The sequence below is a fragment of the Mobula hypostoma genome, chromosome 8, assembly GCF_963921235.1.
Source record: "Mobula hypostoma chromosome 8, sMobHyp1.1, whole genome shotgun sequence".
NCBI classification, from domain to species: Eukaryota; Metazoa; Chordata; class Chondrichthyes; order Myliobatiformes; family Myliobatidae; genus Mobula; species Mobula hypostoma.
Window position 1 is genome coordinate 12,752,867 of NC_086104.1, and position 144,179 is coordinate 12,897,045.

General features: G+C 43.8%; 6 protein-coding genes and 1 pseudogene across 6 annotated transcripts; 1 reads left to right on the forward strand and 6 right to left on the reverse strand.

Annotated features, from left to right (window-relative positions):
• Positions 1-22,165: 22,165 nt before the first annotated feature.
• On the reverse strand, positions 22,166-55,069 carry LOC134350985 (uncharacterized). Its single transcript, XM_063056930.1, has 4 exons — positions 54,684-55,069; positions 54,365-54,514; positions 23,653-24,062; positions 22,166-22,546 (listed from the first exon to the last, which is right to left on the reverse strand). Exons 1-4 carry the CDS (start codon positions 55,054-55,056, stop codon positions 22,166-22,168), a joined length of 1,314 nt encoding a protein of 437 aa, XP_062913000.1. The 5' UTR covers positions 55,057-55,069.
• On the reverse strand, positions 23,607-24,024 carry LOC134350367 (histone H2B 1/2-like). The gene has a single exon (XM_063055466.1). It carries the CDS (start codon positions 23,998-24,000, stop codon positions 23,626-23,628), a length of 375 nt encoding a protein of 124 aa, XP_062911536.1. The 5' UTR covers positions 24,001-24,024; the 3' UTR covers positions 23,607-23,625.
• A 1,370-nt stretch (positions 55,070-56,439) lies between the features above and the next one.
• LOC134350062 (histone H2B 1/2-like) lies at positions 56,440-57,067 on the reverse strand. The gene has a single exon (XM_063054977.1). The coding sequence runs from the start codon at positions 57,039-57,041 to the stop codon at positions 56,667-56,669; it is 375 nt and encodes a 124-aa protein (XP_062911047.1). The 5' UTR covers positions 57,042-57,067; the 3' UTR covers positions 56,440-56,666.
• An 11,770-nt stretch (positions 57,068-68,837) lies between these two features.
• Positions 68,838-97,101, reverse strand: LOC134350368 (histone H2A type 1-like; annotated as a pseudogene).
• Positions 70,330-70,748, reverse strand: LOC134350369 (histone H2B 1/2-like). Its single transcript, XM_063055467.1, has one exon. The coding sequence runs from the start codon at positions 70,721-70,723 to the stop codon at positions 70,349-70,351; it is 375 nt and encodes a 124-aa protein (XP_062911537.1). The 5' UTR covers positions 70,724-70,748; the 3' UTR covers positions 70,330-70,348.
• Positions 97,102-97,854: 753 nt separating the features above from the next.
• On the reverse strand, positions 97,855-98,854 carry LOC134350371 (histone H2B 1/2-like). Its single transcript, XM_063055470.1, has one exon. The coding sequence runs from the start codon at positions 98,701-98,703 to the stop codon at positions 98,329-98,331; it is 375 nt and encodes a 124-aa protein (XP_062911540.1). The 5' UTR covers positions 98,704-98,854; the 3' UTR covers positions 97,855-98,328.
• A 26,130-nt stretch (positions 98,855-124,984) lies between these two features.
• Positions 124,985-138,302, forward strand: LOC134350370 (cytochrome c oxidase assembly protein COX20, mitochondrial). Its single transcript, XM_063055468.1, has 4 exons — positions 124,985-125,197; positions 131,328-131,442; positions 133,961-134,024; positions 137,585-138,302. Exons 1-4 carry the CDS (start codon positions 124,991-124,993, stop codon positions 137,721-137,723), a joined length of 525 nt encoding a protein of 174 aa, XP_062911538.1. The 5' UTR covers positions 124,985-124,990; the 3' UTR covers positions 137,724-138,302.
• The last annotated feature ends 5,877 nt before the right edge of the window (positions 138,303-144,179 follow it).

A 144,179-nucleotide genomic window follows, 5' to 3' on the forward strand; every position in this document is an offset into this window, starting at 1 on the left:
ATGTTACAGCAGTGCTCGGGCAGGACAAATTAGAGGACTCGTCTATCGAGGCCATATGGGTGGAGCTGAGAAACAGGAAAGGTATGACTATATTAATGGAGTTGTATTATAGACCACCCAATAGTGAGCGAGGGCAGATCTGTAGAGAGACAGCAGACAACAGCAGGAAACAAAATTGTGATAGAAGCAGATTTTAATTTTCCACATATTGATTGGGATTCCCATACTGTTAAAGGTCCAGACGGATTAGAGTTTGTAAAATGTGTTCAGGAAAGTTTTCTAAATCAATATATAGAGGTACCAACTAGAGGGGATGCAATATTAGATCTCCTGTTAGGAAAAGAGTTAGGACAGGTGACCGAAGTGTGTGTAGGGGAACACTTTGGTTCCAGTGATTATAATACCATTAGTTTCAACTTGATCATGGATAAAGATATATCTGGTCCTCGGGTTGAGGTTCTAAACTGGAAAAAAGGCCAAATTTGAAGAAATGAGAAAGGGAGGGTCTAAAAAGTGTGGATTGGAACAGGTTGTTTTCTGGCAAGGATGTGATTGGTAAGTGGGAGGCCTTCAAAGGAGAAATTTTGAGAGTGCAGAGTTTGTATGTTCCTGTCAGGATTAAAGGCAAAGTGAATAAGAATAAGGAACCTTGATTCTCAAGGGATATTGGAACTCTGATAAAGAAGAAGAGAGAGATGTATGACATGTATAGGAAACAGGGTACAAACAAGGTGTTTGAGGAATATAAAAAGTGCAACCTCTTAGCATCCTCCTCACAGCTAACACTGCCACCCAGCTTCGTGTCATCCGCAAACTTGGAGATGCTGCATTCAATTCCCTCATCCAAGTCATTAATATATATTGTAAACAACTGGAGTCCCAGCACTGAGCCTTGCGGTACCCCACTAGTCACCGCCTGCCATTCTGAAAAGGTCCCGTTTATTCCCACTCTTTGCTTCCTGTCTGCTAACCAATTCTCCACCCACACCAATACCTTACCCCCAATACCGTGTGCTTTAAGTTTGCACACTAATCTCCTGTGTGGGACCTTGTCAAAAGCCTTTTGAAAATCCAAATATACCGCATCCACTGGTTCTCCCCTATCCACTCGACTAGTTACATCCTCAAAAAATTCTATGAGATTCGTCAGACATGATTTTCCTTTCACAAATCCATGCTGACTTTGTCCGATCATTTCACCGCTTTCCAAATGTGCTGTTATCACACCCTTGATAACTGACTCCAGCAGTTTCCCCACCACCGACGTTAGGCTAACCGGTCTATAATTCCCCGGTTTCTCTCTCCCTCCTTTTTTAAAAAGTGGGGTTACATTAGCCACCCTCCAATCCTCAGGAACCATTAGAGTAGATAAATCCCCAGGACCTGACAGGGTATTCCCTCAGACCTTGAAGGAGACTAGTGTTGAAATTGCAAGGGCCCTAGCGGATATATTTAAAATGTCGGTATCTACGGGTGAGGTGCCGGAGGATTGGAGGATAGCAGGTCAGTGGGACTAGGCAGAAAAATGGTTTGGCCCAGCCAAGAAGGGCCCAAAGGCCTGTTTCTGTGCTGTAATGTTTTATGGTTCTATGGAACTATAGTCTGGAAGGTTGGTTCATATTAGGGAGTCCAGGGAGAGGTAGATACGTGGATACATAAACACCTGAAGTTAGGAGGCAGAGGGTGATGGTAGGAGATTACTAATTGGACTGGAGGTCTATGTGTAGTGACGTGTCACGGGGATCGCTGCTGGGCCCATTGCTTTTCATTACTTTGGATGAGACTATACAAGGCACTTGCCATTTTGTCATCCCTAACAGAGAGACATGATTAGTAAGTCTGCAGATGACACTAAAAGGGGTGGTAGAGTCACAGAACAATACAGCCCTTTGGCCCAACTAGTCCATGCTGACCATGTTTCCCACCCGGATGTGTTAGGTCCATATCCCTCCAAGTCCATCCTCCCCGTGTACTAATTCCAGTTTAACCACATCTTTTCAATAACACAATAGCCTAAACTGAACGCGAAACCCCAAATGTAGCCTTAAGCAACTGCAACAGAATGTCCCAACTCCTCTATTAAATGTCCTGACTGATGCTAACACCTCATTCACCACCTGGTCTACTCTAATGCCCCTTTCAATGAAGAGTGCACTTATGTTCCCCCTCTTCCGTGACACTTCCTAGTTCCTTCTGTTACGAACCCGCAGGTTTCTTTAAGAGTGCCTGAGTGAGACGGGACTATGATGTCAGCCACAGGCTGTCACGGTCTGTGCAGATTAAACACAGAGAGGGAGAGAGACTGGGGAAGCTGGTAGCTTCAGCTTGCTGCAGCTGAGGATTTGGAACTCTCCTATGCCCACAAGGGTGGGTTAAACATTGGCACACGCTGCACAACGATTATATGTGACTGTCACTTCGTATGATCCACAGGAGTGGATTCTGGGGATATCTTGTGGACCACTTGTGTAGCCCTTGCCTGGGTATGTTGTGTGGTAACCACTGGAAGATGATATTCCTGTGACAGGTCACTTTCGGTGATAATTCGTATGCGGATTTGGAACGACACGATGGACAAGATCTACGGTGACTGTTATCTCGTTTTACCAGCGTGGAACCTGTGGAATACATCGTACTTACCTTCTTTCTCCATTACAACATGGATTACAAATATCTCCCTCCCATCATTTATCTCATGGATTACTGAATTTTCCTACTTTACCATCTCAAGACTCTAAGCCTTGTTCCCCCAAGCTCAATAGTCTGGGAGTTATATTTACACACATATATATACATAATACTGTTAACTTTTGTTTATCTTGGTTCAGTTACTATATTATAAGTAGATACTAATAAAGATAGTGGTTTTAACATTAAAACCTGACTCAGTGTGAAATCTCTTGCTGCTGGTTTGTTTCTAAAACGTCACAGTACGTAACACTTACCATTCATTATAAGTCCTACTTTGGTCTGACTTTCCAAACTGCATCACTTCACTGTTATCTGAATAGACATCCAGTTGTCAACCTTCAGCACACTTCACTAACTGAGCAAGGTCCCCCTATAATCATCTTCACTATCAAGAATACCTCCTAATTCTGTGTCATCCACAAACTTGTGGATTTGCAGTCAAAGTTGAATTCTTGATTTCTCAAGTGATCTCATCATGGCCCTTGAACCTTCCTTGATTACACAGAACATAGTGCAGTAGATCACAGGCCCCTTGGCTCACAATGTTGTGCTGCACTAATTAAACTAGTAATTAAATGTTGAACTAAGCTAATCCCTTCTCTTTACACTGTGCCCTTATCCCTCCACACTCTGCACATCCATGTGCCGATCTAAGAGGTTACTAAATAGACCTTTGACCAGCGGTCAATCGGCATTTTAGACTAATTAACAAGAGCAAATTAAAGGAAGCCAGAGGCAAGCACATCAGCCATCGTCTGAGTGGACGCATTCAGAGTGGTGATCTTACGGCTTTAGCTCTCCAAGACTTCAGTGAAGAGTGGCTTCACTCAGAGAAAGCAAAGGAAAGAAAAGCTCATGTTTTTTTTCCTTCTCTTCTTTATATCTGTTCTGCTAGATAGAGATGACAGGCAGGATAGTGTAATGCTCCTCTTGCGGGATGTGGGAAGGTAGGGAGACTTTCAATATCCCCGACCACTACAACTGTGAGAAGTGCATCCCGCTGCAACTTCTAACAAACTGCGTTAAGGAGTTGGAGCTGGAACTGGATGAATTCTGGATCATTTTGAGGCTGAAGGGATGATAGATAGGACATGTAGAGAGGTAGTTACATCCCAGATGCAGGGTATAGAAAGCTGGGTGTCCGTCAGGAAGGGAAAAGGGGTCAAAGAGCCAGTGCAGAGTATCCCTGTGGCCAACCCCCTCAACAACAGATATGTCACTTGGATACAGTCAAGGGGGATGACCTAACAGAGGGAAGTCACAGTGGCTGGGTCTCTGGCACTGAGTCTGCATCTTTGACTCAGAAGAAAAGGTGATTCATTAGTTAGCAGAAAGGACAGGAGGTTCTGTGGACGACAACGAGTTTCTGGGATGGTATGTTACCTCCCAGGTGCCAGGGTCTGGGATATTTTGGACTGAGTCCTCAGAATCCTTAAGTGAGAGGGTGAACAGTCTGAAGTCGTGGTCCATGTAGGTACCAATGACATGGGTAGGACAAGCGACAGGGTTCTACATAGGGAGTTCAGGAAGTAGGTGCTAAGTTAAAGGGCAGAACCTCCAGGGTTGTGATCTCAGGATTTCTACCCACGCCACGTGCTGATGAGGTTAGAACTAGGAAGATTATGCAGTTTAATATGTGGATAAGGAGTCGGTGTAGGAGGGAGGGAATAAGATTTTTGGATCTTTGGGCTTTCTTCCAGGGAAGTTAAGATCTGTAGAAAAGAGATGGTTTGCACCTGAACAGCAGGGGGACTAATATCCTAGTGGAAACGGTTGTTAATGCTGCATGATGGAGTTTAAACTAGAGTTGTAGAGGGATGGGAATCAGAGTCCCAGAGCTGTTGGTGGAGAGGTTGTAGAGGCAGATGTTGGTAAGGGCTCAGACAGTTAGTAATCGAAAGGGTGCATCCAGTATATGGAATAAGGTAGATGAACTTTTAGCACAGTTGCAGATTGGCAGGTATGATATTGTATCATTGCTGAAAGATTATAGCTGGGAACTTAATGTCCAAGGATACACATTTTATCAGAAGGATAGGCAGGAAGGTGGGGTGGGGGGGTGGTGGCATTACTCTGTTGGTAAAAAAAGAAATCAAATCATTGGAATGAGGTGACATAGAGTTGGAAGGTGTTGAATCTTTGTGGATCGAGCTAAGGAACTGCAAGGGTAAAAGGACCCTGATGGGAGTTGTATAAAGACCCCCAAACAATAGTAAGGATGTGGTGTACAAATTACAATGGGAGATAGAAAATGCATGTAAAAAGGGCAATGTTACAATAGTCATGTGGGACCAATGCAGGTAGATTTGGAAAATCAAGTTGGTGCTGCATTACAGGAAGGGGGATTTCTAGACAGCCAATGAGATGGGTTTTTTAGAGTAGCTCATGGTTGATCTCACTAGAGTATCAACTATTTTGGATTGGGTGCCTTACGATGAACAAGAATTGATTAGTGGGCTAAAGGTAAAAGAATCCTTGTCAGAAAGTGGTCATAACAGTGAGGCATGAGAGAAGAGTTGGCCAGAATTGATTGGAAAAGAACACTGGCAGGGATGATGGCAGAGCAGCAATGGCTGGAATTTCTGGAAACAATTTAAATGGCTCAGGATATATACACCCCAAAGAGAAAATAGTATTCTAAAGGAAAGACACAACCCTAACAACAGAAGTCAAAGCCAAGATAAAAGCCAAAGAAGGGACATATAATACAGCAAAGATTGTTGGGAAGTTAGAGGATTAGGAAAATTTTAAAAACTAACAGAAGCCAACTAAAATAGTCATTAAGGAGGTAAAGATGGAATATAAAAGTAAGCTAGCCAGTAACACTAAAGAAGATACCAAAGGTTTCTTCAGATACATTAAGTGTAAAAGAGAGGTGAGAGTGTATAATGATGCTGGAGAGATAGTAATGATTGTAAAACCTTGTGTATATATAAATCGGTTTATTAAGCATTCTTGGTCATTTAAATAATCCATTATTGTTATATGTATAAATATGTGAATTGCATATGTCACTATGCTATCACGTGAAACATGATCACCTCACTTAAAGTAAACACAAATTTCGATATGCATTTTGGACTCCCATGTCTTTGTTTGACTTAGTTTAATGTTTTGAAGTTACAAAGTATAACAGGAACCAATATCCATGAAGGAAGGTTTGCTAGTGATGTATGTTTGGGAGGGTGGGAGTGGGGGCGGGGGAAGAAGAAAGATTGGAGGTTTATACTCCTGATCATCGTTCTTTCACTGTCACAGAGTTCCACAGCATGCTAACAGGCCCTTTTGCCCATCTCGCCCATACTGACCATCATGTACATCCCAGCTAGTCCCTCTTGCCTGCACTTGGCCCTTTTCCCTTTAAATCAGGAGTTCCCAACCTGGGGTCCACGGGACCCTCATTAATGTTAGGGGTCCATGGCATAAAGAAAGTTGTAAACGCCTTCTATCCATGGACCTGTCTTCTACTCATGAACCTGCCCCTTATGTTTTCTGTAACATTCTAATAGTTTTTTTTTATTCTTGTGGGCATTCACAGTAAGTACAAAGAAACTATATATAATCTTTGGAAAAAAAATTCCACACAGAGGGACAAACAAACTAATGTGCAAATGCCAATAATTTGTGCAAATACAAAAATAAAATAAATAAATAGATAGATAGATACTGAGGACACGAGTTGCAGAGTCCTTGAAAGTGAGTCCAAAGGCTGTGGAATCGGTTTAGTGTTCGGGTGAGTGAAGTTATACTTGCTGGTTCAAGGGCCTGATGGTTGAAGACTAATAGTGGTTCCCAAGTCCTACGGTGTAGGACCTAAGGCTCCTGTACCTCCTTCTGGATGGCAGGGGTGAGAAAAGAGCCTGGATAGTGTTTGTGATAATGGATACTGCTTTCCTGTGAGAGTGTTCCTTCTGATGTGCAAGGAATCTATGTTCATATTTGTTTATTTCTGCTTTATTTTTTGGCAGGCTTTTTAAATTGAAAGTCCCTTTGGAAAAATAGAAGATACACTCAATGGCCACTTTATTAGGTACAACTGCCTGTTAGTGCAAACATCTAATCAACCAAACATAGAGCAGTAACTCAATGCATAAAAGCATGCAGACATGGTCAAGAGGCTCAGTTGTGACCTATCGCCACAATAGGTCAATGGCAGATGCAATCTCAATGGCTCTCCACACGGCTTTAGACACCCTGGACAACACAAACTCCTACGTCAGGATGCTGTTCATTGACTATAGCTCAGCATTTAATACCATCATTCCCACAATCCTGATTGAGAAGTTGCAGAACCTGGGCCTCTGTACCTCCCTCTGCAATTGGATCCTCAACTTTCTAACCCGAAGACCACAATCTGTGCAGATTGGTGATAATATCTCCTCCTCGCTGACAGTCAACACTGGCACACCTCAGGGGTGTGTGCTTAGCCCATTACTCTACTCTCTATATACACATGACTGTGTGGCTAGGCATAGTTCAAATACCATCTATAAATTTGCTGACAATACAACCCATTGTTGGTAGAATCTCAGGTGGTGACAAGAGGGCATACAGGAGTGAGATATGCCAACTAGTGGAGTGGTGCCGCAGCAACAACCTGGCACTCAACGTCAGTGAGACGAAAGAGCTGACTGTGGACTTCAGGAAGTGTAAGACGAAGGAGCACACACCAATCCTCATAGAGGGATCAGAAGTGGACAGAGTGAGCAGCTTCAAGTTCCTGGGTGTCAAGATCTCTGAGGATCTAACCTGGTCCCAACATATTGATGTAGTCATAAAGAAGGCAAGACAGCAGCTATACTTTATTAGGAGTTTGAAGAGATTTGGCATGTCAACAAATACACTGAAAAACTTCTGTAGTTGTACTGTGGAGAACATTCTGACAGGTATGGAGGGGCTACTGTACAGGACCAACGAAAGCTGCAGAAGGTTGTAAATCTAGTCAGCTCCATCTTGGGTACTAGCCTACAAAGTACCCAGGACATCTTTAGGAAGCGGTGTCTCAGAAAGGCAGCATCCATTATTAAGGACCTCCAGCACCCAGGGCATGTCCTTTTCTCACTGTTACCATCAGATAGGAGGTGCAGAAGCCTGAAGGCACACACTCAGCGATTCAGGAACAGATCCTTCCCCTCTGCCAAATGGACATTGAAATTTTGGACACTACCTCACTTTTTAAAAAATATATATTATTTGTTTTTTTTACAACTTCGTTTTAATCTATTCAATATACATAATTGATTTACTTGTTTATTTACTATTATTTTTTTTCTCTGCTAGATTATGTATTGCATTGAACTGCTGCTGCTAAGTTAACATTTTTCATGTCACACGCCGGTGATAACAAATCTGATTCCGATTCTGTTGTTCAGACCAAATGTCAGAATGGGGGAGAAATATGATCTAAATGACTTTGTCTATGGAATAACTGTTGCTGGCAGATGGGGTGGTTTGAGATCTCAGAAACAGCTGATCTTCTGCGGTTTTCGCCCACAACAATCTCTGGAGTTTATAGAGAATGGTGCAAAAAAATCCAATATGCGCAGTTCTGTGGGCAGAAAGAGAGGTCAGAGGAGAATGGTCAGACTGGTTCAAGCTGACGGGAAGGTGACAGTAACTCAGATAACCAGGCATTACATCAGTGGTGTGCAGAAGCACAGCTGTGATTGCACATGTCGAACCATGAGTGCTGGGCTACAGTAGTGTAGTAGTTAGCACGTTTTACAGTACAGGCAACCGGGGTTCAATTCCCATCACTGCCTGTAAGGGGTTTGTACATTCTCCCAGTGACCACTCCGGTTTCCTTCTACAGCCCTGGTTGGTAGGTTAATAGGTCATTGTAAATTGTTCTGTGAGTAGGCTAGGATTAAATCAGGGATTGTTGGGTGGTGTGACTCGAAGGGCCGGAAAGACTAATTCTATGCTGTATCAATAAAAAAAGATGACAAACATACACTCAGTGGCCACTTTATTAAGTACAGGATTTATCTAATAAAATGGCTTCTGAATGCAGGTCTAAAGTGAGAGTACTAGGTTCAATGGGATATGAGGGGTAATTTTCTCAGACAAATAATAATTAGCATTGGAATGAGTAGCCAGAGTGGTGATGGAGGCAGGAGGGGTGGTGGTGAGATCTCCGTTCGGTAACACTCCCCAGGACATTGTCATTCTCTGTCCCATGCTGTCCTGCTTTAACTTCCCAAAATAGAGTCACTGATTTATATAGCTTTGAAATAGGCCCAACTCATCCCTATCAATGAGTTGCATGCCTGAACTAGACCCAGCTACCTGCATTAGGCCCAAATCTCTCTCAAGCCTTCATATCAAAATGTCTTTTAAATATTGTAATTATACCCATATCTACAGCATTCTCTGCCAAGTTATTCCACATACATCAAATATTCAGAGTGTTAATGTTGCCCCTCAGGTCATGTTAAATAATTATCCTCTCACAATAAATTTATGTCATTTACCTATGGACCTCCCTACCCTGGGGAAAAAGGACTATGGCCATCCACACCTCATGGATTTATAAACCATTCTAAGATCACCCCTCAGTCTCCTACACCCCAGCGGAAACAATCTCAGCCTATCCAATCTCCTCTTATAGGTCAAACTCTCCGGTAGCACTCACAAGCTTGTGAATCGTTCAGAGGGACAGGAGGGATTTACACAGTGTGAGGCTACAGAGGGATTTAAAAAGTCCCTCGTGATTTAATATATGTCTTTAAATCTGCCCCTCATCTTCTGTGCTCCAGAACAAACAGTCCCAGCCTATCCAGTCTCCCCTTGTAACCCAAGCTCTCCCTCTTAGTCACATCTTTGAGAATGTTTCCTGCACCCTCTTCAGCTACATCACATAGTTCCTGTAGCTGGGTGACCAGAACTGTCCACGATAACCCTGCACACAATGCATATGGGAAACGACAGAGCACAGTGCTCCGATCTGAAACAGGAAGTGAGGATTCAAAACGAGCCAAGGGTGTAGGAGAGCAGACATTTCAGAGGGTCACAGGGACTGGAGGAGGTTACAGATTGAGAGGCTACAGGGGAATTTATATTTATCTATGATTATTTATTTATTATCCATGATTTAACATACCTCTAAACCCTGTGCTCCAGAGAAACAGACCTAACCTGTCCTTGTAACTCAAGTCCTCCAGTCCCAGAGGACCATCTTTGTGAATATTTCCAGCAACCTCTCCAGCCACATCACCCCGTTCCAGAACTGTCCACAATACCCCAAGTGCAATCTCGCCAATGTCTTGTACAGCTGTAACATTACATCCCGACTCCTGCATTTACTGGCCTGACTAATGAAGGCAAATGAAGTCAAGCACTTTCTTCACTACCTTGTCCACCAATGTTGACATTTTCTGGAATTCTACCCAGAGGACCTTCTACTCCGCAATAATCTCCAGGGCCCTGCCACTTACCGTGTAATGTTTCACCCTGGTTTAACTGACTAAAATGCAATATTTGGCATTTGTCTGAATTAAATTACAACTATCATTTCCTTGCTCACTTTTGCAGTGGATGTATAAAAGGCATCCGTTAGTCTTGCGAGACCATGGATCTGCGCCTGGCAAGTCTTCACTCTCCAGAGCACAAGCCTGGTCAAGGTCGTATGGAAGACCAGCAGTTGCCCATGCTGCAAGTCTCCCCTCTCCACGACACCAATGTTGTCCAAGGGAAGGGCATTAGGACCCATACAGCTTGGCACCAGTGTTGTCGCAGAGCAATGTGTGATTAAGTGCCTTGCTCAAGGACACAACATGTTGCCTTGGCTAGGGCAATGGATGTATGTTCTATTGTAACTAGACAACCTTCTTCACTGTCCACTATACCATCAATTTTGGTGTCATCTGCAAATTTAGTAACCGCCTTACATATATTCTCATCCAATTTATCAATTGTTACATACCAGCAGCAATAGATCACAAATGAGTCAGGTTTTAATGTCAAAACCACTATCTTTATTCATATTTACTCAAAATATAAAAGATTAAATGAAATAAACAAAAGTTAACAGTGTTATGCTTGTATATGTGTGTGTATATATGTAGCTCCCCAAACTATCAAGTTAGGAACGATTTTTAAAGTCTTAAGATTCAGACGGTGAAGTAGAAAGGTTCAGTAATCCATGGAATAGACAATGGGAGAGAGATTTGTAATCCAGAATATAATGTAGAGGGAAGGCGATTATGTCGAATTCCACAAATTCCACACTGGTATAACAAAATAGCAGACGTTGAGTCGTTCCGAAATCCACCTGGAGATATCACCAAATGACAGTCACAGGAAAATCGTCTTCAATTGGTTACCACTTAACACCCTGATTCCAGGTAAGGGCCAGCAAGAGTGATACCACGGGATACTCCAACAAATCCACACATATGGATTATACGAAGTGACCATCACATATTCGTTGTGCACTGCGTACCGATGATCACCCCAATCTTTTGCGCATAGGAGAGTTCCAAACCATAGCAGTGACAAGCTGAAGTTCCAACAGCTTTTCCAGTCTCTCTCTCTGTAGGTTTAAGTCAGCAGCCGGCTGCCGCAGCTTGTGACTAACGTCATAGTACGCCTCACTCAGGCGCTCTTAAAGTAACACTCACAGTACGAGCCTGCGTCTCTCGTAACATCAATATATTTGACAAACAAAATACACAGCACCTTCCCCAGCAGTACGTCTGGTCACAGGCCATCAGTAAAAAAAGTAATGAGAGTATCCAAAAGAGGCCACAGAGGGAGAAGAGCAGAACTGTGAGAGTTTACCAGGGCGGGAGGAGGTTACATAAAGAATAAGTGGTTGAGAAACAAGCGGGGAATGTGAGGCTAAGGCTGGGAATGATCCTGAGGCAGGGAGCTGGTGCAGTAGGTACTGTTCCCCAGGTGGGAAGCAAGAAGAGAAGAAGCTAATGCCCACAGTGGAGTTGTAGTCAGGCCCACCCGTCCTCTCACACAGCCACATGGCATCGGCACAGAGCAAAGCGCAGCTCGTCTGATCCAGTCGCTCTCTTCTCCATCTGTCCACATCTACCTGCAAACCATGAACGAAGCCCATTACATCACCTCGCTGCTGCCCAAGGCCACACCAGCTCGTTGCCACAGGAACAGCAGCAGTGATGACAACACACAACTGGCTCCACAAAGTGGCGGTGCGCCGCAGCACGTCTTGTCCGCAGCCTGGGAGGCAGGGCAGCGTGAGATTTCAATTAGAAGAGCTGCAGTAGGCAGTCACTGTGCACAACACCTTCACGTGGACATTTCAATGTCAACACAAAATACTCTGCAGATGCTGGGGTCAAAGCAACACTCACAACACGCTGGAGGAACTCAGCAGGTCGGGCAGCATCCGTGGAAACGATCAGTCAACGTTTTGGGCCGGAACCCTTCGTCAGGACTGAAGAGGGAAGGGGCAGAGGCCCTATAAAGAAGGTGGAGGGAGGGTGGGAAGGAGAAGGCTGGTAGGTTCCAGGTGAAAAACCAGTAAGGGGAAAGATAAAGGGATGAGGGAAGGGAGGCAGGGAGGTGATAGGCAGGAAAGGTGAAGAAAGAATAGGGGAAAACACAATGGGTAGTAGAAGGAGGCGGAACCAAGAGGGAGGAGGTAGGCAGCTGGGGGAGGGGGCAGAGTGAGATAGGGATAGAGGAAGGGAGGGGCAGGGAACTACCGGAAGTTGGAGAATTCTATGTTCATACCAAAGGGCTGGAGACTACCTAGACGGTATATGAGGTGTTGCTCCTCCAATCTGAGTTTAATGTCAAGTTTGCTGCTGGGGAACGGAAATGGAATTTGGCACCAGGAAGGAAAAGGGCGGTAATTCCAATCATCCGTGCTTTAAAAGACAGAAAAGTAAAATAGATATAAAGAAAATTAAGCTTAATTTATATATTATGTTTTATTTTGTATTTGCACAGATGTCTTCTTTTGCACTATGGTTACTGGTCAGTCTGTGTTTGTTTATAGTTTTTCATTTATTCAATTGTTTATTCATTAATGTTTATTCTAATATTTATCCTAATTCCTTGCCAAAGTAGATTTGCATCATCATGAGACTCACTTTCTTGTGGGCATTCACAGCAATTACAAAGAAACACAACAGAATCAATGAAAACCCACACAACTAATAGACAAAAAGCAACCAACATGCAAAAACAAAAAAAGAGAAAAATTATTAATAAATAAGCAATAGATATTGAGAACATGAGCTGTGGAGTCCTTAAAAGTGTAGTTTTCCCCTTGGTTCAAGAGCCTGATGGTTGAGGGGTAATAACTGTTCCAGAACCAGGTGGTGTGAGTCCTGAGGCTCCTGTACTTTCTTCCTGATTACAGCAGCGAGAAGGGAGCATGGCCTGGGTGTTGGGAGTCTTTGATGATGGATGCTGCTTTCCTGTGACAGGATTCCTTGTAAGTGTGCTCAGTGGTGGGGAGATATTTACCTGTGTTGGACTGAGCCATATCCAGTAAATTTTGTCGCCTTTTGCGTTCAAGGGCATCGGCGTTTCCAAACTATGCTGATATAATAACGGTGAGGAATTTATAGCTGCTGATCCTCTCCACCTCTGATTACTTGATGAAGATTGGCTCGTGGACCTCCAGTTTCTTCCTCCTGAAGTCAATAATCATCTCTTGGCTGACACTGAGTGAGAGGTTGTTGTTGTGCCACCACTCAGCCAGATTTTCAGTCTCTGTCCTACATGTGAATTTGTCACCACCTTTGATTCGGTCAACGACAGTGGCCTTAAATGTGGCATTGGAGATGTACTTGGCCTTGCAGTCACAAGTATAAAGTGAGTAGAGCCGGATGGTTTCCGTGGGTTCACACTCCTGAAGGATGCACTTACGTCAGCCTCAAAGACTGAAATCACAGAGTCATCGAGGGCTGTGGGAGCCTGTGAAGGGGTCTCTATGCTTTGAGCTCATCTAGGAGTGAAACCTTGTTGTCACTTATGTCGCCTGGTTGCTGCTTGACATGAATTTCAGAATTCCAATCTTCCTATCAATTTTCATCAAATTGAGCAGAAATCTAAAGATATTATGCATAAGTTAGCCATGGCATTAGTTGGCATTATTTATTTATTTATTGAGATACAGTGCAAGATAAGCCCTTCAAGCCACGGTGTCCAGAAAACCCCGCAATTTAATCTAGCCTAATCAAAGGACAATTTACAATAACCAACCAATTTAGCAGTAGGTCTTTGGACCCTGGGAGGAAATCGGAGCACCCAGAGGAAACCAACACGGTCACAGAGAGAACATATAATCTCCTAACAGGCAGCAGTGGGAATTAAACACAGTTTGCTGGTACTGTAAAACATTGTAACAGCCACTATTCTACTGAACCACCGCAAGGTCACCCAGTATTGGGTGACCTTCAATATAGGACCCATGTCTCTGTAGGTTTATCTGGAGGGCTGAGTCTCTGTTCTGTCATGGCTAATCTACTGGAAATTGGCAGTTGTGGAGCTGGAAGATGTAAGGCTGCACTCTGCACTGTCCCACACTCTGATTCCTCTCCCTGCCACTCTGTCTCTAAATGGTCACCACTGCAGAGCACTTCAAGCGAAAGACAGTTACTACTTGGATGTTATGTATGCTCACAAAGCACAGGCTCTTCTAAGGGCCACCCACCACCTCACAAAAGAGACCATAAGGTAGAGGAGCAGAATTAGTCCATTTGGCCCATCGAGTCTGTTCCGCCATTTCATCATGGCTGATCTGTTTTTCGTCTCAGCCCCAGTCTTCTGCCTTCTCTCTGTATCTCTTCTTGTCCTGACTAATCAAGTGAGGTCTTAGCAGTGCTTTATAAAGCCTCAGCATTACATCCCTGCCTTTATATTCTAGTCTACTTGAAATGAACGACCACAGCACCAACTCAACATGCAAATTAACCTTTAGGGAACCGTGCACAAGGGCTTCCAAGTTCCTTGGCACCTCAGATTTTTGATTTTCTCTCCATTTAGAAAATAGTCTATCCTTTTATTTCTTCTACCAAAGAGCATAACCATGCACTTGTTGACATTGTATTCCATCTGTCACTTCTTTGTCCATTCTCCTAATCTGTCTAAATCCTTCTGTAGTCGCTCCACATCTTCAAAACTACCTGCCTCTCCACCTGTCTTTGTATTGTCTGCAAACTTTGCAACAGAGCCTTCAATTCCATCACCACGTCATTGACATATAATATAACAAGAATCAGTCCCAACACAGCCTCCTGTGGGACATCAGTAGTCACCAACAGCCAACCAGAAAAAGCTCCCTTTATTCCCTCTCTTTGTCTCCTACCAATCAGCAATGCTCTTTCCATGTTAGTATATTTCTTGTAATACCATGTGCTCTTAACTTATTAAGCAGCCTTATATGTGGCACCTTGTCAAAGGTCTTCTGAAAATCCAAGTATACAACAACTGATTCTCCTTTGTCTATCCTGCTTGTTATTTCTTCAAAGAATTCCAACAGATTTGTCAAGCAAGATTTTCCCATAAGGAAACCATACTGACTATGGCCTATGTTATCATGTGCCTCCAAGTACACCGAAACCACATCCTTAACAATCGACTCCAACATCTTCCCAACCACTAAGGTTAGTCTAACTGCCCTATTGTTCTTCTTTTGCCTCTTCCTTCTTGAAATTTTCCAGAACCATTCCAGAATCTAGTGATTCTTGAAAGATCATTACTAATGCCTCCACAATCTCTTCAGAACCTCTTTCAGAACCCTGAGGTGTACACCATCTGGTCCAGGTGACTTATCTACCTTAAGACCTTACAATTTCCCAAGAACCTTCTCCCTAGTAATGTCAACTTTCACACTTCTGATCCCTGACAATCTCAAACTTCCACCACACTATGTCTTCCACAATGAAGACTGATGCAAAATACTTATTCAGTTCACCCACCATTTCCTTGTCCCCGATTACTCCCTCAGCATAATTTTCCAATGGTCCGATATCCACTTTTGCCTTTCTTTTACATTTCATGTATCTGAAAATTTGTGTTGGTATCCTCCTTAATATTATTGGCTAGCTTCCTTTCATATTCCATCTTTTCCTTCCTAATTACTTCCTATTTTCCTTCAGTTGTTTTTTTTAGAAAGTTCCCAATCCTTAAACTTCATGCTAATTTTTGCTCTATTATGTGCCCTCTCTTTGGCTTTTATGTTGGCGTTGACTTCTCTTGTTAGCCAAGATTGTGTCATCTTGCCTTTAGAATACTTCTTCCTCTTTGGGATGTATATATCTTGTGCCTTCCAAATTGCTTCCAGAAACTCCAGCCATAGCTCTCTGCCATCATCCCTATCAGTGTTATTTTCCAAACAACTCTGGCCAACTCTTCTCTCATGCCTCTATAATACTGATAGACCTGACTTCAGCTTCTACTCAAATGTCAGGGTGAGTTTGACCATACTATGATCACTTGCCACTAGGGTTTCTTTTTACCTTAAACTCTAATCAATTATGGTTCATTGCACAACACCCAATCCAGAATAGTTGATCCCTTAGTGAGATCAACTACGAGCTGCTGTAAAAAGCCATTGTGCAGGCATTCTAGAAATTTCCCCCCTTGGAATCCAGCACCAACCTGATTTTCCCAATCTATCTGCATATTGAAATTCCCCATTGCAAAATTGCCCTTTTGGCATGCATTTTCTATCCCCCATTGTAATTTGTAGACTGTACATAACTCCCATCATGATTTTTTTTACACTTGCAATTCCTTAACTTTACCCACAGCGATTCAATACACAAAATGTATCCTTGGATGGTAATCTCCCAACTACAGTCTTCTTTCAGCCACTGTTCAGTGATGCCCACATCACACATGCCAATCTGCAACTGTGCTACAAGTTCATATACCTTAATCATTATACGGTGCACATTCAAATATAACACTGTCAGTCCTGTATTCGCCCTTAGTTACCTTTATCATCCTGTTGACTGCAAATTTTCCATACCATCAGCCTCTCCTTGCTAGGAGTCTCACTGTACATCACCTTTGTTTGTAACCCAGCTACCTCATTCTCAGCACTCTAGTTTCATCCCCCTGCAGTTTATCGGGGAGACAGGAGGTCTCACGGGCTTCCCACATCCCACACACAAGTACAAAACATCACAGGAGTCCCGATGAAGGTGTCTCGGTTGGAAACGCCGACTGTTTACTCTGTTCAATAAATGTTGCCTGGCCTGCTAAGTTCTTCTAGCATTTTGTGAGGTACACAGTGCGATCAATGTAAGATTAAAATTGACCCCAACCATTACTCCTGAGACTGGTCGAAATCCGGTGGCCAGTGACACATACCGGTATCTCAGCAGCCCCCACCCCACATCGTACTTCGTCTGGAACAGGCTGTTTGAAATCAATGCTGGATATTAAGCTTTATGCACTACAAAAGACACGGTTGGGGTCGGTCATTCAACGCCGACAGTTGGTGAGGGACCCAACTGTGGGCTTCATTAAAACAACATACATCGAAGTTGCTGGTGAACGCAGCAGGCCAGGCAGCATCTCTAGGAAGATTACAGTCGACGTTTCGGGCCGAGAGCCTTCGTCAGGACTAACTGAAGGAAGAGCTAGTAAGAGATTTGAAAGTGGGAGGGGGAGGGGAAGATCCAAAATGATAGGAGAAGACAGGAGGGGGAGGAATGGAGCCAAGAGCTGGACAGGCAATTGGCAAAAGGGATATGACAGGATCATGGGACAGGAGACCCAGGGAGAAGGAAAAGGGGGAGGGAGGGGAAAAACCCCAGAGGATGGGCAAGAGGTATAGTGAGAGGGACAGAGGGAGAAAAAGGAGAGTGAGAGAAAGAATGTCTCTCTTTAAATCTTTTTATTGAATAAGTATACAAAAAGGTAAGCCATATAGGCACTAATACACTGTTAGCATATAATAAAATTACAGAAGATATTAATACAAAAAAATACTACAAACAATGTAATTTAAACATAACGTACCAAGGTAACATAATAGTATACTAATTTTTATATATATATCAATAGAGAAAAGGGAAAAAAAAACCCACCGTGCAACTAACTAAAAGCAAAGCAAAGCAATGGGCTAACTTGAAACCAAACAGAGTTTAAAAACTTAAAATCACATCCTCAATCCCGACCTCCATTAAAAACAGTAAAAAAAAACAAGAAGGGTATATATTACATTAAATGAAAATATTGAATAAAAGATCTCCAGGTCTGTTCAAATTTAAATGAGGAGTCATAAAGATTGCTTCTAATTTTCTCCAAATTCAAGCATAATATCGTCTGAGAAAACCAAAAAAAGGTAGATGGAGCATTAAGCTCTTTCCAATGTTGTAAGATACATCTTTTCACCATTAAAGTAAGAAATGCAATCATTCTACGGGCTGAAGGGGAGAGATTACTGGAAATTTTAGGTAGTCCAAAGATAGCAGTAATAGGGTGAGGAGAGATATCTATATTCAATACCTTGGAGATAATATTAAAGATGTCTCTCCAAAATGTTTCCAGAGTAGGGCAAGACCAAAACATATGAGTTAAAGAGGCTATCTGCCCCGGACATCTATCACAAAAAGGATTAATATGAGAATAAAAGCGAGCTAATTTATCTTTGGACATATGTGCTCTATGAACAACTTTAAATTGAATTAGGGAATGTTTAGCACAGACAGAGGAAGTACTGACTAATTGTAAAATCTGCCCCCAGTCATCCACAGAAATGATAAACCCCAATTCCTGTTCCCAATCTACCCTAATCTTATCAAATGGAACTTTTCTAAGTTTCATAATAATATTATAAATCATAGCCGATGCACCTTTCTGACATGGATTAAGGTTAATTATAGTATCTAAAATGTATGTAGGAGGAAGCATTGGAAAGGAAGAAAGTATAGTACTTGGGAAATTTCTAACTTGTAGATATCTAAAAAAATGTATTCTTGATAAGTTATATTTATTAGATAATTGTTCAAAAGCCATAAGGGAACCATCTAAAAATAAATCCAAAAACCGTGAAATACCCTTGGTCTTCCAAATTTGAAAAGCACGATCTGTAAAAGAGGGAGGAAAAAAATATGTTACCTAAAATAGGAATCGCTAACCCAAATTGATTAAGATCAAAAAATTTTCTGAATTGAAACCAAATACGTAAGGTATATTTAACTATCGGGTTAGACACCTGTTTAAGGCGTTTCAAATCAAAAGGAAGAGAGGAACCTAAAATAGAGCCAAGTGTATAACCCTGAACAGATTGTAATTCCAATGCTACCCATTTAGGAATGGATAGTATATCCTGGTCAAGTAACCAGAATTTCATATGTCAAATATTAATTGCCCAATAATAAAATCTAAAGTTAGGTAATGCTAAGCCTCCATCTCTCTTAGCTTTCTGTAAATGTATTTTACCCAGTCTCGGGTTTTTATTTTGCCAAATAAATGAAGAAATTTTAGAGTCGACTTTGTCAAAAAAAGATTTTGGAACAAAGATTGGTAATGCCTGAAATATATATAAAAATTTTGGCAAAAAAAACATCTTAACTTCATTAATACGACCAATCAAAGTTAAATATAAAGGAAACCATTTAGATGAAAGTTGAATAATATGGTCTATTAATGGTAAAAAATTAATCTTAAATAAATCTTTGTATTTACAAGTAATTTTAATCCCAAGATATGAAAAATAATTATTAATCAATTTAAATGGAAAGTTAAGATATAAGGGAAGTTGTTTATTAATCGGGAAAAGTTCACTCTTACTAAGATTTAATTTTTAACCTGAAAAAAGACCAAATTGTGCTAATAGCTCTAAAACAGCCGGGATGGATTTTTGGGGATTAGAAATATATAAAAGTAAGTCATCAGCATAGAGTGATATTTTATGGGACTTTAAGCCCCGAGTTATCCCAGTAATATTTGGAGATTCTCGAATGGCAATTGCAAGAGGTTCTAATGCAATATCAAATAATAAAGGACTAAGAAGACAACCTTGTCGAGTACCTTGACTCGGACTTTGTTAACTTTATGAATGAACAGATTGATCTTTTTTTTACAATTAACTATACGGAGGATATTTCTGTGAACATTCTTTGGGATACTTTTAAAGCTTATATTCCTGGTCAGATTATCTCGTATTCTGCTGCTTTGAGGAAGAAGCTGAAGCAGGAGGAGTTGGTAATTGTGGACAAGATTAAGGAAATTGATAAGAAATGTGTTATAGCTCCTTCTGAGGAATTATATAAACAAAGAACTGAACTTCAAATGGAACACAGTTTATTACTTTCGTCCTCGATTATAAACCAATTAAAGAAAACAAGAAGTGAATTTTATGTACACAGTGACAAAATTGGCAAACTGTTGGCTAATCAACTGAAGTCTAATTATGCTAAATCTCAAATTAATCAGATTTATAACCAAAATGACCGACTGATACTTGATCATGTGGGGATTAATCAAACCTTCTGTGATTTTTATTCTTCCTTATATCAATCAGAGTCTCCTCGAGATTCTAAATATATGAATGATTTTTTAGATAATCTAGACTTCCCTGAGATTTCACAGGATATGTCTTCTATGTTAGATACTCCCATTACCACGGATGAGATTAAGAATGTTATTTTCTCTATGAATTTGGGGAAAGCTCCTGGCCCTGATGGGTTTACCGTAGAATTTTATAAATGTTTCGCTCCCTCATTAATCCCTTGGTTCTGCAGGGTTTCTGAGGCTTCATTAAAACTTGGTAAACTTCCCGAATCTTTCAATAGAGCGTCAATTTCTTTAATATTAAAGAAGGATAAAGATCCTGCTCAATGTGCATCTTACAGACCAATATCTTTATTAAATGTTGATTCTAAAGTTTTTTCTAAGTCATTAGCAAATAGATTAGAAAAAGTACTTCCTTCTATTATTTCGGAAGACCAAACGGGTTTTATTAAAGGTCGTTACTCTTTTTATAATATTCGCACACTGTTAAATATTGTTTATACTCCCTCACAAAATGTTCCTGAGTGTGTTATCTCTTTAGAGGCTGAGAAAGCTTTTGATAGAGTAGAAAGAATGTGTGTATAAAAATAAATAACGGATACCCCATCCGTTAAAGGGGGAGGTGGGGCATTAGCGGAAGTTAGAGAAGTCAATGTTCGTGCCATCAGGTTGGAGGCTACCCAGACGGAATATAAGGTGTTGTTCCTCCAACCCGAGTGTGGCTTCATCTTCACAGTAGCGGAGGCCGTGGATAGACATATCAGAATGGGAATGGGATGTGGAATTAAAATGTGTGGCCACTGGGAGATCCTGCTTTCTCTGGCGGACAGAGCGGAGGAGTTTATTAACCCACCGGCAATAATCCAATCAGGGAGCTGCCTTGTTCACCAATCAAGAGACAGCAACTGCAGAAGCGCGGAAACTAGCCGCTTAGTCTCCTAAATAATCCGCAATTTGAAACAGCCCGCCAAAAATCCTTTGTTCAAACCAAAACTAAAATCAAATTATTCCAGATCTGTTTGTCCATTTGGTCTCGGCACTCACCTCATTACTGAAGTCCGACACATTTAATATAGGAATGGTTAATATTGAAACAGAGCCTGAGAGATTAATTCCCCGGATTCTTTTCAAAGTGATAAAGGCTCGAGGGAGGGGGAGGAGGGCAACTCGCTTCTGTTCGGGCCGGTAATTTTGTGAACCGGATCAGGTTATGAACGGATTGCTCATCCCAGAATGCGACTGGAGTTTAACAAATTATTTTACAGATGAAATGAACTTATTCATTTCCATAGATGCTGCCTGACCTGCTGGATTCCTCCAGCATTTTGTGTGATTTCCAGCATCGGCAGGATCTCTTGTGCACCTGTGAAATAATCGTGAACCAGTTCACGTCTGCTTTGAAATGGCATTCAGAATGCCAAAAATAAAAGGACAGAAGCTATTAAATCACATTCCCATAGCGATTAAAATCAGAAAAAGCAAATACCCACTTCTCAGAGATGCTATTTGTAATTACCGAGACCGTGACGCGAAGGAGGAACTGATGTTTCCGTGTGTGTACGGGAGGAAGAATGTAACCATGACCTCGGAATAATGCCGAGCACTGGGACCGATTAACAAGGATAGAATTCGAATAAACTCATGAAGATTTTGAGATTTACTTCAATTCAATTGCTAAATATTAATGTAACTCTTTTAATTAATCTCTGACTTCCGTCGTGTTTTAGGTTAGTTTTGTCAGCACCCTTCACTTGCAGCTGGTGTACTTGGTTTCCGCCTTTGTCCCTGGATATCCCGAACCAAGTGGAAATAATCGCCCGCGATGCTCTCGAAAATAACCCACACGAACACGCCAGCAAGATATTTCAATGCACCCTGCAGTGATTTTTTTTAAATCTGATTTGCGCCTGAGCCCCTTACCCCACGCTCACGGGAACTATAGACAGCCCTTTCACAGACACTGTGAGTGGCTCTTAAAAGAGCCTTTGGGTCACCGGTTTCAGAATCTGTCGCTTCACTTGCTGGCGCTGCCCGTTTTCTTGGGCAACAGCACGGCCTGGATATTGGGCAGCACCCCGCCCTGAGCGATGGTCACCCCTCCCAGCAGCTTGTTGAGCTCCTCGTCGTTGCGGACGGCCAGCTGAAGGTGTCTGGGGATGATGCGGGTCTTCTTGTTGTCCCGGGCTGCGTTGCCGGCCAACTCGAGGATTTCAGCTGTCAGGTACTCGAGCACAGCGGCCAGATAGACCGGGGCTCCGGCACCCACACGCTCAGCATAGTTACCCTTTCTCAGGAGCCTGTGAACACGGCCCACCGGGAACTGCAGTCCGGCCCGGGACGAGCGAGATTTGGCCTTGGACCGAGCTTTGCCACCGGTTTTCCCTCGTCCAGTCATCTTCAAAACTTCACCAAAATCTTTACAAACAATCATGAAACACTCCAAACCTCACCCTTCTTGTACCTTTTAGGGGAATACAGTGGGATGTTTATGATTGGTGCAACCACGCTTAACTTCATTGGAGACAAGTAATCGTCCATTCAGGGAGCTGCCTTATTCACCAATCAGGAGACAGTCACTGGAGAGGCGCGGAAACCAACCGCTTATTTCCGTTAAAAAAATTAAATCTGAAAAAGCCCGCCAAAAATATTTTGTTCAAACCCAATCTAAATCCAAATTATTTCAGATCTGCTTGTTCAATTAATCTCCGCATTCACCCCATTACAGAAGTCCGACACGTTTTACATTGGTGTAGTTGATATTGAAACACAGTCTGGGGATTTCAAATGATAAGCGCTCAGAACAGAAAAATAATCGTTTCTGTTCGCAGCCCGTCATTGTGTGAGCCTGATCAGGTTAAGAACGGTTGCTTTTCTCAGACTGCGACTGGAGTATAGCTTGATGATTTTAACAAATTATTTTACAAATGCAATTAGATTATTCACTTCCATGGACGCTGCGTGACCTGCCGGATTCCTCCAGTACTTTTGCATGTTGCCTGCATTTCCATCGGCATTATCTCTTGTGTATCTGAAAACACGGTGACCCAGTTAAGGCAACACACATCAAAGTTGCTGGCGAACGCAGCAGGCCAGGCAGCATCAGAATTCCTCGTGTTGACCAGGTCTGGCTTTGAAATGGGATTCAGATAAATTGCCAAGATAGGAAATAAATTAATAAACTACAAGACCCACACCATTTACACCTTAAACAGCAAACATCCGCTTCGCAGATACGGTTTGTAATGACCGAGACAGAGAGGGTGATGTTTCCGTGTGCAGTAGAAAGAATGTAACAAAGACCTCGAGATAATACCGAGCAAGTAGGCCAATTAACATGGATGGTACTTGAATTAGCTCAAATATTTCCAGATTTACTTCAATTTAACTGCTAAGTATTAGTGCAACTCTTTTAATGAATCTGTGAGTGGCTCTTAAAAGAGCCGTTGGGTTTCCGGTGTGTTTTCTGGGCACTCTTCACTTGGAGCTGGTGTACTTGGTCACCGCCTTTGTCCCTTCCGACACGGCGTGCTTGGCCAGCTCCCCAGGCAGCAGCAGGCGCACGGCAGTCTGGATCTCCCGGGAGCTGATGGTCGATCGCTTGTTATAATGGGCCAGCCGGGAAGCCTCGCCCGCGATGCGCTCGAAAATATCGCTCACGAACGAGTTCATGATGCTCATGGCCTTGGAGGAGATGCCGGTGTCGGGGTGAACCTGCTTCATCACTTTGTAGATATAGATGGAGTAACTCTCCTTCCTCACCCTCCTGCGTTTCTTGCCAGACTTGCCCGCTGGTTTGGGCAAAGCTTTCTTGGCGCCCTTCTTGGGAGCGGATTTCTGCGGCTCGGGCATTTCTTCGCTCGGATTCAAACGGCAAAATGAGTAAAATCTGCTCGGAGTGCGGATTAAATAGACTGCGCTCACAGCAGAATGCTAATAAGGATGTGGAAACCGAACATTCCCATTGGTTCATTCTGGAAACGACTCGCCCATCAGATTTATTCCGACAAATGCTTTGATTGAAACGAAAGGAAACAAATCTCTATTGTTCGCTCCACCAGTCAGAAGCCGGTCCCACTGCCCGCTTGGTCCGGATAACAATATGGACTGGGAACCGTGCCGATCTGGTGCAGAAAGTCCGATAGGGCAGACAGAGGTTTGGGGCTGAAATTAAAATAGGCAAACGTAAAGTACTAAAGAAGATGGAATTTTTTAAAAAGCACACAATGCAATTAATAAGATCGAACAGTGGGCAAATAAGTGTTGGATGTTTTATAAAGAGGATCAATAGACTGACACTCAATTTGAAATTGTATAGGTAAACACTTGAGGAAGTGTCAGTGGTAAGAGTTCTTGGCATGTGGCTGGATGACAAGCTGACATGGAAGAACCATATCAGTAAAATAATTGACAAATGTAAAGGAGTATTAAATCTCCTATGTGGGTATGCTTGGGGTTCTACATGAAAATCTCTGACTTTATATATTTGTTTAATTAGATCTATACTTGATTATGGCTGTGTGGCTTATGCTACATCTTCAAACTTCATCTTCAAAATGTTTAGATGAGACTCATTCCACTGAGATGCAACCCAGAGCGTCATAGGAAGTCATTCCTGCCTGTGGCCATCAAACTTTACACCTCCTCCCTTGGAGGGTCAGACACCTTGAGCCAATAGGCTGGTCCTGGACTTATTTCATAATTTACTGTCATAATTTACATATTACTATTTAACTATTTATGGTTCTATTACTATTTATTATTTATGGTGCGACTGTAACAAAAACCAATTTCCCCCAGGATCAATAAAGTATGACTATGACTATGAGGTACAAGCTCGGGCTTCAAAACTGTGTTCTGATGCGGTAAGGTCATCTACTGTTTCAGCTTTACTGTTAAAATGAGTCAATTGCTCTTATAGTTGCAGAGGATGAAGTTGTTGTTAACATACTGGGTTAACTAATTAAGATCCTGGTGGCATGGTGTGAAGACAATAACCTACCCCTCAATGTCAGCAAGACGAAGGAATTGGTTGTTGACTTCAGAAGGAGTAGTGGACTGCACAACCCATTTACGTCGGTGGTGCGCAAGTGGAATAGGTCAAAAGCTTTAAGTTCCTTGGGGTCAATATCACAAATGACCTGACTTGGTCTAACCAATCAGAGTCTACTGCCAAGAAGGCCCACCAGCGCCTTTACTTCCTGAGAAAGCTGAAGAAATTTGGCCTGTCCCCTAAAACCCTCCCTAATTTTTATAGATGCACCGTAGAAAGCATTCTTCTAGGGTGCATCACAACCTGGTATGGAAGTTGTCCTGTCCAAGACCGGAAGAAGATGCAGAAGATCGTGAACATGGCGCAGCACATCACACAAACCAATCTTCCGTCCTTGGACTCACTTTACACTGCACACTGTCGGAGCAGTGCTTCCAAGATAATCAAGGACACAATCCACCCAGCCAACACACTTTTCGTCCCTCTTCCTTCCGGGAGAAGGCTCAGGAGCTTGAAGACTCATACGGCCAGATTTGGGAACAGCTTCTTTCCAACTGTGATGAGACTGCTGAACAGATCCTGACCCAGATCTGGGCCATATCCTCCAACTTTCTGGACCTGCCTCTTCGTTTTTTTTGTGCTCTCTTACTTTCCCTTTTCTATTTTCTATTTATGATTTATAATTTAAATTTTTAATACTTACTCCAGGGAGCACGAAGCGCAGAATCAAATATTGCTGTGATGATTGTATGCTCTAGTATTGGCGACAATAAAGTATAAAGTATAAAGTAACTTGAGGAGGCAGAGGAATGATCACCCTGTCAAAAGTGTGCTGGGAGACTGTTGGGAACATCATGAGAAGAGTATTTTTAGTTTAGGGGATTATGGCAAGACCTGTGGCATAAGGAGAGATACCTTTACAGAATACATAAAATTGTTGGATTGATGGGAGGAGGGGGTAAGACAAGAAGGGAAGGAATTACATTGACTCGACTTAGAATTGGGCATACAATACTTAATTATTCCTTATACCTTGTTGGACAATATCACTCTGGGGTGGTAGGTGTTGTCATCATTATGAAACAGTTGAATACATTATTTTACAATGTGAAGCATACAAGATTAAAAGAAAGCAAATGCGAGCTGCACTACTAGCTTTGAGGGTTGACAGTCTTCATTTAAAAACTTTACCAAGTCATGGAAGTGACTTCATTTTAATTCACAATATTGTCTCTCATTATTTAAAATCTCTAGTCCTCTTTGGGGTAATTTAATTTTCAGTTGATAAAGAACTAGTAGGGGTTTTGTTTCCCAAATCTCTGTCTACACCACACTCCAGTCCAGTTGGTGGTGGTAATGCACCTTAAGTTAGACTGCCAACCGCCATTAAAAGTCAGAAGAAGGAGAAGAAACACACAATCAGATGAAATATTGTAAAGTAATATACTAATTTGTTTATTTCTCGCAAACCAACCAGAAACCAAAGGAGAGAGTTAGCATTTAGAACATCAAAATCTACAGCACATTACAGGCCCTTCAGCCCACAATGTTGTGCTGACCACGTAACCTACTCTAGATAGATAGATAGATAGATATACTTTATTGATCCTGAGGGAAATTGGGTTTCATTACAGCCGCACCAACCAAGAATAGAGCATTAATATAGCAATACAAAAACCACGAACAATCAAGCAACAAAATGCAAACTATGCCAGATGGAAAATAAGTCCAGGACCAGTCTATTGGCTCAGGGTGTCCGACCCTCCACGGGAGGAGCTGCAAGTTCAATGGCCACAGGCAGGAACGACGTCCAGTGCCGCCCAGTGTTGTATATCAGTGGAATATGGCCGAAGTCTAACAGTAAAAAGTTCAATACCGGTCTACAAACCCGTTCCTCGATCGTAATATGACCCAGATTGCACCATCTGTTGTTAACCAGAACAGTAAGCACCGAACCCCTTAACGCTTACCGCTCCCAGTGCACTTCCGGTCAGCCCGAACGATCTGGAAACCACCCATGGAAAAGTTTTGATCAGGTATGTCCTTGTGCAGCCCCGTTCCAGTGGAACACATCACACTGCACTCCCAAAATGTTCTCTGATGCCTGGCTAGCGCTGTGAACTCCTCCATTTTATTACGCACCAAACTCCTCTTCTCCATAAGTCTCTGTTGTCTCAACCCGGTCCTCTTTCCTTGACTTTGTGATCCCCCTCTGCATCCTCTGTGTGTTTTCCTCCAGATTTCAGCAGGGGTGTCCGCCGCTCTGCTCGCTAAACCGGCCGGCATAAGCGCAAGCAGCTGGTCCCTGGAATAAACAATGCGACCATGCTTCTGTCCCACTAATGAGACGTGTCGGAATGTAACTATTTCCAGCGCTAAAAACCCAAATAAAACTCTCTCTACCAGCTTGTTAGAGAGGGTGCCGCTTCGATGTGTTACCGTGAAAAAAAAATACAGAAAATAACATAAGTTAAAAAGTAAGAAGAAAAAAGTAAGAATACTGATCAGAACAGCTGTAACAGGCTGCATGCACGACCGGCACATACGCAGAAACTGGCCTGGAATTTCCCTACCGCATAGCCCTTTTTTTTTAAAGCTCCGTGTACCTATCAAAGAGTCTCTTAAAAGACCCTATCATATCCAGCTCCACCATCGTTGCTGGCAGTCCATTCCACCCACCCACCACTCTGTGTGAAAAATTACCTCTGACATACCCTCTGTACCTACTTCCAAGCACCTTTAAACTATGTCCCCTCATGTTAGCCATTTCAGGCTGGGAAAAATCCTCTGGCTATCCACACAATCAATGCCTCTTGTTGTCTTATACACCTCTATCAGGTCTCCTCTGATCCTACGTCACTCCAAGGAGAAAAGGCCAAGTTTACTCAACCTATTCTCATAAGGCATGCTCTCCAATCCAGGCAACATACTTGTAAATCTCCTGTGCACTCTCTCTGTAGTATCCACATCTTTCCTGTAGTGAGGTGACCAGAACTGAACACAGTACTCCAATTGGCGTCTAACTAAGGTCTAATACAGCTTTAACATTACCTCATGGCTCTTGAACTCAATCCCATGGTTGATGACGACCAACACACCATATGCCTTCTTAACAGCACTGTTAAGCTGTTTGAGTGTCCTATGGACACGGACCCCAAGATTTCTCTGATCCTTCACACTGCCAAGAGTCTTACCGTTAATATTATATTCTGTCTTCAAATTTGATCTACCAAAATGAACCACTTCACACTTATCTGGGTTGAACTCCATCTGCCACTTGTCAGCCCAATTCTGCATCCTATCAATGTCCCGCTGAAACCTCTGACAGCCCTCCAGACTATCCACAATACCCCCAACTTTTGTGTAACAGCAAGCTTACTAACCCACCTGTCTACTTCCTCATCCAAGCCATTTATAAAAATTACATTGAGGAGGGGTCCCGGAACAGATCCCTGCAGAATGCCACTTGTCACAGACCTCCATACAGAATACAAACCATCTACAACCACCCTTTGCCTTCTGTGGGCAAGCCAATTCTGGATCCACAAAGCAAGGTCTCCTTGGATCCCGTGCCTCCTTACTTTCTGAATGATCCTTGCATGGGGAACCTTTCGATGTAAAGTTCAAAGCCAAATTTATTCTCATAGGTACAAGCAGTCTGCACATTGGAAATGAAAACTATACAGCATCACAGACACATAGCATCAGAACACAACATTCACAAAAAACACAGAAATTAAACATTAATTATACTAAATTATAAAAGGAAGAAGACAATCTGAACAAAATCAAAACAACAAAAGCTACTGTAGTACGAAGTGGTTGGAGTGTTGTTCTACCTTGGTAGTTGGTTCTTCTCCAGTTCAGGTGCAGCCCTTCTCTTCGGTACAGCACCCACCAGAACTGGACAGGAACCAGCAATCCATGTACATGAAGCCCTCCCTCCTGCACCAGCTCCTGAACCACATATTCAACTGCACTATCTTTATTTCTTGGTGAAAGTAATTGTAGGAAGTCCTTCCACCGGCCCCATCCTGTACTGGGATTAATGGCTAAACTGTGAAACACTTGAAGGTGACAGAGTTAGGATGCAAGGGTCAAGGCAGGGTCAGCGCACATTTTAAGGGGGAGGGGCAAAGCTTAAGGCCACACCCTCCCTGTGACCTCACAAAGGGAAACGACTTGGGATGACTCCTGCTCTGTGACTTCACAGAGCTCCTGTCCCCGGCAACAGTTGGTGAGGTGAGCAGAGGGACATAACTAAAAAAGGATCTGTAGAGGTCAATATTAAACTATCAAAATCAGAGGGGAAGAGCATAATGTGGAGAAGGATAAATCAACAGTGGCAGCAGCATTGGGATAGAGCAATAAAAGGAAGACATTTACATTCAATTCAGAACAGCAGATATGGGAAGAAGTAGGGGAGTAAAGTGGAAGGAGCAAGTAATTATAAGTAGACTGAGAATTGGGCACAGCAGCCTTAATGGCACTCTGGCCATCATAAATAAGCATCCAACAGGTTTTTGCAATCTATGTCAGGAAACTGAAACAGTAGAGCATATCCTTATTTCATGCTGGAAATTTGCACAGGAAAGGCAACAAATGTTACAACGATTACGCAAAATAGGACTGGTAGAGAACAGTGTTAAAGGTTTATTGGAATGTGGGGAGAGTGATCGGGGAGGAAATGGTTGTTTAGTTTTTTTAAGGGCGATGGGACTGGAAAGACGGCTTTAAAGTGAATGGACAATGAAGGACAATAAATCCTGAAGATGGCAGCAATGCAACAGTGTGGATGCCAACTGCCGTAAAAACTCAAAGAAGAAGAAGAAGACGACATTTCGGGGTACACCCATAGAGCGAGGAGTGTTGCTGAGTCTCTCTCTATCTCCCCTGAAGTCCAGCCGACTTCAGCCATCACTGAAACGCAACTCATTGCTGGGAAGACCAACTCCTGCCCACTAGACGAGAGAGGGAAGGTGAGAGCCGGAGAGAGGAGGGGTTTGAGATTAACCATCAGAGGACTTGGAGGGTGAAACCCATGTTTGCAGTGGGGAAGCACAGCGATTTCCCCTCAGAGGCAGAAAGCACACTTTTGTGGATTAATCCCCCTCTGGGGCTGGGTGTCAGAAACACTGCCCCCCTACCACTCCGGGGCTTGAAGGCAGTGTACAAGTTTAATGGCAGAATTCTTGACAGAGTGGAGGAACATGGGGAACTTCAAGTCCAAGTTCATAGAGCTTTCAAAGCTGTCACAGAAGTTGATTGTGTGGTAAGAAGTTGTATGGTGTACTGGCCTTCAATAATCACATTATATGAGTTCATGAAGGATTTCTAACAGAGTATGTGAAGAAGCCAACTGGAGGAAAGGACATACTGGGTCTAGAACTACGTCATAATCCTGGACGGGTGACAGATTTCTCAGTGTGTGAGTATTTCAGAGACAGTGATCACAACTTTCTGATCTTTCGCATAGCCATGGACCAAAACAGGAGCAGAGAACTGGGGAAAGTATGTAAGACTGTAAGGCCATAAAATATAGGAGCAGAAGTAGGCCACTTGACTCATCGAGTCTGCTCTGCCATTCAATCATGGGTTGATCCAATTCTTCCAGTCATCCCCACTCCCCTGCCTTCATCCCATACCCTTTGATGCCCTGGCTAATCAAGAGCCTATCTATCTCTGCCTTAAATACACCCAATGACTTGGCCTCCACAGCCACTCGTGGCAACAAATTCCACAGATTTACCACCCTCTGACTAAAGTAACTTCTCCGCACCTCAGTTCTAAAAGGGCATCCCTCAATTCAGAAGTCGTGCCCTCTTGCCCTAGAATCCCTTACCATGGGAAATAGCTTTGCCAAATTTCAAGCTTTTTAACATTCAGAATGTTTCTACGAGATCCCCCCTCATTCTCCTGAACTCCAGGGACTACAGCCCAAGATCTGCCAGACGTTCCTCATACGGTAACCCTTTCATTCCTGGAATCATTCTTGTGAATCTTCTCTGAACCCTCTCCCAAGTCAGTATATCCTTTCTAAAATAAGGAGCCCAAAACTGCACACAATACTCTACAAGTGTGGTCTCACGAGTGCTGTATAAAGCCTCAACATCACACCCCTGCTCTTGTATTCTATACTTCTAAAAATGAATGCCAACATTGCATTCACCTTCTTCACAATGGACTCAACCTGGAGGTTAACCTTTAGGGTATCCTGCATAAGGACTCCCAAATCCCTTTGCATCTCTGCATTTTGAATTCTCTCTCCATCTAAATAATAGTCTGCCCGTTTATTTCTTCCACCAAAGTGCATGACCATACACTTTCCAACATTGTATTTCATTTGCCACTTCTTTGCCCATTCCTCTAAGCTATCCAAGTCTCTCTGTTTCCTCAACACTACCCACTCCTCCACCTAACTTTCTATCATTGGCAAACTTAGCCACAAATCCATTAATACCATAGTCCAAATCAGTGACATACATCGTAAAAAGTAGAGGTCCCAACACCAACCCCTGTGGAACTCCACTGGTAACCGCCAACCAGCCAGAATAGGATCCCTTTATTCCCACTCTCTGTTTTCTGCCAATCAGCCAACGTTCCACCCATGCTAGTAACTCCCCTATTATTCCATGGGCTCTTATCTTGCTAAGCAGCCTCATGTGTGGCACCTTGTCAAAGGCCTTCTGAAAATCCAAGTACACCACATCTACTGCATCTCCTTTGTCTACCCTGCTTGTAATTTCCTCAAAGAATTGCAGTAGGTTTGTCAGGCAGGATTTTCCTTTCAGGAAACCATGCTGGCTTTGGCCTCTTGTCATCTGCCTCCAGGTACTCGGTAATCTCATCCCTAACAATCGATTCCAACAACTTCCCAACCACTGATGCCAGGCTAACAGGTCTATAGTTTCCTTTCTGCTGCCTCCCACCCTTCTTAAATAGCAGAGTAACATTTGCAATTTTCCAGTCATCTTGTGCAATGCTAGAATCTATCAATTCTTGAAAGATCATTGTTAATGCCTCCGCAATCTCTGTAGCTGCTTCCCTCAGAACCCGAGGGTGCATTCCATCAGGACCAGGAGATTTATCCACCCTCAGACCATTAAGCTTCCTGAGCACCTTCTCAGTCGTAATTTTCACTGCACATACTTCACTTCCCTGACACTCTTGAATGTCCAGTATACTACAGACGTCTTCTACTGTGAAGACTGATGCAAAATACACATTCAGTTCCTCTGCCATCTCTGCATCTCTCATTACAATATCTCCAGTGTCATTTTGTATTGGTCCTATATCTACCCTCTACTCTCTTTTACCCTTTATATACTTAAAAAAGCTTTCAGAATATTTTTTGATATTAGTCATCAATCCTCTATCTTCCCACAAGCTCTGGCTTCCTCGTATGCCCTCTCTTTTGCTTTTACTTCAGCTCTGACTTCACTTCTCAGCCACGGTAGTGTTCTTCGTCCCTTTGAAATTTTCTTATTTGGAATATATCTGTCTTGTACTTCTCTCATTTTCCACAGAAACTCCAGCCATTGCTGCTCTGCTGCTCTTCCTGCAAATGTCCCTTTCCTGTCGACTTCAGCCAGTTCCCCTCTCATGCCATTGTAATTTCCTTTATTCCACTAAAATACCAACACATTGGATTTTATTTTTTTCCTCTCAAATTTCAATGTTCTGCTTTCCATTGATGCTGCCTGGTCTGTTGAGTTCCTCTAGCATTCTGTGTTAGGAGGAATATGGAAGTTAAGGGAATATTACAGAAAAGTGTCAACTGATTGAATCTGGAAGATCGAATATAAAGACGGAGTACAAGCTTAATGACAGAATTCTTAGTTTGTGGTAGAACATAGAAGTCTTGGGGTAGATCCTTCGATCCCTCAAAGTTGCCATGAAAGTTTATAGTATGGTTCATTAAATTTTTTTTAGCGTGTCGCACCAGACAGTCAGCCATTCTTCTCTGGTGCGTGGTGTCAGGATTGGTCTCCTTTCGGATTAACCATGTCATGATATAAACGTTCCTGATGCAACCCTTTTTTTTAATGATGCCGAGTGGCTAGTACGATGCTCAACCCGGCACGGATGGAAAGCGTGCGTGCCTGGGAGTGGCCCAACTTGGATTCGAACTCGGGAGCCTTCGCTCCGGAGCCCGGCGCTGATGCCATTGTGCTACCAGCCGGCCTATGGTGTGGTAAAGAAAGTGTATGGTGTGTTAGCCTTCAATAGTCATGTGACTGAGTTCCAAAGCTGTGCAGTAATATTGCAGCTCTATAAAATTGTGCTTAAACCACACTTAAGAGTATTTTGTTTGTTTATGGTCAGTTCATTAGACGAAAGATGTGGAAGCTTCAGAGAGGGTGCGGAGAGGAGATTTACCAGGGTGTTGCCTGGGTTAGTGAACATGTCTCATGAGCAAGCTTGGGCTTTTCTCTTTGGAGCAACTTAAAATGAGAGGAGATTTGAAGGGGGAGAGGAGGGGGGAGAGAGAGGGAGATAGATAGATAGATAGATAGATAGATAGATAGATAGATAGATAGATAGATAGATAGATAGATAGATAGATAGATAGATAGATAGATAGATAGATCGATCGATCATTTCCCAGGCCCACAATGGCCTATACCCCGAGGACATCGTTTTGGGAAAATATACACAGAGAGAGCTAGGTATCTGGAACATACTACTGAAGATAGTGCTAGTGCCTGATACAATATTGACATATAAACCCTTTGATAGGCACAGGAATGGAGGAAAACTTGGGTTAGCGGTTGTGTTGGAGGGACTGATTAGATTGATCAAGGAAGTCAATATTAGTCAGCACAGCACTGAGGGCTGAAGTGCCCATGCCCACTGTACCGTTCCATGTTCTAATGCTCCCTCAGGTGGCATCTCCTTCAACTTGCACTAATGTCATTAAGTTAATTTTGTTTATTGTGTCAAATATGTTATGTAAAATTTATGTTAATATGATTCACGTTTATTGTGATTGTCATGCACTGCACGATTGGTGCAAGAAGCTCATTTTTGTTTCCTTTATATCCTGGGTACATCTACACATGACAGTAAACTTCAAGTTGAACTTGTAGCTGCAGAAATAGCAGGTGAGTTGCAAACAACTTTCCAAGGTTCGCATTTGGTTGTTGGTGTAACGGTGTAACAGAGTGACCTGCTGGGACATTTCAGAGAGTGGTTAAGAACCGTTAGATCCGGTGTCATATATAGGGCAGACCAGATGGAGACTTGAGATCTCCTCCTCTGAACCTGACCTGACTTTACCCACTTGCTCCCTGGTCACTGTTACCATGGTGATGGGTGGTTTTCCAAATTCTGGAACTAGAACAATTTCAGTGGCAGTGATGTCACATGGTATCAGAATGGAAACCATGACAACAGTGAGATGAGTGTTTGGTGAGAGTTGGTGAGACCAGCAGACGTGGAAGGAACAAGCTTGGTTCAAGCTCAACAGAGAATTGTGAAGCAGATTAGTCCCAGTGAGTGAGGGAGAGGTGACAGTGGTCAGGAAGTGGGGTTCACCCTCTGTAGAATTCAGTAACGAGTCCAAGCAGTCAGTCAGTTTACAGAATTCACTTCTTCAGTACATGGCCGAAGTGAGGTAGCAAGTGGTGTGTGAGTGGGACGGATAGTGATGCACCGAGAGAGAGAGTGAGAGTGAGAGAGATAGAGAGAGTGAAGAGAAAACAGCGAGGGAATGAGAGATCAACAGGAGAAAGCAACGGGGCTACAAGAGAGAGAGGAGGAGGTGAGAAAATGTGAGAATAAAGATGTGAAAACAAGCGAGTGAGTAGAGAGAGAAGAGAGAGAGGATCAGAGAGTAGAGAGGGAGCAGCAAGGAAGAGTGGGCCACCCAGAGAAAAGAAGTGAATGAGAGCTCAGCCCAGCGTGTTCTTGGAGAACAGCACAGATGTTGAGAGTTAACAGTAAAAGACAAGGTCAGAGCACAAGACAGCTGGTGGAGTCCTGCGAAGCAGTGTGACTTGACGTGTCCGTGTCTGATGTCAATGGTGCAGCAGCAAATAGAGACGATGGAGGGTAAATATCCACCACACCGCACACAGTTCTCTCTCACTTGGACAACAAAGACACTTATGCCAGAATCCTGTACATTGATTTCAGTTCAGCGTTCAATACCATCATCCCACAGAGACTAGTGGAGAAACTGTCGCTGCTTGGCCTTAGCACTGCCATGTGTCACTGGATTCTGGATTTCTTGACAGAGAGACCATAGTCAGTCCGTGTTGGCAGGAACATCTCCGACTCCATCACACTGAGCACTGGATCTCCACAAGACTGTGTGCTTAGCCCATTGCTGTTTACACTGCTAACACATGACTGTGCAGCCAGATTCAAGGAGAACCTGATCATTAAATTTGCAGACAATACCACAGTCGTGGGGCTCATCAGCAAAAATTATGAAACTATGTACAGGGAGGAGGTCAAACACATAGAGAGCTGGTGCAGGGATAACAACTTGATGCTTAATGTCACCAAAACCAAGGAGATGATCGTCGATTTCAGACGGTCTCAGCCTGAGCACACACCCCTCAGCATCAGCGGCTCCACAGTGGAGAGAGTGGAAAACATCAAGTTCCTTGGGGTGCAGATTTCGGACAATCTCACCTGGTCCAGGAACACCACTGGGATTGTGAGACGGGCCCAGCAGAGATTGCACTTTCTGAGGAAGCTTAAACAAGCATCACTCCCCACTAACATCTTAACTACATTCTACAGAGGCGTGGTTGAGAGGGTGCTGACCTTTTGCATCACAACCTGGTACTCCAGCTGCAGTGCTGTCGACAAAAAAGCCTTGCAGAGGGTGGTTAGGGGAGCAGAGAAGGTTATTGGGGTCTCCCTACTTTCTGTCCAAGACCTCTTTCAGAGTCGATGCCTCCAGAAGACACGGTACATCATTAAAGACCCCTCACACCCTCTCCGTGAACTGTTTGTCCTTCTGCCATCAGGCAAACATTACAGGAGCATCAAAGCTAAAACCACAAGGCTACTAAACAGCTTCCTCCCACAGGCAGTCAGACTGCTAAATAGCTGCTCTACCTGACTCTGCTTTGGACACTTTTAACTTGCACTGGACACTTATAACTGATTTTAACTGACATGTGGCTGTTGTGTTTTACTATTTATTGTTATGTTTATTATTTAGTGTTGCATTTGTTATGTTATGATTACACTGCTCCTGGGAAATGCTGTCTCATTCTGCCCTGCAGAGCTGATGTATGGTTAGAATGACAATAAAGTTTTTTGAATCTTTGAATTGAATCTAAATGGTAACATTACCGTTAACGGCTCTTTATCTGAACATACAAACCATTTCTACAGTACAGGAGCATTACTGGCACCTGGTCGGGGTAAATGGGCTCATGTACATTACGGGGGTGGGGGTGTAAGGAAGGCAACTGAATATCACAGAGTGATTGGTTAGATAGTGGGGTGGCATCAGTGGAGGGGAGGGCTGATATTACAGAGGTGGCATTGATGCAGGGGTACAAGGGGACCGGGACCCAGGATGTCAGTAAGTAGAATCAGTTAGTAAAGGTCTCTCTACACCGTCCCATCACACACTCACTGCGTCAGGCATGGAGTGAATTCTCTCTATTCTTATGCTGCTGTAGAAAGCATCAGAAGAGGCAGCAACATCAGTTCAAGGACCCAGACATCAGCCTTTCAAACACCGGAGAAACAAGTCGTGCCTTTGCAAGTTGCCTTTTGGTGAGTTCTCCACCAACACAAATCACCGACAGAGGTAAGAGCAGGAAAAGGCCATTCAAACCGTCTACTCAGTCCATTCCTCTCCCCCTTGACTCAGCCTCCACACTCCATGATTCCGACGGTCCCTCCAACTATAACACATCCCCTTCACTCATCCAAAGAATTAGTTCCTCTCCTTACGGGATCCCTCACCCCTTGACTGATTAACCTGATGAGACTGCCTTTGCTACATCATTTCCTGAGTTCTGCATTGATACAGTCAAATACCAGGCAATTCCTGCTACAGAGAAGGCCAGCAAAGATCTTCCAGTTGATAACTTAGAATGTTAGATATGCAAGGTATTGAACATTCTTGTCTACAGGGCAATATTGGGATATTTTAAGCTTGGCATGATGTTATTCCCAAGAGCCCACTGGAGTTCAATTTTCAATTGATTCAGCACAGTCTGATGCTGGAAATTTCAACCACTCTCCTTCAACAGGTGGACAGTGAAAAACAGCCTGCCTTTACTGCATGGTTGTCTAATTGTGCAGTAATACATTCAACAATAGTTCTTATCCTCCATTGTGGAATTAAGAGGCAAAGTCAGATAATCCCCAGATCCTTCCTTCTGAAAACTGAGTGTCTGGATCTAATCTCCATTTCCCTGGGTCAGGCCCACACCAGGAGCACAGTGCATAGATCAAGTCTCCGTTTCCATGTCACTCTCACACACACATTGGGAGCACAGTACACAGTTCCCTTCTCCATTTCCCTGGGTCAGACCTACATTGGCAGCATAGTGCACAGTTCCTGTCTCTGTATCCTGTAGAGACGGACACATGTAACACTGTGCAGACACAGTGGGAGGAGGTGACTTCATGTGCACAGAAATACCAGGCCACTAATTTCCTGTACCCCACTCACCCCTTTCCCTCCCTCTCAGGAACAGACCCTGCACTCAATGTCACCACGAGCCGGACTCTGTACCGAGAGGAATCCTGCTGCACGTCTGGATCCAGATCTCGCATGTCACTGAAGTAACATCGACACAGGACAGTTATATTCCAGACCTCTCACCAGAGCCCAGAGATGGTCAGGAACATAAGAGTTACAGGAGCCGCATGTGGACGTTGGAACTTGACTAATTCTTTTCACACAGAGGGTGGAGGGAGCCTGGAATGTGCTGCTGGGCCTTGGAGGCAAATACGATGGAGGTGTTTAAAAGTCTCAGATCGGTACATGAACGTGCAGAGAATGGAGGGATGTCCCTCTCCCCCCTCCCTTCCCCACATTCACATCCCAGATTCCCCACTCCCTGCCCCCTTCCCATTTTCACTCCACTCCAGAGACTCGGTTCGATCCTCCAGTCGCCCCACCGGCCCTTTCCTCAGCTGTTCCCCCCTCACCTCCTCACACTGACTACCTCCCTCCCCTACACTGTCTGTCCCAACGCAGGGTTCTCAACCCTGTAACATCAAGTGTCCCTCTGCCCCCGGAGACACCGCTCACATCACTGAGTCCTTCCAGTGGTTCGAGAGACGTGGATGCTGGAATCTGGAGCAACACACAGATTCTGTAATCCTTCTCAGACAGGGAGGGGTGAGGGGGTTGCAGAAGGTTAGAGAGCAGTAGGGTGTACAGGCTACAGGAGTTAGAGACAGGGAGGGGTGTAGGGACTGAAGGGGGTTACAGAAATAGGGAAGGTTGTAGGAGCTGGAGGGGGATTACAGCAATTGGGAGGAGTCTAGGGGCTGGGGGGTTACAGCAATCAGGAAAGGTGTAGGTGCTGTAGGGATTACAGCAACAGGGAGGGATGTAATGGCTGGAGGGGGTTACAGCAATTGGGAGGGGTGTATGTGTTGTAGTGGTACAGCAATAGGGAGGGGAGGAGGGACTAGACGGGGTGACAGGGCCAGTGACAGGTGGAGTAGCTGGAGCAGACCGTAGATTGGAGCAGAGGTAGTAATGGGGAACAAGTAAATGGCAGACAAACAATAATTTATATTATCCTTCACTGTGAAAGCCAACAACAGGTGGCTGAAGAGATCATGGAGGCATTAGTAATAATCTTTCAAGAAACACTAGATTCTGGAATGGTTCTGGAGGGCTACAAAATTGCAAATGTCACTCCACTCTTGAAGAAAGAGGGGGCTAAAGATGGGAAGTTATAGGCCAGTTAGTCTGACCTCAGTGGTTGGTAAGACGTTTTGTCCATCATTAAGGATGAGGTTTCAGGGTATTTGAAGGTACTTGATAAAATAGAACATAGAATAGTACAGCACAGTACAGGCCCTTCGGCCCACAATGTTGTGCCGACCCTCAAACCCTGCCTCCCATATAAGCCCCCACCTTAGATTCCTCCATATACCTGTCTAGTAGTCTCTTAAACTTCACGAGTGTATCTGCCTCCACCACTGACTCAGGCAGTGCATTCCATGCACCAACCACTCTCTGAGTAAAAAACCTTCCTCTAATATCCCCCTTGAACTTCCCACCCCTTACCTTAAAGCCATGTCCTCTTGTATTGAGCAGTGGTGCCCTGGGGAAGAGGCGCTGGCTATCCACTCTATCTATTCCTCTTATTATCTTGTACACCTCTATCATGTCTCCTCTCATCCTCCTTCTCTCCAAAGAGTAAAGCCCTAGCTCCCTTAATCTCTGATCATAATGCATACTTTCTAAACCAGGCAGCATCCTGGTAAATCTCCTCTGTACCCTTTCCAATGCTTCCACATCCTTCCTATAGTGAGGTGACCAGAACTGGACACAATACTCCAAGTGTGGCCTAACCAGAGTTTTATAGAGCTGCATCATTACATCACGACCCTTAAACTCTATCCCTCGACTTATGAAAGCTAACACCCCATAAGCTTTCTTAACTACCCTATCTACCTGTGAGGCAACTTTCAGGGATCTGTAGACATGTACCCCCAGATCCCTCTGCTCCTCCACACTACCAAGTATCCTGCCATTTACTTTGTACTCTGCCTTGGAGTTTGTCCATGTCTCTCTGCAATCTTTGACAATCCTCTACACTATCTACAACACCACCAACCTTTGTGTCGTCTGCAAACTTGCCAACCCACCCTTCTACCCACACATCCAGGTCGTTAATAAAAATCATGAAAAGTAGAGGTCCCAAAACAGATCCTTGTGGGACACCACTAGTCACAATCCTCCAATCTGAATGTACTCCCTCCACCACAACCCTCTGCCTTCTGCAGGCAAGCCAATTCTGAATCCACCTGGCCAAATTTCCCTGGATCCCATGCCTTCTAACTTTCTGAATAAGCCTACTGTGTGGAACCTTGTCAAATGCCTTACTAAAATCCATATACATCACATCCACTGCACTACCCTCATCTATATGCCTGGTCACCTCCTCAAAGAACTCTATCAGGCTTGTTAGACACGATCTGCCCTTCACAAAGCCATGCTGACTGTCCCTGATCAGACCATGATTCTCTAAATGCCTATAGATCCTATCTCTAAGAATCTTTTCCAACAGCTTTCCCACCACAGACGTAAGGCTCACTGGTCTATAATTACCCGGACTATCCCTACTACCTTTTTTGCATAAGGGAACAACATTCGCCTCCCTTCAATCCTCCGGTACCATTCCCGTGGACAACGAGGACATAAAGATCCTAGCCAGAGGCTCAGCAATCTCTTCTCTCACCTTGTGGAGCAGCCTGGGGAATATTCTGTCAGGCCCCGGGGACTTATCTGTCCTAATGTATTTTAACAACTCCAACACCTCCTCTCCCTTAATATCGGCATGCTCCAGAACATCAACCTCACTCATATTGTCCTCACCATCATCAAGTTCCCTCTCATTGGTGAATACCAAAGAGAAGTATTCATTGAGGACCTCACTCACTTCCACAGCCTCCAGGCACATCTTCTCACGTTTATCTCTAATCGGTCCTACCTTCACTCCTGTCATCCTTTTTTTCTTCACATAATTGAAGAATGCCTTGGGGTTTTCCTTTACCCTACTTGTCAAGGCCTTCTCATGCCCCCTTCTTGCTCTTCTCAGCCCCTTCTTAAGCTCCTTTCTTGCTTCCCTATATTCCTCAATAGACCCATCTGATCCTTGCTTCCTAAACCTCATGTATGCTGAAGGTTTCCTTAAGAAAAGTCAGTGGATGTTTATTTGGATTTTCAGAAGGCTTTTGACAAGGTGCCACATGTAAGGCTGCTGAAGAAGATATGAGCCCATGGTATTACAGTAAAATTGAGTCAGTGGTGAGGAAGGCAAATGCAATGTTAGTATTCATTTTGAGAGGACTAGAATATGAAAACAAGGATGAAATGCTGAGACTTTATAAGGCATCTATTAGACCACATTTAGAGTATTCTGGGCAGTTTTGGGCCCCATAACCCCAAACGATGTTCTGGCATTGGAGAAGGTCCAGAAGATGTTTACAAGAATGAAAGGGTTAATGTACAAGGAGTGTTTGATGGCTCTGTGCCTGTACTTGCTGCAGTTTCGATGAATGGAGTTGGGGGATCCCATTGAAATCTATTGAACACTGAAAGGAGTAAAGTTACAAAATACACGTGGACTAAGATGTTAACTGTCCTGTGCTATCACCAGTGGGATCATCAGTTGATCTGCCACCTGTCTTCAGGAGTTTCGGCCCGCTTATGATCAAGACTCCCTCGAGGTGGTGGGCCAGCAGTGCTAAAGTACCACCTCCCACTGGTGAGCTTAAAAACTTGGCATCTGCCTCTATCGGAGTTGTTGGTCACTTCCGTCCAACAGGTAGTCTGCTCTTCAGGTGTCTATGCAACTACTGAAGAGTTTGCAAAAGATGTATACATTGTCTGACTATCTGCCCCTCTGGACATACTTGGTCCACACCCATGCCGATCCTGTCTCTGCTGCCTCAGCTACAGCCCTGCTGGTTGACTTGATCTCTCTTCTAGGGAAGCCAAGGTCACGCAGCCACTTCTGGAGAGTGAACGTAATAAATCCACGGCAGCCTACTTCGAATGCATAGCATGAGACCTTCCACCCTCTGTCTCTGCACTCTGATCTTAATTATGCATACTTGGTTAACTTGCGCTCAAGGGCTTCATCGATGTTGTCTTCCCAGGGGACCGTGAGTTCACCAATAACCACTTCTCTACTGGTGTCAGACCATACGATTATATCTGGACGCAATGTTGTGAAAGCTATTTGCTCCGGGAAACTGCCTTTCCCGTCCAGGTCAGTTGAAGATAGTATGCTTGATTGTGAGTCTGTGCTGTACACCCTTGACTCGGAGCCTTCTTTCACAAATGATATGCGATGCTCTGTGCAGCATGGGACATGAGATAATTTGTGCTGCAGTACTCTCTGCTCAACCGCTTCTGTTACAACTTTGAGAACATCGTTATGTCTCCAAGTGTACATGCCGCTGGAAAGATTGACTCTGCATGCACTCAAGATATGTTGAAGTGTTCCCTTCTCACCACAAGCAGCACACCTGTCTGTCTTACCTTCATACCAGGTGCTGAGGTGGGCAGGTGTTGGGAGCAGATCGTACGCTGCTCTGCATAGAAAAGAAATGCGGAGCGGTTCCATCTGCCACAGAACATTCCAAGATAGATGTCGTTGTTCAACACTTTCCCACTGGGTCCAAGCCCCTTGTTTGGCCAGGCCAGCTGTTTTAGTTAACCTCTTCTCCTCTTCTACCTCCCATATTTCTTGTGTTACAAGCTCATGGCGCACCTTACCTGTAGAAGCTGACCACCACCTGTGGGTTGTCCATCCAAGTCCCTGGTGGCCTAGCTGGATAGCCCCAACCATCTTCTTGTGCTTCAATCTAGACTCTGCCTCATCAACTGCTACATGGGCTGACCACTTCCTGCCTGATCTCACATCCAGCTGGGTGTTCTTGATGAAAGGGTCTTTTGAGTCTCGAAGCATCAAGAATGATCTTATCTTGGCTACCTTGACCTCCTCAACAAGGGATTGCTCTGAGATGGTAAGCTTTGTCTGACTACTGTGGATTGCAATGTTGGTGAGGCTGCTCGGTACTCCAAGCTGCTTCCTCACATACTTGTTGATCTTCCGTTCCATTGCCTCACATGGGACATTGCCACTTCATAGACAGTTAGTGACCACATTATCCGTGGCATCAGTCCGTACTGCAAGCACTACAACTTCAACTTGCCAGGCAAGCCACACTTGTCAACAGACATCAGACCTCTGCTGATCTATTCCCTTGTCTCTTGAACCCGCTTGGTGTCTCTGTGTACCATCACCCGAGGCTCTTAACTGGTTGGTCCTGAATGGATGGAATCTCCTCTCCACAAAGGGTGAAATGAAAGTCAACCAGCTTTCCTCTCCTAAGAACAAGGCTCCTTGACTTCTTGGTCTTGAACTTCATTCTTCCCCAATCCATTAGCTCCTCGAGTCTAGATAGTACATTTTCCACTGCCTCCGTGCTGGGACCCAAAAGGGTAAGATCATCCATGACCGCTCGGATTGGTGGCAACTCCTCTCCACCATCAAGTGCGACACCTGGTCCCACTGATTCTGCAGCCCTCACAATGACCTCCATGGCTAACACAAAAAGGATGGGTGAAATTGCACATCCCATTGGGATTCCAACATCCAAGCTCTGCCACCTAGTTGTAAACTGCTGAGTGGAAAACCTCATCCGGAAATCATTGTAGTACTGCATAACAAAGTTCCTCACCTTAGCAGGAATCCATAGGAATTCCATCGCAAACTCAATCAGGGCATGGGGAACAGAACCATACGCATTTGCCAGGTCAAGCCAAACTACAGTCAGATTTCTTCTCAACCTTTTTGACTCCTGGATGGTATGCCATATGTTACGTAACCGGCAACAATGAATATTAACTGTGACAGGTGTTATAAAAACAACTGAACATTTTTAAACATGTATAAGAGATAAGGGAAAAAAAACAAAGGAAAACTTTAACCGGAGGTTAACAGGTACGCAGCCATTCATCAACTCCACTCGGCTCTGGTTCTTAAAGAGTTAAATGCAGAACCAGTTCTTAAAGCGATACAGTCAGATATAGTTCGTAAAGCGATAACTTCGAAAGTCCAACAGTTTTACACATTCAATTGGGAGAGACTTCGCTGGAGAACAATTTCTTCACCGACGCACCTTTACTGCTGGTTCTGTCCACAGGATTCCCGATGCCGAAAATAAACAGTTTAAATCGACTGACCTTAAATTCTTTTTAGAGAAAGAGCCTTTTTGCATGAACTTATTGCCCTTTTGCAAGAGTTATCTCAATGCAGCTTCTCTTCAACGAAGACTCAATAAGGTCGATCCTTTATTAAACTGCCCAAACGATGCTGACTTCTCTCGATCCTTCACTTCGATAAATTCTTCACTCTCCCTTCAAAACTGTCGAAATTGAGTAAATTGGCACTTCCAGCCACAAATTCCCAGTTCAATAATACAAATCTTGTAAGAGAACACGCCTTCCGTTTTAAAAATGAACCTGCATCACAAAAACAAACACGCAACAGAAACGGAGGCACAACACGTTCTACCTGGAAATCTACAAACTCAAAATCCCCCTGTGTCACCTAAGTCGACCCTTATATAGTCACGGGGGCACATGTCATCACGTGACCTCACATCGGCGGGAAAATCACATCAGGTGACCTCCAAAAGACCATTACAGCATTCTCACAAAAAAAATAGATCTCCTTGAGCATGTAACACATATCATACTAGAATGTTCAAGGCATCCCGAGAAGCCTGGTACTCCTGCCTTCTGCACAGATGTATGTATTAATCCATTCTCTATCACAAATGAAGATATTCTTTCTGCCAGAATGCCAAACATAATCTTCCCCTCTACATTCAGGAGTGAAATTGGTCGGAACTGATTCAACGTAGAAGAATTCTCTTCCTACGGGATACATACACCTTCAGCCTCACTTCATGACAAAGGAACAACACTTTGTCTCCACACCACCATTAACAATCTCCACAAGTATTTCCTCAGCTGTTCACACTTCTTGAACACCTTATACACACTCCATTAGGCCCTGGCACTGAGGCTGACCTTGCCTTTCTGATGAACTGTTCAATTTCTGCTGGTTTGGGTTCTGACAGATCGAACTTCACTCCTGGCTTGATAGGCTTCACAAGCCCCGAAATGTCAAGCAAAGGAGCCTCCCGCTGTTCGTTAGAGTAAGTGCTTGCCAGGTGATCCTCAGGTTCTTGTTGAGAGATGTTAAGCTGCCCGCTCTTACTTTGTTCAAACAGTTTCTTTGTGAACCCGTGAGGGTTCTCAAAGAATGACTTTCTTGCCTTCTCTCTCTTCTTTCTCTTTTTAAGTTGTGACTCTGCACGACGGAATGATGCTAACTTTATTCAAAAATGCTCTCAGAGATCAGCAAGCCTTGGTTTGTCATCCTCACTTGCTACCTTCCACCTCTGTCTCAATGATCTAATCTCTCTCCTCAACCTACTAATCTCCTTCTGGCGCCTGCTTGGTTGTTGTGTAGGCTTTGTTTTCTTCAACTCAACCAAACCAAACCTGTACTTTCCAACATCGTAAATCATATCACCCATCACTTCCAACTTTCTCTTTGATGTTCCCCTGAGAGTGTTCTCCAACATCATACTGATATCCTCATCAAGTACACGCCGAGCCTTCTCATCTGCCATGGCTGGCCACTTGACCTTCCTCTTCTTCTCTACCTCCACACCACCGCCATCATGCGAAGGATCTACCTGGATACTGTGGTCTGAAACCTGACCTGGGTTATCTCTCGTCTGACCTGGAGTATGATGCCTCTCTCCAGAGCAAATCGCTGTGGCTTGTGAATCAGTGGTTGAAAAGAACACATCATCTGTGCTTGGTGAAATAATCTCATCTTCATCCACTGGGATGGAATAGCACTTCAACTTTGCTTGGTGAGTAGACATGTAGAGGATGTTTCCTATGGTGGGGGAATCTAGGACCAGAGGGCACAGCCTCTGAATAGAGGGATGTCCTTTTAGAACAGACATGAGGAGGACTTTCTTTAGTTGGAGTGCTGAGTCTGTGGAAATCATTGCCACAGATAGCTGTGGAGGGAAAGTAAATCAGCTATGATCGAATGGTGGATCAGGTTCGATTGGCCGAATGGGTCAAATCCAGTCCAATTTCCTATGATGACTGAACCGTGTGGGAATATAGGGGCCAAAAGTGGAGGGGGGGGGATTACAGAGACTGGGAGGGCTGCAGGGGGTAGGGTGCATTACAGATCATAGGGAGGAGTACAGAGGCAGAGTGGGTTACAGAGCCAGGGAGGGGTGTGGGCCATGGAGGGCGTTACAGATACAGCAAGGAGTGAGGGTTGCAGAAATAAGGAGGTATGTAGATGCTGCAGGGACTCACAGAGAGAGGTGTGTAGGATCTGGAGAGCAGTGGGGGGGTTATAGAGACAGGATCAGGTGTAGGGGAAGATGGAGATGTGGAGACAAGAGGGAGTGTAGTGGCCAGAGGAGGTTACAGAGAAGGGGAAGGATGTGACTGTAACCCCATACAGCTCCTACACACCTGCCAGTCAGAGAAAGATTACAGAGTCTGTGTGTTGCTCCAGATTTTGGCATCCACATCTCTCGTGTCCCACTGGAGGGATTTGGTGATGCAAGCAGTGCCTGTGGAGGCTGAGGCACACTTGACATTACAGGGGAGAGAACCCTGTGTTGGGTTGGAGAGTGTGGGGGAGGGATGTAGTCGGTGTGGGGTGGTGAACGGGGAACAGCTGAGGAAAGAGCTGGTGGGGAAATAGGAAGCTCGAACTGATTCTCTGTTGTGGAGTGAGAATTAGGAAGGGGGCAGGGAGAGGGGTATCTGGGATGTGGAAGTGGGGGAGGGAGGGCAGAATGGATATCTCTCCATTTTCTGAAAATTAATGTACTGACCTATGAGATTTTTTACACACCTCCTTCACAGGAGGATCCAAATTTTTCTTTTGCAATGCTTTCATTTTGCACTGTATTTTAGAAATGTTTCTTATTGTAACTTATAGAAATTTTGCAAATTTCACAACATATGTGAGTGATGATAAACCTGGTTCAGATATTGGTTTTTGTTGTGGAATGAGAGTGGGAAGGGGACAGGGAGAGGGGAGTCACGGTAGGGAGAGGGGAGAGCGGGAGGCACCAAAGACACATTCTGTAATGATAAATAAATCAATTGACTTTGCCTGGTGTTTCAAAGCTGGGTATGTCTGCACCCCTTCTCTCCCACCTGTCCCACTACCCTCCCACGGCGCTCCAACTTCACCATTCCTAACATCCTTCACCTCTGCCAGATTTATAACCTCGCTCTCCGCTCCATATTGACAAATATTTAAAATTCTCCATCAGTGAATAAACTTCTGTAAACCGGGCATGAGACTTCTCAGTAAAAATGATATCTCTGCCCCTGGCCTAACAGCTCAACAGAGAGGGGTGAAGCTCCCCAGTGCTCTGGGAAGAGAAGATTCACAGGTCAAAGTATGACCTGCTGTAACGTGGAAGCAGGTTCACGGGTTTGGTGAGTGAGACAGAAAGCACTGACTGTGAACAAGTATTTTGATCATTTAAGGTGGTCTCAGCCATCGACATCAGTTCCCGGAACAGTCTGGCCTGACCATGCTGGGAAAGCCTATCATTCCAACCCTTCCTTCCTCTGTAATAGCCCTCTCACTGTGACAGCCGGCATGGGTAAGGTGCTCCTCCAGGGCACTGGGGCGATATACGTACAGCACCAAATACAGTCTCAACTGTACCGTCCCGTGGGAAGCCACGGGTAGGCCTAGGAACTGCATATCCAGTAAGTGCCATTCAGTGTCCAACAAGTGTCCACCTCCAAAACACAATAAAACATAGACACAGCCGCCCCAGGATACTGTACCTGCTCACACTTGCCATCCACCTTGTACTTTATCAGTGTTTATCATACCACCCTCACCAACATTCTGTCTGATAGGGGAAATCAGCACCTAGCAATTAAATAAATGATACATAGGGAAATACTAGCCTTGAAAACACTTACTCCACCAGGGCTATAAGGCTCAAGTCCCTTAAGGCTATTACCATAATATGGGTCAAGATTGGCTGGTCTACACTACTCCCTCCCAGCTTCCCCCAAAACAATGCCAAAATGCGAGAAGCTAGGTGTTTTTCCCAGCGGTCATCATCCCTGTCATCAAAAGGGATCGATATCAGTGCAAAATGTGAGTTATCCCTCAAACCGATTGCATGGGAAACAAGTAACTTACCAAAAGCACGGAACAACGTAACAGACTAAAAACACAAGGAACAAATAAGTAACAAATTGGAAACACAAGAAACAAAGTAACAGATTAGAAGCACAAGAAATAAAAACACTGGCTTGTACTTCTCTTCTTTAAAACTCTGCATGGAACTGCAAAACTTAAAGCAAGTAGTTAATTTCTACAGGGACAAAACACACTTATCAGAAAACAAAAAACAACAACTGGGTGGTGCCCAATACATTCACACAGTCTCTTAAAAGTACAACACACTCACTTACTCACGCAAACTGATACGTATGGCCACACCTCATACCTTTCTCTGCATTAGAATCATTCACATAATTCGCAGGGAAGTGGGATGCCGATTGAATGACCAGCCCCCGCCCCAGGAGTATGAGGTGTGAAGGCGCTAATCTCCAAATTTCTCTTAAACGCTGAAATCGAGTTCACATGCACCACTTGTGCTGGCAGTTCATGACCCTCTGAGTGAAGTAGTTTCCCCTCATGTTCCCCTTTAACTTTTCACCTTTCACCCTTAACTCATGACCTCTAGTTGTAGTGGGAAAAAAGCCTGATTGCATTTACCCTTATCTATACCCCTTATAATCTTGTATCTCTCTATCAAATCTCCTCTCAATTTTCTATGTTCTAAGGAATAAAGTCCTAATCTATTTAATCTTTCCATCTAACTCAGGTCATCCAAACTCAGCAGCATCCTTGTAAACTTTCTCTGTATTCTTTCAACCTTGTTTACATCTTTCCTGTAGGTAGGTGACCAAAGCTGCACACAACATTCCAAATTACGTCTAACCAACATCTTATACAGCTTCAACGTAACATCCCATCTCATGTACTCTGACACAAATAATTTTATCTTCTCTCTCTCAAACTTCACGTGAAATCTATCATATTATGATCACTGCCTCCTGAGATTCCCTTACCTTAAGCTCATTATACAAAACCCAATCCCGAATTGCCTTTCCCCTATGGGCTTAACTATTCTAAAAGGCCATCTTGTAGACATTCTAAAAGTTCTCCCTCTTGGAGTCTAGCACCAACCTGATTTATCCAATCTACCTGCATATTGTAATCCCCATGACCATCATAATATTGCCCTTTTCACATCCCCTTTCTATCTCTCATTGTAATTTATAGATCCTGGCTACTGTTTGGAGGCCTGTATATAACTTCCATCAGAGTCTTTTTATTCTTGAAGTTTCTTAAATCTACCCACAAGGATTCAAATCACAAACAAGAGAAAATCTGCAAATGCTGGAAATCCAAGCAACATACAAAAACTGCTGGAGGGACTCAAGAGGCCAGGCCACATCTATGGAAAAGAGTACAGTCGATATTTTGCAGGAAGGGTTTTGGCCCGAAACGTTGACTGTACTCTTTTCCATGGATGCTGCCTGGCCTGCTGAGTTCCTCTTTCAATCCTATGTCACCTCTTTCCAAGGATTTGATTTATTTTTTTTTACCAACAGAGCCAGCCCACTCCCTTGACCTACCTACTTGTCCTTTTGGTACAAGGTGTATCCTTGGATGTTAAGCTCCCAGCTGTGATCTTATTTCAGCCGCGACTCAGAATGCCCACAACATCATACCTGCCAATTTTTAACTGTGCTACAAGACCATCTACCTTATTCCATGTGCAATGCGCATTCAAATATAAAACCTTCAGACCGTATTCATCACCCTTTTCAATTTTGCCCCCATGTTACACTTCAACTCATCCCACTGACTGCAATTTTATCCTATCATCTGCCTGTCCTTCCTCAGACTCACTACACACTGCATCAACTTGCATACCATGGTTCTATCACTCCAGTTTCCACCACCACACCCCACCAAATCCTTCCCGACAGCTTGAACAAGCATGATGTTTAACTCAAAGTCAACAATATTCTCTAATTAAAGAGAAATTATTCCTGCTTTCCCTTGTAAATTACCATATTCTGGTTGGCTGACAGGTGACCAGTGATGTTCTCCATAGGCCGGTGTTGGGACCACTTCTTTTCACATTATATACCACTGATTTAGATGAGAGCATCAAAGGCAAGTGCATTGTGGTAGTTCATTTCAAGAGGACGAGAATATAAAAGCAAGGATGTAATGCTGAGGTCTTATCAGGCATTGGTCAGACTGCATTTGAAGTTTTGACTCCCATAAACAGTAGAAGAGTTTATGGGAGTTTGAACAGTTTTGTCTCCCATTACCCTAAAGGATGGGCTGGCATTGGAGGGTCCAGAGGACATTTACAAGAATGAAAGGGTTAATATATGAGGAGCATTTGATGGTTCTGGGCCTTCAATAACTGGAATTTACAAGAATGGGAGGGAGGTGCGGATCTCATTGAAAACTATTAAATATTGTAAGGCTTGGATAGAGTAGACACGTAGAGGATGTTCCTTGAGCATGTCAGTGTTTGCTGATGATACAGCCATTGCTGGCAGAATCTTTGATGGAGATGAGCAGGTGTACAGAAGCCAGATGCATAAGTTACTCAAGTGGTGTGACAGCAACAACCTTGCACTCAACGTCAGTAAAAGTGAAGAGCTGATCGGGGACTTCAGAAAGGTAGGACAAGGGAACATGAATCAATCCTCATAGAGGGGTCAGAAGTGGAGAGAGTGAGAAATTTCAAGTTCCTGGACATCAAGATCCCTAAGGATCTTACCTGGTCCCAACATATTGATGCAGCTATAAAGGAAGTAAGACAACAGCTATATTTCATTGGGAGTTTCAGGAGATCTGATTTGCCTTGGATCGGGTCCATGGCATTCTCAAGGGTGAAGGTGAAAACCCGAAGTCTTGGTACATATTGGCACCAGTGATATAGATAGACATGGTGAGGGGGTCCTGAAGAGAGATTTTAGGGAGTAGGTAGGAAAATGAGAAACAGGACCTCCAGGGTAGTAATCTCTGGATTGCTGCCTGTGCCACGTGCCAGTGAGGGTAAGAATAGGATGATTTGGCAGGTAAATGCGTGACTGAGGAACTGGGCAGGGATCAGGGGTTCAGATTTATGGATCACTGTTCTCTTTGGGGGAAGGTATAATTTGTACAAAAGGGACAGGTTACACCTGAACCTGAGAGAATTCAATATCCTTTTGGGCAAGTTGGCTAGAATTGTTTAGGAGGGTTTAAACTAATTTGGCGGGGTTGGGAACTGGAGTGACAGTGCTGAAGCTGAGGTAGCTGGTTTACAAGCAGAGGCAATATATAGTGAGATGATGACAGGGCAAAATTACAGTCAACAGGATGAGTTGCAAAGTAAAACGCAGACAAAATCAAAAAGGGTGAATACAGTACTGAAGGTGTTATATTTGAATGTGTGCATAATAGGGAATAAGGTAGATGAACCTGTAGCACAGTTACAGATTGGCAGGTATGTTGTAGGCCTCACTGAATCATGACAGAAAGAAGATTGTAACTGAGAGCTTAATGTCCAAGGACAGGCAAGAAGGCAGAGGGGTCAGTGTTGCTCTGTTGGCAAAAAAAATATCAAATCATTAAAAAGAACTGACACAGGGTCAGGAGGTGTTGAACCACTTTAGACAGAGCTAAGTATTTTGCATCAGTCTTCACTGTGGAAGACACTAGCAGTATGGTGAAAGTTCCAGGTGTCAGAAGATTGTGGAGGCATTAGTAGTGATCTTTCAAGAATCACTAGATTCTGGAATGATTCCAGCAGACTGGAAAATTTCAAATGTCTCTCCCCTCTTCAAGAAGGAAGGAAGCTATCATCCAATTAGTCTGACCTCAGTGGTGGGAAGATGTTGGGGTTGATTATTAAGGATGAGGTTTCAGGGTGCTTGGCAGAACATGATAAAATAGGTTGTAGCTGGCATGGTTTCCTGAAGGGAAAGTCTTGTCTGACAAATCTGTTGGGATTCTTTGAAGAAATAACAAGCAGAATAGACAAAGGAGAATCGATTGATGTTGTGTGCTTGGATTTTCAGAAGGCCTTTGACAAGGTGCCACACATGAGGCTGCTTAACAAGCTACGAGCCCATGGTATTACAGGGAAGATTCATGCATGGATAAAGCAGTGGCTGAATGCCAAAAGGGAAAGCATGGGGATAAAAGGAGCCTTGTCTGGCTGGCTGCTGGTGACTAGTGATGTTCCACAGGGGTCTGTGTTGGGACAGTTTCTTTTTACATTATATGTCAATGATTTGGATAATGGAATTGATGCCTTTAGTGCAAAGTTTGCAGACAATATGAAGATAGGTGGAGGGCAGGTTGTTTTGAGGAAGTACAGAGGCTACAGAAGGACTTAGATAGGTTGAAATGGGCAAATAAGTGCAGTGTTGGGACATGTATGGTCATGCGTTTTAGTCAAGGAAATCAAAGGGCTGCGTCACACACAAAATGCTGCGGGAACTCAGTAGGCCAGGCAACATCTAGGAAAAGAGTACAATCAATGTCTCGAACACCTGCATATTTTCTCTTGTAGGAAATGAAGTGGGTTGAGTATTTTCTAAGTACAAATAAACTAAAGTGCAACGGGATTTGGGAGTCCTTGTCCTGGATTCCGTAAAAGTTAACTTGCAGTTTGAGTCTGTGGTGTGTCAGAAGGCAAATGTGATACTAGCATTCATTTGAAAAGGACCAGAATATAAAAGCAAGGATGTAACGTTGAGGCTTTATAAAACGGTGGTCAGGCCTCACTTGGAGAATTGTGAGCAGTTTTGGGCCCCTTATTTTAGAAAGGGTGTGCTGAAACTGGAGGGAGTTCAAAGGGTTTCACAAAAATGATTCCAGGATTGAACAGTATGTCACATGAAGAATATTTGTTGGCTCTGAGTCTATATTCACTGGAATTCAGAAGAATGGGGGGTGACCTCATTGAAACCTATTGAATGGTGAAAGGCCTTGATAAGAGTGGATGTGGAGAGGATGTTTCCTCTGGTGGGGGAGCCTAAGTCTAGAGGACACAGCCTCAGAATAGAGGGGTGTCCTTTTACAATGGAGATGAGGAGGAATTTCTTTAGCCAGAGAGTGGTGAATCTATATATTTAAGGCAGAGGGGGATAGATTTTTGATTGAGGGAGGTAGATTCTTGATTGAAGGGATACAGAGAGAAGGTAGGAGACTGGGGCTGAGAGGAAAATTGGATCAGCCATGATGAAATGGCAGAGGAGACTGGATCGGCAAAATGGCCTGACTCTCCTCCTATATCGTATTGGTCTTATGTTTTCAACAGTGGGAGAGCCAAGGTCCACAGGGCACAGTCTCTGAACGGAAGGATATCCCTTTACAACAGAGTGAGGAGGAACTTCTTCAGCCAATGCGTGATGAATCATGCCCCAAATGGCAGTGGAGGCCAAGTCATTTTTAGTCCTGATGAAGGGTCTCTGCCGAAACGTCGACTGTACTTCTTCCTAGAGATGCTGCCTGGCCTGCTGCGTTCACCAGCAACTTTGATGTATGTTGCCTGGGTATATTTAAAGTGGAGTTTGAAAGAACGACACACACAAAATGCTGGAGGAACTCAGCAGGCCAGGCAGATCTTTGATAAAGAGTAAACAGTCGATGCTTCGCGCCAAAACCCTTCATCCTCCTCTTACTCCTCGAACAGGACCCCACCAAGGAGCACCAGGCCATTGTCTCCCGCACCACCTAACCGATGCCCCATTCGCAGAACAACACAGTTATTCAATAGAAGTGTATTGCGCAGAGCTCAGAAGCAAATTAAAACAAAACGGGAAATGCGAGGCCCCTGCTAGTGACACAGTGCTCCGGCCAGGGAAACACCCAGTTCTGAAGCTCTGCCCGAGGAAGTAGCGCACACGAAACGCTGGAGGAACAGGTGGCCAGGCAGCATCTATGGAAAAGAGTTGACAGTTGACGTTTGAGTTCCTCCAGCATTTTGTGAGTGCTGCTCGGATTTCTAGCATTTGCCGATTTACTCTAGTTTGTGCAAAGGCTGTACTGTTTGCTTTATTTAAAATATTTGTCTAAACCCTGACGGCGCTTTTCACTCTGAATTCTGAAATGAGGAGATTCTCGTAAATCTACAGCAGAAAACTTTGTCTTTGTCTACAGTTTCTTTATTACAGATGGTGACTTCTGTAATCTTAATCAGCATCATGGGCGGCGCAGATAACGTGTGCCAAGGGTCAGCTACAATTCAAAGTAAATTAGTAAGATTAAAGTTGGCCCCAACCCCCTCTCCGGGGCCTGACAGCAGTGGGACTGGCAATCACCCACGCCGCTATCTCGTACGGATGATGCTAAATCTTACCCTCATACTTCTTCTGGTACGGGCGATGAACGGATATGAAGCCGATTGCAGCGCTGAACTCCTGTAAACGACGCGGCCGTTCAATTTCAATAATCAGTGGAGGCCTAGCTCCATCATTGCGGACTGCATCCCGACTGTTCACCCTTTGAGCTTCGCAACAGCAAGGAACATGAATGAACCCTGCAACAATAATCAAATCTGAATTTGAGCCCCGTCCCCCGCGCTCACGGGAACTATAGACAGCCCTTTCACAGACACTGTGAGTGGCTCTTAAAAGAGCCTTTGGGTCACCGGGTTCAGAATCTGTCGCTTCACTTGCTGGCGCTGCCCGTTTTCTTGGGCAACAGCACGGCCTGGATATTGGGCAGCACCCCGCCCTGAGCGATGGTCACCCCTCCCAGCAGCTTGTTGAGCTCCTCGTCGTTGCGGACGGCCAGCTGAAGGTGTCTGGGGATGATGCGGGTTTTCTTGTTGTCCCGGGCTGCGTTGCCGGCCAACTCGAGGATTTCAGCTGTCAGATACTCGAGCACAGCGGCCAGATAGACCGGGGCTCCGGCACCCACACGCTCAGCATAGTTACCCTTTCTCAGGAGCCTGTGAACACGGCCCACCGGGAACTGCAGTCCGGCCCGGGACGAGCGAGATTTGGCCTTGGACCGAGCTTTGCCACCGGTTTTTCCTCGTCCAGTCATCTCACAAACTCAACAACTGATTTCACCAAGAATGACGAAATAGTCCAGTCCTCGCTCTATTTGTAGCTTTGGGGGGAATGCAGTCGGACATTTATGATTGGTGCTCAACGCTTAAACTCAATGTTGACTGGATATAATCCAATCAGGCAGCTGTCTTATTCACCAACCAAGAAACAGCAACAACTGAAGAGCGGAAACCAACCGCTAATTTCCGAAAAAAACTGAAATTTCAAAAAGCCCGCCAAAAAATGTTCAAGCATAATCTAAAAGGAATTATTTCAAATCTGTTTCCATTTGGTCTCCTCATTCACCCCATTACTGAAGTCCGACACATTTAATATAGGAGTAGTTAATATTGAAACAGCGTCTCGGAAGTTAATTCGCCGAACTCTTTCAAGTGATAAGCGCTCAGAACAAAACAAATCGCTTCTGTTCGCTATTCATCAGATCGCTCTCTCAGACTGAGACTAGTTTAGCCTGTAGTTTTAACAAATGATTGCACAGATAAAATGAAAATATTCATTTCCATAGACCCGATGAATTCCTCCAGGATTATGTGTTGCTCTGGATTTCTGCAAAGTATTTTGTGTGTCTGTGAAAGAACCGTGAATTAGTTCAGGTCTGGCATTAAAATGGATTCAGTAAATTGCCAAAAAGGGGCAGTCATTAATAAACTACATTCCCCACAGCAATGAAAGCTACTGTGACACTATAACTTCCTTTGGGATCAATAATGTATCTATCTGTCTCTATCTAGAAACAGCTAATCTTCACGTAGATACAATTTGTAATAACCTGGACAGTGACACCGTGGAGGAAAGTGATATTTCCGTGCGCGGTAAGAATGTAACAAACACCTCGAGATTACAGTATACTGAGCTGGTTTACCGACTAATATGGATGCAATTTGAATTAGCTCATGGAGAAGAAATTACCAGATTTACTTCAATTCAATGCCTTTGGGTCACTGGTTAATGTTAAATATTACGTATTAACTGATTTAGTGAATCTGTGCGTGGCTCTTAAAAGAGCCGTTGGGTTTCCGGTGTGTTTAATCAGCACTCTTCACTTGGAGCTGGTGTACTTGGTTACCGTCCTTTGTCCCTTCCGACACGAATTACAGTACAGTATTCAATTCCATAGAAGCTGCCTCCAGCGCATTGTGTGCTGTTCTGCATTTCCAGCATCGGCAGAATATCTTGTATATCTGTGAAATAACCGTGAACAAGTTCACGTCAGGCACTGAAATGGGATTCAATTAAATTGCCAAAATGAGACAGAAATTAATAAACCACATTCCCCACCGCCATTAAGTCAGAAACAGCAATTATCCGCTTCAAAAATACGATTTTTAATAACCGGGAGAGAGACGCAGAGGAGGAGGTGATGTTCCCGTGTGTATAGTAGAAACAAAGACCTCGGGGTTATACCGAACATGAATAAAACTTGAATTAGCTCATATAAAAAGGAAAGGAATTTCCATATTTACTTCAATTCAATGGCTTTGGGTCACTGGTTAATGTTAAATATTACGTATTAACTCTTTCAGTGAATCTGTGAGTGGCTCTTAAAAGAGCCGTTGGGTTTCCGCTGTGTTTTCTGGGCACTCTTCACTTGGAGCTGGTGTACTTGGTCACCGCCTTTGTCCCTTCCGACACGGCGTGCTTGGCCAGCTCCCCAGGCAGCAGCAGGCGCACGGCAGTCTGGATCTCCCGGGAGCTGATGGTCGATCGCTTGTTATAATGGGCCAGCCGGGAAGCCTCGCCCGCGATGCGCTCGAAAATATCGCTCACGAACGAGTTCATGATGCTCATGGCCTTGGAGGAGATGCCGGTATCGGGGTGAACCTGCTTCATCACTTTGTAGATATAGATGGAGTAACTCTCCTTCCTCACCCTCCTGCGTTTCTTGCCAGACTTGCCCGCTGGTTTGGGCAAAGCTTTCTTGGCGCCCTTCTTGGGAGCGGATTTCTGCTGCTCGGGCATTTCTTCACTCGGATTCAAACGCTGAAATGAACTAACATCGCTGGGAGAGCGGATTAAATAGGCAGCGCGCACAGCGGTATGCTAATGAGGGATGGAGAACTCAAGCATTTCATTGGTTTATTGAGAAACGAATCCCCTATCAGATTTATTCCGAGAAATCCTATGATCGGATATCAGAGCGAACAAACGATTGTCGCCAAATTTGCGGACGATGCAAAGATAGGTGGAGGGACAGAGTTTTGAGGAAATTGGTTTTAAATAGCGACAGACTGAGACAGAATAGGCGGATGAGCAAAGAATTGGCAGATGGAAAGCAGTGTCGGAAACTGTATGGACATGCACTTTGCTAGAAGAAATTAAAAGTGCTGACTACTTTATAAACGGAGAGAAAATTCAAAAATCTGAGACGCAGAGGGACTTGGAATCCTCGTGCAGAATTCCTTAAAGGATAATTTGCAGGTTGAGTCAGTGGTGGGGAAGACAAATATGATGTTAGACCATAAGATAGAGTGGAATTAGGCCATTTGATTCATTGACTCTGCTTCAGCATTTCATCATGGCTGATCCAATCTTCCTCTTAGCCCCAATCTCCTGCCTCACCCCTCAACCCCCCCCCCGCTCCACCCTGTATCCCTTCATGCCCTGATCAATCAAAAATCTATCAAACTCTACCTGAAATATACAGAAAGACTTGGTAATGAATTCCACAAATTCACCAACCTCTTGTTAAAGAAATTCCTCCTTATCTCCTTTGTAAAAGAACACCTCTCTATTCTGAGGCTGTGTCCTCTGGCTTAGGCTCCCCCACCATAGGAAACATCCTCTCCATATCCACTCTATCAAGGCCTTTCACCGTTCAACAGGTTTCAATGAGGTCACCCCTCATTCTTCTGAATTCCAGTGAATATACAGGCCCAGAGCTATCAAATGCTCTTCATTTGACAAGTCATTCAATCCTGGAATCATTTCTGTGAACCTCCTTTGAATTCTCTTTAGTTTCAGCACATCCTTTCTAAGATAAAGGGCCTAAAACTGTTCACAATATTCCAAGTGAGGCCTCACCAGTGCTTTATAACATCTCAACATTGCATCCTTGCTTTCATATTCTAGTCCTCTTAAAATGAATGCTATCATTGCATTTGCCTTCTGACTCACTACAGACTCAACCAGCAAATTAACTTTTAGAAAAACCCGCACAAGGACTCCCAAATCCATTTGCAACTCTATATATATTTCTCTCCACTTAGGAAACAGTCCATTCTTTCATTTCTTCTACCATACACTTCCTGACACTGTATTCCATCTGCAACTTCTTTGCCCATTCTCCTTACCTGTCAGTCGCCTGTAGCCTCTCTACTTCCTCAAAACTACCTGCCCCTCCATCTATCTTTGAAACAAAACATTCAGTTTTGTAAACCAAATCATTAATATATAACATAAAAAGAACTGGTCCCAACACAGACTTCCGTGGAACACTACTAGTCACTGGCAGCCAAGCCAGAAACAACTTCTTCATGTGCCTTGCGTGTTACACGCTTGGGCGATCATGGCTGTCCACATCGAACGATCCCTCGTAGCGTCAATGATATCTCACACACTTAGATCTGTTAGTTCTTTCACAGTGTCCACATATTTTTTTAATTTGCCTTCCTCTACCACGTTTCCCAGGCATACGACCTTGTAATGTAAGGCATTCTATTTCTCCCTTTCTGATGACATGGCCCAGGAATTTAAGTTTCCTCTCATTTAATGTTCTCATTAAAGATATTTTTATATAGGCACATTGGAGTACTGTCTCATTAGTTACCCTATCTCTATATGATATTTTCAGCATTCTTCTAAGAAACCATATTTCTGTTGCTTCTAAGTTTCTTTGGAGTTCTGGTGTTATAGTCCATGTTTCGGAAGCATACAGCAAGATTGACCAGATGTAACATTTTAGGAGCCTAAGCCTTGTTGTCATAGAAATGTGTCTATTGGTAAAAATGGGTTTCATTTTTTGGAATTAGGTTTTGGCAATGGCAATTCTTCTTTTTATTTCTACTTTACTTCTAGCATCTTGTGATATAAAACTATCAAGGTAATTAAAGCTGGTCTTTTGTTCAATCTCTTAGTTACCAATGTACAATTGGCAGTTGGGAGTATCCTGCTGTTTTGATATCACCATACCTTTGTTTTTTTTTACAGTTGATGGTTAGACCAAAATCTGCACTTGTTTGTACTACTTTGTCTAGGAGGATTTGTAGGTCTTCTGCAGCACTTGCTATTAGGGTGGTATTGTCTGCATATCTTTTATTGTTGATGTTAACACCTCCAATTTTTATCCCATCTAGGTCTTCTACTTCTCTGAGAATCATTTCACTATCGATATTAAATAATTCCGGTGAGGCATCGCATCCCTGTCTAACTCCTCTTTGAATTTCAGTCCAACTGCTTATATCATCATCAATTTTTACCGCTGCCATTTGATTCCATTTGACCAGAAGTGCACTGAGAGCGGTAAGTATAAAGGAGTTGGGGGCTTGCTGTTCTGGTTAACAACGGATGGTGCAATCCTGGTCATATTACGATTGAGGAACGTGCTTGTAGCCCAGATATTGAACTTTTTGCTGTTGGACTCCGGCCACATTCCACCGAGATACAACACTGGGCGTCATGGGAGGTTGTTCCTGCCTGTGGCCATCGAACTTTGCAGCTCCTCCCATGGAGGGTCAGACACCCTGAGCCAATAGACTGGTCCTGGACTTATTTCCATCTGGCATAGTTTGCATATTGTTGTTTGATTGTTTGTGGTTTTTGTATTGCTATATTTATGCTCTATTCTTGGTTGGTGCGGCTGTAATGAAACCCAATTTCCCTCAGGATCAATAAAGTATATCTATCTATCTATCAAAGGTTGGGTGACGTCTAGTATATGATTCCAAGCAGAAAAGCCTCCCTTTATTCCAACTCTCTGCCTCCTGCCAGTCAGCCACTGCTTTATCCACATGCAAAGATCTTTCCTATAATACCATGAGCTCATCGCTTATTAAGCAGCCTCATGTGTGCCTCCTTCTCAAAGGCCTTCTGAAAATCCATGTACACAACGTCCATCCTTTATCTATCCTGCTTGTTATTTCTTCAAAAATTGTAACAGATTTGTCAGACAAGGCTTTCCCTTGAGGAAACCATGCTGACTATGGCCTATTTTATCATGTGCCTCCAAGTACCCTGAGACCACATCTTTAGCAATCAACTCCAACATTGTCCCAATGACTGAGGTCAAACTAACCAGCATATAGTTTCCTCTCGCCTCTCTTCCTTCTTGAAGAATGGAGTGAGATTTGCAAATATCCAGTCTTCTAGAACCATTCAGAATCAGAATCAGGTTCATTATCATCGGCATGTGACGTGAAATTTATTAACTTAGCAGCAGCAGTTCAATGCAATACGTAATCTAGCAGAGAAAAAATAATAATAAATAAACAAGTCAATTATGTATATTGAATAGATTCAAAAACATGCAAAAACAGAAATACTGTATATTTTTTAAAAAGTGAGGTAGTGTCCAAAGCTTCAATGACCATTTGGGAATCGGATGGCAGAGGGGAAGAAGTTGTTCCTGAATCGCTGAGTGTGTGCCTTCAGGCTTCTGTACCTCCTACCTGATGGTAACAGTGAGAAAAGGGCATGCCCTGGGTGCTGGAGGTCCTTAATAATGGATGCTGCCTTTCTGAGACACTGCTCCCTAAAGATGTCCTAGGTACTTTGTAGGCTAGTACCCAAGATGGAGCCGACTAGATTTACAACCTTCTGCAGCTTCTTTCGGTCCTGTGCAGTAGCCCCTCCATACCAGACAGTGATGCAGCCTGTCAGAATGCTCTCCACAGTACAACTATAGAAGTTTTTCAGTGTATTTGTTGACATACAAAATCTCCTCAAACTCCTAATGAAGTGTAGTCACTGTCTTGCCTTCTTTATAACTGCATCGATATGTTGGGACCAGGTTAGATCCTCAGAGATCTTGACACCCAGGAACTTGAAGCTGCTCACTCTCTCCACTTCTGATCCCTCTATGAGGATTGGTACATGTTCCTTCATCCTACCCTTCCTGAAGTCCACAATCAGCTCTTTCGTCTTACTGACGTTGAGTGCCAGGTTGTTGCTGCGGCACCACTCCACTAGTTGGCATATCTCACTCCTGTACACCCTCTCGTCACCACCTGAGATTCTACCAACAATGGTTGTATTGTCAGCAAATTTTTAGATGGTATTTGAGCTATACGTAGCCACACAGTCATGTATATAGAGAGAAGAGCAGTGGGCTAAGCACACACCCCTGAGGTGCGCCAGTGTTGATCGTCAGAGAGGAGGATATGTTTTCACCGATCCACACAGATTGTGGTCTTCCAGTTGGGAAGTCAAGGATCCAATTGCACCAGTGGTGTGGCCTCACTTGGAGTACTGTGAGCAATTCTGGGCCCCTTATCAAAGAAAGGATGTGCTGTCATTGGAGATGGTTCAAGGGAGGTTTACAAAAATGATTCTGGGATTGAAAGGCTTGTCATATGATGGGCACTGTGTCTATACTCTCTGGAATTTAGAAGAATGACCTAATAGAAACCTACCAAATATTGAAAGGCCTCTGTGGAGAGGATGTTTCCTCCGAACAGAAATCACAGCCTCAAAACACAGGGGTATTCCTTCAGAACAGAGATGAGGAGCAAATTCTTTAGCCAGATAATGGTGAATCTCTAAAATTTGTCCCAGGTGACTGTGGAGTCAATTGAGTACATTTAAGGCAGATGTTGATAGATTCTTAATTAACCATGAGAAGCATTTGACGGCTTTGGGAGTTCAGAAGAATGAGAGGGTTCTCATTGAATCCTATCAAATATTGAGTGACCTAGATAGAATTAACTTACAGAGAATGTTTCCTATAGAGCCTAGGACTAGAGAGAACAGCTCCAGAATACAAAGAGATCCCTTTAGAACAGAGATGATGAAGAATTTGTTTTACCAGATGGCGGGGAATATGTGGAATTCATTGCCATAGATGACTGTGGAGGCCAACTTATAGAGTATAGTTGAAATGAAGATTGATAGATTCTTGACCAGTAAGGGCATCAAAGGTTACGGGAAGAGGGCAAGAAAATGGCGTTGATAAATAGCCATAATGGAATGGCAGAGCAGACTTGATGTGCCAAATGGCCTAACTCTGTTCTGATGTCTTGTGGTCTATGACATCTGGCAAGTGTTTTCAGATGTGAAATGGCAATTCTGAACCGAACCTGAATCACAGAAGGATGCTCAGCAGCTGTGTCAGGGCTTCATTACAATCACCGCCTACAAAAGCAAAATCAAATGACATATCTGAGAAGGCTTCGCTCCCAGATGAGCTCAATGCCTTTTATGCTTGCTTTGTCCAGCAAACCATGGGGGCATCTCCACGAACTCCTACAACTACCAACAATGCTGTTAATTCAGTCCCCAAGGCCAATGTCTATGCATCCTTCAAGAGGGAAAACTTCTGCAAATGTATTATTTTTGACAATTGCATTCTCATCCAAATCACCAATGCAGCTAAGAAATGACAGAGCACAGAGCTCCAATCTAAACAGGAAGTGAGGATTCAAAAGGGACTGGACTAAGTGTGTAAATGTAGGAAGGGACCATGTTGAAAAATAAATGTGCTAGGTTTTCTAAAATTGACTCCTTCTACCTTAGGCCACAAACTTATCAATCACCCCTCATATGTATATATCTCTCTCCATGATTTAATATATAAACCCATCGCTTCCTGAGCTCTAGCAAAACAGACCAGCTTGTCCTACCTGCCTTGTAACTCAAGCCCTCCAGTCCTAGAGTAGCATCTTTGTGAATGTTTCCTGTACCCTCTCCAGCTACATCACCCCGTTCCTGTAGCTAGGTGACCAGAACTGTCCACAATACCCCAAGTGCAATTTCCTCACTGTCTTGTACAGTTGTAACATAACATCCCCACTCCTGTACTCTCTGGCCTGACTAATGAAGGCAAATGAAGTCAAGCACTTTCTTCACTAACTTGTCCACCAATGTTGGCACTTTCTGGAATTCTATCCAGACGACTTCCTGTTTTGCAATAATCTCCAGGGCCCTGCCACTTACTGTCTAATGTTACATCCTGGCTTAACTGCCTAAAATGCAATATTTGGCATTTTTCTGAATTAAATTACAACTGTCATTTTCTTGCCAACTTTTGCAGTTGATGTATGTCCTATTATAACTTGGACAACCTTCTTCACTGTAAACTATACCAACAATTTTGGTGTCATCTGCAAATTTAGTAATCACTCAATATGTATTCTCATCCAAATTATCAATATATTTGACAAACAAAATACACAACATCTATCCCAGCAGCACGCCTGGTCACAGGCCACCAGTGTAAAAAAGTAATGTGAGTGCACAAAAGAGGCCGCGGATGGAGGAGTGCAGAGCCGTGAGAGTTTACCAGGATGGTAGGAGGTTACAGAAAGAATGAGGGGCTGAGGGGCTGAGGGGCTGAGGACCAAGGATGGATGTGAGCCTGAGTCAGGGAGCTGGCATAGCAAGGTACTGTTCCTTGGGTGGCATTTGAGGTGCAATCAGGCCCATCAAATTTCACAGGTCCACATCCACACGGCAATGTCACCCCCACAACAGAGCTGACCTCTGAACACAACCTACGGACTCACTTTGAAGGACTCTAAAACTCACATTTTCAGTATTAATTAATATTTGTATTTACACAATTTGTCTTCGTTGGCATATTGGTTCCCTGTCAATAAATTTTCTTTGAACATTGTTCGCTAAATATTGAAAGACAACAGAATGTTATCTGATGAGGGGCTTTTGACTGATACGTTAAGTCCAAAATAAATTATCAAAGTTGGTACTGTATGTGTCACCATACACATTAACTTACATATTTTTGCAGTTTGCACGATGTTCGCTTGTCTGTCTGTTTGTGTATAATTTTTCACTGATTCTACTGTATTTTTCGTTCCAGTGCAATGCCTGTAAACACAACAGAATCAGTGAAAACTCACAACAAAGACGGACAAACAACCAATGTGCAAAAGACAACAAACTGTGCAATTACAGAAAAGAGAACAAAAAGTAATAATGATAAATAAACAATAAATATTGAGAACATCAGTTGTAGAGTCCATAGAAGAGTAGTTAAACCCTCTGGTTGAGGGGTACTGACTGTTCCTGAACCTGTAGGTGGGGAGGGCTTTACCTGTGATGGACTGGGCTGTATCCACCACTTTCTGTTTTCTTTTCCGTTCAAGAGCTTTGGTGTTTCCCTATCAGGCCATGATACTCCCCACTACCCATCTTTACAAATTTGTCAAATTTCTAGGTGACATACTGAATCTGCTAAACTTCTAAGAAAGTAGAGGCGCTGTCGTACCTTCCTTTGTAATTACACTTACGTACTGAACCCGGGACAGATCCTCTGAAATGATAACACCGAGGAATTTAAAGTTGCTGGCCCTCTCCACCTGGCTCATGGACCTCCAGTTTCCCCCTCCTGAAGTCAATAATCAGCTCCTTCTTTTTGTTAATATTAAGTGAGGGATTATTGATGTGACACCATTCGACTAGATTTTCAATCTCCGTACTAAAGGCTTATACATTTGATTCTGTCAACGACAGTTGGTGTCAGCAGCAACCTTAAATATGGCATATTGCATTTGGGCTGTACCTAGCCCTGCAGTCATAAGTGCTATATAAAGTGAGCAGAACTGGGGGCTAATCACGCAACCTTGTGGTGCACATGTGCTGATGGAAAATGTGGAGGAGATGTTGCCAAGCCAAACTGACTGGGGTCTGAAGTGAGGAAATCAATATATGCAGCTGAACTGTGCAGATGTTCCAGGATTCACCAAGGAGCAAATGAAATCTCATCTGCTGTTGTCCTGTTGTGGTGGTAGGCAATTTGGAGTGGATCCAAGTCACTGCTCAGGATGGAATTACATAGAAACAGAAACATACAGCACAATACAGGCCCTTCAGCACACAAAACTGTGCTGAACATGTCCTTATCTTAGAAATTACCTAGGCTTACCCATAGCCCTCTATTTTTCTAAGCTCCATGTATCCATCCAGGAGTCTCTTAAAAGATCCTATCATTCCTGCCTCCACCACCGCCACCGGTAGCCCCTTCCACGCACTCACCACTCTCTGTGTAAAAAAATTTACCCCTGACATCTCCTCTGTACCTACTTCCATGCATCTTAAAACTGTGCCCTCTCGTGCTAGCTATTTCAGCCTTGGGAAAAAGCCTCTGACTATCCACACAGTCAATGCCTCTCCTTATCTTATACACCTCTATCAGCTCACCTCTCAACATCGGTCTATTCTCATAAAGCATGCTCCCCAAACTAGGCAACATCCTTGTAAATCTCCTTTGCACCCTTTCTATGGTTTCCACATCCTTCCTGTAGTGAGGCGACAGGAACTGAGCATAGTACTCCAAGTGGGGTCTGACTAAGGCCCTATATAGCTGCAACATTACATCTGGCCCTTAAACTCAATACCATGATTGATGAAGGCCAATACACCGTATGCCTTCTTCACCACAGAGTCAACCTGCATAGCAGCTTTGAGTGTCCTATGGACTCAGACCCCAAGATCCCTCTGATCCTCCACACTGCCAAGAGTCTTACCATTAATACTATATTCTGAAATCATATTTGACCTACCAAAATGAACCACCTCACACTTATCTGGGTTGGACTCCATCTGCCACTTCTCAGTTTTACATCCTATCAATATCCCACTGTAGCCTCTGACAGCCCTCCACACTACCCACAACACCCCCAACCTTTGTGTCATCAGCAAGTTTACTAACCCATCCCTCCACTTCCTCATCCAGCTCATTTATAAAAACCACAAAGAGTAAGGGTCCCAGAACAGATCCCTGAGGCACACCACTGGTCACCGACCTCCATGCAGAATATGACCTGTCTACAACCACTCTTTGCCTTCTGTGGGCGCACCAGTTCTGGATCCACAAAGCAATGTCCCCTTGAATCCCATGCCTCCTTACTTTCTCAATAAGCCTTGCATGGGGTACCTTATCAAATGCCTTGCTGAAATCCATATACACTACATCTACTGCTCTACCATTATCAATGTTTTTTAGTCAGATCCTCAAAAAATTCTATCAGGCTTATAAGACACGGCCCGCCTTTGACAAAGCCAGGCTGGCTATTCCTAACTATATTATGCCTCTCCAATTGTTCATAAATCCTGCATCCCAGGATCTTCTCAATCAACTTACCAACCACTGAAGTAAGACTCACTGGTCTATAATTTCCTGGGCTATCTCTACTCACATTCTTGAATAAGAAACATCTGCAACCCTCCAATCCTCCGGAACATCTCCCATCCCCATTGATGATGCAAAGATCATCACCAGAGGCTCAGCAATCTCCTCCCCCACCTCTCACAGTAACCTGGGGTATATTCATCTGGTCCCAGTGACTTATCCAACTTGATGCTTTCCAAAAGCTCCAGCACATCCTCTTCCTTAATATCTACATGTTCAAGCTTTTCAATCCGCTGTAAGTCATCCCTACAATCGCCAAGATCCTTTCCCATAGTGAACACTGAAGCAAAGTATTCATTAAGTACCTCTGCTATCTCCTCCAGTTCAACACACACTTTTCCACTGTCACACTTGATTGGTCCTAATCTCCCACGTTTTATCCTCTTGCTCTTCACATACTTGTAGAATGCCTTGGGGTTTTCCTTAATCCTGTCTGCCAAGGCCTTCGCATGGCCCCTTCTGGCTCTCCTAATTTCATTCTTAAGCTCCTTCCTGCTAGCCTTATAATCTTCTAGATCTCTGTCGTTACTTAGTTTTTTGAACCTTTCATAAACTCTTCTTCTTGACTAGATTTACAACAGCCTTTGGACACCACAGTTCCTGTGCAAATATCCCCTGAACATTTGCCACATTTCTTCTGTACATTTCCCTGCGAATGTTTCCAATTTATGCTTCCAAGTTCCTGCCTGATCAATTCATATTTCCCCTTACTCCATTTAAACGCTTTCGTAACTTCTCTGTTCTATCCCTCTCTAATGCTATGGTAAAGGAGATAGAATTGTGATCACTATCTCCAAAATGCTCTCCCACTGAGAGACCTGACACCTGACCAGGTTCATTTCCCAATACCAGATCAAGGGCAGCCTCTTCTTTATCTACATATTGTGTCAAGAAGCCTTCCTAAACACACCTAGCAAACTCCACCCCATCTAAACTCTTTACTCTAGGGAGATGCCAATCGATATTTGGGAAAATAAAATCTCCCACCACAACAACCCTGTTATTATTACACCTTTCCAGAATCTGTCTCCCTATCTGCTCCTTGATGTCCCTGTTACTATTGGGCGGTCTATAAAAAACACCCAGTAGAGTTATTGACCCCTTCCTGTACCTAAGTTCCACGCACAGAGACTCCGTAAATTCTTCCTTTACTGCAGACGTGACACTATCTCTGATCAACAGTGCCATGCCCCCACCTCTTTTGCCTCCCTCCCTGTCCCTTCTTAAACATCTGAAGTCTGGCACTCGAAGTAACCATTTCTGCCCCTGAGCCAGGAATGGTTACTTCGAGTGCCGGGCTTTAGTTGATGCTTCATCACCCTCCCAAAGCTCTTCATCACAGTGGATGCAAGTGCTACCGGACAGTAATCACTGAGGCAGGTCACCACGTTTTTCGTAGGAACCTTTTGCTTGAAACAGGTGGGTACCTTAGACTGCCGAGAGAGAGTGAACAGCCCAGCCGGTTGATTAGCAGAGGTCTTCAGAACACAGCCAGGGACCCCATCGGGGCCAGATGCTTTTGGTGGGTTCATCCTGAAGGAAGAATTCACGTCGGCCTCAGACACTGAAATCGGAGTCGTAGGGGACTGTCGGCGTTCGTGAAAGTGTCTCCATGTTTTGTAGGACAAAGAGGGCATAAAAGGCATTAGGCACATCTAGGAGTAAAATTTTGTTGTCGATTGCTGCTGCCTGGCCTGTGTTTTTACCTGAATCTCAGAATTCCGGTCTTCGTACTTGTTGTTTTCACCCAGAATATTTTTGGTCGAAATGAGCAGAGATCTGAAGACGTTACTCGTCAGTTCCCAGGGCGTTAGGTGGTATTGTTAGTGGGCGACCTTCAATGTGAGACCCGTGCGTCTGTAGGTTTATCTGGAGTGGTGTGTTTTTGTTGTATTGCGGCGAAACCGTTGGAAATAGGCGGTGGTGGAACTGGCAGATGTGAGGCCGCTCTCTACTCCGTCCCTCACCGACTCTGACCCCTCCCCTCCCCGCCTCTCTAATGCGGTATCCTCCCCCGAGCGCGGTCTGAAACGCCAAGTCCGCACTGTGATTCCGGCGGCTGACGAACACGGTCTCTTTTTGAGAGCCACCCGCCGCCTCAAAAGGAAGCAGTCAACCGGAGCAGAAATTTATTGTACTTGATGTATTTATCGAAACATTGACGGCTCTGGACTCTGAGATGAGATTCTCTCAAATATATAGTGGAAAACTGTGTGTCTGTCTACAGTTACTTTATTACTGTAATCTGAATAGGCATAATGGACGGCGCAAAAACAAACTGTTCCAGGAGTCTGCTATAGTACTACACAGTCCCGTTCAGTTTAAATTGGTAGGATTAAAACTGACGCACCCATTTCTCAGGAGACCGGCGGCCAGTCACTGCTATCCCGGCACAGATGATGCTTAACCCCGCCTCCTACTACTCCCACTCCCCACCCCGTCATGCTTCTCAAGTGGCTGTTCGAAACAGATTACGGATATGAATCCGAACCCCATCGCAGACGCGGTTGGGGGCCTGTGCTACCGAACATTCACACGATGACTTTCAAGGAAATCTACAGTAAATAATCTGGATTTGAGCTCATGGTAACCGCAGAACAGCCCTTTCACAGACACTGTGAGTGGCTCTTAAAAGAGCCTTTGGGTCACCGGGTTCAGAATCTGTCGCTTCACTTGCTGGCGCTGCCCGTTTTCTTGGGCAACAGCACGGCCTGGATATTGGGCAGCACCCCGCCCTGAGCGATGGTCACCCCTCCCAGCAGCTTGTTGAGCTCCTCGTCGTTGCGGACGGCCAGCTGAAGGTGTCTGGGGATGATGCGGGTTTTCTTGTTGTCCCGGGCTGCGTTGCCGGCCAACTCGAGGATTTCAGCTGTCAGGTACTCGAGCACAGCGGCCAGATAGACCGGGGCTCCGGCACCCACACGCTCAGCATAGTTACCCTTTCTCAGGAGCCTGTGAACACGGCCCACCGGGAACTGCAGTCCGGCCCGGGACGAACGAGATTTGGCCTTGGACCGAGCTTTGCCACCGGTTTTCCCTCGTCCAGTCATTCTCACAATCTCAGCAACCACTTCACAGAGAATGATGAAATAGGCCAGCCTTCTTGTAGCTTTTGGGGGAATGTAGTGGAATGTTTATGATTGGTGCAACCACGCTTAACCTCATTGGAGAGAGGAAACAATCTAATCAGGGAGCTGCTTTTTTCACCAATAAAGTGACAGTAACTGCAGTCGGGCGGAAACCAACCGCTAACTTCATTTTAAAAAATTGAAATTTGAAAAAGCCCGCCAAAAATCCTTTGTTCAAACCTAATCTAAATCCAAATTATTCCAGATCTGTTTGTTCATTTGGTCTCCGCATTCTCCCCATTACTTTAAATCCGATACTTTTCGTATAGGTATAATGTTGAAACAGTGGCTGGGAAATTAATTGGCCGAACTCATTCAAGTAATAAAAGCTCAGAATAAAAACTGGATTCCTAGTTTCTGTTCGCGGTCCGTCATTGAGCCAGAGCAGGTTATGAACGGATCACTCTTCTCAGACCGCGACTGGAGCTTAGCCTGCACTTAAAGCAAATTGTTTCAGATAGAATGAAATTATTCCCTAGAATAAATGCTGCCTGACCCGCTGAATTCCTCCAGCATTTTATATGTATTTGTCTGCATTGCGAGCATCGGTAGAATCTCGTGTATTTTGTGACATGATCGTGAACTAGTTCACGTCAGGCACTGAAATGGGATTCAATTAAATTGCCAAAATGGGACAGAAATTAAGTGATTTTTTTGTAATTTTAAAAATATTTTTCTTAACTTTTGTGGGGAATGTGTGATACAATGTGTAACAGCCGACAGAGACGCGATGGAGGGAATTATGTTACCGTGTACACAAGAGCAGTAACTCTTTTAACGAATCTGTGAGTGGCTCTTAAAAGAGCCGTTGGGTTTCCGGTGTGTTTTCTGGGCACTCTTCACTTGGAGCTGGTGTACTTGGTCACCGCCTTTGTCCCTTCCGACACGGCGTGCTTGGCCAGCTCCCCAGGCAGCAGCAGGCGCACGGCAGTCTGGATCTCCCGGGAGCTGATGGTCGATCGCTTGTTATAATGGGCCAGCCGGGAAGCCTCGCCCGCGATGCGCTCGAAAATATCGCTCACGAACGAGTTCATGATGCTCATGGCCTTGGAGGAGATGCCGGTGTCGGGGTGAACCTGCTTCATCACTTTGTAGATATAGATGGAGTAACTCTCCTTCCTCACCCTCCTGCGTTTCTTGCCAGACTTGCCCGCTGGTTTGGGCAAAGCTTTCTTGGCGCCCTTCTTGGGAGCGGATTTCTGCTGCTCGGGCATTTCTTCAATCGATTTTAAACGCTGAAATGAGCAAAACCCGCTCGGAGTGCGGATTAAATAGACAACGTCCGCAAGGTATGCTAATGAGGGATGGACATCCGAGCATTTCCATTGGTTGATTGAGGAAACGAATCACTTATCAGATGTATTCCGATGAATTGTTTGATTGGATATCAGAGGGGGAAAAGGCCTTAATAGAGAGGATGTGGGAAGATGGGGAAGATGTTTCATGTGGTGGTAGAGTCTAAAACTACAAGACACAACCTCAGAATACAGGGGTGTCCTTTTGGAAAGGAGATGAGGGATTTCCTTAGTAAGAGAGTGGTGAAGTTGTGGAATTTGTTATCACAGGCAGCTGTGGAGTCAGCAGGTATGCATATCTAAGGCAGAAGTTGATAGATTCTTGATTGATCAGGGCATGAAGGGATACTGGGAGAAGGCAGGAGACTGGAGTTGAGAGGAAAAGTAGGAGCAGACTCGATGGGCCAAATGGCCTTATTTCTGCTCCTATGGCTTATGCTGATTGGCCTGCCGGCCTCTGCAGACTTTCTGATGCTTGTGATTCTCCCACTGCCCAGTGTCCGGTCTGGACTGGGATCCATGCCAATCTGGTGCCGCTGTCAGACCCGTCTAATGCGGCAAAAAAGCCAATCGGGCAGAGGGAGGTTGGGAGCTGAAGTTAAAATAGGAAAATGTAAAATACAGAAGAAGATGGAATAAAAAAAGGCACACAATCAGATGAAATATTGTAATGTAATGGTCCAAGATGTTTATTTCGTGACCACATTTGAAAGGATAAATGTACAGCATCACAGACGCATAGCATCTGAACAAAAACAAAACAACAAAAGCCACTGTAGTACAAAGTGGTTGTAGTGTTGTTCTGCCTTGGTAAAGTAGGTCAGTCAAACTCGTGTTCCTCCATCATGGAACACTTATCGATCAAATGCCTCTGGAGTTCTCATCCGTGTTCCTGACTGCAGCTCATATTCCACCACCGGCCAACTATAAGCCAGCACTTGCAACACTGCAGTCTCTACAGACAGTCCATTCTGACACATTTTAAATTATAGTCTGAGACTTCAACAAGGCCTGTTCAAAGAAAACCCTGCCCAGTTATCACCAGTATATAACCTGTAGCACCAGAGGTCCCAGCACACTAGACCACTGCTACATAAAAATGTGGAATTCCTACCGTTCCATGCCTGGACCACATTTTGGTAAATCATATCACGTTGTTGTCCCCCTCCTACCTGCACACAGGCAGAGTCTAAAAAGCAAGGCTCCAGAGATTAGAACAACTAAGAGATGGTCACTGGAGGCAGAGGATTCCTTTGAGTCAGCTTGTTCAAGAACTCATCTGTGGATCTGAATGAATACACCAGGGTTGTAACCAACTTTATCAAAACAATGTCCATGAGTGTGTCCCCACTAAATCATTCAGAAGCCCTGGATGAACCATGAGATCTGAAATTTGCTGAGGGCCAGGTCAGAGGGATTCAAATCTGGAAACCAAGAATGCTACAAGAGGTGCAGGTATGAACACCAGAGTGCCATCTCACAGACAAAGTGAAGATTCTGGACCAAACTGGAATCAACGAGGGATGCTCGACATCTGTGGCAGGATTTGAATGTTATCACCTCCTACAAAGTTAAATCATGCAACTAGGGGGACAGCAGGGCTTCACTCAATGCCTTCTCTGCTGTCTTTGACCATCAGAACATGGAGGAGCCATCCTGAACCCCCACATCTCCTGATGATCCTTTGGTCTCAGTATCTGAAGCTGACATGTGGGCTGCCTTAAGGAGGGTGAATACAAGGAAAGCAACTGGGCCTGGCCATGTACTAAAGACCTGTGCTGACCAACTGGTTGGTGTGTTCACTGAGATCTTTAACCTCTCGCTTCAGCAGTGTGTGGTACCCACCTGCTTTAAGTAGGCTTCAACGATACCAGTGCCCAAGAAGATCGAGGTGACCTGCCTGAATGACTATCACCCTGTTGCAATTACATCCACAGTGATGAAGTGTTTTTGAGAAGCTGGTGATTAATAATTCCGCTCCTGCCTAAGCGGTAACTTGGATCCACTCAAATTTGCCTACAGAGCAACAGTTCCACAGCAGAAACCATCTCACTGGCTATTCACACACCTCTGGAACATCTGAACAGCAGAGATACATCAGGATGGTTTTTATGGATTACAGCTCAGCATTCAATACCAGCATCCGCTCAAAACTAATCAATAAGCTCCAGGACCCTGGCCTCAACACCTCATTGTTCAATTGGATCCTGGATTTCCTCATTTGTAGACCCCAGTCAGGTTGGATTGGCAAAACCATCTCCTCCACAATCTCCACCAGCACAGGTGCCCCACAGGGCTGTGTACTTAGCCTCTTGCTCTACTCAGCCTATGACTGTCTGGCTAAGCTCAGTTCCAGCACTATATTCAAGTTTGCTGACAACACTACTGTTGTGGACCGTGTCAATGGTCGTGATGACCGTATCAATGGTCAGGAGGGAGATTGAAAATCTGGCTGAGTGGTGTCATAATAACAACCTCTCGCTCAATGTCAGCAAGACCGAGGAACTGATTGTAGACTTCAGGAGAGAGAAACAAGAGTTCCATGAGCCAGTCCTCATTGGAGGATCAGAGTTGGAGAGGGTTAGTAACATTAAATTTCTGGGTGTTACTATCTCAGAGGACCTTTTCTGGACCCGGCATGTGAAGGCAATTGCAAAGAAAGCACACGTCTACATCCTTAGAAATTTGAAGAGGTTTGGTATGACATCAAAAACTTTGACAAACTTTGATGTATAGTGGAGAGTGTATTGACTGGCTGTATCATGGTCTGGTATGGAAACCCCAATGCCTCTGAACAGAGAATCCTACAAAATACAGTGGATTCGGCCTAGTACCTCACAGGTGAAGCTGTCCCAAACATTGAGCACATCTACACAAAAACACTGTTGTTAGAAAGTAGTATTTATCATCAGAGATCCCCACTGCCCAGTCCATGCTTGTTTCTTGCTGTACCATCGGGTAGAAGGTCATGTTCTCATAATTTATTGCTATTTATTTATATTTGCATTTCCACAGCTTGTCGTCTTCTGTACTCTACTTAATCTTTCATTGATCCTGTTATAGTTACTATTCTATAGATTTGCTGAGTATTCCCCCAGGAAAACGAATCTCAGAGTTATATGTGGTGATATATATGTACTCTGTTCATAAAATTTACTTTGAACTTTGAACATTGAGTGGTTGCAGGGAAGTAGTTATTGTTGATTTCATTGTGTGAGGCTTCAGGCTTTTGTACCTCCTGCTCAGCATTACAGTACTTGATGCTTCTTCTTTGAAATGAGAGGAAGGAAAATGCTGAGTAATCACAGGTAACAAAAGTGGTGGTGAAGATAGTGAAATCTATTCTCCATTTAGAAAGATAGTTATGATTCAGGAATTGCAAACAATCTAAATGAGAGACTAGAAACACAGACCAACAATTCCTCCTCAACTACATCTCATGACACAATGTATTTTAAATTGGCATAGATTGCAATGGCATCTTATGGCATTGTTAGCACAGCAACTCCCTTAATGATCCTCAAGAGCCACAACAACATCTCATTCTTGATTTCAAAATACCTGATCTCACATCTTCCACGTCCTTCTCTTTAGTGCAGAGTACTTGTTTGCTATTTAGCCAACATTCTACGACTCCAAGCATAAATTCCCTCCTTTATCCTTGAACATTCCTACTTCTTGCTTTTAATGAATGTAAAAATGTTTTGGGCTTCTCATTTCATGTCCCCCTCCCTTTTTGCCTCCTGATCCTTCCTTGTGGTCTTCCCCTTTGGACCCCCTACTTTATTTTCTTTACATTCCTGCAAGGCCCTTCCTAAACCTTATCTGTGTCCTCTGCCATTTTGACTAAACTCAGTTTCTCTCTTATCATCTGTTCCTTTACCTGAACACCCTTGTCCTTCCTCCTGACCGGAACATGCCCGTCCTGAATTCATGTCCACTGGTTTTTAAATGACTCTCACGTATCACATATGGACTTGCCCAATAACAATTCTAGCCAATTCACTCTGCCCAGTTCTGGTCTAATAATGGTGTAATTTGCACTCCTGCAACACAATACTTCCTCTCCCTGGTTCAAATTATTGCAAACCTTTAAAAGGTTTTGATCACTATTTGCAACATACTCCCCAACTCAAATATCAGTTACCCCCCCAGGCTGATTTCCCAGACAGGTCTGTCTTCTCATTGGACTGTCCACGTACTGTTTCAAGGAACTCTCTAGGATGTACACAACAAATTTTGCCCCATCTGAGCCTCTGTTACTAAAGAGGTCCCCTTCAATATTGAGGGTTAAAAATCACCTGCTACAACAACTCAGATACTTTTAGATCTTTCCCATAACCTATCAACATGTCACTTCCCTTCTCACCCAACAGTTATTGGGAGGTCTATAGTATAATCCCATCAGAGTGAATGTACTTTTCTTATTTTGAGCTCTACCCATATTGTCTCAATGGATGAATCTCCACTGTGTCCTGTCTGGGTGCAGCAGTTTCATTCTCCCTGGTGAGTAATGCAGATAACCATCTCTTTACCTCCCTCTCCATCACATTTAAAACATCGATATTTGGAACATTGAGCTGTTGTTCCTGTTCCCCTCACAACCACATCTCTGTACTGCCCACACCATCATAGTCCTGTGCGCTGATACAGACACTAAGTTCAATTGCCTCACCTCTAATACTCCTTGGACTGGAATAGACTTCCTTCCACCATTTTCCTGAACCTGTCCCTGACCTAACCTCTACCTTACCATCAATCCCTCCATCTACTGGTCTGATGTTTGTTTCCCAGCACTTTTCCACCACCTTCACACTCTAGTTTAAACTCTCCTGACCAGGAGCAGCTCGACTGAACCTACCTGCGAGGATGTTGGTTCTCCTGCAGTTTAGATGCAACCTTTCCCCCAGTACAGGTCCCACCTGGCCTGGAAGGTAACCTGCAATCCATGTACCTGAAGCCCTCTCTCCTGCGGGAGGGGAGGGGGAACATCGACTCAGACCATGAGAGGCCTGCGTCGGGCATTTTCATGCCTTACAAGGCGCAGATTGGAAGTCTGTGTGGGGCGCCACTCCTAGCACAGACTAGAGCAATGTGTGATTAAGTGCCTTGCTCAAGGACACAAACACTCTGCCACAGCTGGGGCTCGAACTAGCGACCTTCAGATCACTAGACGAACGCCTTAACCACTTGGCCACGTCCCTCTTGCACCAGCTCCATATTCAACTGCACTATCTTTTATTTTTTTGTGAAAGTGATTGCAGGAAGGCCCTCCACCAGTCGTAGGGGAGGCGATCAAGATGCAAGGGGCAAGGCCAGCCCACCTTTTAAGGGGGAAAGGTTTCAGGCCACCCTCCCTTCCTGTGACCTCACAAAGGGGATTGTCTTGGGACATCTCCCACTCTGTGACTTCCCAGAGCTCCCCACCCTGGCAACAGTCGGTGAGGTGAGGTATTGGACAGATATTGCGGGTTGAGCCCAGAGAGTAAGCAGCGTCACCAAGCCTCTCTCTGTCTGCCCCTGAAATACGGCTGACTTTGCACATCACTTCCTCCAATATGAAAATACCTATCTCGGGGAAGACCAACTCCTGCCCATCAGACAATAGAGGGTGGTTGAGGGCCAGAGAGAGGGGCCTGTGAGAGGACTTTGAAGGTAAAGTTCATGGTCGCAGAGGGAGCATACAGTGATTTTTCTTTGGAGACAGAAAGTGAGCATTTGTCGATGCTTCCCCCTCTGGGACCGGACGTCTCCTCCCCTTCAGGCATTCCGTCCAATTCTCTTCCTCGGCTAGGTTCTCTGGGGACTCCCCCTCTGGGGCTTGGTACAAGGTTAATGGTAAAATTCTCAGTAGTGTTGAGGAACAGAGGGATCTTGGAGTCCAAGTACATAGACCCCTGCAGAAGTTGATAGTGTGGTTATGAAGTGTGGTGTACTGACATTCAGTAGTCGTGCGATTGAGGTCAATGGCCATGCTGTTTAAGAACTATGGAATTCAGAAACAGGATGGGTGCAGTCACTAAATTTGGAGCATTCTATAAACCCTCCAAAGACTACCACAATACTGAACAGCAGATAAGCAGGCAGAATTTAGAAAGATGCAAATATTATGATTTAGTTGTCCGTGTGACTTTTATTTCTAACACTGATTGGCACCTCCTAATTGTAAAAAGTTTAGATGGGACACAATTTGTTAGATGTGTGTAGGAAGGATTCCTCACAGAGTATGTGAACAGGCCTACTAGAGGTAAGGCCATATTCAATCCAGAACTACAGTACTATGTAAAAGTCTCAGGCAAGGGTGCCTAAGACTTTTGCACAGTATTGTAGTAATTTTATATATTGTACTGTACTGCTGTCGCAATAGAAAAAAACAAATTTCACGATGCATGTGAGTGATGATAAGTCTGATTCTGATATGGGTCTCTATTGTGGACTGACAGTGGGAGGGTGCAGGGAGAGAGGAATCATGGTTGGGAAAAGGGGAAGGGAGCGGGAAGCACCAGAGAGACATTTTGTAATCAATAAACTAATTAAATGACTTTGCCTGGTATCTCAGGGCAGGGTGTGTCTGAACCCGCAGCATCTCCCGGACCGGCACTCCTTCTCTGCCTCCTGACCCACACCCCTCCAGTGGCACACCACCCTCACCATTCCCAACATCCTTTGCTCTTGCCAGATTTACAAACTCGCTCTCCACTCCACATTGACAAATACAGTACTATGCAAAAGTCTGAGGCACCCTATCAATATATATATCTATATATGCTTAAAATGTTTGCATTGTTCTGCTGTTAATGAACCTGGTGAGGTGACATACTTTTCAGTGGGTGAGCATTTCGTAGACAGTGACCTCAAGTCCCTGACCTTTACCATAGCTGATGCACAAGAACAGGAGCAAACAATTGAGGTAATTATTTAATTGGGAGAGTGATAATTACGATGGTATTAAGCAGGAATTTGAGAGTGTAAATTGTGAACAGATGTTCACAGAAAAATGCACAGTAGAAATGTGGAAGTTTTTTTTTTGAGAACACTTGCATGGAATTATGGATACGTTTGTCCCATTGAGGTAGGGAAAGGATGGTAGGAACTATTCAGTCAAGAGGAAGAAGAAAGCAAGATTAATCATAGGAAGCAAAAATCATACAGGGCTCTTGAGATATGGTAGTTAGGAAGGAGCTGAGGACAGGGCTTGGGAGAGCTAGAAAGGAACATGAAAAGGCCTTGCCAATTTAGATTAAAGAAAACCCCAAAGCGTTCTATATAGGTGAAAAGGAGGATGACTAGAGTGCTCAGGGATGAAGAGGGAGACGTGCATAGAGGAGGAGGTCAGGGCAGACTGTAATACATTGCTTCAGTGTTCACCATTGAGAGGGACCTTGATGAATGCATAGATGGCTTAATATGCTGCAGCATGTTGAGGCTAAAAAAAGAGATGTTTCAAACATTAGGATAGATAAGTCCCTGAGATTGGATGGGATATACCCCAGGTTATACAGCATGTGAGGGAAGAGATTGCTGGGTCACTGATGATGCTTGCATTCTCCTTATCCACAAGAGTAGTATCAGAGGAGTGGAAGATGGCAAATGTTGTTCCATTGTTCAAGGAAAGTAGAAGAATTATAGACAAGTGAGTCTTACTTCAGTGGTGGGCAAAGTAATGGAAACAGACAGGATTTACTGGCATTTTGAGAATGATTGTCTTATTAAGGATAGTCAGCACAGTTTTGTGAGGGGTAGGTCTTGATTCATGGGCCAAATTGAGCATTTCAAGGAGGTGACAAAACAAATCCATGAAGATAGAGAAGTGGATCTGGTGTATATGGACTTTTGTAAGGCAATTCCCAATGGCAGGCTCATCCATAAAGTCAGGAGGCATGGGATCCATGGAAAGTTGGCTGCAGGGATTTTGCCCACAGAAGACAGAGGATGCTTGTAGATGGAGCATGTTTAACCTGGAGATTGGTGACTATTGGTTTTCTGCAGGGATCTGTTCTGGGACCCCGCTCTTTGTGATTTTTACAAATGACTTGGATAACCACATACAGGGATGGGTTAGTAAGTCTGCAGATGACAAAGGTTGGAGGAGTGGACAGTGTAAAATGTTGTCTAGGTTACAAAGGGATATAGATAGGGTGCAGAGCTGATCTGAGAAGTACTGGATGGAGTTCGTAAGGAAAAATGTCAAGTGATTCAATTTGGAAAAGCAAACTTAAAGGCAGAATACGAGGTTAAATGCAGAATTCTTAACGGTGTGAAGGAACATAGGGGCCTGGGGCCTGGTGGAATGGAGGGACCTGGGGGTATAGTCCATAGCTCCCTCAAAGTTGCCGTGAAAGTTTATAGTGTGGCTAAGAAAGTGTATGGTGTTGGCCTTCATTAGTCATGTGATTGTGTTCAAAAGTCATGTGGTAATAGTGCAGTTCTATAATATTGTGTTTAAACCACACTTCACAAGATCACAAGACAAAGGAGCAGAAGTAGGCCATTCAGCCCATCGAGTCTGCTCCGCCACTCCACCATGAGCTAAACTATTCTCCCATCTAGTTCCAATTTCCGGCTTTTTCCCCATATCCCTTGATACCCTGACGAATTAGATACCTATCAATCTCCTCCTTAAACACCCTCAATGATTGGGCCTCCACAGATGTATGTGGCAATGAATTCCACAAATCCACAACCCTCTGGCTAAAAGAATTTCTCCTCATCTCTGTTTTAAATGGGTACCTTCTAATTCTAAGACTGTGGCCTCTTGTCCTGGACTCACCCATCAAGGGAGACAGCCTTTCCACATCTACTCTGTCCAACCCTTTCAACATTCGAAATGTTTCTATGAGATTCCCTCCCATTCCTCTATACTCTAATGAATACAGTCCAGGAGCTGACAAACGCTCCTCATATGTTAGCCCCTGCATTCCAGGAATCATCCTCGTAAATCTTCTCTGAACTCGCTCCAACATCAGTACATCTCTTCTAAGATGGGGGGCCCAAAACTGCGCACAGTATCCCAAATGAGGTCTCACCAGTGCCCCATAGTGTATCTCATCTGCCATTTCTTTGCTCTCTTTAGATGTTCCTTTGCAAACTTCTAATACTGAATTTTGTAGTAAGGATGCAGAAAAGGTTTTCTTCTGATGACTCTTCCACAAAGGTCATATTTGTGCAGGTGTCGCTACACAGTAGGACTGTGCACCGCCACTCCAGAGTCTGTTAAATCTTCCTGAAGGTCTTTTGCAGTCAAACAGGGGTTTTGATTTTCCTTTCTAGCAATCCTACCAGCAGTTCTCTCGGAAAGTTTTCTTGGTCTTCCAGACCTCAGCTTGACCTCCACCATTCCTATTAACTGCTATTTCTTAATTACATTACGAACTGAGGAAATGGCTACCTGAAAACACTTTGCTATCTTCTTATAGCCTTCTCCTGCTTTGTGGGCATCATTTATTTTAATTTTCAGAGTGCTAGGTAGCTGCTTAGAGGAGCCCATGGCTGCTGATTGTTGGGACAAGGTTCGAGGAGTCAGGGTATTTATAAAGCTTTGAAATTTGCATCACCTGGCCTTTCCTAACGATGACTGTGAACAAGTCATAGCCCTAACAAGCTAATTAAGGTCTGAGACCTTGGTAAAAGTTATTTGAGAACTCAAATCTCTTGGGATGCCTAAACTTTTGCATGGTGTTCCTTTCCCTTTTTTCACTCTAAAATTGTACAAAACAAAAATAATACATTAATCTTGCTTAAAATGTTGAAAAGAATGTTTCATCTTTAACTTTATTACTTTTGGAGATCAGTTCATCTTCTACTCACTTAACCATTCAAAGTAACAGAAATTTTGACCAGGGGGCCCAAACCTTTGCATGCCACTGTAAATGTGCAGACTATTTTCTAAACGGGGAGAAAATCCAAAAATCTGAGATGCAAAAGGACTTAGGAGTCCCTGTGCAGAACACCCTAAAGGTTAACTTACAGGTCAAGTCAGTGGTGAGGAAGGCAAGTGCCATGTTAGCATTCATTTCAAAAGGTCTAGAATACAAGATCAAGGATGTGATGCTGAGGCTTTATAAGGCACTGATGAAGACTCACATTGATTACTGTGAACAGTTTTGGGCCCCTCATCTTAGGAAAGATATGCTGGCATTGGAGAGGGTCCAGAGGAGGTTCACAGGGATGATTCCAGGAATGAAAGGGTTATCATATGAGGAACATTTGATGGCTCTGGGTCTGTACTCGCTGGAATTCAGAAGGATAAAGGGGGGATCTCATTGAAACCTTTCGAATGTTGAAAGGCCTAAACAGAGTAGATGTGGAAAGGTGGAGTCTAGGACAAGAGGGCACGCCTCATTTCAAAACAGAGATGCAGAGAAATTTCTTTAGCCAAAGGGTGGTGAATCTGTGGAACTTGGTGCCATATGCAGCATGGAGGCCAGGTCATTGGGTGTATTTAAAGGCAGAGATTGATAGGTTCTTGATTGGACATAACATCAAAGGTTACAGGGAGAAGGCTGGGAACTGGGATTGAGGAGGAGAGAAAATAAGGATCAGCCATGATTGAATGGTGGAGCAGACTCGATGGGCCAGGTGGCCTAATTCTGCTCCTATGTCTTATGGTCTTATGATCTAATCCTTACCCTCAGCCATTAGGCTCTATATGTGTCAACCTACAGCCGGGGAAGTGATAACCCCCTCCTGTTAGACAGTTATTAAACTCTCTTTACCAGAACTCTGTTTAGTTCTGTTTACCACATGCTGCTATCGCAGTCATTTTGTGTAATACTGTAGAATACTACCATCACTTACCTGGACAGTGTGAATGTGCACCGATTATTGTATATTATGGTAATTCTGCATCTTATCAGTGTGAACTTTGAAATCTTGTACATCTTAGTTTTAAGGTAACTGATTTTTTTTCTTGCTACTCTTCTAATATTTAAATATGTTGCTGAGGATATTCTACGAGTCTGTGGTGGCCAGTGCCATCATGTTTGCTGGTGTGTGCTGGGGCAGCAGGCTGAGGGTAACAGACACCAACAGAATCAACAAACTCATTCGTAAGGCCAGTGATGTTGTGGGGATGGAACTGGACTCTCTGATGGTGGTGTCTGAAAAGAGGATGCTGTCCAAGTTGCATGCCATCTTGGACAATGTCTCCCATCCACTACATAATGTACTGGTTGGGCACAGGAGTACATTCAGCCAGAGACTCATTCCACCGAGATGCAACACAGAGCATCATAGGAAGTCATTCCTGCCTGTGGCCATCAAACTTTACAACTCCTCCCTTGGAGGGTCAGACACCCTGAGCCAATAGGATGGTCCTGGACTTATTTCCTGGCATAATTTACATATTCCTATTTAATTATTTATGGTTTTATTACTATTTAATTATTTATGGTGCAACTGTAACGAAAACCAATTTCCCCCGGGATCAATAAAGTATGACTATGACTATTTGTAATGCTGTTGTGACACTGTAATTTCCTTTGGGATCAATAAAGTATCAATCTATCTATCTAAGCAACACACACAAAATGCTCGGAACTCAGCAGGCCAAGCAGCATCTGTGAAAAAGAGTAAACAGTCGACGTTTCAGGCCTGACCGTTCATCAGAACTGGAGAAAAAAGCGGAGGTCAGGGTAAGAAGGTGGGGGGAGGTCTCCAGCTTTTTGTGTGTTTTTCCTGGATTTCCAGCATCTGCAGATTTTCTCTATTTAAAACAACACGATAATTCATCAAAGTGCATTGGGCAGAGATCCGAAGTAAACTAAAACAGAAAGGGAAAGCGCAGCTGTGACTTCGAGTTGTAGGCTTGCTAGTAACACGGTGCTCCGGCCAGGGAAACACCTACTTCTGAAGCTCTGCCCAAGGAATTATACTTCACATCAAACAATTGCCGGAGACAGCGACACCATCTGAGCTCCGAGGAATTACAGTCTCTGCTGGACGGCCTCCCGATACAGCGACACTCTCTGAGCTCCGAGGAATTATAGCCTACGCTGCCTCCCCATACAGCGACACCATCCAGACTCTGAGGAGTTACAGGATGGGCACGACATAGGCTCTAGAGCGGCCCCTAGTGTTTCAGGTCAGGATGACAGTGGTGCAACAGTAAAGGCTGATTTATCGTCATGGCTATAGTCATAGTCATACTTTATTGATCCCGGGGGAAATTGGTTTTCGTTACAGTTGCACCATAAATAATAAATGGTAATAGAACCATAAATAGTTAAATAGTAATATGTAAATTATGCCAGTAAATTATGAAATAAGTCCAGGACCAGCCTATTGGCTCAGGGTGTCTGACCCTCCAAGGGAGGAGTTGTAAAGTTTGATGGCCACAGGCAGGAATGACTTCCTATGACGCTCTGTGCTGTATCTCGGTGGAATGAGTCTCTGGCTGAATATACTCCTGTGCCCACCCAGTACATTATGTAGTGGATGGGAGACCTTGTCCAAGATGGCATGCAACTTGGACAGCATCCTCTTTTCAGACACCACCATCAGAGAGTCCAGTTCCATCCCCACAACATCACTGGCCTTACGAATGAGTTTGTTGATTCTGTTGGTGTCTGCTACCCTCAGCCTGCTGCCCCAGCACACAACAGCAAACATGATAGCACTGGCCAACACAGACTCGTAGAACATCCTCAGCATCGTCCGGCAGATGTTAAAGGACCTCAGTCTCCTCAGGAAATAGAGACGGCTCTGAACCTTCTTGTAGACAGCCTCAGTGTTCTTTGACCAGTCCAGTTTATTGTCAATTCGTATCCCCAGGTATTTGTAATCCTCCACCATGTCCACACTGACCCCCTGGATGGAAGCATGGGTCACCGGTGCCTTAGCTCTCCTCAGGTCTACCACCAGCTCCTTAGTCTTTTTCACATTAAGCTGCAGATAATTCTGCTCACACCATGTGACAAAGTTTCCTACCGTAGCCTTGTACTCAACCTCATCTCCCTTGCTGATGGTAGAGTCATCCGAAAACTTCTGAAGATGACAAGACTCTGTGCGGTGTTGAAGTTCGAGGTGTAAATGGTGAAGAGAAAGGGAGACAAGACAGTCCCCTGTGGAGCCCCAGTGCTGCTGATCACTCTGTCGGACACACAGTGTTGAAAGCACACATACCATTCTACTATCCCTCGAGGTCGAGGATGATGGTTTTTGTTCTGTTGATCTACTTATGGGCTCTCAAGTGGCTTATGAGTCCAATCTTGGCTTTGAAAGTTCTTCCGCATTCAGGACAGGTAGTTCCAGATGGCAGATCGGGCTTTGGTTGTTGCTGCCTCTCTTTCCATTTTCTTCTCTTTTCTTCTAATTCTGCACATCTGTTGGCTTCGAAAGTTGCTGTTCCTTCTCGGATGATGGCTTGCCACAGTTTCCTGTCCTTGGCATTGGTTTCCCAATCGTTGATGTTACATTTCTTCATGTTGGCTTTTAAGACGTCTTTGAATCTCTTCTGTTGTCCGCCTCTTTTACATTTGCCTTCATTAAGCCAGGAGTAGAAGATTTGTTTCAGCAGACGTTCGTCTTTCATCCGAACAACATTTATACTTCTGCGTCATTCTGGCTGATTTATACTTCTGCGTCAAATCGATGCCATAGGTATGGCGTAGCCGCGAACCCTATGCAGTGCCTACGCAGATCCCCACGCAGTAGCCTGATGCATACCTCTCCCAAAATGTAACAACGCGTCGCGGCAACGCAGACCGCAACAATTGTGATTGGTCCGCTTGGTAGCATCGCATTTCCTCCTACGCTGCAATAGCTTCCCATTGGACGACTGAAGGGCAGGGAAGGAACTCTGGCTGTAATGCGAGCAAACACTCCAGCTAGCTCGCTTGCACAGGCCTGGAGAACCCATCCTGGGACGCCATCTGGGCCCGTCGCCTTCCTTGGATTTATCTTCAGGAAGACCCTTCCAACGTCGTCCTCGGTGACGATGAATCTCGATGCCACCAGGTCCGGTTCATCCGGAGGGAGCGGGACGCTCCTCTTCTGTTCGAATCTTGCATAGAATACGTTAAGTTCGTCAGGAAGAGAAGCGCCACAGTTATTGATATTCCCAGCCTTTTCTTAATGCCCAGTGATCTCATTTAGACCCTGCCATAGTCTACTGGCATCCCTCTGGTTAGCCTGGGCTTACAACTTGGCTCAATATTGCCTCTTGGTGCCCTTAATGGCTTTCCGGAGTTCACGCCTGGATTCCATGTAGCGACTGGCATCCCCGGACCTAAAAGCGCAGCTCTAGCCTTTAAAAGGGACTTGACCTCATAATTCATTTAAGGTTTCCGGTTAGGGAATACCCGGATCGTCTTGTGAGACACACAGTCCTCCATGCATTTCCAAATAAAGTCCGTGACAGCTGAGGCATACTCATCGAGATTAGCTGCCGAGTCCTTGAATACTAACCAGTCCACCGATTTAAAGCAGTCACGGAGGACCTCAAGCAAATCAACAACTACTGGACGTTATGAAGTTTATTGTAGTATTATTTGATGTTATATTTTTGCCATTTTTCCCAACTCAATGTCCCAGTTGAGATGACTCATAATATAGACTTGTATTATTAACAATCAGAAAAAATAATACAAACTCTAACTGGTCTAAGTTTATGAAAAATACATACTTTTTGTCTGGAAATAGAGCCTGCACCCTTCTTTCACGTAATTGGTAGATCTTGTTGCATAATGTATGTTTTTCCTGCCATGAGACTTTTGCAGGAATTTACCACTTCATAATAATGATCAGATAGGCACAGAGAGAATCTGTGTTTATTGGCAAGTACCTTTGCTGGCTCAGTTCACAAGCACATGGATTTACACAACTGAATACCCTGTGCACACTTGCTAGGTGTCCTTGACCTTCCATGAATAGTCAAAGAATAGAAAAGGTAATACCCAGAAGGAAGAGTCTACTCTGGCCAGTCATTCCTCGTGGTTGATGTGATCTCAATATGTCCAATGGGGGCGGGGGGGGGTACTCCACATCTGTGATGCTTGGTCTCCAGAGAATTGTCACCACCTGATCCCCCAAAATCATGTATTTTTATACTTTTCCTTATCAGGTCAATCTATGATGTTTAAATTTCATTGACTTGAGGTCTTCTAAATGACTTATGTCAGATTCCCATTGGATGAAGCCACTGGGCCTAATGAGATCAGATTGCTTCTTCAAGCCTGTATCTTACGTGATAAGCAGCTTATCTGAGAAGGGTCTCAGGTTTAGCAGAAACTCCTTGTGTCCATATTCAATTGCTCTGAGTAAGTTATCCCAGCAAGAATCAGTTCAAACCATCCACGAAATGGCTTTTACTACCTACCTGGCATTACCACCGTGAACTTTGCCCTACATCACGTCAGTTGTCCCATTCACCCCGTGAACTCCAACCTACATCACGTATCTGATAATGAGGTAGACGGTATAACAGTTAGAGAATCTGTTGTGTTAATGAGAGCTCACAGTTATTTCTGAATATGCTGGTGCCACAAAGAAGATACTTATGTCAGTTGTGAAGATGGGGTTAGGATGCTGTAAGGGATATATACAGGTCACGTGATTGGACAAAGGACTGACAGCTGGGATATCATTTTCTTGTGGGCATTCAGAGTAAATACAAAGAAACACAATAGAATCAATGAAAATACACACAACAAATGGAGTAAAACAACCAACATGCAAAAACAAAAGAGAAAAATAATTAATAAGTTAGCAATAAGTATTGAGAACATGAGTTGTAGAGTCCTTAAAGGTGTAGGCATCCCCTTTGGTTCAGCAGCCTGATGGATAACTGTTCCTAAAGCTGGTGGTGTGGGTCCTGAGGTTCCTGTACCTCCTTCCTGATGGCAGCAGTGAGGAGAGAGCTTAGCCTGTATGGTGGGGTCCTTGATGATGGATGCTGCTTTCCTATGACGGCGTTCCTTATAAATGTGGTCAATGGTGGGGAGTGCTTTACCCATACTGGACTGTACCGTATCCAGTACATTTTGTAGGATTTTCTGATCAAGGGCGTTGGTTCTTCCATACCAGGCTGCAACGCAACCAGTCAATATATTCTCCACCACGCATCTATAGAAGTTTGTCAAAGTTTTAGTTGTCATACTGAATCTTCGCAAACTCCTCAGGAAGGAGAGGCACTGCCGTGCTTTCTTTGTAATTGCACTTGCATGCTGGACGCAGGACAGATCCTCTGAAATAAAGTTAAATCTTGCAACATATTGGACAGCAGAGCTTCCCTTCCAGATGAGAATGCTTTCTATGCTTGCCTTGAGCACCAGAACAGGGAGGAACTATTGCACACTCCTACGTCTCCTGATGTTCCTTTGGTCTCGGTATCTAAAGATGACATGCGGGCTGCCTTCAAGAGAGTGAATTCGAGGAAAGCATTCAGTCCAGACAGAGTACTGAAGACCTGTGCTGACCAACTGGCCAGTGTATTCACAGATATCTTCAACCTGGATGAACCCTCGCAAGGCAGAAGGTCCCCATGGAGTACTTGCTAAGGCTCTGAAAACCTGTGCCAACCAACTAGCGGGAGTATTCAAGGACATTTTCAATCTATCACTGCTACAGGCAGAAGTTCTCACTTGCTTCAAAGAGGCAACAATTATACCAGTGCCTAAGAAGAATAATGTGGGCTGTCTTAATGACTATCGCCCGGTAGCACTCACATCGACAGTGATTAAATGTTTTGAGAGGTTGGTCATGACTAGACTGAACTCCTGCTTCAGCAAGGACCTGGACCCACTGCAATTTGCCTAGGTCAACGGCAGACGCAATCTCAATGGCTCTTCACACGGCTTTAAACCACCTGGACAACACAAACACCTATGTCAGGATGCTGTTCATCGACTATAGCTCAGCATTTAATACCATCATCCTCACAATCCTGATTGAGAAGTTGCAGAACCTGGGCCTCTGTATCTCCCTCTACAATTGGATCCTCGACTTCCTAACCAGAAGACCACAGTCTGTGCGGATCAGTGATAACATATCCTCCTCGCTGAAGATTAACACTGGCGCACCTCAGGGGTGTGTGCTTAGCCCACTGCTCTATTCTCTATATACACATGACTGTGTGGCTAGGCATAGCTCAAATACCAATTATAAATTTGCTGATGATACAACCATTGTTGGTAGGACCTCAGGTGATGACAAGAGGGTGTACAGGAGTGAGATATGCCAACTAGTGGAGTGGTGCCACAGCAACAACCTGGCACTCAACGTCAGTAAAACGAAAGAGCTGATTGTGGACTTCAGGAAGGATAAGATGAATGGGTAATTACTGAAGGGTAATACCACATATCAATCATCATAGAGGGATTAGAAGTGGAGAGAGTCAGCAGCTTTAAGGTCCTGGTTGTTGAGATCTCTGAGGATCTAACCTGGTCCCAACATATCGATGTAGTTATAAAGAAGGCAAGACAGTGGCTGTACTTTATTAGGAGTTTAAAGAGATTTGGCATGTCAACAAATACACTCAAAAACTTCTATAGTTGTAACATGGAGAGCATTCTGACAGGCTGCATCACTGTCTGGTATGGAGGGGCTACTGCACAGCACCAAAAGAAGCTGAAGAAGGTTGTAAATCTAATCAGCTCCATCTTGGGCACCAGCCTACAAAATATCCAGGACGCCTTTAGGAAGTGGTGTCTCAGAAAGGCAGCGTCCATTACTAAGGATTTCCAGCACCCAGGGCATGCCTTCTTCTCACTGTTACCATCAGGAAGGAGGTGCAGAAGCCTGAAGGCACAAATTCAGCGATTCCGGAACAGCTTCTTCCCCCTTGCCATCCAATTCCTAAATGGACATTGAAGCTTTGGACACTACCTCACTTTTTAAAAAATATACAGTATTACTGTTTTTGCACATATTTTAAAATCTACTCAATATGTGTAATTGATTTATTTGTTTATTTATTATTGTTTTTTTTCTCTCTGCTAGATTATGTATTGCATTGAACTGCTGCTGCTAAGTTAACAAATTTCACATCACATGTAGGTGATAATAAACCTGATTCTGATTCTGACCTCTCACGGTGCTTTGAGAGGCTGGTGCTGAAGCATATCAGCTCCTGTCTGAGTGGTGACTTGCATCCACTCTAATTTGCTTACCGAAACAACAGGTCCACAGCAGATGCCATCTCATTGGTTCTTCACCCAACTCTAGAACATCAGAACAGCAAATATGCATACATCAGGATGTTCTTCATGGAATACAGATTATTTAATACCATCATCCCCTCAAAACTGATCAATAAGCCCCAGGACCTTGGCCTCAACACCTTCTTGTGCAATTGGATCCTGGATTTCCTCACTTGTAGACCCCAGTCAATTCGGATTGGCAAAACCATCTCCTCCACTGTCACCATCAACACAGGTGCACCACAGGGATGTGTAATTCGCCCCCTGCTCTACTCACTTTACACCTATGACTGAGTGGCTAAGCACAACTCCAACACCACATTCAAGTTTGCTGACTACACCACTGTTGTGGGCCGTATCAAAGGTGGTGATGAATCAGCGTACAGAAGAGAGATTGAAAATCTGGCTGAGTGGTCTTATAATAACAACCTCTCAATGTCAATATGACAAAGGAACTGATTGTAGACTTCAGGAGAGGGAAGCTGGAGGTCCATGAGACAGCAATGATCAGAGGTAAAGAGGGTCAGTAACCTTAAATTCCTGGATGTCACTATCTCAGAGGACCTGTACCAGACCCATCATATAAATATTATTGTGAAGAAAGAAAGCACAACAGCGCTTCTACTTCCTCAGGAGTCTGCAGAGTTTTGGCACGTCATCAAAAACCTTGGCAAACTTCAATGGATGTGTGGTGGAAAGTGTGCTGACTGGCTGCATTACAGCCTGGTGTGGGAACACCAATGGCTTTGACTGGAAAATCTTCCAGAAGGTAGTGGATTCAGCCCAGTACATCACAGGTGAAACCGTCCCAACCATTGAGCACATCTACCTGAAATGTTGCCATCGAAAAGCAGCCTCCATCATCAAAGATCCACACTACCTAGGCCATGCTCCTTTCTCACCACTGCCATCAGGTAGACAGTACAGATACACAGGACTCACACCACCAGGTTCAAGAACAGTTACTACCCCTGAATCATCAGGCTCTTGAACAAAAGGGGATACAACACTCATTTAAGGACTCTGTTATATTGTTACTTCATGCTCGTTATTTATTGCTATTTATTTGTATCTGTATTTGCACAGTTTGTTTATAGTGTATAGTTCCTGGTGTTTACAGAATACGGTCACTGTTCTATAGATTTGCTAAGTATGCTCACAGAAGAAGAATCTCAGGGTTGTATGTGGTGACATGTATGTACTCTGATAATAAATTTTACTTTCAACTTTAATAACTCCAAGCAACTTAAAGTTGCTGACCCTCTCCACCTTTGATCCGTCAGTGAGGACTGGTTTATGGACCTCTGGTTTCCTCCTCCTGAAGTCAATAGTTAGCTCCTTGGTCTTGCTGACATTGAATGAGAGATTGTTGTTATGGTACCACTCAGCCAGATTTTCAACCTCCCTCCTGTATGCTTATCCATCACCACCAGTGATTTGGTCAACTTACACATGTCATTGGAGCTATACTTGGCCTTCATGCATTGAAGGTGAGAACGGGTAGGTTCACAGGGGATGTGAGGGCTAAGCTTTCTTACTCAGAGAGTGGTAGATGCCTGAAATGCACTGCCTGGTATGGTGATAGAGTCAGATACATCAGAGGCCTTTAGATAGGCACATGAATGTGATGAAGATGGCGGGATATGGACATGATGTAGGTAGGAGGGATTAGCTTTTGGGGGTCTTGATTTACTTTTTAGCTGGGTTGGCACGACATTGTGGGCTGAAGGGCCTGTTCCTGTTCTGTACTGTTCTATGTTCTATGTTCCAGTGATGTATAAATTTGGTAGAGCAGGGGGCTGAGCATGCAGCCCTGTGGTGCATCTGTGTTGTTTGAGATTGTAGAGGTGTTGTCAATCCAAAACTGACTGGAGTCTGCAAGTGAAAAAGTCAATGTAAGCAACTTCACTGTCCAGATATTCCGGGAGAGAGTGAAGAGCCAAAGAAATGGCATCTGCTATTGGTCTGTTTTGACAGCAGACAAATTGGAGTGGATCCAAGTCGCTTTACAGCCAGGAGTTGATATGCTTCATCACCAACCTCCCAAAGTTGTTCATCACGATGGATATACTGTAATTGCTACTGGACGACAGTCATTAAGACAAGTTACAAAGTTTTTTTCAATTGAAGCCTGTTTGAAGCAGGTTGGTACCTCTGCTGAAGGGAGAGGTTAAAGGTATCAGTGAATGTTACAGCCAGTTGATTAGCACAGGTCTTTAATACTCAGCCAGGTACCTGTCTGGGCCAGATGCTTTCCATGAGTTCACACTCCTGAAGGATGCACTCTCGTCAGCCTCACACACTGAAATCACAGTCATCGGGGGCTGTATGAGTTCATGAAGGTGTCTCCATGCTTTGAGGGTCAAAGTGAGCATAAAAGGCAGTAGGCTCATCTGTGATCGAAACCTTGTTGTCACAGATGTCGCTTGTTTGTCGCCTGACCTGTGTTTTACCTGAATTTCTGGATTCCGGTCTTCGCATCTGTTCTTTCTCCAGATTATTGTCATTTAATTTTTGTCGAATTGCGCAGAAATCTAAAGTTATCCGGGGTGTTAGGTGGTACTGTTACTGGGTGACCTTCAGTATGGGACTGGTGCATCCCTAGGCTTATCAGGAGCGCTGTGTTTCTGTTCTGTTGTGGCTAAACCATTGGAAAAAGACGGTGGTGCAGCTGGAAGATGTGAGGCCACTCTCTGCTATGTCCGTCACTCTGACTAACTCCCTTCCCCGCCACTCTATAATGCCATCACCTCCACGGTGCAAGTCTAGGGTGAGACGGTTACGGCAATGCATGTGACATATGCTCTGAAATTTCTCCATGGCTTCGGCAGACACACACGGGTTGGTGGCTGGTGGGGAAAATACCACTAATAACATTAGGATAGGATATTTGATCGTTTTTGGTGAAATCCTGGAGCTGTGACTATTTTTTATTTAGGTATTTGTGAAATTTGCCCTCGCTCGACCCGTTATTTTCCCAGCATACCCTGCTGTAGCCTCCCGCCATTTCACAGATCCTCAGTCTCTCTCCAGCCGAGGGACAACTGTACACAAGTGTGAGCATTTTTCCACTCTTTCCGATGGGTACCATTGGATTCCAGCTATCAGCTATATTAAGCAAGGAATGAACATTGAAATGTAAGGTTAAAAGTCAAAAATAATGAAAAAAAATTCACTGCTCGCTTATCTTCGGCCTGATTTTGATGAAATATTGAAGGTAATCATCCAAAATCCTCTTCTTCACCTGGATAAAGTGAATTTAGTGTTCTTTAACAAGCCAAATGAAAAAAAAACATTTCTAGGCTATAAGTTAGTTTTACGTCATTTTAACTATCATTAATAGCGGATCAACCCCTTGACCTAGCCCCACCAACTATAGTTGATTGGAAAGAGGCCCTTTTTCTCTTTGTGTTGATAGGAAAAAGAGTAAATAGTGAGGCAATGAACGAGAAGAAACGCATTTCCAAACCTCCCAAATGGTTGCTCTCCTTCCCGTTAACATTTGTCACTTCCAAAATACGATATTTTTAATTCGTATAGATACAATAATAATTTATGTAAAGATTCAAGCTTCTTTAACTTTTTATATATTTAAAGACTAAACAGGATCTGTATTGGTCTAACCATGTAATACCCGACGTGTGAGGATATTGTGAGTATCGACACTCACAGGTACGCTTCCTGTCCAACCATTTCTGCGAGAGAAACGGTACGAGGCAGGGTTGCCAACCTACCACTTTTGATACTAATATTCAGTAATATTCGTGGCATTAGCAATAGTTCATTAGACATTCTTTTTTCATACTTGGTTTCAATTTAGGTGGCTAAAAGTGTAAAGAGTTCATTTGCTTTATTTCTGTTATTTTTATACCTGCTTAGGGACACTGCTAAGTGCTGTGGGTCCTGCTGTCTGCTCTGACTCAGTCGTATTAGTAAGGCTACATCTGTGGTGGTCCGTGGATTACTCGCTAATACAGAAGTAAATTTTTCTCACTAACACCCTGTGGCTTCTAAGCAAACAATGTTAACTTCTTTCTTTCATAAACAAGCTGAGTATAACAAGAGACTGATAAACAATAAAAGTGACAAAAGCTGTGTTTCGCCTGCTTCTAGTTCAAATTTTCTAACCGAAGCCAAATGCAGTTCTGAAAGTATGGTCATAGTAAGTTGCTATGGTGACCGAGGGCATTATTAAATAGACAACTGATGTTAAGATTTTCGGCAGGTTGTTGATACTTCTTCAAGGACTTTTGCCTGCTTGCATTTCTTTCACAGAGAGGAAGGAGGAGTTATTTGAATGACAATTAATGCTCAGTATGGGAAGATAAAATAGGAGGTCAAGTGATAGACCTCAGACACATGTTCTGGACACTGAATGAGCATTGTTATGCCCACAGGAAAAGTGGGTTTTGGAGGATCAATCAGTCGCTCTTGCAGTGGGAAGAGGAAAAAGATTGACTGGTGGGGAGTTGTCCATGTGTCCACCCTTGCCTGGGGGATAGCTCCATCACAGAAAACCGGACCCTTTGTTAAAGTCACAGTCAGTGACTTTTAAAGGATTTCAGAGGACAACGAGAAGATCGACAGTGTCAGCTCACCTGAAGACTCAAATCTCTCTCTCCATCACTACTCAACTCAATACCATGAACTGAACTGAACTTTACTCATCATCGTAAGACTGTATATTTTTACCCCTAGATTTAAAGAAGCTTGGTTTTTCATATATATATTTCCACACTTACTGATATACATACATATATATATAATCATTGCTAACCTGTTTGATTTATCTACATTTATATTACTGTATTGAGTCGTTACTAATAAATATTATTAGTTTATAGCAATACTGGACTCCAAAGTGTTTTCCATCTCTGCTGGTTCTTTATTCCCATCACACGGTACATGACACTAAGCATCTATTGAACTGTCTCAATAACCATGGGTTTGATGACTCTTACTTGAAACAGAACCTTGTTGCATTTGCTAGTGATGGAGTGAGCTTAATGCTCGGTGTCAAATCTGGTGTTGCTACCATTCTCAAGGAACATTACCCTGATGTGATAATTTGGCACTGTCTTAATCACAGATGAGAACTTGTAGTAGGTGATTCAGAGAGAGAAGTTCATGGAATAAATCATTTTCAATCATTTATGGACAAATTGTACTCTGTTTACAGTAGATGACCCCTAAATCAAAAGGAACTGTCTGAATGTGCCTCTCAACTAGAATAACAAATTTGCAAAATAGGTCATGTTTTGGGCACCAGGTGGGTAGCTAGCTCGTTTTGAACAGTTTCAGCAGTGTGGCAAAATTATGAAACACTGTTTTCATTTTGAAAAAGCAATGAAGGATGAAACAAGATCTGGGAGTGACAGAAAAACCTATGAAGGTCTGTTGAAAAGATTCTCTTCAGAAGAATTTATATTGGACTTAGCTCTAATGTACGACACGTTGCATGAAATGTGTTTACTGTCAGAGTGTTTACAGAAATGCACTACTACGATTGTTTATGCAGACAAACTGATCCAATGGAGCATAAGATCACTGCATGGACTTAAAGAGCAACCTGGTACAAAAACTCTAGAAGCTCAAGAGGCAGTTGAAAAGGGGAAGTTTGGAGAAATTACCTTAACAAGCAACAACAAAATTGTCTCCATTAATTATCTACAGTTTCTTACTAGCCTTATAAACAATTTGCAGCACCGTATGTTCATGGCAACATCCTTGAAAGGTTCTCAAACTTCTAAACCTCAAAGTATGTATAAATCCCTGCTAAATGAAATGTGTGTCCTTGATAAAGATAACTGGCCTGCTGAAATACCGCCTAATTATGGAGAAGCTGCAATATCATCTCTAAGAGGTTTAAGCTTTCTTCTTCCTTTGTAATAAATGCCTTCAGAGATTATGTGGAGGATCGTGGACGCTGCATCCCCCAAAATTTACGCCTATTACTGAGCTGTTCACAAGTTATTCCTATTAGTACTGCTGAGTGTGAGAGAGGATTCAGTCACATTAACTTGATAACAACAACAACAGACTCAAGGATTCTCATAGATCATGTATCAGCACTTATGTTTGTTAAACTACACGGACCTCCTCTAGTTCAGTGGAATGCTGAGCCATATGTCACATCATGGCTGCGGTACCACAGATCAGCAGATGACATCAGGACAAGAGTTGCTTCAGACCCTAAACACATATTACGCCTGACCCTTTGTGGAAATTATTGTGAAACTTCTCATTGGTGGCATTTGGTAAACAGGTACCTGTAATTACTTTTAAATTGGTAAAATATTAAGCGGTATAGATAGAGTGGACAGCCAAGCGCCTCTTCCCCAGGGCACCACTGCTCAATACAAGAGGACATGGCTTTAAGGTAAGGGGTGGGAAGTTCAAGAGGGATGTTAGAGGAAGGTTTTTTACTCACAGAGTGCTTGGTGCATGGAATGCACTGCCTGAGTCAGTGGTGGAGGCAGATACACTAGTGAAATTTAAGAGACTACCAGACAGGTATATGGAGGAATTTAAGGTGGGGGGTCATATGGGAGGCAGGGTTTTAAGGGTCGACACAACATTGTGGGCCGAAGGGCCTGTACTGTGCTATACTGTTCTATGTTCTAAAATACATGATCACCGTCTTTTTCTTTACTTGCTTGATAATTATATTTTATGATAATTAGTGAGTGCAACTGTGCAATACTTCGTCATATTATTAAATTAAGAATTATATGTTTTATTGTACCAGTTATACACTGAAATGTAGTGATAGGCTATAATCTTGTTAATGTCTTAACTATCACTATATTTGTGTGGAGCTCTGGAATTCATATATTTATTTCATCTTAGTTTAGTGCTTGACATTATAAGAAACCCTATTCATATATATATCACACCCAATTTGTGTACCTGCTCATTACATGAATGGGGCAAGGAAGTTGCCCAGTACATGAAATGAGCAGGTACGCAAACGGGGTGTGACATACGAGGGGTGATTGATAAGTTCGTGGTCTAAGGTGGAAGAAGTCAATTTTAGAAAACCTAACAATTATCTGGAACAGAAATACCACAAAAGTTATTAACTTCAAACTTTCTGCATAATCACTCAAGAGTTGAACTGCACGTGCATGTAACAAGAGCTGTATAACCTCGGACCACGAACTTATCAATCACCCCTTGTACGGCTCCGGCCCCTAAAAAATTGGCACTGCACCCCTGCTGACAGCTCGGTTCACTCTGGATTCATAGCACAAGGAGATTCCTTCAGATCTACAGAAAACCATCTGCCTGTCTATAATTACAGCGGGTGACTCCAGTAATCTAAATCGGCACCATGAACGGCGCAGATATCGTGTGCCAAGTGTCAGCTGCGATACTAGACTGTCGTTCAACGTATAGTAGTAAGATTAAAATTTGCACCATCTCTCCGGGCGGCCAGTCACACACACCGGCACCTAAACAGATTATGCTTAACCGTTCCCCGCAGTCGCCGGCCCCGTCACACTTCCCCGGCAGCGGGCTGCTGTCTGAAATCGATGACGGATAAGAAGCCGAATGCACAGTCATTCAGCGCCGGCAGTCGCTGGGGGACCCAGCTCCATCACTTCAGACTGCTCACGCTGTGCGCTTCGCACCCGCAATAAATTTCAATGCCCCCTGCAATAATCTGAACTCGAGCTCTATCCCCCGCGCTCACGGGAACTATAGACAGCCCTTTCACAGACACTGTGAGTGGCTCTTAAAAGAGCCTTTGGGTCACCGGGTTCAGAATCTGTCGCTTCACTTGCTGGCGCTGCCCGTTTTCTTGGGCAACAGCACGGCCTGGATATTGGGCAGCACCCCGCCCTGAGCGATGGTCACCCCTCCCAGCAGCTTGTTGAGCTCCTCGTCGTTGCGGACGGCCAGCTGAAGGTGTCTGGGGATGATGCGGGTCTTTTTGTTGTCCCGGGCTGCGTTGCCGGCCAACTCGAGGATTTCAGCTGTCAGATACTCGAGCACAGCGGCCAGATAGACCGGGGCTCCGGCACCCACACGCTCAGCATAGTTACCCTTTCTCAGGAGCCTGTGAACACGGCCCACCGGGAACTGCAGTCCGGCCCGGGACGAGCGAGATTTGGCCTTGGACCGAGCTTTGCCACCGGTTTTCCCTCGTCCAGTCATCTTCACAATCTCAGTAAGTACTTCACACAGAATGATGAAATAGGCCAGCCCTCGTCCTTCTTGTAGCTTTTGGGGGAATGTAGTGGAGTGTTTATGATTGGTGGAGAGGAAATAATCCAATCAAAGAGCAGCCTCATTCACCAATCAGGAGACAGCAACTGCAGAAGCGCGGAAACAAACCGCTTATTTCCTAACAAAAATGAAATTTGAAAAAGCCCGCCATAAGATCCTTTGTTCAAACCTAATCTAAATCCAAATTATTCCAGATCTGTTTGTCCCCCTATTCACCTCATTACTGAAGTCCGGTACATTTAACATAGGTGCAGTTGATATTGAAACCGTGTCTGAGGATTTAATTTGCCGAAATCTTTCAATTCATAAATGCTCTGAACAAAAAAAAAATCATTTCTCAGCTCTGCTGCGGCCGGTCATTGTGTGAACCTGATCAGGTTATCAACAGATCGCTCTTCTCGGTTGCGACTGGAGTTTAGCCCGTAGTTTTAACACATCATTTCACAGATGAAATTAAATTATTCAATTCCATAGATGCTGCCTGACCCGCTGAATTCCTCCAGCACATCGTGTGTTGTTCTGCATTTCCAGCATCGGCAGAATATCTTGTATATCTGAAATAACCGTGAACAAGTTCACGTCAGGCACTGAAATAGATTTCAATTAAATTGCCAAAATGGGACAGAAATTAATAAACCGCATTCCCCACCGCCATTAAATCAGAAACAGCAATTATCCGGTTCAAAGTTTTTAATAACCGGGAGAGAGACCCAGAGGAGGAGGTGATGTTCCCGTGTGTGCAGTAGAAAGAATGTAACAAAGACTTCGGGGTTATACCGACCCGTATCTGGGCCGTATCCTCCAAATAGCCTGACTTTCCCTTTTCTATTTATGATTTATAATTTAATTTTTTAATATTTACTATCGATTTGTAATCTAGGGAGCGCGAAGCGCGTTATCAAATATCGCTGTGAAGATTGTACGCTGTAGTATCAATTGTTTGGCGACAATATAAGTAACAGTCAACTGATTAACACGGATAGAACTTGAATTACCTCATATAAAAAGGAAAGGAAAGGAATTTCCAGATTTACTTCAATTCAATGGCTTTGGGTCACTGGTTAATGTTAAATATTACGTATTAACTCTTTCAGTGAATCTGTGAGTGGCTCTTAAAAGAGCCGTTGGGTTTCCGCTGTGTTTTCTGGGCACTCTTCACTTGGAGCTGGTGTACTTGGTCACCGCCTTTGTCCCTTCCGACACGGCGTGCTTGGCCAGCTCCCCAGGCAGCAGCAGGCGCACGGCAGTCTGGATCTCCCGGGAGCTGATGGTCGATCGCTTGTTATAATGGGCCAGCCGGGAAGCCTCGCCCGCGATGCGCTCGAAAATATCGCTCACGAACGAGTTCATGATGCTCATGGCCTTGGAGGAGATGCCGGTGTCGGGGTGAACCTGCTTCATCACTTTGTAGATATAGATGGAGTAACTCTCCTTCCTCACCCTCCTGCGTTTCTTGCCAGACTTGCCCGCTGGTTTGGGCAAAGCTTTCTTGGCGCCCTTCTTGGGAGCGGATTTCTGCTGCTCGGGCATTTCTTCAGTTGGTTTCAAGGCTAAAATGAGCAAACCCCGCCGGACGCGGATGAAATAGACAGTACTCACTGCGGTATGCTAATACAGGGCGGGGAAACTGTGAACTTTCAATGGTTGATTGGAAAAACAAATCGCCCATCAGATTTGTTCCGGCAAATCCTTGGTTGAATATCAGAGAGAAACGTAACGCAATCGTTCGCTCTACCAATCAGAAGCCGCACCCACTACCCAGGGCCCGTCGGGGAACCGTGCCGATCTGCTTCAGTCGTCGGTGACATTTAATGCGGCAGAGCCGTTTGGGGCTGAAATCAAAACAAGAGAAGATGTAATTTTTAAAAAGCAGACAATGAGGTGAAATGTTGTAAAGTAATACCCTTAAATCGTTTATTTCACAACCCAGAGCCGCAAGAGACCGAAGGAGAGAGTTAGCCATTTCGATGTGCAGTTCAAAGCCGAGTTTTTTTTCCTTAAGTGCAAGTACATTTGAAATGAAAAACGTACAGCATCACAGGCAGATAGCATCAGAATACAACATTCACAAGAAACAGGGAAATTAAACATGAATTATACAAGGAAGACGACAATCTGAACAAAATTAAAACAAAAGTCACTGCAGTATACAATAGTTTTACTGTTGTAGTGATTAGGTTCTTTTCAGAATTGAGTGGGCGAAGGGAAGTAGCTATTCTTGATCTCATGGTGCGGGGCTTCAGGCTTCTGTACGTCCTGCCCAGCGTCAGCTGCTGGTTCTTCTTTGAAAGGTGAGGAAGGGAAACACAGAATAATCACAGGTAACTAAGGTGGTGGTGAAGATAGGGAAATCCATTCAAACGGACATTGTGACTCCATTTATAAAGACAGATGAGTCAGGATCACGTAATGACTGGATCTGTTCTGGGAGTAACAAGGAGGCTTGGTGCAGAGTTACATAAAACTGTACAGCACAGGAACAGGCCCTAAAAACAAGCAGCTAAAAAGCAAATCAAAAACACTAATCCCTACTACCTACGCAATGTTACATCCCTCCATCCATGTGCCTACATCCCTCCATCCATGTGGCTACATCCCTCCATCCATGTGCCTATCCAACTGTCTCTTAAAAAGCCTCTAGTGTACTTGCATCTACCATCATACCAGGCAGCACATTCCAGACATCCACCACTCTCTGAGTAAAACACTTACCCCTCTCATTCCTTTGAACTTACCTCCACTCACCTTCAATGCATGCCCTTTGGTATTAAACATTTCTACCCTGGGAAAAATAATAGCCCTGTCCACTCTATCTAAGCCTCTCATAATATGAAACACTTCACATTTATCTGCGTAAAACTCAGTCTGCCATTTCTCTGCCCATATCTGCAACTGATGCATGTCATGTTGCATACTTTGCAGTCTTCTACACTATCCACAACTCCACCAAGCTTGGTATCATCTACAAACATACCAACCCACCCATTTACTTTTTCATCCAAATCATTTATGTACATCACAAACATCAGAGGTCCCAGCACAGAAAGCCCTGCGGAAGACCCACTCTTACGGATCTCCAGCTTGATTAAGTCCCTTCGATCACTACCCTCTGTCTTCTACAGGCAAGCCAGTTCTGAATCCAAACAGCCAATTCGGAACAAACCCCATGCATCTTGATCTTCTGGACTAGCCTCCCATGAGGGACTTTGTCAAACGCCTTACTAAAATCCAATATTCACTGCTCTACCTTCATCAATCTCTCTTATCACCTTGTCAAAAAACTCAATCAACTTGGTACTACATGACCTGCCCCATACAAAGCCATGCTGGCTCTCCTTAATTAGGCCCTGGGTTCCAAATACTCATATATCCTATCCTCAAGAATTTTTGAGTATCCACATCTTGTGTCCCCAACACAGGGACTTGGTGGTGCGAGCAGCATGTGTGGGGGGAGAGGGACATTCAACGTTAGAACCCTGTGTTAAGACAGAGAGTATAGGGGAAGGTAGTAATCCGTCTGATCGGCTCAGAAAAGGGGCTGGTGCTGCGATAGGAGAATAAGGCTGAGGCTCTGGAGTGCAGTGAGAATGGGAAGAGAGAAGGGAGAGGGGCATCTGGGATGTGAAAGTGGGGGAGGGCAGAGCGAGATATCCCTCTGTTCCCTACACATCAGAATGCAGAGTGGCATAGTTAGCGAGCGTGATCGTTAAGATTTAAAACTTAGAAGAATCGCACAAAGTAGAATTTTCAGCGCCTAATCAAAAGGGGTAAGAATTTTCTTTTATGTTCCAATTGGTCGGAGAGAAAACTAGTTCTGGCTTCTACATCATTAGCTGGGAGTTAGGAGTGAGGAACTGCTACCTTGCTATTTTGAAATGAGATCTGTAAAAAAAGAAACATAAACCGGTAGAGCCACGTACAAACCGGTAGAGTGCCGATTAAATATGCAAGCCGGTAGAGCCTCAAATCTAAATTTGTACAAGCAGTGCAGCACGGATAAAAAGATGATAATTTCGTACGAGGCAGTAGAGCGCATGAGAAAATTTAAATGCGTGCAAGCTTACAGCAGAGCACGGGGATAAAGAATAAATTCAGGTTATTTCGAGATTGCGGTCAAAGTAATAAAATGTAAGAATTAAGATCAAATCAAAAACAATGCCCAAGGTTGTGAAACCAACTACAGAATCTCCAATTACACGCAGATACTGTAACTGAATTCCTATCAAATAAAACATTCCAGATCGATAAAGTTAATGAGAGAGGGATATACTATCGATGTTGAATCTACTGAAACGTGTCTCCTAGATGATATTGTGTAATTGCCTGATACTGATAGAAAGATAAGACCACGTGGTCCGTTTAATAAGTGTGAGGAATCAAAAGAGTTAACTAATCAAAAGGAACGCAAAATTTGGGATTAACTACAAAACCACAATGCTAGAGGCAGAAAGGAAGTCGAAAGAGCATTAACTGAATGAGTGAAAGAACAACGCAGTACGTTGTGCAGAGCTCAGAAGCAGACTAAAACAAAACCGAAAACTGCAAGCGTGACTTCAAGTGGGCAGTCCAGCTTGTGACATTGGTGACTCTAGGGACGCCTGTGCTGTGCCCTGGGAAACATCTGGAGCTCCACCAAAGGAATTACAGCTCACATCAATCAATCCCGCACCCCCCAGGAAACAGCGACACTATCCAAATTCCGAAGAATTACAAACTACGTTGAACAATCTACCAATACAGTGACACCATCCGAACTCCAAGCAATTACAGGCTCCATCACACAGTCTCCCAATACAGCGCCATCATCCATACTTCGGAGAATTACAGCCTACGATAGACAGTCTTCCAATACACTATATGACACTATAGGAATTACGCCTATATTGGACAGTCTCCCAATACAGCAAAACAATCAGAACTCTGAAAAATTACGGTCTACATTGGAGTCTCCCAACATAGCAACACCATCTGACCTCCAAGGACATACAGAATGGACATGCCATGGACTTTACAGCGGCCCCAAGCGACTCAAGTCAGTATGACTGTGATGAAATAATGATTGACAGCAATATCACTGTATGCTCCAGTAAACACCAAGGCGGTGAAGACACACAGGACTGAAGATGAAAACATTTGTAAACAAAGAACAGAAAATCTGTAGATGCCGGACAGATAATACACACAAAATGTTGGAGAAACCCAGCAGGCCAGGTGGCATCTATGAAAAAGAGTAAACAGTCGACGTTTCAGGCCAAGACCTTTCATCAGGACTGGAAAGAAGAGTAAGGAGGTGGGGGAAGGGGAAGAAGAAACCGGGAGAGGGGGATGGGTGAAGTAAAGAATTGGGAAGTCGATTGGTGAAAGAGATAAAGGGCTGGAGAAGGGGAAATATGATTGAGGAGAGGTCATGAAAGAAGGAAAAGGGGGAGGAGCACCAGAGGAAAGTGATTGACATGTAAGGAGATATGGGAATGGGAAATGGTGAAGGCGGGGAGATGTTCATGCCATCAGGTTGGAGGCTACCCAGACGGAATATAAGGCTTTTCTCCTCCAAGTCCACGTAGCTGTGAGAATTGGTGGGCTTATAAAAGATATCAGTAGATAAACTAAGTCCAGAGATAGATACAAGAGATCAAGAAAGGGAAGGAAGGTGTCTGAAATAGACCAGGTAAATTTGAGGGCAGGGTAGAAGTTGGAGGCAAAGGTGATGACGTGGACGAATTTGGCATGGGTGCAAGAAGCAGCAGCAATGCAGTTTGTCAAAGTAGCATAGGAAAAGCAGAGGAATGATACCAGTGTAGGCTTGGAACATAGACTGCTCCACATAGCCGACAAAAAAGGCAGGCATAGCTGGGGCCCATGCGAGTGGCCATGGCTGCACCTTTTGTTTGAAGGAAGTGGGAGGAGGCAGTGGAAAAATTATTGAGAGTATGGACCAGTTCCTCCAGACGGGGTAAGAGTGGTGATGGAGGGGAACTGGTGGAAGGAAACCATGGTTAATCAATGCATTGACAAGCAGCGGCAGATCCATCCAACTATTGCTCAACAATCTGCTGAAAGACAGTAAGCTTTCAGAGGACCCCGTGACTCTGAGTGAAGAAAATCTCAAAGCATATCAAACTTTAAAGGTGATGTTGTGCACGGCACCAGCATCAAGAATCTCTGATATATATGTAGACAATTCATCCTGTATGTTACCAAGAAACACATGAGGGCAGTTTTCACTCAAGAACTTGGAGACTGACAGTGTCCTGTTGGTTACTATTTCGTCAAAGATCTGATTCAGTACGCTGATGGCTCCTCGATGATTGAGAGAGGAATTGAAATGGTTGTTTCTGGAACTAAAGTGCAGGCATCATCAGGAAGGATGGCTCCTGGCACCTCTGTGCAACAGGCAGAACTAACAGCTCTGATTGAAGCCTATAAGTTGGCAAAAGGAATATCAGTTAATATTCACAATGATTTTCAATATGATTTTGTGATTTCGGAAACTTGTGGAGACAAAGGGGATTTCTTACAACTGTAGGATCCCAATCAAGAATGTCTATCTAGTACAAGAACTTGGATGTCATACAATTGCCATCAGAAGTTGCTGTATTAAAATGTGAAACCCTCTCCAAAATGACTAGGATGGAAAGACGTGGAAATACATTTGTGGATGAAAATGCAAAAAAGGCAGCATAAGACAAAGTAAAAGAAGTTAAAAAGGTCAAAGAATTGGAGGAAGTACTGAGAATATATACAGTGAACCCTACAAATGGAATTATGGAAAGAAAGTTGGACTCTGTATCACAGATGAGCATACAAGATAATCCAGAGATGCAAGCTCATTGCTCTAACCAGGGTGGAGAATTGTGAGAGGTTAAACAGTGATAGAACATGGAGAAATGGCATCAGTCATAGACGAGCAGCTCCAACTACATTGCTTCCTTATCTGGCACGACAGGTACACTCACTAGGACACATTGGAGTGGAAAAGATGATTAAATTATTTTCCCAGTGATGGTGGAATCCAAAGTTCAGGGCACAAGCTTGACAAATGTTTGAAAGATGCATGATACAGGTGTCCCCCACTTTTCGAACGTTCACATTACGAAACCTCGCTGTTACGAAGGACCTACATCAGTTACCTGTTTTTGCTAACAGAAGGTGTTTTCACTGTTACGAAAAAAGGCAGTACGCGCCCCGAGCAGCCAAGCTCCTCCCCTGGAACTGCATTCTAGCCAGCATTGCTTAAACACGTGCCTGTGAGCAGCCATTAGCAAGATGAGTTCTAAGGTATCGGAAAAGCCTAAAAGAGCTCGTAAGGGTGTTACACTTAGCGTAAAACTAGACATAATTAAGCGTTTCGATCGTGGTGAACAAAGTAAGGACAAAGTGAGTTTGGTTTGTGGAAGTTGACGAAGATGATGTTGAAGAGGTTTTGGCATCCAATGACCAAGAACTGATAGATGAAGAGCTGATGCAATTGGAAGAGGAAAGGATAACAATGGAAACCGAATGCAGTAGCGAACGGACCAAAAGTGAAGTCATCCAAGAACTGAACGTGAAGCAACTGCCTGAGATTTTCGCTGCAATAATTACAGAAAAGTACAACTTTAATTTTGAAAGTGTATATCGGTTTAGGGCATATTTGCAAGATGGTTTGAGTGCTTACAAAGAACTGTATGATAGAAAAATGCGCAAGGCTAAACAGTCAAGCATACTGTCGTTTTTCAAGCCTTCCACATCAGCCACAGCAGACGACGAATCTCGACCTTCGACATCGAGGCAGGCAGAGATAGAAGATGACCTGCCTGCCCTGATGGAAATAGATGACGATGAGATGACACCTCAGTGTCCCACCACCCCAAAGCCCGGGCCGCAGACCAATATATTGCCGCGGAGAAAGCAGCGGTAGCTGGGATGCACCCAGCATATCTTTAAGAAAAATGCTGAAATAAACAAGCTAATTAATTGGGTGCCACCTGGCATGTAAATGTCGGCCCAGATCAGAGGCGATTGCCGATTGCGTCGCCTCTGATCTGGGCCGACATTTACGTGCCGGGCGGCACCTAATTAATTAGCTTGTTTATTTCGGCTTTTTTCTTAAAGATGTGTTGGGTGCGTCCCGGCCACCGCTGCTTTCTCTGCGGATCGGTATCGGTACGCTGCCTGGAGGTTAGGGACCACTGCATCAACCCAACCTGCGACGACTCAGCCTAACACACCATCATCAGTGTGCTCGGCGCTGTCTTCCCAATTCCGGTAAGTGATACTACACTGTACATACATTATTTCTACTTTATATAGGCTGTGTATTTTTCTGGGTTATTTGGTATGATTTGGCAGCTTTATAACTTAAGGGTTACTGGAGAGAGTGTTTCTGCAGAGAGCGCTTGCAAGAAATTTTTGCTACGGAGAACACTGGCTGAGTGTATGTCCTTGGGCAAGGCACTTAACCACACATTGCTCTGCGATGACACCGGTGCCAAGTTGTATGGGTCCTAATGCCCCTCCCTTGGACAACATCAGTGGCGTGGAGAGGGGAGACTTGCAGAATGGGCAACTGCTGGTCTTCCATACAACCTTGACCAGGCCTGCGCCCTGGAAACCTTCCAAGGCGTAAATCCATGGTCTCATGGGACTAATGGATGCCTATCCATTGGCTCTAACCAAGGAACACATTTCACTGGGAGTGTTTGTCAGGAATTATGTGAACTGATGGAAGTTTTTTCATTGTCCACATCATCAGGAAAAGTTGAACAATGAATGGAATTAGAAAAAAAAATACTGACTAAATATCACGAGGAAGGCGTACCACGGCCTACCCTACAGCTCTTACTATGGTCTTGTGTAGCAACAGAGCAACCCCAAACAAGAAAACTAAACTTAATTCGAGGTGGCAACAGGGCATCCTATGTCACTGCTGGGAGCTCTTGATCTCAGAGAGGCTGATAGACACATTATGACTGACAGTGTGGTTAACTATTGTGTGAATTCCTTAGTTTTAAATGTGATAGAGTGGGAGGGATTAAAGCATTACTTGTCAGGGAAAATGTCATGGCAGTGCTCAGTCAGGACAGACTGGAGAGCTTGTCTAGTGAAGCTTTATGGGTGGAACTGAGGAATAAGAACGGTATGACCACCTAAATGGGATTATATTATAGACCACCCAGGATTTATAGCAGTAAGTTTGTAGATGGATCACAGACTTGCAACAAGCATAAGTTTATGATAGTAGGTGATTTTAACTTTCCAAATATTGATTGGGACTCCCATACTGTAAAAGGGCTGGATGGCATACAGCTTGTCAAATGTGTTCAGGGAAGATTCCTTAATCAATACATAAGGTTCCAACTAGAGGGACTGTGATACTAGATCTCCTAATAAGAACACACATAAAAGTTGCTGGTGAACGCAGCAGGCCAGGCAGCATCTCTAGGAAAAGGTGCAGTCGACAGATGCTGCCTGGCCTGCTGCGTTCACCAGCAACTTTTATGTGTGTCGCTTGAATTTCCAGCATCTGCAGAATTCCTGTCGTTTGCGCTCCTAATAGGAAATAAGGCAGGGCAGACGACAAATGGTTATGTAGGGGAACACTTTGCATCTACTGATCATAATGTATTAGTTTCAATATCATTATGAAAAAGGATACCTCTGGTCCTCAGATTGAGATTCAAAGTTGGAGAAAGGCCTATTTTGATGGTGTCAGAAAGGATCTGGCAAGTGTGGACTGGGACAGGTTGTTTTCTGGCAAAAGTGTATTTGGTAAGTGGGAGGCCTTCAAAAGTGAAATTTTGAGTCAGAATGAAAGGCAAGGAAAATAGATGAAGGGAACCTTTGTTTTCAAGAGTTATCGAGGACCTGATTAAGAAGAAGGAGGTGCATAGAAGGTATAGACAGGAAGGAACAAATGAGGTACTTGAGAAGAAATGGACGGAAATCAGAAGGGCAAAGAAGAGGGCTGAGGTTGCTCTAGCAGACAAGGTGAAGGAGAATCCCAAGGGCTTCGATAGATACATTAAGAGCAAAAGGATTGCAAGGGACAAAATTAATGCTCTTGAAGATCAGATTGGCCATCTAAGCAAAGAAACAGAAGAGTTGGGGGTGATCTTAAATTGTTTTTTTTTGGATCTATATTTACTCAGGAGATGGGCACTAAGGCTGCACAAGTGATGCAAAACAGCAGTGACATCACGTACCCTATACAGATTACAGAGGATGAGGTGTTAGCTATTTGAGGCAAATAAGGGTTGATAAATCCGCACGGCCTGACAGGGTGTTTCCCGGACCCTGTGGGAGGTGAGTGCTGAAACTGCAGGGGCCTAGCAAAGATATTCAAATCATCCTTAGTGACTGGTGAGGTACCAGAGGATTGGAGGCCAGCTGCTGTTGTTCCATTGTTTTTAAGAAAGGCTCTAAAAACATGCTGGGAAATTATAGGCTGGTAAACCTGATATCAGTAGTGTGCAAATTATTGGAAGATATTCTAAGGGACCAGATATATAAGTATTTGGATAGATAGGGACTGTTTAGGGATCGTCAACATGATTTTACGTATGGTAGGTCGTGTCTAACCAATGTTATAGAGCCTTTCGAAGAAGTTACCAGGAAAGTTGATAAAGCACAGCAGTGGATATTCTCTACATGGATTGTATGTCCATAAAGTGACTCTGATAGGAAATGATAAAGTTTTAATGGTGGAGTTGGTTAATGGGTGGAAGTGTTGATCAGGCTAAATGCTCAGGGAAAATAATTGTTTTTGAGTCTGGTGGTCCTGATGTGGATGCTACGCAGCCCCCTCCCTAATTTGAGTGAAACAAACAGTCCATGAGTATGGTGGGTGAGATACACCATGATCTTGCTGGCCCTTTTCCGGTACTTTTCTACACACATGTCCTTGATGGCAGGAAGGCTGATGCCAATGATGTATTGGGCAGCTTGACTACCTGTTGTAGAGCCTTTCTGTAGTTTTAGTACCAGTTGTGTGAAATCAGGTTCGGCGAGGAGGGGACAGAAGGTATTTGGCCCATCGAGTCTGCTTCACCATTTCATCATGGTGATCCATTTTTCTTCTCAGCCTCAATCTCTTGCCTTCTCCCAAAATCCCTTCATGCCCTGACCAATCAAGGATTTATCAACCTCCGCCTTAAATATACATAAAGACTTGGCCTTCACAGTTGCCTATGGCAAAGAACTCCACAGGTTCACAACTCTCTGGTGTTATGAACCCACAGGTTTCGTATACTGTGGACTGTTATTTTAAGAGTGCCTAAATGAGGCAGGACTATGATGTTGTTCACTGACTGATTTGCAGCTTGTTTAACTTTAAAACAAGGACACAGACAGACACTGGTGGGGGAGAAAGAGAGAGAAGGCAACCAGCTGATGAAACTTCAGCTGGTCACTGCGATGGTTTGAAACTCTCTTATGCCCACAAGGGTGGGTTAAATATCTGCACTTGGTGCATTACGAATGGGTGTCTGTCACTTCATATAATCCAAAGGAGTAGACTTTGTTTGGGATATCCTGTGGAGACCACTTACGTGTTAACCCTTGCCTGAGTGTTGTGTGGCAATCCCTTGAAAACAATATCCCTGTGACAGATCATTTTTGGTGATAATTCGTATGTGGATTTGGAATGACCCGACGGTCAAGATCTACAGCGACTGTTATCCCACTTTACCTTGTGGAATCTGTGGAATACTTTCATTTACCTGTGGAATTCGACATAACCACCTTTTCTCTACGTTTCACCCTGGATTACAAATATCTCTCTCCTATCATACATTCCGTGGATAAACTGAACTTTCCTACTTCACCATCTCAAGACTCTAAGCTTTGTTTCCCCAAGCTTAACTTAGTTTGGGAGCCATATTACACACATAACATTGTTAACATTTGTTTATCTTGGTTAGGTTACTATATTATAAGTAGATACTAATAAAGATAGTGGTTTTAACATTAAAACCCAACTCAGTGTGAAATCTCTTGCTGCTGGTTTATTTCTAAAGGTTACAGTACATAACACTGGCTGAAGAAATTCATCCTCATCTCCATTCTAAAAGGACACTCCTCTATTCTGAGGCTGTGTCCTCTGGTCTTAGACTCTCCCACCATAGGAAACATCCTCTCCACATCCACTCTATCAAGGCCTTTCACCATTCGGTAAGTTTCAATGAGGTCACCACTCATTTTTCCGAATGCCAGTGAATACAGGCCCAGAGCCATCAAATGCTCTTGATATGACAAGCCGTTCAATTCTGGAATCATTTTTGTGAACCTCCTCTGAAGCCAAGCCAGATTAAGCATATTCTTTCTAAGACAAAGGGCCCAAAACTGCTCACAATACTCCAAATGAGGCCTCACCAGTGCTTTATGAAGTCTCAACATTACATCCTTGCTCTTATATTCTAGTTCTCTTGAAATAGACAGGTAAGATGGAAACTTACTGCAACATACCCTCCCTCGAAATAAGTAACACTGAGACATCCAGTCTGCAAGCTAGTACTATCACAGTGTGGCCAGCAAAGACTGAACCCAGGTGCATGGGAAAGACAGACTCCCATGTAGAGACAGTGACCAGAGTTTATTCACTAAACCTTGGTGGCTCGGCAGAGTGACATTACAAGACATAACATTCTCAGAGCTAGGACCCAGTGATAAGTGCTAATCAGGAATCTGCTTAAATAAGTATAGAACGCAGAAAATCTGTGCTAGTCAAATTAAACTTTAACAAGATTAAACAGAAAGCACCAGGGTCTCACGACCCTCATTAATACAATTAACAAATACAGGTGCTCTAGGAACCTCAACCCAAAACTCTCTGGCTCCCTCCACAGGCCTGAAGAGCTAATTATGAGTATAATCTCGGTGGATACTCCACCATGCTATACAGTACACAAAACATAACACTATGATACCCAGAATTATCATTTTCTGGCCAGTGTACTGCAGTAGTCCACCAACCTCCTAGAGCTCCATTGTTTTGGCATTTGACTGATGCATATGCAAACCTCTTATGGCCACTATCTTGCTTTTAACCTCAATTACAAACAAGAGAAAATCTGCAGATGCTGGAAATCCAAGTAACACACACACAATGCCGGAGGAACTCAGCAGGCCAGGCAGCATCTCTGGAAAGGAGTACAGTCCTGCTGAAGGGTCTCAGCCCTAAACCTCAACTGTACTGTACTCCTTTCCATAGATGCTGGCTGGCCTGATGAGTTCCTCCAGCATTTCCTGTGTGATATTTTAACTTCAATTTACTGCTTTCAATTTACATTCTACAATAAAACTGAAGATTTGTTCTTCCTTGAGTTAACATCTGCTATATTCACATAACTCCAGAACACTCCCTAACGTACCCTCCTCCTGTTGGCCTCTGGACAGAAATCTGTCCCTGGAAGACCAAACTTTATGGAGGATCTAATTAGGTAGGGCAGCAAAACTGCCCTTCGCTTCAGATCCCCTCCCCAGTTACTAACCTATCGTGACCCTATATATGTACTACCATCACTAATTGGCTATGTAACAGACTGTGCAGAGCTGCTAATGAAACATTCCAGCAATTTAATCACAACCTCTTTCCTTAGTGGAGAACTCCCTGTTGGTAGTCATCTTGGTGAGACACACAGTGTTATCCTCCCCAGGTCCCTCTCCCTCATGCTGTTCCTCTGCACCAGCTTGCTCCTCTTCCTCACCCTGTTCCATGGAGGCTGGAGGGGCAATGGGCTAGTGTCCCTTTTGTCAGGCCTGCGACAACGTAGCTACCGGTCTGGCCTTAATTGTCGTGGGTGCATAGGGGAAGGGCGCTCACTCTTGGAGTGGGGGTGGGGGGTACCACAAGGCTTTCTTCTAACCTCTCTTCCTCATCCTCACTATCCAACTAAATGTCCTCATCCCCCACCCACATGTTGGAGTCACTCCTTGCAACGTCAGTGCTCGGACCTTAACGAGGTCTGGTCACCAGTTAGCCCCGTGGGCAGCCTTTGATTCCTGCACTATTACTAGTCACCGGGCTATCCCGGTACTCCTATCTTTCCCACTAGTCTGTGCTGACTAGGCAGACTCCCCGGTAGCACATTTATTTATTTTTATTTTATTTAGAGATACATCACGGGAAAGGCCCTTCTGGATCTTTGGCCACGCTGCCCAGCAACCCCGATTTAACCCTAGCCTAACCACAGGACAATTTACAATGACCAGTTAACCAGTACATCTTTGAACTGTGAGAGGAAACCCACATGCACACGGGAAGGAACATACAAACTTGCTTACTGAGGACGCTCAAATTGAACTCTGAACTCCAAAGCCCCGAACTGTAATAGGGTCACTCTAACAACTACATTGTTAGTTTAGCATTTCCACTTCATTTCTCAAAGTATCTACCTCTTTCTCCTTCTGTAAGATTGTCTCGCACTGCTGCTTTACTATGGCTGGCAGCAGCATTCTGGCTCCCCTTGCTCTCAGGGAACCCTATTTCATTATGTACGGACACAAAGTTGTGTCCCATTTTCACCCTGCGGGAGTCCAACTTGTCTGACCAGTCTGCTGGTATCCCATGGTCCACCAGTAGGTTGGCGAGACTCCCAAATATCCCGCACTGTTGTCAGTCTATCCCAATACTCTGCACTCCTCATAAGTGGGTGGGTTAATCTGTTCAATCACCGAACCCTGCTCACAGTGACAATCGTGTGAAACCAGGTTTGAAGGTTCGGTGAGTTGGGACCGAAGATACTAAATAAGTTACCCATTTATTTACAGGACTGACAAATGATAAACATTCAAGTTGCACTCAGTTACAAATACTTATCTAAAGTGTATTTTGGGGCCCTCTCTACTGCAGCACACTTCCACTGCTTCCATGGCACTATCCGTGAGCTGGTTCATGGTGACCCAGAGAGCAAAGGAGAACAGGTGCTTTCAGCATGCTAGTCTTATACTGTACCTGTGCCGTGATGCCATCAGCTGGCATGAGTGCCAAACGGCAGCCAATGGAAGGGCTGCAATGCTCCTTAAGTGGGCAAATCCCCAGCTTGCACAGGGGGAGCTGCTTTTGATGGACCCTTACTGCAATAGTACCATGCAGTGAAGCAGCATGTTAGGATGCTCTCTACTGGCCATTTGTAGAAGGACATGAGCATAGATGTGCATAGTCCAGCTCCGTTCAGCCTCCCCAGAGCTTTCTTGACTGTGTAGAATGTGTTCTGCCACCGTGAGAGGTTGTGCGTGATGTGTGCTCCCAGGAGTTTGAAACTGCTCTCAGTTTCCACTCGCAAACACGAGGAATTTTGAAGATGCTGGAAATTCTTAGTGGAGAAAGTCAGGACGAAGGGTCTCGGCCCGAAACGTCGACTGTACTCTTCCTAGAGATGCTGCCTAGACTGCTGCATTCACCAGCAACTTTGATGTGTGTTGCCTCAGTTTCCACTGATGTAAACAAGGGTGTGACTGGTGCAAGATCTCCTGCAGTCCATAACCATCTTCTTCATCTTGTTGACATTGAGGAAGAGGTTATTCACCTGGCACCAGGCCTCGAGCTCTTCTACCTCTGTAGGCTGTCACATCGTTGTTGGTGATGAGCCCCACTGCTGCCGTGTCACCGGAGAACTCGACAACGTGATTACTTGGGTGTTTAGCCATGCAGTCACGTGAGCAGGGTATACAGCAGCGAGATCAGCACACAGCCCTGGGGCACACCCACGTTGAGGACGATGGAGAGGGAGGAGAGACTGTGCATCCTGACTATCTGAGGTTTGTCGGTTAGGAAGACCAACACCTAGTTGTTATGTAGACCAAGAAGTAGCTGTTTGTTCACCAAGGTCTGTGGGACAACAGAGTTGACTGCTGAAATGAAGTCCAGAAACAGCATTCTGACATGTGTCCTTGTTTTCGAGGTGTGTCAGGGCCAAGTGCATGACAGATTGAGGAACATTGAGGTACAGAGATGAAGGCAGATTAAAGGAAGATGTGAAAACAATAGGGTTGTTGTCATGGGGGATTTCAACTTCCTGAACATAAATTGGGACCTTCTTAGTGCAAGAGGTTTAGATAGGGCAGAATTTGTTAGGTGCATCCAGGAAGGTTTCTTAAATCAAGTATGAAGTCCAACAATAGGAGGGGTTGTATTGGACCTGCTAGACTAAACTACAGTTGCAGGGGGCAGAACAGGTAGTGAAGTGGTGTTGGAGAAAGATGTCGTTAAGCCTACATACAAGGTCAGGAATCAAAGGTTGAGCATAGTGGGACTAATGTTCCGAGTGTGTATATTTCAATGCAAGGAGTATTGTAGGAAAGGTGGATGAGCTTAGAGGATGGATCAGCATGTGGAATTGTAGCCATTAGTGAAACTTGGTAGCAGGAGGGGCAGGACTGGCACCTCATTGTTCTGGGATTCCGTTGTTTTAGAAGTAATAGAGCAGGAGGGATTAAAGGGTGGCCTTACCAGTCAGGTAAAATGTTCAGTCATTTACAGGTCAGAGCTCAGTCAGGACAGACTGGAGAGCTCATCTAGTGAGGCTTTATGGGTAGAACTGAGGATTAAGAAAAATATGACCACATTAAGAGGATTATATTATAAACCACCCAACAGTTAGCGGCATATAGAGGAGAAAATTTGTAGAGAGAATGAAGACTGTTGCAAAATATATAAAGTTGTGATAGCAACTGATTTTAACTGTCCACATATTTACTGGGTATCCTATACTGTAAAGGGGCTTGATGGGAAACAGTTGTGTCAAATGTGCTCAGGAAAGTTTCCTCAATAAGTACACAGAAGTCCCAACTAGACAAGAGTGTGACATTAGATCTCCTATTAGGAAATTGCACAGGACAGGTGACAGAAATTTGTGTACGGGAACACTTTGCACCTAGTGATAATAATACCATTAGATTCAAGGTAATTATGGAAAAGGATAGGTTTGGTCCTCAGGTTGAGATTCTAAATTGGAGAAAGGCCAATTTTGATAGCATCAGTATGGATCTAGCAAATGTGAGCAGGTTGTTTTCTGGCTAAGGTGTATTTGGTAAGTGGGAGGCCTTCAAAAGTGAAATTTTGAGAGTACAGAGTTCCTGTCAGAATAAAAGGCAAGGAAAACAGGTTTAGGGAGCCTCAGTTTTCAAAAGATATTGAGTCCCTGGTTAAGCAAAAGAAGGAGGTGAACAGCAGGTATAGGCAGGTAGAAACAAATGGGGTACTTAAGGAATAGAAGAAATGCAAGAGGACACTTAAGAAAAATATCAGGAGGGCTAAAAGAAGACATGAGGTTGCTCTGGCAGACAAGATGAGGGAGAATCCTTCTGCCGATATATCAAGAGCAAAAGGATAGCAAGGGACAAAACTGGTCCTTGAGAAGAAGAGTGGTAATCTATGCTTGGAGCCAAAAGAGGGGGAGATCTTTAGTGGATTTTTTGCATTGTATTTACTCGGGAGACGGACAGTGTCTACAAACGTGAGGCAATGCAGCAGTGAGCACATGGACCCTATATAGGTAACAGAGGAGGAGGCATTTGCTGTCTTGAAGCAAATTAGGGTGGATAAATCCCCAGGGTCTGACAAGATGCCCCACCCCGGACCCTGTGGAAGGCAAGTGCAGAAATTACAGGGGCCCTAGCAGACGTATTTAAAACATCCTTTTAAAGCCAGAGAAATGGAGAATAGCTCATGTTGTTCTGCTGTTAAAGAAAGGCTCTAAAAATAAAGCAGGAAATTATAGGCCAGTGAGCCTGATATCAGTAGCGGAAAAGTTGTTTGAAGGGATTTTAAGGGTCCAGATATATAAATATTTGGATAGACAGGGATTGATTAAGGATAGTCAACATGGCTTTGAGCATTGTAAGTTATGTCTAACCAATCTTTTTTTGAGTTTTTTTGAGGAATGCCAGGAGTTTTGATGAAGGCATGTCGGTGGATATTGTCCACATGGACTTTAGCAAGGCCTTTGACAAGGTCTTGCATGGGAGGTTGGTCAAGAAGGTTCAGTCGCTTGGCATTCAAGATGAGGTAGTAAATTGGATTAGACATTAGCCAGAGAGTGGTAGTAAATGGTTGCCTCTCTGACTGGAGAGTGTCATTAATGGTGTGCTGCAGGGAACGGTGCTGGGTCCGTTGTCGTTTGTCATCTGTATCAACAATCTGGATGATAATGTGGTAAATTGGATCAACAAATCTTCAGATGACGCAAGATTGGTGGTGTAGTGAACAGCGAGAAAGACTATCAGAGCTTGCAGTTGGACCTGTACCAGCTGTAAAAATGGCAGGTGGAGTTTAATGCAGACAAGTGCGAGGTTTTACACTTTGGGAGGACCAGTCACAGTAGGCCTTACATGGTGAGTGGTAGGACACTGGGGAGTGCACTAGAACAGAGTGATCTGGGAAAATAGATCCCATAATTCCTTGAAAATGGCATAATACCCTTAGAGAGTAAGACCATATATTTTGGGTATATACCTCAAGAATGGTTGAAAAGAGATAAATATTTAATGAATATACTGCTGGTGGCTGGTAAAAAGACCCTTACCAGGAAATAGTTACCACAGGAGAGCCCAACTTTAAATGTATGGATGGAAATTACAATGGACATTTTCAAAATGGAGAAGATAACAGCATCCGTTAATCATAAGTTGGAAAATTTGATTCATACTGGGAAAAATGGTTTAACTACATAACACCTCATAGGCCTGATTTTATTCTCACAAGTCAATGAACATGTTGGGAAAAAAAAGATCACACCCTACTCTGTACATAGTTTTCTTCTTTTCCTTGTTCTTTCTTTCCTCTCTCTTCTATAAGTGTATGCCTCAGATGAATATTATGTAGAGATTTGTGGCAAATATGATTATATGAGATATACACACACACACACACACGCACGCACACACGCACACACACACACACACACACACACACACACACACACGCACACACACAATATCTGAAATACATCTTATGGAAGTGTTTGTTTGATGATGAACTTCAATAAAAAATAAATTACAAAAAAAAAAGAAAATGGCATCATTTGAAAATGGCTTGGTTGGCCTAATCTCAAACAATAACGAGGTGGTCGACAGGGAAGAAGTCATCCCCCTGACACAGTGGTTTCAAGAAAACAACCTCTCCCTCAATGTCGCCAAAACAAAGGAGCTGGTTGTGGATTACAGAAGGAATGGAGATTGGCTAACCCTTATTGACATCAATGGATCTGGGGTTGAGACGGTAAACAGATTTAAGTTCCTTGGCATCCACATCACCAAGGACCTCACGGGGTCTGTACACACCAGCTGTGTGGTAAAAAAGGCACAACAGCACCTCCTTCACCTCGGATGGTTGAGGAAGTTTGGTATGGTCCCCCAAATCCTAAGAACTTTCTACACGAGCATAATTGAGAGCATCCTGACCGGCTGCATCACTGCCTGGTATGGGAACTGTACCTCCCCTAATCACAGGACTCTGCAGAGAGTGGTGTGGACAGGCCAGCACATCTGTAGTTGTGAATTTCCATGATTCAGGACATTTACAAAGACAGGTGTGAAAAAGGGCCCGAAGGATCATTGGGGACCCAAGTCATCCCAACCACAATTTATACCAGCTACTACCATCTGGGAAACAGTACCACAGCATAAAAGCCAGGACCAATAGGCTTTATGGTGCAACTGTAACGAAAACCAATTTCCCCTGGGATCAATAAAGTATGACTATGACTATGACAAGACAGCTTATTTCACCAGACCATCAGACTGATGAACTCACGCTGATTTGAGTGTATTTCTATGTTACATTGACTCTTCTATTTATTATAAATAACTATGATTGCACACTGCACATTTAGATGAAGATGTGACGTAAAGATTTTTACTCCTCATGTATATAAAGGATGTAAGAAATAAAGTCAATTCAATTAAATTCACATGTAAATAGGGGTTGTAAAGAAAGTTTTTGGCACATTGGCCTTCATAAATCAATGTGTTGAGTACAGGAGTTGGGATGTTATGTTGAAACTGTTAAGACGATAGTGAGGCCTAATTTGGAGTATTGTGTCCAATTTTGGTCACCTACCTACAGGAAAGATGTAAATAAGATTGAAAGGGTGCAGAGAAAGTTTACAAGGATGTTGCTGGGACTTGAGGGCCTGAGTTATAGGGAAAGGTTCAATAGGTTAGGACTTTATTCCCTGGAATGTGGAAGATTGAGAGGAGATTTGATAGAGGTATACAAAATTAGGAAGAGTATAGATAGGGGAAATGCAAGCAGGCTTTTTCCACTGAGGTTGAATGAGACTATAACTAAAGGTGCAAACAACAGGAATTCTGCAGATGCTGGAAATTCAAGCAACACACATAAAAGTTGCTGGTGAACGCAGCAGGCCGGGCAGCATGGTGAAAGGTGAAAGGTGAATTGTTTAATGTTGATGGGACTAGTCAGATTGATAGTTAGACACAGACTAGATAGGCTGAAGGGCCTATTTTTGTGCAGTAGTGTCTACGACTCTACGTCTACGTTGAATAAGATGATGTGGATTGAGAACGGGGATTGCAAAGTTTTGTATGAAACTCCAACTATGGAGAAGTGTAATTGATAACAGATAGAAACAGGTAGTTTTAGATATGGAATCAGTTAAGGGGTTGGAAGCTTTGATCAAGATCAGGCTAAGTTCCAAGGTTGTGAATGATCAGAACTGGGGCAGGGAAAGAGATTAATTTATTGGTCAGGTAAGAAGTTTCTGACCATTTACTGAGAATAATGGCTCCCAGCTCTTAAATGTTTAAATTGAAGAAAACTCTACATTTTCTGCACTGCACATCACCTTTTTGCTGTCTCTTTTGTCTCATGTATCTAAAGAATTATTCATGCAGAACTTTTGTGTACCTTTCAAATTTGAAAATCCAGACGGTAAGTTAATGTTCATTTACTGTGCTCTCATACTGCATAGATATTCTCATTAACAGTCTTGATAGAATAATATATAATATATAAAATTTTGTACAAAAATACTCCAGCTACATAAATTAAGATGTTTTTGTTAAATGTCTTAAAGCTGTTGACTCATTATTTCAGGAACTACTTCTTCTGCCATCATATATCTGAAAGGTGCATGAACCCATGAACCTTGCTGTTCCTCATTTGCACTATTTATTTTTTTTAAAGTTCAAAGTATGAATAAATTATACAACCCTGAGATTCATCTCCTCACAGGCAACTACAAAACAAAGAAAACCAAAAGGACCCATAAAAAAAAAGGCCAACAAACATCCAATGTGCAGAGAGGAAAAAAAAATCGTGCAAACAATAAAAGTAAGTAAATATCATTTAGAATGAAAGTTGAGTCCACAGACATGCAGCCCGGAGCAGCTGGAAGCTGCAGCCTCAGCCTCAGTTCATTGCAGAATGGTGCAAAAGTCGCAGAGCCCACAGGCACGGCAACCAGAGGCCACAGCCTCACCCTCAGTGCAGCTTTTTATAACTTATAGTAATTTGTTATACCTGCACTGCTGCCAGAAAACAAATATCATGACTAATATCAGTGCTAATAAATCTGATTCTATTTCAAAATATAAAGGTTACTTAAAACCATGATTTGAGACTTTTTTGTTTTATAGTAGATGTGGTATCAGCTGGTATTGAGACAGAAATATGAAGTAGAATGGGAGGAATAAAGTGAATTATTGATCAGTAAAATGCAGTGTTAACACCTCAGTAACCCTGTCTTTGAGGTTTTGGTTACAGTTTGTCAAACTACCGAACCGTCCCAGGATCTTGGGATCTTTATTATGGACTTACACAGTTTCAGGTAGATGGAGCTCGTCAGCCTGGGAAGGCAGTCCATCTAAGAGAGGGAAACTCTGATTTCAAACCTCCGCTGCCTTGCGGCCATACCCACTGATGGGAAAGGCTTCGGCAGTAAACCCTGAGGATAAATCCGGAGCTGGAGCCCCCAAGGCAGTCCGACGTTGCCTTCAACCTCGTTCTAGCAACTCCTGCAACGACACTGGTGCCAAGCTGTATTGGCCGTTGCCCTTCCCTTGGACAACATCGGTGGTGTGGAGAGGGGAGACTTGCTGCATGGGTAACTGCCAGTCTTCCATTCAACCTTGCCCAGGCCTGTGCCCTGGAGAGGACACTCCACAGCAAGACTTTCCAGGCACAGATCCATGGTCTCGCGAGACTAATGAATGCCACCATTTACACAGTAATATCCTTATTAATCACAAAAACTAAGTCGAGTTCATCAAAATAATTATTAATATCATTACTACACTGGACTGTCTCAAATTATACGGAATGCATTTTAGTGTGAAGTCAAAACCTCCCGGGAGGGGGGAGAAGATGGCGGCGCGACGGCAGCATGCACGGCCACTTCGGTGATGATATGTCAAGTAGGGGACCGTGCACAATTCTGATTTGATGGAGATGGGCGTGAGAGCACGGAGGAACATCTGGAAAATTTCTGAAATGCCCGCTTCGCTGCTGCTGCTACTGTGTGGTAACCGGAATCTCCGGAGCTGAAGGCCCCGAAATGCTCAGCTTTGCGTGTTTCAGCGGCTGGGGAGAGGTCGAAGACGCTCGGCAGAGGATGGCGCTCAGGAGGCTATATCGGAGAGGCTGGTCGGAAGCTCGGAGTTTTCAGATGGATGGACTCAGTGTCGGCTGTGGTCGGGTACTTCCAAGGTATCGGCAAGTTGACGGTGCCTGGAGGTTTATGGCAGGGAGTTTCTCCCTTTTGCCGCCTGCTATCGGGGACTCGGGAGTCGATCGACTCGGGGACTTAGAGACTTTTTTCTTACTGTGCCTATGATCTGTTCTTCATCAAATTACAGTATTGTTTTGCACTGCTGTAACTATATGTTATAATTATGTGGTTCTGTCAGTGTTAGCCTTTGGTCTGTCCTGTTTTTTGTGATATCACTCCGGAGAAACATTGTATCATTTCTTAATGCATGTATGCATTTCTAAATGACAATAAAAGAGGACTGAGTGTTCTCATAATCTAAGTTGTGAAGATGAATCACCAGAAAAGTTACCACAGAAGACTATCCGACGTAATCCGATGGTTGCCGTAGAGTTTAGTACAGTGATATTGCAGCTCGGGGCATTCCAGAGTTAGGAGTTCAATTCCAGCACTGTCTGTACGTCCTCATCATGGAATGCTTGGGTTTTCCCCAGATGCTCCAGTTTCCTCCCACAGTCCAAAGGCATACTGGGTAGGTTAAATGATCATGGTAAACTGTCTCGTGATTAGGTTAGAGTTAATCAGGTTTGTCTTGGGTCGCTGGGGCAGTGTGACTCACAGGGCCAAAGGCCCTACTCAGCACTGTTTTGCTAAATAAATAAAGTCTTAATTCATATGTAATGGGAGAACCAGATGATTTAGGGGAAAATGAGAAGTCTTCTGCACTGGTCTGCTTATAGATATTGAGCTCTTTCTGACTGGAAAACCAGATACCAATTGTTTAAACAAGTACTGAAGATAATGGTCTCCCATCCCTTCAGGGCTGGCTTACCCTGTGATGCCCACATTCTCTACTGCTGTAGAGACAATAGATCCAACCAACGGAACTAAATTGCTACTCCTTAAGCCACAACAATGGCTGGATGAGGCCTGTAGTGACTGAATTTGAACCAGGCAAGCAAAACATAAACTAATTGTCAATGCAGGTCAAGATAAGTTTGACTCAGGTGGATTGGTAAAATAGCGGGGTAAACAGGGCACATGATTTAAAACAGGCATAAGAAAATCTGCAGATGCCGGAAATCCAAGCAACACACTAAAAATGCTGGAGGAACTCAGCAGGCCAGGCAGCACCTATGGAAAAGAGTATAGTTGATGTTTCGAGCCAAGACCCTTCATCAGGACTGGAGGAAATAAGATGAGAAGTCAGAGCTAGAAGGTGGGAGGAGGCTGCTGCCATTTTGCATTGATATATTACAGGCCTCTAATCTCATGTTTATACCATTCTGCTTTCCATTACACCATAATTTATAGTAATTGTTAAGTAATAAAAGACTCAGCAAGTTTGGAAGCAGAGATATGAAGAACTGGTGGTAAAGTTTGTAAGCTTATCCATAGTGTACAGCATAGTGGGGGGGAGGAGCTGCACAACTGATGCACCATTGCACCATCGTGGCAGAATGTCATAATTACAGCATGACACGCAGCATCAACAACAAATAGTATTTATCAAATCCTTGAACTTCCTAAATGCATATTGAACAATGTTTGATATTAAGTCACATTGAGATGGGCGAACAAAAGTTAGGTGAAAAAGTGGAGAGAGAAGAGAAGTAGAGGGAGCTAGGGATGGACAAAACAGAGAACTCGGGCAAAATTATCACAGAGCAACCAGATTCCCCTAACTAGACCTGAGCCACTGGGACCGTCGAGTCATTGGGGTTTATTGATGGTGAGAAACTTATTGGAAATGTGAGCAGTCATGAGGACACAAAGAGGCTTCAAGGGGATACAGACCAGGTAACTGCACAGGAGCTTCTTCCCCTCCGCCATCAGACTACTGAATGGAAAATTCACCTTTGTACATTACCTCAATATTTTCTTCTGTTCTCTTTTTTGTACTATTTGTGTAATTAATTTTTAAAAATTAATATGTATTGCAATGTACTGCTGCCACAAAACAGAAAAATTCATGAATATTGTATGTCAGTGAAATTAAACTGATTCTGAGATGGAGTAAAATATGGAAATATGTGATGTTATTCACATTGGGACAGAAAACAGAAATGTAGAGCATTTTCAAGTAGTGGGACATCTGGATGTCCTTGAACAAAAGTCAGGCAGTTAGGAAAGATTTTATTGCAAAGGATTTGAGTAAAAGAGTAAAGATATTTTACTGTACAGTAATTGTATAGGACCTTGGTATGGCCATGGAGATACAAGAGACTGCAGATGCTGGAATCTGGAGCACCAATCGACTAGTGGAATTGAGTGGATTAAGGAGCACCTGCAAGAGGAAATTAACTGTTGACATTTCAGCTTGAAACCCTGCATCAGAACCACGATGCTTGTTAACTGCAACCTGAATACATTGTGAACAGGTTGGATCTCACCACCTAAGGAAAGTTGTACTAGTAATACAGGGAGTGCAAGGTTAGTATGAGGGAGAAAAGGGATGGTATTGTCCTATGAAGTTTAAGATGGCACTAATGAAGACTAGCATCAGCTTACTGATAGTTTGAAAGGCAAGAAATTCGACTGAAAACATCATTAATCACACTTTTTCTGAAGTAAATTGTGGTAAACTATCACAGCAAACAATGAAGAAGTAAGCGAAGGCAAAGTGAATTTGAGGAATGAGCCATTCTGGTGCATTGCAAAATCGACGCAGGTAGAGTTGGAGTGAGCGATTCGGAGAGCAGTTTCAATGCCCATCCAAATAACCCACGTGTGAAGGTGGATCGCTCTAAGCACTGAGTTGATTTGGACAGGTCGAGAACAGCTTCGGGCTGGGCAGCAAGATCTACGACCAGAGTGATTCTCAGCGGTGTGGCCCCGGACATAATGCAAGGCACGATCCACTGTTTGGACATTTTAAACACCGGCCCAGACAGAATGGAAAGGCAGGGTGTCGAGACTGCAGGTGAGAGTCAGGCCGATTTCACTTGCTCTCCTGCGGTGTTTGCTCCTCTCTCCGTGACGCGGAGGCTATGAGACTGCCTCAGCTGCTGTGCTTCATGTTCGCGAGCTTCGTGGCGATTTGCCTGCTAATATGATGAACAGAGAGCAAGACTTTGGGCCTACTGCGGAGATTTGGCTCTAACGACTCATTTTGGTTTGGAATGTGGTTACTCACTTCTATTGTTTGCATGATTTGTGTTTTTTTATCCTCTTTCTCTGCACATTGGGTATTGGTCTTTTTTTAAATTGGATTCTTTCAGGTTTCTTGTTTTGTGGCTGCCTGTAGGCAGACAAATGTCATGATTGTACAATTTATACATTCTTTGATAATAAACGTACTTTGAATTTATCGGGCTAGATCTGTTGGGTGGCAGGGTGGAGAAACATCTCTACCAAAGGAGATGCAAAGGGTTCCTTCCCATATTGGGCCTGGAGGTCAGCCTTCAGCAAGGTGTAGCACCAGCTTGGCCCCCTGATCACGGTCACGGGAAGCCATGGGAGCAGCTGGTGGACGGTCATATGAGCACCTGGTGCACATCACAGTCTTGGCTATGAGGCCACTGACGTCAGGCAGACAATCTCTGAAGAGTATTGATAATGGCTGGGCTCACCTGTCTTGTAAAAATACTGCCCAGAAGAAGGCAATGACAAACCACTTCTGTAGAAAAATTTGCCAAGACCATGATCACCCACGTCATACAACACAGCACGTAACGGTGATGACAATGAGAACTAGAAGAACGAATGGCATTTGGAACACACAGACAATTCTAAGGGGAGGTGCTTGGAAGGTGTTGCCCCACATTGAGGAGTTTAAACCATGGGGAATTATAGACTCATAAGGATAGGCCATTTAAAAGACTGAAATGAAGAGAAATTTCCTCACTCAAATGGCAGTGCCTCAAGAAGGTGGCATTTATGATTACAGACCTTCACCATCCAGGACTTGACCTTTTTTCATTACTATCATTAGGGAGGGGTTACACGACCCTGAATCATACTGCTGTTGACTCATACTCAACATTTTGAGAACAGCTTCTTCCCCTCTGCCACCAGATTTCTGCACTGTCCATAACCCATGAACACTACCTCTTTATTCCCCCTCTGCGCGATTGATTTATTGTACCTTGTCATCATTTTTTTACGCTTTTCCCAGTACTGCTGCCACAAAACAATAAATTTAATGACACGTCCATCATAATAACCATGATTCTGATTCGGAACCTTTGAAATTCTCTTCTCCAGTATACTGCCAAGGTTCCCTCACTGACTGCACACAAAACTGAGGTTGGTTGACTTCTAGGTAGTTGACGAATTAAATGAAATGGGGATGGGTGTTGACACAGAAGAGCAGCTGTGATCAGGTTAAATGGTAGAGCGGCTCAGTGAACAGAATAGCTTATCCATGCTCCTATTTTCAAAGTTCTCAAATCCTACTGTTTTGACAAAGTTTTTGATCAGTGCTCTAATATCTCATCATATGTCAGCTGCAAGATATTGTTTGATACACTAGTTGATATATTATGTTTACCTACAGTTATGCTGCTTCCATGATGCATAACCAAACTATATCCAGTTGCAACAACTTCCACATTTCAACCAATCTTCGGAACTGTCTTCAGTGCATGATTGAGTAAGTTAGGGCTTCATTCCTTGTAATGTAGAAGATTAAGAAGAGATTTGATATAAAATTTTAAGGGTACAGATAGGGTAAATACAAACAGGCTTTTCCCACAGCGGTTGGGTGGGACTATAAACAGAAGTCATGGATCATAGGATAAGGGTGAAAGGTGAGAAGTTACGAGGAACATGAGAGGAAACTTCTTCACTCTGAGGGTCGTGAGTGTGTGGAAAGAGCTGCCAGCATAAGTGGTACATGTGAGCTTGATTTCAATGTTTAAGAGAAGTTTGGATAGGAACATGGATGGTAGGGGTATGGAGGGCTGTGGTCCCGATGCAAGTCGATGGGGGTAAGCAGTTTAAATGGCTCGCACGGACTAGAAGGGCCGAAAAGTCTGTTTCTGTGCTTAACTTTTTTTATGACTGGGCAAATGACGCATGAGCATTTTTTGAAATATCTATGTGCACTTGGTGAGATTCTGTTTGCTAAATTAAAGTCACTTTCAAAAATGCATTACGTTTTTGTGAAGTTTTTAGCTTAACACCGAACATTGCGCAATCAACCCACCACAGCCGAACGGGCGCGCATGCGCTCTGCTACCTACCGGCCCTTCCGCTCATGGCGTCAGAGTGCCGGCGTCCGGTGCTATCACGCGGTCGCGGACGGATCGCGTTCGCTTGATCACCGACACCGAGCGCCGAATAAGGTGGCGAGAGAGGTTTGTATTTCAGACAGGGGAGCGAGGACAGGGAACGACGCCATGTCGAGCGAGGGCGAGGCGGAGAAACCCAAGGTGGGTGAGCGCGTCATTAATGGCCGGCTGGAGCGGAGGGTGAAGGGTCAGACGCAGGCGCAGTGGGCACCTCCAATGTCAAGTTAAGGTCACTCCTTGTGAGGTGGGCTTCTGAAAATTGGACAGAAACTGGTTGGAAATACCCCGCAACTCTTGTTGCAGATTCACCGTCTCCAACGCTTCCTGTCCTGTATTTAAGATGTCCAGCTTTTTTGGTGGACTCGGCCTCAGAGTTGGGTTTAAAATGCCCATCAATCTTACAAAGTTTATCACAGCCCTTCTTGTTCAACAGTTACGACCATAAATCTCCCTATCACGGCGACCATCTGTTTGGTTTTCAGTTATCATGCTTACTTTCTAAGGGACCAGCAATGAATGAGAAATGTAAACTGACAGAGATATATTGAGCACAGCTTTGATCCATAAACAAGATTATATGCTCAGCCAATAGTAATAATAACTTTATTTATATAGCGCCTTTCATACATTAAGATGCAGGCTCAGCGTTTTACATAGATTGTAAAGAAAAATCAATATATTCAAAATAGACAAATTTAAAATTCATAAGTAAAAACAAACAACAGAATCAGGTTTAATGTCACTGGCATATGCCTTGAAATTTGTGATTGAAACGTGGTACAAGGCAATATATAATAAAAAGGGGGGAAGGTGAAGTACGGTAAGTATATGTATTTTAAATAGTTCAGTTAAATAAGTGGTGCAAAAATAGAAAAGCAGTGAGGTAGTGTTTACTCATGTATATGTAGGATGTAAGTAATAAAGTAAATTTAATTCATGGGTTCAATGTCTATTCAGAAATTGGATGGCAGAGGGGAAGAAGCTGTTCCTGAATCATTGACTGTGTGCCTTCAGGCTTCTGTACCTCCTCCCTGACGGTAGCAATGAGAACAAGGCATGATCTGGTTGTCACGATTTATATAGAATAAAATCCTATGGCATATACTAAATTATATAAATGTAATCAACATCAATAGGTTTTAAGTAATCCTATAAGTAGACCATGGATGTGGGCACGTGGCCAAGTGGTTCAGGCATTGGACTAGCGACCTGAAGGTCATGAGTTCGAACCCCAGCCGAGGGAACGTGTTGTGTCCTTGAGCAAGGCACTTAATCACACATTGCTCTGCAATGACACCGGTGCTAAGCTGTATGGGTCCTGATGCCCTTCCCTTGGACAACATTGGTGTCGTGGAGAGGGGAGACTTGCAGCATGGGCAACTGCTGGTCTTCCATACAACCTTGCCCAGGCCTGCGCCCTGGAGAGTGAAGACTTTCCAGGCACAGATCCATGGTTTCACAAGACCAACGGATGCCTTTAAGTAGTCCAAATTTAAAAGGTAGTTTTTAGAGGTGTTTTGAAATGTTCCACAGTACTAGCCTGCCACATCTCAGTCAGTAGAGTATTCCAGACTTTTGGTGCATAAGAGAAAAAGGCAACATCACCAGTTCTAATATGCTTGGCTCTAGGAACACTAAGCAAAGTAATATTCACAAATATAAGATTACGATTAGGGATGTAAGGGGATAGACAGTCCAAAGTATACAGAGGAGCTAGATTATTCAGAGATTTGTATACAATTGAGAGTATTCTAAAATTGATCCTGAAGGACACAGGCAGCCACTGTAATGATGCCAAAACTGGTGAAATGTGCTCAGATTTTCTTTTTTTTTTTGTTAAGGCAGTAGATATATATTATTTATTTAAATATAGTGTGGAATAGGCCCTTCTGACCCTTCAAGCCGCTCTGCCCGGCAACCCCTGATAACCCCTGATTTCCCCTGATTTAACCTTAACCTAATCACAGGACAATTTGCAATGACCAATTAACCTACTAACTGATACATCTTTGAACTGTGGGAGGAGAGCAGAGTAGCCAGGGAAAAATCATTCATTCCGTGAGGAGGATGTAGAAACTCCTTACTGTGGACATCAGGATTGACATCCGAACTCCGACGCCCCCAGCTGTGATAGCGTTGCACTAACTGCTACACTCTTGTGGCGTATAGAACAGTACAGCACTGCAGAAGCTGCTTGGTCCGCAGTATCTTTTTCCCAATGTCATTGTCATAGTCATACTTTATTAATCCCGGGGCAAATTGGTTTTTGTTACAGTTGCTCCATAAATAAGAGAGCATGCATGTAAAGTGGGAGGGGGTAAATTCAAAAAGAGATGCACAGGAAAGTCTTTCTACACAGAGAGTGGTGGGTGCCTCGAGGGCGTTGCCAGTGATGGTAGTAGAGGCAGATATTATAGAGTTATTTAAGAGGCACTCAGAAAGGCAGATGAATATGCAGAGAAAGCAGGTATGTAGACTGGTATAGGCAGAAAGGATTAGTTTAGGGGTTTATTAGTTCAGTACAATATGATTTGAAATGTCTGTTCCTTGGCTGTATTGTTCTACATTTTATATCCTGGGAGTATATTCCCCAGACAGACCACAGCAGTTATTGAAGATGATGGCAGGCAATTCTGACGTTGCTAGTTATTGTTATATCCTGTAAGATACTAGAAGTGGAACCACTGCTGTTGGAATTTGGTGTCATTGGTTAAGAAGGTGGGTGGTGGGGTGGGGATACATCTCGCTCAAAGGTGGTATAAGGGGCTCCTTCCTTCACTAGCCTGCAGGTCTCCCTTGGACAAGGAGTAACACCTGCCTGCCCCCCCCCCCCACACCCATGACCAGGGTCACATGAAGCCAGGGAGCAGGTGGTGGATGGTCATATGAGCAGCTGGTGCTTATCACAAGTCTCATGCCAGGCAGACAACCTCTGAAGAGTGTTGATAATGGCTGGGGAAGAAGGCAATGGCAAACCACTTCTGTAGAAAAATTTGCCAAGAACAATCACGGTTATGAGACTAAGGTCGCCCCCGTCCTACGACACAGCACATAATGATGATGGTTGAGAAGAAGGACTTTGGCCGAGATTCACATACCTCATCACTGGCCACACACAGATCCGTACTTTGATCAGTAAGCCATTACGTGTCATCCAGTCAAAGTTCTGCTGGCATTCACAATTAAAGAAAATACAATTGTAACCCCTGGCATCATTACAGTACTGTACAAAAGTCCTAGGCACATATATATAGCCAGGGTGCCTAAGACTTTTGCACAGTATTGTATTTGCCAACGTGGAACAGAGAGCAAGTTTGTAAATCTGGCGGGAGCAAAGGATGTTGGGAATAGCGAGGATGGAGCGCCACTCTGGAAGGTGTGTGGGACAGGCGGCGGAGAAGGAGTGCCAGGGGCAGGTGGCAAAGGTCCAACACACCCAGTCCTGAGGCAACAGCCAAAGTCACTTGATTGCAAACAATTGGTTTATTGTTCATTACAGAAAGTCCCTCTGCCTTTCTTGGGTATCCTCGCTATATGTACGGTATGTGCCTAAGACTTCTACACAGTACTGTACCTTTCTGAAGGAATGCTGCATTGTCAAGAATGTGAACTGTTAAACTGGTTTATTGTTGTCACATGTACTCTGAGATACAGTGAAAAGCTTTGTACTGTATGCCATCCATACAGGGGCTTCACATCAAAGTGGTACAAAGGAAAAACAATAGCAGAATGCAGAATATAGTGTTACAGCTACACAGGGAGGTCAGTGCAGGCAGAAAATAGGGACAATACTTTATTGTCACCAAACAATTGATACTAGCGCGTACAATCATCACAGCGATATTTGATTCTGCGCTTCGTGCTCCCTGGATTACAAATCCACAGTAAATATTAAAAATTTAAATTATAAATCATAAATAGAAAGTAGAAAAGGTAAAGTAAGGTAGCGCAAAAAAAAAGAGAGGCCGGTCCGGATATTTGGAGGGTACGGCCCAGATCCGGGTCAGGATCCGTTCAGCAGTCTTATCACAGTTGGAAGGAAGCTGTTCTCAAATCTGGCCATATGAGTCTTCAAGCTCCTGAGCCTTCTCCCAGAGGGAAGAGGGATGAAAGGTGTGTTGGCTGGGTGGGTCGTGGCCTTGATTATCCTGGCAGCACTGCTCCAACAGCGTGTGGTGTAAAGTGAGTCCAAGGACGGAAGATTGGTTTGTGTGATGTGCTGGGCTATGTTCACGATCTTCTGCAGCTTCTTCCGGTCTTGGACAGGACAACTTCCATACCAGATTGTGATGCACCCTAGAAGAATGCTTTCTACGGTGCATCTATAAAAATTAGTGAGGAGTTTAGGGGACAAGCCAAATTTCTTTAGCTTTCTCAGGAAGTAAAGGCGCTGGTGGGCCTTCTTGGCGGTGGACTCTGCTTGGTTGGACCAAGTCAGGTCATTTGTGATATTGACCCCCCATGATAAGGCAAATGTCTTATACACACGTATTTAGCTAGGGTGCCAAAGACTTTTGCAGAGTAATGTACTTGTTAATGTGAAATACAGAGTGAGTTTGTAAATCTGGTGGAAGCAAAGGATGTTGAGAATGGTGAGGGTGGAGCGTCGCGGGAGGGGTGTGGGACAGGTGACAGAGAAGGAGTGGCAGGAGCTGGGGCAGGCACAGGGACAGACAGACCCAGTCCTGAGGCACCAGATAAACTCATTTGATTCCAAACAATTGGTTTCAGTTGGGGTGTGAAAGGGACTAACATTTCTGGTGGGTGTTAGATTTTCATGATACAGTAGGAGGAGCAGTAAATTAGTTTTATAACCATTAAATTTACAATCACCTAACTGCTTATTCATTCATTTCAGTTAGAACATCGAACATTACAGCACAGGAACAGGCCCTTCACCCCACAATGTTGTACCGAACCAATTAAATTAGTCATCAAATGCTTAACTAAACTAATCCCTTTAGACTTCACAGTGTTCACATCCCTCCATTTTCTTCACATCTATGTGCCTATGTAAATTTCTCTTAAAAGTCCCTTATGTATCTGCCTCTTCCACTACCACAGGCAGCACATTCGATTCCAGGCACCTACCACTCTTTGTGTGAGAAATCTTGCCCCTCGTATTTCCTTTAAAATGACCCTTTCTCACCTTAAATGGTACAGTATTAGACATTTCATGTCTGGAAAAAAGATACTGTCTGTCTACTCTCTCTTTGCCTCTCATAATCTTATAAACCTCTATCAGATCTCCTCTCAGCCTCCACTGCTCCAGAGAAAACAGCCCAAGTTTGTCCAACCTCATGCCTTCTAATCCAGGCAGTTGAGTTTGCTTTTGAAACAATGGGGACCAAGTTGCACAATCATGCATGGAGTGAGCTGTATAAATTAATTTTGTAAAATTTAATACAAACAAGAGACTCTGCAGATGCCTGAAATCTTGAGCAACACACAAACATGCTCAGTTAATTCTCGTGAGTCAGGCAGTATCTTACTTACTTACTCCCCGTTACGCCACTGGTGTTTAGGACAGCAATGAAGATCCTCCACCTCTGGCAGTGTTCAGGACTTCCTTCATCATGTCAGTAGCTTCCTCAGTTTTCACTACTGTCAGTCATGCAAAGTCCGGCTGGAGACTCAGATGCAGAAGGATTCTTTATTGTTGTTTCCTTAACAGTTTTGTTTTACCAGTCACAGTTGTTAGCCCTGAGCTGAAGCTTTGACCTTGGAGGATCAGCGGACCACTCTTAGTCTGTTCTCTACCTTTTGACTGGTTTGGCTTGGGTGACCCTACCAAGAGCTAAAGCATTAAAGCCAACTAACAAATGTCATTGAGAGACGCAAGCCTCCAGATCACGACGAGGTTGTGGTCTTCTTGGAAGCAGGCAGCATCTATGGCGGGGAATAAAGAGAGGACATCTTGGGTCAAGATCCTTCATCAGGATTGGAAAGGAAGGGGGCAGAAGCCAAGAAAAAAGGTGGGAGGACTCGGAAGGAGTACAGACTGACAGGTGATAGGTGAGTTCAGACGAGGAGAAAGGTGGATGGCTGGGAGAGAAGGGGATGAAGTTAGAAGCAGGAGATAATAGGAGGAAGAGGTAAATGACTGAAGAAGAAGGGAACTAAAATGAGAGGACAGTGGATCATGGAAAGAAGGGAAGGAGGAGGAGTTCTTCCAGCATTTTGTCTGTGCTGTTCAAATTTCATGTAAACCTTGGATTTCCAGCCTATTATTAATGAAAATTGTTAAAAACCTTCCATTTTGTGCTTTTAGTCATTTAAGCTCCTGGGAATCCTGGATGTGCAGAACATTCCTTGCGCCCGAGACTCCGTACTGTATGGCTCAGCTGGTGCAGTCATCGCTGGGTTTGGCCACTTCTTAGCAACAAGTAAGTATCTTTATCAACATTTCAACAGCAAAAATATCCCTTAGTATTGTAAAATGGTCTCTTAACTGCTTACGATTGTCATAAAGACTGAAAATGCTGGAAATACTCAACAGGATCTGTGCAAAGAGAAAATAGCCATTGTTTCAACTCTGAGCTCCTGGGAAAGAGAGAACAGAAACAAGTTAGTACTGGGTTACAGAGAAGGTATATCTCTGATAGGGTGCGACTATAATGTTAAGGTCAGTGTAACCTGTTGCTAAATTAGAAGAACATGAAATCAGCCCAGCAGGCCAATGAGTACAAAATAATGTCTGACTGGCAGAACGGACCAGATCTGATACAACCAAAAAGAGAAAGTGAGACGTAAACACAAGAGATTCCACAGATGCTGGAAATTCAGAGCAGCAAACACAAATTCTGGTAGAACTCAGCACGTCAGGCAGCATTTGTGGAGAGGGGTAACCAGTCAACATTTTAGGCCAAGACTCATTAGGATGTTAGAGAGTGAGTTATGTAAAGTTGTAGGATTTGATCTTGAGTCCTTCAGGCTGCAACGTGCCCAGAGAAAGGATGAAATATTGTTCCTCAAGCCTGTGTTGGCCCTCATTGGAATAGTGCAGCAGGCCAGAGTGGAATGGAGAATCGAAGTGATCGGCAACTGGAAACTCATGGTCACTTCTGAGGACTGAACATACTATAGGCGCCCTGTAAATCAATCACTTGTTCCACATTTCGTTTCCCCAGTGTAGATGAGACCACTTAATGAGCATTGAATACAGCAGACTAGCTTCAAGATTCGTGGTTATTTAATGTACATTGAAACATGCAGTGAAATGCATTGTTCGCGTTAACAGCTTGCACACCCGAGGGTGTGCAGAGGGCCGCCCACAAGTACCGACACACATTCCGGTGCCAACATAGCATGCCCACAATGCTCAGGAGAACAACACAGAACGTGACAAGCAACAAAACAACAACAGCAAAACAAAATCCGTTCCTCTCTCCCCCACCACGCATGTACACTGCCCTCTAACCCCAAGACAGGCCGTCTTCTTCAACCCAGATTCGAACGCAGACATGCCGACATTGGGCCTTCAACTTCCCCAATGGGCTCAAAGAGATTTGCAGACCAGGGCTCCAGCCAATGGGCCTTGACCTGTGGACTTCCAATTCAGCTCTTGGGCCTTGATCCTCGGCGTCACATTGAGCCCAGGAGCTGCCGCTCACCGAACACCAGGCCTCGAACTTCGGTCTCAACGATTCATGTACCCGGGGGTTGATGGACCTTATTCATCCTGCCCGCACAGAACTCCGATCGTGGAGGAGAATTGCAGCTTCATCTGGGTCCCTGGATGACGGGAAATGGAAGAGGTGAAAGGACCAAGTGTTCCGTCTTCTCTGGCTAAATGGCAAAAAGCTGCGTGTGGGGAATTAGTGGGAGGAGAAGGGAGCACTCAAAGTACGTTGCCTGCAGGGCTGGTGGGGTGGCAGGTTAATCCAAGGGAACTTTGTTCCTGTTCTGTCAAGGGTGTGAGTAGTAGATGAGATGAGATAAGATAAGATAAAACTTCATTTATTCTGAAGGAAATTATTGCAAAGTTGCTCAGTCAGAAATATATACTTTAAAATACAAAATGTAAGCATTGAGGTATGAAAAAAAATACAAAATGTGCATGAAAACGAAACAGTACAAAATACAGATGTGTAATGAAACCATACACTTACATACTTAAGGAGGAGGAGTTGAAGACTTATAGCCACAGGGAGAAAGGATCCCTGTGGACGCAGGTTCTCTCTGCATTAGTAGAGGGGAAGTCATGAATCAGGAAGACATTTCAGAGGCATCTGTGGAACAAAAATGTGACAGAATTCGAAGTTCAAAGTAAATTTATTATCAAAGTACATACAGTATATATCACTATATACAACCCTGAGATTCATTTTCTTGTGGGCATATTCAATAAATCCAGTAACCAGAAAAGAATCAATGAAAGACCAAACCAACAGGCTGGACAACCGGTGTGCAAAAGACAACAAACTGTGAAAATACAAAAAGAAAATAATAATAATAAATAAGCAGGAGATATTAAGAACATGAGATAAAGAGTCCTTGCAAGTGAGTCAGACAGAGGAACTGAGAGAATGGAATGGAGTCCTTGCAGGAGGCAGGCTGAGAGGAAGAATGGGAGCTCTTGGGCTTGAAGTGGATGTTTGTGACTGGCCCATCCCGAGATGGCGAGACCTGGGAAAGGCGGGAGGTGAGGGCAGGCCAGAATTTAGCTACAAAAGGAATGAAACGTTGGAGTTCTGTATGAGTGCCAGAAGCCAGGCCTGTGATAGAGAAAGGGTAGAGGGGAGTGGGTCTGAGTAAAACCAAAACAATAACTGTTCCATATACTATCCCAGAAAGAAACAGGCGTAACTTTGGCCCGTAGCTATACCTTTGACCTGTTAGAGATGTCGAAGGAGAAAACAAAAAGCCTTGAATTGCAATAATCCTGTCTTCCCTATTTTGCAGGCAGAATAAAGAGATCTTTTGACTTCGGTGTGGGGAGTTTCCTAGTTACAACTTTGGGAACTTGGTGAGTTTGATTGTCATTTCATTCCTAGGAATGTATTTTTGCTTCGTGGTTGCAAGATTTCCCTTTGTTTTATGCTCTCATTTGGCATCCTTTGTGAAGATTTGGATATTCACTTGGCTTAATTTAATCAATCTTTTACTGCTTTCTGTTTGAAACATGCGGTACTATGCAAAACCCTTAGGCACGTACACTATATATAGATAGGGTGCCTAAGGGTTTTTCACAGAACTGTAGTAATTTTATGTATTGCACTGTACTACTACTGCAAAAAAAAACAATTTTGATGACATACATGAGTGATGATAAACTTGATTCTGATATGGGTCTCCATTGTGAGTTAAGAATGGGAAGGGTGCAGGGAACGGGAATCATGGTTGGGAAAAGGAGTGAGGAGAGGAGAGGGAGCAGGAAGCTCTAGAGAGACATTCTGTAATCAAGAAACCTACTGTTTGGAATCAAAGGACCGTGCCTGGTGCCTCAGGGCTGGGTGAATCTGCATCCACTCCACCTTCCGGCCCAGCACTCCTTCTCTGCCACCCATCCGACACCCCTCCTGCAGTGCTCTATCCTTGACATTCCCAACATCCTTTGCTTTTGCCGGATCTACAAACTCACTCTCTCCTCCGCATTGACAAATACAATACTGTGCAGAAGTCTTAGGCACCTTAGCTATAAATATGTGCCTAAGACTACTGCACAGTTGTAGAAAGGTAGAACACTACAGCACAGCATAGGCCCTTCGGCCCACAATATTATGCCGTCATATAACCTCCAAGGACAATCTAAACCTTCCCTTCCATGTAGCCCTCCATTTTTCTATCACCCAAGTTCACATCTTAAGATTCTTAAATGCCCCATTGTATCTGCCCCTGGTGGGACATTCTTTGCTTTGCTGAGGAGTTTGCTGGTTTTGTCTGTACCATCCAGTTCTAACATCTCATCCTTTACAACTTCTGCCATCTCCCAAAGGAACCTACCACCAAGCGTATCTTTACCTCCCCACTAATGTCCCTCCTAGCACTTATCCCTGCAGGCGGTTAGAGTGCTACACCTGCCAATTCACCTCCTCCCTTACCTCCTTTTAGGGCCCCAAACGTTCCTTCCAGGTGAGGCAACACTTCAGCTGCGAGTCTGCTGGGGTTGTCCATTGTATCTGGTGTTCCCAATGTAGCCTCCTCTACATTAGCGAGACCCGTCAGAACTTGGGGAACCGCTTTGCCGAGCACCTCAGTCCACCAAAAGCAGAATTTCCAAGAGGCCAAATATTTTGATTTTGATTCCCATTCCAAAGTTCCATGGCCTCCTCTCCTGCTAGGATGAAGCCACCCTCAGGGTGTATTCTGCCTAGGCACACTCCAGCCTGATGGCGTGAATGTAGATTTCTCCTTACAGAGAGAAAAAATCTCCCTTCCCTTCCTCTCTTCTTCTATTCCCCACTCAGACCTCTTACCTTTTCCACTTTGCCCCTCACTTCCCCTGGCCTCCTTCCCTTTCTCCTATGGTCCACTCTCCTCTCCTATCAGATTCCTTCCTCTCCAGCCTTTTGTCCTTCCCACCAATCTGGCTTCACCTATCACCTTCCAGATAACCTCCCCCCCCCCCCCACCCTCACCTTTTTATTCTGGCATCTTCCCCGTCTCAGTCCTGACAAACGGTCCCGGCCTGAAACATTGACTCTCTGTTCATTTCCATAGATGCTGCCTGACCTACCGAGCTCCTCTAGCATTTTGTGTGTGTTGTGTTATTCCATTACTACTGGTCATAGGAGAGCAGCAGTGTAAGCTACATTCAGACTGAAGTGAGGGGATACCAATACCCAGCTCTCACCCTCTGCCAAGCCAGAGGTCGGTTTAATGCATGATAATAACACGGAATTGATTGAACAAGGAGCAAAAAGCACACTAGCAAATAAATAATCCTTAAATTGTGTGCATTGTAACAGTGGCATTGATCATGGAGACAGACACATACAGAATGTTGAAGTAGCTCAGCAGGTCAGGCAGCATCTACGGAGGGAGATTTTACAGGTTTCTCAGAACACATTTTAGAGTTGCAGAACACTACAGCAGAAAAACAAGCCCTTCAGCCTCTCTAGTCCGTGCCAAACTATTATTCTGCCTGGTCCCACACCCGGACCATAGCCCTCCTTACCCCTCCCATTCATGTGTTTATCTAAACTTCTCTTAAAAGTGTTGCAATCAAAGCCATATCCATCACTTCCATTGGCAGCTCGCTGCACACTCTCACCACCCTCTGAGTAAACACAAAATAATCTGCAGATGCTGGGGTCAAGGCAACACTTGGACGAAGGGTTCCGGCCGGAAACGTTGACTGATCATTTCCACGGATGCTGCCCGACCTGCTGAGTTCCTCCAGTGTGTTGTGACCCTCTGAGTAAAGATGTTTTCTTTAAACATTTCATCTTTCACCTTTGACCCATGACCTCTAGTTAGGTAAATTCAATTAATTCAGAAAGTTGAGTCATTTTTCATGTACTGCACTTGACTTCAACATAACTTGAGTACTGAGTCACTTTTATTTCAGTAGTATTAGGGGACTATCCACAAGACACCCAAAACCACCTCCTTCTTAATAGTTATTTGCCTTAGAATATCAACATACCTCTGTCTGATCTCACACGATCATCCACGTTCTTCTCCTTTGTGAATACTGATGCAAGATGAAAAAGGATCTAGTGCTTTCCCACCGTATTTGACAAATAAGCGCTTCTTGGGCTTCCATCCAGGTGCAGGTATCGGTTTTAACCGATGTTTTGATGACAAACCCTGCCAATTCATTAGGGATGATGCCTGTGCATGTCTAATCTGGGGATATATATATTCAGGGGTTTTATATACACACACACACCACTGGACTAGACATGCCCAGGCATCATCCCTGATGAAAATGGCAGAGTTTGTCATTGAAACATTGGTTAAAATTGATACCTGTACCTGGCTGGAATCCCAAGAAGAATATGTACTGATGCAAGGTACTTGTTAAGGTCATTGCCCACTTTCTCTGGCTTCGTGTTTTTGAGTAAACCTAATCTTTCACAAGCTATCCACTTGTTCCTTATATACTTATCAAATCCTTAATCCTACTTGCCAAGGACATTTCATGGCCCTTCATGTTATTTGGGAGGGATAATAATCAACCCTGATGGATGGTAGAGTAGATTCAATGGGCTTAATTCTGCTTCTATGTCTTATGGTCTTATGGCATTTTCATCTGAAGACCAGTCTTATCCTTATCTAATGCATGATATTCAGCTCCTGATCTACCTTTGACTTAGATTCAAGATTCAAATTTATTTATCACGTGTACATCAAAGCATGCAGTGAAATGCATCATTTGCATTAACAACCAACACGCCCATGAGTGTGCCAGGGCAGCCTGCAAGTGTCACCACACATTGTGGTGCCAACATTGCAGGAGTAGGTTGCTGAGATTGATCTTCTGATGAGCAGTGACCCAAGGATGTTGATGGTGGGAGGCTAGCCAATGGCATGTCTTTGTATTTGAAGGATACGGTTTTGAAAGGCTTAAATCTTTTCCAGGGTGTTCTGCAGATACCAGAATGCAAAGCTGAGGATCCAGAATCGAATGGTGCAAGAGGGTGTGAAAAACAAAGTCATATATGAAGGAACCCAAGTGGGTCCAACAAGGAAAGCAGATGGAAGCAGTGGAGACAACTAAACAGACAATGCATACACTACTGGACCTGAGGGTTAAGTGGTTTGCAGCCAGGAAGTTTACTTGTAGATGATTTCATTTCATACCCTTGGTAGTTCCAGTGGCCGATGACATTGAAATATTCTCTGGTGAACAAGAGGCTCCTGGTGCAAGGAGCATATTGATGACAATGTCCATCTGTACATCTGTTGCAAGGAATTGGACTTCTACTTTATTTTGACAAGGAGCAGCTTCCAGGATTAGAAACAGAAGATGCTTATAACATTTACGAGGCCTAGAGTCATTTGTGGAGAGCGAAAACAAAGGGACGAATGACTTGCAATATTTCTTCCTCCACATGCTGACTGGCCTGCTGAGTATTCAGTGTTTTCCAAATTTTCAGCTGTTTGCAGTTATGCTTTATGCTTCCAGTGTGAAGTGATGCTTGCAACTTGGATGCACAGATTTTCTTCTTGACCCTTCATTAAAACAGCTGTAATATTGTTCACATCTTGGGCTTGCTTCAATGTGCGAAAAGACTGGAATCCAAAATCATTGTTAGTTATAAGGGACTAACTTAAATTAAAGTTTTCAAATATTGGGTTTCTGCAATTTTTATACATAACTTGTGTATTTAAAAACTCTTCCACACAGTTTTTTTTTAACTATCATCATCGGATATGATGGACGACCATTCAACTATTTAAAGTGTATGCACTTGCAATACTTGTGTGGTGAACTTGCAGTTTCCTAGCCATAAATGTACTCTTAGTTCTGTCCCACACTCTTCTTGTATGTATGCACAGAGCAAGAATAACAACAGAGCAGTAGGAATAAACTTTTTTTCTGAGTCATGTTAGCCATGGTTCACGTTGGGCAACTTACAGTGTGGGAGCGACAAGCCAGACTGGCCAAGATGAAAACGTGCGCTCTCAAAAGCCTGCACAAAAGGAGAGAGGCCTTTCCCCCGCTACCCCGTATAAGGCTCCATTCATCGTGCAATTAACTAGCCACATGTGCACTTCAAGTTCAAATTTATTATCATTCAACCATTCACATGTATACAGCTAAACAAAACAACATCCCCCTGGGGCCAAGGTTCAAAACATAGCGCATAATATAATATTAACGCAATAGCAGCTCAGCACATCCTTTGTTAAATAAGGGGCCCGAAACATCACAATTCTCCAAGTGAGACCTCACCAGTGCTTTAAAAAGCCTCAATATTACATCCCTGCTTTTATATCCTAGTCCTCTCAAAATGAATGCTAACATTGCATTTGCCTTTCTCGCCACCGACTCAACCTGCAAATTAACCTTTCAGGGAAATTGCACAAGGACTTCCAAAGTCCCTTTACACCTCAGATTTTTGAATTTTCTCCCCATCTAGAAAATAGTCTACGTTTTTATTCCTTCTACTAAAGTACATGATCATGCACTTCCTGACACTGTATTCTTTGTGCCACCTCTTTACCCATTCTCGTAATCTATCTAAGTCCTTCTGCAGACTTCCTACTTCCTCAACACTACCTGTCCATCCACCTATCTTAATATCATCCACAAACTTAGACACAAAGCCATCAATTCCGCCATCCAAATTATTGACATATAGCGTAAAAAGAAGCAGTCCCAACACTGATCCAATCAGAACAGGTGTCCTTTATTCCTACTCTTTGCCTCCTACTAATCAGCCAGCACTATATCCACAGATGGTTGAGAAGATTAAGTCAGAAGTTGATAGGTTCTTGATTGGTAAAAGGAATTAAAGGTTATGGGGAGAAGGCATGAGAGTGTGGTTAAAAGAAATTAGCCATAATTGGATGGTGGAGCATACTCAATAGGCTGAATGGCCTAATTCTTATGATTCAAGACTCTTCAGAACATAGCTCTTTCATATACTTGTCTAAAGACCATCCCTGCCAGAACATCATTGCCCTTTAAATGCCTAGGAGGGCTTAAAGGGAAAAAAAAAACAATTTTTGCATTTTTGTTGCACCTTCCGTGACCTAGTGTCAAAGTGCTTTAAACCCAGTAAAATCTTGTGCAGGAAAAAGAGCAAAGTAAATTTATTTGCACACTTTGTGTCTTTTGCAAACTGGTTGAATGAGCCAGTTAGTTGGTGTGGTCTTTCATTGATTTTATTATGGATTTATTGAGTATTCCCGCCGGAAAATGAATCTCAGGGTGCAAAAGACGGAAACTGTACAAACACAAAAAGAAAGAAAGAATAATAAATAAGCAATAAGAATTGAAAACACGAGATGAAGAATCTTTGGAAGTGAGGCCATAGGTTGTGGGAACATTTCAATGATGGGGCTACTGAAGTTGAATGAAGTTAGACCCATAAGGCCACAAAATACAGGGGCAGAATTAGGCCATTCAGCCCATCAAATCTTATTCGCCATTCCATCATGGCTGATTTATAATCCCTTTCAATCCCATTCTCCTGCCTTCTCCTCCCCATAACCTTTGACACCCTGACTAATCAAGAACCTATGAACCTCTGCTTTAAATGTACCAAATATCTTGTCCTCCACGGCCATCTCTGGCAATGAATTCCACAGAATCACCACCCTCTGGCTAAAGAAATGACTGCTCATTTCTGTTCCAAAAACGGCAAAAAGAAGGTGGTAAAATTCACCAGGACTGCTGGATTTACATTTGAGCTTTCAGCATAACATGGGTTGATGACTGTTGCCATAATCGCTCTATTGCTGTTTATTCCTTTTGTTAATTAAGGTTTTCTCATGTCCCGCAATTTAAGCAGAGCTGTCTGATTCTGGCGTTTGATTCCTGCTGCTGCCTATAAGGAGTTTATACATTCACTCCTCAATCGTGTGGGTTTCCTTTCGGTGCTCCAGTTTCCTCCCCCATTCCAGAGATGTATGGTTTGGGTCAGTGAGCTCTAGACATGGTATGTTGGCGCAGGAAGCATGGTGATGCTTACGGACTGCCCCCATCACATCTTCGGACTGTGTTGGGTTGTTGACGCAAAACAAAGCATTTTGCTGTGTGATTTGATGTTTCGATGTGCATGTGACAAAAAAGCTAACCTTTAATAAAACCTTGGGGTTTTCAAAGGCAATGTTACAAACAAGGCTTGAAACAGCTGTTTGCCATTTTGAAATGGATAATTGGATGAAATAACTCAGGACCTGCACTTGTATAGCACCTTTCACATCCTTGGACATTCCAGATCACTTTAGTTCAGAGTAAATTTATTAACAAAGTCTGTACAGTATATGTCACCATAAACCACCCTGAGATTCACTTTCTAGTAGGCATTCACAGTAGAACAAAGAAATACAATAGAATCAATGAAAAACTACACGCAAAGACTGACAATCAATGTGCAAAAGAAGGCAAACTGTGTAAATACACGAAAATAAATAATACTGAGAACATGAGTTGTAGAGCATTTGAACGTGAGTCCATAGGTTGGGTTCAGTGACCAGTTCAGAGTTAAGGTGAGTGAAGTTATCCACACCAGTTCAGGAGGCAGATGGTTGAAGCTAATGATGTACATTTTTGAAGTGTAGAAATATGGGAGGCATGGCAACAAGCTTCAGCACAATGAACTCCTCTGAACAGCGATGTGATACTGTCCAAAACATTCTGGTGATGTTGACTGAGATGGATCTAGTGTTCTGGCCAATGAAAAGACTGCTATGTTCCTTAACATCCAGCTGACAGAACAGTCAGGGTATTGGTTTAAAGTTGTATCTAATGCATGTCATTTTCATAAACCCAGACTATAGAGGGAGTGCCCAGGTGAGTTTTTTGTGCTTGAGTCTCTATCAAACCAGTTTAAAGATTAGCTTTATTTGTCACATGTACATCAAAGCCCACAGTGAAATGTGCATGACAACTGAAGTTAATTTTACTGCCCAACTCTCAACTGTAATGACATTGCACTTTTGATAAAGTTTAACACCAATGAAAAGCACAAGAGATTCTGGAAATTCCGAGGACCACACCCAAAATGCTGGAGGAGCTCAGCAGGTCAGGCAGCATCTATGGAAAGGAATAAAGAGTCAGTATTTTGGACCCCAAAGCAATTGATGCAGTTGCAAAGAAGGCACAACAGCAGCTATATTTCATTAGGAGATTTGGTATGTCACCCAATACCTTACAGATTTATACAGATGTACTGTGGAGAGCTTTCCAACTAGCTGCGTCACCATTTGGTATGGGGGAGGGGGAATTGCACAGGATCGAAATAAGCTGCAGAAAGTTGTAAACATAGTCAGCTCCATCATGGGCGCTAGCCTCTATGGTATCCAGGACATCTTCAAGGAGTGATGCCTCAAAAAGTCAGCATCCAACATGAGGGACCCCCATCACCCAGGACATGCCCTCTTCTCATTGCTACCATCTAGAATCAGGGAGGAGGTACAAGAGCATGAAGGCACACATTCAACTATTCAGGAATAGCTTCTTCCCCTCTGCCATCCAATTTCTGAATGGACATTGAACCTATGAACACTACAAAAAATTATGGCATGAACATTAATTTCTCAGACTTTCAGTAATTGTCACCCCCCTTTCACTATTCCCCAATCCAGTTTCCCCTTCTCACCTTATCTTCTTACCTGTCCATCTCTTCCTTCTGGTGCTCCTCCCCCTTCCCGTTGTTCCATGGCCTTCTGTCCTCTCCTACCAGATTCCCCCTTCTCCAGCCCTTTCCCTCTTTCACCAATCAACTTCCCAGCTCTTTACTTCACTGTCTCACCATCTCCTGGTTTCACCTATCACCTGTTGCCTTGTACTTCTTCGTCCCCTCCCACCCCCACCACACCCTCTTAATTTGATTTCTCCCCTTCCTTTCCAGCCCAGACTCGAAACGTCAACAGTTTACCCTTTTCCATAGATGCTGCCTGGCCTGCTGAGTTCCTCTGGCATTTTGTGTGTGTTCCTTTAATTTAACTATTTTATGCATATATCAATGTATCTTACTGTAAATCACAGTTTTTATTATGTACTGCTGCCGCATAACAGATTTCACAACATGTGCCAGTGATATTAAACCTGACGCTGATTCTCAGATCCAACATCAGATCAAATCTTGTAAATGATGTAGTTTGTTAAATTAAAGAACTGTGCGATTAACCTTGCTCAGTCTCCCTTTGGTTTTATTTTCAGTATGCAGTCCTTTACAACCTCAGCACTTCTGAGACATTTATATCTGCACTTATATTAGCAGCATTAGTGTAAGGAATGTCCCAGGATATTTGATAAATAGGCATTTATTTTCCTTACCCAGAATTCAGTGTACCTGGACTAATGGTAATGCTGTTGTTGTTTTTGGGTGGGTGATTCTGCAATTCCAGTGGGAGTCGTGCCTTTCACAAAGCCCAATTCCTTGCCGTCATTACCCCAGGCAGCCCCGGCCTTTAATGCCAACATTCAACCAGCTAGTGCGATGCTATTACAGCTTGAAGCATTGGAGTTCAGAGTTCAATTCCAATTCCAATGTCATCTGTACAGAGTCTGGACACACACCCCGTGAAATGCGTGTGCTTTCTCTGCGTGCACCAGTTATCTCTCACAGTCCAAAGACACCCTCGTTAAGTAGGTTAGTTGGTTATTGTATATTATCCTGTGATTAGGTTACAGTTAAATCAGAGGGTGCTGGGTGGCAGAGCTCTCGGGGCCAGAATGGCCTATTCCGCATTACATCTCAAAATAACTAAAATAAAATCCCTCTTCATCAGAGGTGCAGAGGGTTAGTAACTTTAAGTTCCTTGGTTTTATCATTTCAGAGGGTCTGTAGTGGGATCATTACAAAGTGCTGAAGGCCTCTGCCTCTACTCAAAAGTTTTCACAGGTTCAGCAAGCCATCTAAAACTTCGACCAGCTCCTATAGATGCCCAGTGGAGAGTGTCCTAACCAGTCACGACATGGTATGGAAACACCAATGCCCAAGGGCAGCAAAGCCTGCAAAAAGTGGTGGACACAGCCCAGTCCACAGGTAAAGCTCTCGCCACCATTAAGCACATCAGCCGAGGAGTGCTGCCACAAGAAAGCAGCATCCATTATCTCGGATCCCCACCATCCAGACCGTGCTCTCTTCTCTCTGCTGCCATCACCCTGATCTCAAGCCTCTGCTGCTTTTCGGTCATATCCACTCATGGGGGAGGCTTCAGGAGTAAACCCCAAAGTAAAAATCTGGAGCTGGAGTCCCTAAGGCCATCCTACATTGAGTTCGACGCTGACTGGCAACTCCTGTGACACCACTGGTGCCAAAAGGTATCAGTCTCTGCTATTCCTGATGATTCATCGGCTGCACAGAGTAAATTTATTATCAAAGTACGTATATGCCACCATATACTACAGCCCTGAGATTCATTTTCTTGCAGGCATTCACAATAAATACTAGAAACACAATAGAATCAATGAAGGACCACAACAGACAGGATGGTCAAACAACCAAACTTCCTACGACAGCACTCCGTGTAGATGGGCTTAATGGTGGGGAGA

Bases quoted from the DNA above. Each gene is read 5' to 3' on its own strand.
- LOC134350371 (XM_063055470.1), bottom strand. From the start codon at position 98,703: ATGCCCGAGCAGCAGAAATCCGCTCCCAAGAAGGGCGCCAAGAAAGCT.
- LOC134350062 (XM_063054977.1), bottom strand. From the start codon at position 57,041: ATGCCCGAGCAGCAGAAATCCGCTCCCAAGAAGGGCGCCAAGAAAGCT.
- LOC134350370 (XM_063055468.1), top strand. From the start codon at position 124,991: ATGCGCTCTGCTACCTACCGGCCCTTCCGCTCATGGCGTCAGAGTGCC. The intron at 125,198-131,327 runs GTGGGTGAGCGC...TTGTGCTTTTAG, and splicing joins GCGAGGCGGAGAAACCCAAG to TCATTTAAGCTCCTGGGAAT. The intron at 134,025-137,584 runs GTGAGTTTGATT...AATCTTTTCCAG, and splicing joins GTTACAACTTTGGGAACTTG to GGTGTTCTGCAGATACCAGA.
- LOC134350369 (XM_063055467.1), bottom strand. From the start codon at position 70,723: ATGCCCGAGCAGCAGAAATCCGCTCCCAAGAAGGGCGCCAAGAAAGCT.
- LOC134350367 (XM_063055466.1), bottom strand. From the start codon at position 24,000: ATGCCCGAGCCGCAGAAATCCGCTCCCAAGAAGGGCGCCAAGAAAGCT.
- LOC134350985 (XM_063056930.1), bottom strand. From the start codon at position 55,056: ATGACTGGACGAGGAAAAACCGGTGGCAAAGCTCGGTCCAAGGCCAAA. The intron at 54,515-54,683 runs GCAAGTGAAGCG...GCTGTTGCGAAG, and splicing joins CAAGAAAACGGGCAGCGCCA to CTCAAAGGGTGAACAGTCGG. The intron at 22,547-23,652 runs GTGACCAAGTAC...GAAGTTTTGAAG, and splicing joins TGTCGGAAGGGACAAAGGCG to ATGACTGGACGAGGGAAAAC.